Here is a 138,243-nt window from a genome sequence, read left to right as displayed (position 1 = left end):
CATCATAGCTATTAATTCCTGCATGAGCAAAATACCTAACCTCCTGTTCTCTGATTATTTTGCCTTTATAGCCAGAGTCATTAGGATTCTCAGGGCTACGTTTTATATGGTTCCTTTTAATAGGCTTGTTTTTTTTATTTCCCTTATTGAAGCGTGAGTTATCATTGCTAAAAGCCAATGTTTACATACTGGTGGGTTTTGAATGCTCAGAATAGTATTGTAAACTTGGGGAGAGTTACAGTGTTTTGGTAACCATCATTTAATAGATGAATAGTGAAAGGGAGTTTGCAGGTTTTAAATTTAGTTCAAATTTAATCATTGTATTTCATATGCTAGTCAGAATTTTTGGGATTCCTGCCAATTTATTCAACTAAATAACAAAGTAGACTGGAGATACAGCATTGTATCAGACACCGTGGCTTCAGTGGCCTTATAGTTGGGGGAGAGAGACATGAAAAACATACACTTAGCTTAAAATGGTGTCAGATGATGGGTGTTATGAAAAACATGAAGTGTGGAATAAAGGGACTAGCGGTATTGGGTAGTGCTGTTTTATACAGAGCATTTCTGCTTAGATAACATTAGTGTAAAGATCTAAAAGATCCAAACCAAATGGATGAGCATTGCAGAAAGAGATCTTCTCCCAGGTGAGTTAATGGACTATTTAGACATCAGTCTTGGTATTTGACATCTAGTAAGACAAATCTGCCACCTTGTTTTTCTTGGAGAGTGTCTTGACTATTCTTGACACTTTACATTTCCATAACCACTTTAGAGTAACGTTGAATTCCGCCAGTTTTAGTTGGGGTTACATTGGGTCTATAATTATCCCTGTAGAGGTCTTTTGTGTGTTCTGTTAAATTTTATTCCTGGGGAACTTTATATTTTCTTCAATGCCATTTTCTGTTTGTTACTGATAGTAAATATAAATACAGCTGATTTTTGTGTAATTTCACATCTAGGGAATATAGCTTTTAATTCCAGTAGTTAAGCTTCTTTGACATTTCTGTGTACACAGTCGTCATGTGTGAATAATTTATTTTTTTATCTAACATTTTTACAGTGCTCTGAATTGCCAACACTTTCTACATACTTTTAAAATATTAACTTATTTATTCTTCAGACAACTCTCTGAAGGAGGTATTTATTGTCCCCGTTTTATAGATGAGGAAACAGAGGCACAGAGTTAAGTATTTTGTCCAGGGTGACATGGCTGGTAAGTGGCAAAGCCAGGATTCAAACGGTTTTGTTTCTTCCCCTTTGATCTTTCTATCATGTATTTCGTTTTCTGGCTCATTTGCACTGGCTAGGGCTTCAAGTGTAAGGTGCTGAATAACAACCATTAAGTATGATATTTGTGTGGATAAATTTGTAGATGCCCTTTATCAAATTTATTAAGTTGTCTTTTAGTTTACCAAGAGTTTTTACCTTGAGAAGTATGTTGAATTTTATTGACTGCTATTGGAAGGGACATCTGTCATGTAATTGTGATTTATTCCTTTAAGGGTTAATATGGTTATGGTTAATATGGTTAAAATATGAACTTGATTTTTCAAATATTATACAAACCTTCTGGGATAAACTTCAGTAGCAGAGTGCATAGGATTGGAATTATATCTTTTTTGAATGTTTGGTAAAAATTGTTGTTAAGGCTATCTGGGCATTGTGAATTATTTTTTAATATTATAGAAAATGAGATTTTCAGCTTGAGAAGCAGTTCATCTTTATCGATATAATATGAGCAGTAAGGAGTGGCAGGCTTTCTTCTGTAAGAGTTTACTAATCCTAGAATCTGTGAATTTTTCTGGCTCTATGGTAATAACAGTTTTGCTTTTATTGTTTTTCTTTCCAGCCTTTTGCCTAATAATTGGAACACCTATTTCAACTACCTTTTATCCAGCATGGAGGAGGTAAAACTTAGATGCTTCATAGCACAGGTATACCAAGTGCCTCCAAATTCTGAATTCAGAATACTGGGACAAGAGAAATCTTAGAAAGAAAGAAACCATAGGCTCTTGAGATAAGGACCATGTCTCCTTTTTCCTATAAGTTATGTACTAATAAGTGCTTTATATTTGAAGAGGAGATTGAGGATAAGCTTGCTATGATGGGACAGAATAACTGAGCAGCGGCAATGAGAATGTTTGTGGGCTTAGGCCTCAGAGTTGGTGACCAGTCTCTTCATTACATTGTTAGAACAAGTTTTTGGAAACAAAGACAGTGACTGAAAAAGCAGTCACTTTTAATAAGGTTTCATATCACGTACGTTCATAAATGTAGGTGTATGACAGCCACTATGATGAAATTTGGAAGTTTTGCGTTCGTGAGCAAACAGCCAAGAAAGAATTCTTGAGACATTTTTGGTGTAAAAAGGTGATTTTATTTTAGCACAGGGACAGGACCCGTGGGGAGAAGGAGCTGCACTAGGGTTGTGAGGAGTGACTGATTATATATTTTTAAGTTTGTGGAGGGAATGGGGATAGAGATAAAGTTTCTAAGATACTTTGAAACAGGGTTTCAGGACCTTGAGGGGCAGCTGCTGTTAAGGTCATTTTTAGTTTTTAATAAAACATGAAGGCAGCCGTGATTTCTTTGAGGAAGGCACACCCTGCATGTTTCTGGTGTGTGTCTGTGGGCTGCAAGCTGCAAGGAGATTTGCAGCTCTCCTGCCTTTGTTTCCCTCATCAACTGGAACAGCATTTTTCAGGGTTGGTTTAGCCAAGGCATTTTAATTTTGCTTTTGGGGGCTTTTTGTTGTATGTTCATTTATTATAGGAAATATGATACTTTAGCTGGATAAAGAAATTTGTTGATTTAGAGAGGTAATGTGCAAACTGATGTTTCAGAGAATGCACAGAAAAGAATTTACTTTCCCTTTCAGCCCTTTTTTCCCTTCTTCCCCTTTTTTCTTTGCTCCACCTTTTCTCAGCCCCTCCTTTCTACATTACCTTCCCCCATAACCCCTGCAAAGGAGCAAGTATGTATGATAGCATAGTTTTCTCCATGCTACATGGTCATGCACAATGCATATATACATTGATCATTTTCTTGATTTTCTCAATATCTTACAGAAATTAGTCCAAGTCAACTGGTACAGCTCCAGCTCATTCTTTTTAATGGCTGCATATGATGGGCATTCTCTTTGGCTCTTTTGTTTCCCACCCCGCCCCACTCCTCTACAAAAGTGTGCAGGCAGCCCCTCATATTATATAAGTCCTTATTTTCTGGTAGTTTTAATTATGGGAGATAGTTTCATGGATTTCCGATGTCTAGGTTGCAAAGTCTATGTAGTTTTAAATTTAATAAGGTTATCAAATTCCCTTTTTTAAAAAAGGCCATCAATATTTACAGTTCCAGTAACAATAGGTGAGTCCCCTTTCCCCTGCATTCAACCAATAGTAAATATTAGAGCTTTATAGTTTTTACAAGACTATTTGGCATAAAGTAATATGTATTATTTGATTTTATGTTTATGTATCCCTGGTCACTAGTGAATTTGTATATCTTTTTGTAGGAGGAGAATTGGTGGTATTTGATGTACTGTTTTCTAAACTGACTTTTATATCTTTTGCCTGTTTTTGGAGGGGGTTTTCTCTTTATTCAGTTTGAAAGGGATCTTTATCATAGCTATTATATATTTACAGTTATTATAATTATCTATGCATTGTATATAACTATTAGTAGTTTTTTGTTACAGGTTATATTTTTGTCCAAGTCTATTATTTGACCATTTGCTTTATTAACTTTTTTTGCTGCACATGGTATAAACAATGTAGAATTTTATTAGGTTGAATCTTTCTTTTAAGTTTAATTGTTTATTTTGATAGAGTGCACATGCACAAGGAGGGAGGACCAGAGAGGGAGAGAGAGAATCCCAAGCAGGCTCGGCACTGTTAGCATGGAGCCAATGTGGGGTTTGAACTCACAAACCATAAGAACGTGACCTGAGCTGAAATCAAGAGTCGGATGCTCAACAGACTGAGCCACCCAGGTGCCCCTGCTGTGCATTTTATTTTAAATTTACTTGGAATGTTTCTAGACTATAAAGATAAGTTGCAAAGATAGTTCAGAGGCTTCTCATACACACTTTTCTCACACACACACACACACACACACACACACACACACACACAATTTTGCTATATGAAAGTTCTATTATCTAATTTTATATTTCAGAACTTCCCATCATAGTTAAGGTCTCCTTTGCTCCTAAATTATACTTAAAGTCTCCTAGGTTTCTTGGAAGATTTTTTTTTTTTTAATTTTTTTTTTCAACGTTTATTTATTTTTGGGACAGAGAGAGACAGAGCATGAACGGGGGAGGGACAGAGAGAGAGGGAGACACAGAATCGGAAACAGGCTCCAGGCTCTGAGCCATCAGCCCAGAGCCTGACGTGGGGCTCGAACTCACGGACCTTGAGATTGTGACCTGGCTGAAGTCGGACGCTTAACCGACTGCGCCACCCAGGCGCCCCGATTTTTTTTTTTTTTTAATGTTTGAGACCGGAAGCATGCAGGCCGGGGAGAAGCAAGAGAGAGGGGGAGAGAAAGAATCCCAAGCAGGCTCTGTACTGTCAGTGCAGAGCCCAGAGCCTGACACAGGGCTTGATTTCACAAACCGTGAGATGGTGACCTGAGCTGAAATCAAGAGTTGAACACTTAACCATCTGAGCCACCCAGGCGCCCCCTCTTGTGAGATTTTTAAATTTTTTACATTTGCTTTAATCTGTCTTGAATTTGTTTACTATAATGTAGAAGTCCAATCTTATTTTCTTCCAATGGAAAGCTGTTTTTGTGAAGTTTTGTTTATTTTTTAAATAATCGATCCTTTCCCATTGATCTGAATGCTACCTCTCTATTGGAATTTCTAGATTGCTACCAGAAAGCCTGCTGGGATTTTTATTGTGATTCCATTGAATTTATAGATCCATTTGGGGGAAATAGGCATCTTAACCATAGTGAATCTTTTGATTCATGAACATGGCTTATCCATTTATTATTAAGTTTTTAAATTTCTTTCAATAGTGCTTTATAGTTTTCAGTATACGGATTTTTTTTAAATCTCAATTTCTGATTGTTAGAAATACTCAATTTCTGATTATATAGAAATACAATTGATTTTTGTAGATTGTTCTTGAATCCTACAAACTTGTATTCTGCATAGACAATCATGTCTCTGCAAATAGTTTTATATCCTTCTTTCCAATCTAGATGCCATTAGCAACATTTTTTTATTTTTTTGGACCTATTGACTTAAATCTCTAGTAAGATATTAAATAGGACTGGTAAAAGAGACATCCTTACCTTGTTTCCAGTCTAAGTAGTCTTCCATCTTCACCTTTTATTCCTTTTGGTAAAATCTTGACAAGCTTAAAGGGGTGGCCAGTTTGGATTGATTGGAGGACCCCAGAGTTTACCTGTAAGTTATTAGTTGAATTGAGTGGTTTGCTTTTTTTTCCCTTCAATTTTAAAAATTGAGATACAGTTCACATATTGTAACATTTTTAATGTGTAAAATTCAGTAATGTTTAGTATATTCACAAGGTTATACAACCCTAACCATTACCTAATACTAGAACATTTTCATCACCCCCAAAAGAAACCCTGTATCCACTAGCAACCAGTTCCCATCTCCCCAGTGGTCCCCCCACGACCCCCATCCCTCATGGTCTTCTTAGCTCCTGGCAACCACTAAAGCTACTTTCTGTTTGAATGGATTTGTCCATTCTGGGCATTTCACATAAAATTCATATAATATGTGGCTTTTTATGTATGGCTTCTTTTCACTTAGTGTTTTCAAGGTTCATCCATGGAGTAGTATATATCAGTACTTAATGCTTTATATGGGTGAATAATAATATTTTGTATGTTTATAACACATTTTTGTTTATCATCAGTTGATAGACCTGTGGGTTCTCACATTTTTGGCTATTATAAATGATATCAACATGTGTGTACAGGATTTTGTGTGAACATGTTTTCAGTTTTCTTGGGTATAATACTAGGAGTGGAATTGTTGGGTCATATGGTAACACTGTTTAACTTTTTGGAGAACTGCCAAACTCTTCCAAAGCAACCGCATCATTTTGCATTCCCATCAGCAATATGTATACTTCCTAATTCTTCCATATCCTTATCAACATTTGTTATTGTCTGTCTGGGTTTTTTTGGTCTGTTTTATTATAACCATTCTAGTTGAATCTTTGCCCTTGTCTTCACACACATATGAATTAGGATTAAAATTGTTCCTCCCAACCCACTGATTAATTATAGTAAATATTTGGTCAGTTTTCAGGTAAGAAGCTGACATAAAAGAGATCAAATGTAAGGTAGCCAGTAAGGTTCAATTTTTAGCAGTTTTTGGATTTGACAGGTCACTATTTAAACCCTAAGGAAAAACAGAAAACCAAGTCAGTTTGGTTCCTGAGTTTCCTGTCTGGCTTCTGCCTGCTACACAATGAAGCTTCCAGCAGCAGAGTTATTATCACTAGGTTTGTATTGCTTTCTGATATTGAAAATTCCGCAGAAAAGTAATTTAATCATACTGAGCTCTTTCTTCTCATCCACCCAAGTCTGTTCAAAAACCTGGCTTAGACTTTACTTTTTCCTGAAAATGTTCTTGATTTATTCCTCTTGGCCCTTGTAATAACTTTGACACTCAAACATTGCGTTGATGCTTTTGTTTCCCCTACTAGAGCTTCTGGAACTTGGTTTTATTTTGTTTCTTCCAAATTAGTCATAAGCTCATTAAAATCAGAAACTGTCCTTTTTACTTATTCTCCACAATACTTTATTCAGAGGGTCTTGAGTAGTTTAGTTCACTTACAATGCTTGTGCAACTCAGATATTAGTAATTGCACAACTTGCCTTCTGGCATATTGGGTTGTATATTCCAACTTGCCTAAGAATTAGAAGAGATATTTTAAAAGTTAAGTTCCCAGCCCCTTGGACTCAAGATTCTCAAGCAATTCTGAGCAAATATTCTAAGAACCACTGTTTGAGAAATATTTAGACGAGCATTATAAATTTGTCAATAATAGGAACTTCTCTAATCTGAATTTTGTTAACCAGAGCACCTTTTTAGGGCAGTGTCCTCTAGATTCATTTACTGAACATTTACCAAGCACCCACCAGCCTATGCCAGACTCTGAATATGCAACTGTTTGTGTTGACATACCTCAAAACAGTGACAGGTTGGAAAAGAAAGATGCATGTTGTTAGATTCTCTGCTGCTCAACCTGTGGAGTAATTTCTTGACTTTGTCATGACTAATTCCCAGGAGATGGTAACAGATATCCAAGGCTAGTCACTTCTCTGGCTGTATTGTTTCTATTGGAGGGGTCTTAATGTATATCTCTTACCCAGTAAGTGAATAATGAACGTGTCCATAATACTGTTTTTAATGTAACTTATTGTGTCCATAATACTTGAAAAGAGCTGTCTTTTTCTAGCAACATAGATGAGATATACATATGGGAAGAAAGCAATTATAAACATGGAAGGAAAGATAAAAGTACTAAGTACCGCCAGGTATTTTACATAAACTACATCATACTACAACCCTGAAAGGTAGGAAGATATCCCTCCTCATTTTGCAGATGAGGAACCTAAAATCCTTGAGATTATACAGAGTTTTATATGAGCTCATTACTCCTGAGTATCAGAGTTTGGATTTAATTCCAGGTTTATGCTCTGAAGTAGTTCCCCAGAGAAAAAGAGAAGAGACAGCTGTGAGAGTCTCTTATACTCTGATCTCCTGCTTGTTTTTCATTGATCTTTGTACCATCGATTAACTTTCAACCATCTCTTTACTTTGACGTGTGGCAAAAGGCATCAAAACCTATGAACTTGAAGAAATTCAGTACATTCTGGAGACAGATCCCTTGTGTGGAGACCTGAGAGGCAGGACTTCTGCGTCAGTTTTTGGGGGTCCTTGTGGTGGTCTAAGTGGTGGCAACTGGCTGAGAGAGTAAAACACATTCCAAACGTGAACATACTTTGCTACATCTTGTTCCTAGATGGCAAATATTAGAAAAACAAGTATAAAACATATCTTTGAAATCACTTTAAAATAATGATCTGTAACTCATGATTAATTATTCTGTTTGCACACAAATACCATCAGCCCTTAATACTTCTTCCTGAGAAGTCCTCTAGTGAAGAGCACATTTCCAACAGTGAGGCGCCACAAGTCAGTCACGTGAAGGGAGTTTTCACCAAAATGCATTTAAGAAGTGGAAATGAAAGTTTTCCTGACAAACAGCAGATTCTCAATCTGTCCATCATGTTGCAGTGTCAACTTACAGAGCCCTTGGCATTCTGAGATCTTGCTCATGAAGAAGGTGTTCTCTGAAATTGCCTGGATACGTTATTGATCATCCTGAGCAACTCGGAACCAAAGTAGCCATTTTAGATTCAGTCTTGTAGCTGCCCTTAAGGCTTTGCCGCTTTACCTTTCAAGTTTCCCCTCCTTTGCCCACAATCTCAGCATAAGAGCAAAACCAGTACAGTCACGGTTCATCAGCATTTCAGACTGCATAATATTCTGTTGTGTTCTTATTTGGACTTCAATGTGAATGGAGTAGAGTTAGATAAGGATCTCTCTTAAAAAAAAACCTCTTCAGGCCACAGTGTAACCCAGTTTTATGACAAAAAGCTTCTGGATCTGATAAATGTTGTTGGCAGTAGTTTGAATAGTGTTGGGAGATAGAGGCTAAATTTCTTTCAAAAAAGGAAATTTGGGAGGTAGGAAAGAAAAATGGAAGAAGTTATCTATTTTTGAAAATATGGTGTAGGAAAGGATGGAAACTTGGGAGATTGAGAGAAGGACTTTAAGTGAGGAAGAGTTGAGTGGGTTTGGAGGCTGAGAGGAAGGCTGTAATTGAAAGGGAAATATGCAAAAGATGGATTTATTCTGGGAGGAAAGCCCTTGAAGAGAGGAGAGGATAGCATGAGGGATCAGCACTAGAAAGGAGGGGGAAAATTACTTTCTAAAAGAGAAGGAACAGGGAAAATCTGGTCATTAGTCAAAAGGGGAGTAGATTGGAGCAGTTAGATGAGATGGCCTCCTTTGTTTCAGTTAAGGTCAGGTAGCTGAGCATGATCACAGATCAAAACACAAAGTGGTTAAAACTATAGTAGAGTTATGCATACGGCACTATGAGAAAACAAAGATCACTTAACTCAGCCAAGGAAAAAGCCTCTGGGAGGGGACATTTGAACTGGATGTTAAAGGATGCCTAGGAATTAGCTTTGTGGTTTTGGGAAGTAAGAAGGAAGAGAGAAGAGCAGGGAAACGTCTGGTGCAAAAGCAGTCGATGTTGAGTGAATGTGCCCTCTCTGGGTAATAAAACAGTTTGCCTGAATGAATATTGGATGCGGAGATTGAAAGAGCCAGAAAGGTCTAGGAGGAATCTGAAGTTTCTAGCTTAGGCCAGAGTATGAATGCTGGTATCTTTCACCAAGATAAAGAACAAGTGAAACCTAAGTTTGAGGGAACAAAGTTCAGTTTGGGGCATTATTACATTTGAGGTGTCTATGAGGCATTCATGTGGAGATGAACAGTGTGAAGTTGGTTTTACGGATTGAGAGATCAGGAAAGACTATACAGAAACAGATCCAAGTCTTTGGATATAATTTTAAACAATCCAAAAGTCTTAGTGGCTTAACAAAAAAAAAAAAGGATTATTTCTCATTCATGCTATCTGTCCAATGCAGACTGGTAGGAACCCGCTTCAGACCAACACTCAAAGAATCAGGCTGATGATGGAGCTGTCGTCTTATAACCCACTAACTGGAATGTGAGGCCTTTCTCAGTCACTGTAGCAAGGGTGAAGACCATGCAGGGCCTGTACTAGCTGTGTGTACTTGGGCCCAGAAGGGACACATCACTTCTACCTCTACTCTGTTGGCAGGATTTGTCATGTGTCCCTAACCACAGAGTTTGAAAAGTCCCACCTTGTGTATGCCGAGAAGGGGAAGAAAACCAGGCAACGCCTGACTCACAAAGGAACCACATCTATAACTAAAACTCTATTTCGACCATTTTATATGCAGCATACAGCTTTCTGTTTTATCCAACTATCATTCCTTCAGGCCTATCACATAGACATTCTGCTCCTCTAAGATTAAGAGTACACGTAGTTCCCTAAACACGCCCCGTTATTTCACACTTGCGTTCAACAAGCACCTTCGATGAGCATCTGGATGCCTTTGCGTCTCCTCTTTCCTCTGCCTGGCACACCCTCTTCTCATCCAAATGACAAACTCAGGCTGCACAGTTATCTCCTTAAAACCTATCTTAACCTCACAGGCAGTACTGGGCATTTCTCTTGCTCTACATAATCACTATTACGTCTCTATTAGTTTAACAAGATTGGTAGTTTATATGTTCATTGCCTCTACAAGCTGTAACTTAAAGACCAGGCACCTTACTAATTATTCCATTATGTTTAATATTTTCCATTAAACAGCATAAGTTCAAAGATTTGAATCTTGGATCAACTACTTGCAATATTTGTAACCCTTGTTAATTTACAGGGATTTAATATACATTTTCTGTGTTTGATTTTTTCTGTGCCATAGTTTCCTCATCTATAACAGAGTTGTTATAAGAATTAAATTAGTGTGTAATAAACTATACACATGCCTAGCACAAAGCTCAAAACCAAGTACGGTAGTTTTTTTTTTAATTGAAATGTTTGACATATTGTGTAAATTTAAGGTGTACGTAACCGATTTGGTACACTTATCTATTGTACTGCTAGGTAGCATCTTTATCACCTCACATAATTATTTCTTTTCTGTGGTAGGAATAATTAAGGTCAGTCTCTTAGCAAGTTTGATGTTTATAATATTGTTGTCTACAGTCATTATGCTGTGCATTAGTTCTCTACGACTTAGCTGATCTTCTAGTGCTAGTTCGTTCACGTAAACATCTCTCCTATTCCCCCAACCTGGTAGTTCTACATAGTAACTATTATTTTTCTATTTTTAGGAGTTTGGCTTTAAGATTCCACATAAAAGTGATATCATACAGTATTTGTCTCTGACTTATGTCACTCAGCATGTCCTCAAGGTCTAGTCATGTTGTCACAAATGGCAGGATTTCCTTCTTGTGACTGAATAACATTGCATTGTCTGTTGTGTATGGGTATGTATTATCTTTATCCATTCATCAGTTGATGGGCATACTCAAACTGTTTCCATATCATGGCTGTTGTGAATAATGCTACAATAAATATGGGATTGCATAACCTTCAATATCCTGTTTTCATTTCTTGGGGTATATACCCACAGTGGAATTGCTGGATCATATTGATAGTTCTATTTTTAGTTTTTTGGAGGAACCTCAAAACTGTTTTCCATAGCGGCTGCAGTTTACAACCCCACTAACAGGGTACAAGTGTTCCTTTTTGTGCACCTTCTCACCAGTGCTTCTCTTGTCTTCTTGAGGATAGCCATTCTAATAGGTGTGCGGTGATACCTCATTGTGATTTTGTGATTAATGATGTTAAGCATCTTTTCATGTAACCTCTAGGCCATTTTGAAATCTTCTTTGGGAAAATGCCTATTTTTTATTTGGATTGGTTTTCATTATTGAGTAGTGTGAGGGTGTGTGCGGATTGTGTGTGTGTGTGTGTGTGTGTGTGTGTGTGTGTGTGTGTGTGTGTGTTTCTTGTATAGAACTATATGCTGGTGACAGTTGGAGCCTGGGTTCTCTGCACAGAGACTCTGATGTGGTCCTTTGTAAGATGGTCAGTGAATTCCTGATAGGTGACTTGGTAAACACAGTCAGAAGTGAGCTGTAGGTCTTGGAAATGGCATCAAGAACAGCTTTGGCAAAGTTGCCCAGAGGGTGGCAGTGCAGCCCCTGGCTGAGGTGTAGTAGTCATAAATACCAGCCATCATCGTAGCTTCTTGGGCACAGAGGCTGAGACAAAGCCAGTGCCTCTGGGCAGGGATGAGGTGCACTGGCACAGCCACAGCAGCAGGTCACCTTGCGTGGCATGGTGTGGGGCTTGTGGATCTTGTTCCTCCAGTAGCCTCGCCGTACAGGGACAATGAAAAACGTGGCCAAGACGATGGCCCCATGGATGGCTGTGGCTACCATCGAGCACTTAATACCCAGAACAGCATGTCCATTGTAATCTCTGCTGGCAACAAATACCTTGAACCTGGTCTACTGGCGAGCAAGGGTTTGCTTTTGAACAGTCATAATTTTTAAAACCTCATCCTTGAGGGATGCCCCTAGGACAAAAAAAAAAGTCAATGATCTCAGATTCCTTAATGGGCAGGGAGAAGAGAGAAATCTCCACCAGGGACATGATCTTCATGTCCTTGACCAGGCAGCCCAGCTTGGTAATGGGGATCCACTTCTTGTCCTTAGCCTTGCCTCCACAAGCGCCTTGGCCTTGGTCTTAGCCATGGCCCAACCATAGCTGTAACCCCAGCCCTGGATGCTGCTGCTCAAGCCTCTGTGGAAGCCACCATGACCTCCCATTCCAGGGCCCCCAGGCCCTCCAGGTCTAACTAACACCAGTGCCATCCGCCACTTGGCGTTTTCTCAAAATGTTTATATATTTTGGATATTAGCCTCTTACCCAATATATGCTTTGCAAACTATTTTCTCCGATTCTGTACCTTTTCATTTTGTTGATTTCTTTTGCTGTGCAGAAGCTTTTCAATTTGATGTAGTCCCACTTGTTAATTTTTGCTTTTGTTGTTTGTGCTTTTGGTGTCATGCAAAAGTCATCGCCAGGATTGGGGCACCTGGGTGACTCGGTTGGTTGAACTTCTGACTCTTGATTTTGGCTCAGGTCATGATCTTATGGTTCATGGGATTGAGCCCCACATTGGACTCCGTGCTGACAGCACAGAGGCTGCTTCAGATTCTCTTTCTCCCTTTGCCCACTCCTCTGCTTGCATGCTCTCTCTCTCAAAATAAGTAAACATTAAAAAAAAAAAAAAAAAAAAAACATTGCCAAGATCAATATTGAGGAACTTCTTTCCTGTTTTTTTGTTGTTGTTTGTTTTTATGGTATCCGGTCTTAGGTTTGAATCTTTGACCTATTTCAAGTTAATTTTTGTGAGTGGTATAAGATGAGGGGGTCCAGTTTCACTTTTCTGTGTTTATGCCATTTTCCCAACACAATTTGTTGAAATACTATCCTTTCCTTACCGGGTATTCTGGCTGCCTTGTTGAATGTTAGTTGACCATATATGTAGTGGTTTAATTCTGGGCTTTCTGTTCTCTTCCACTTGTCTGTGTGTCTTGTTTTTATGCCAGTACCATGCTGTTGCAATTACTAAAGCTTTGTAGTATAGTTTGAAATCAGGAAGTGTGATGCCTCTGGCTTTGTTCTTCTCATGATTGCTTTGGCAATTTGGGCTCTTTTCTGGTTCCATACAACTTTTAGGGGTTTTGTCATTGCTTGGTTTGGTTTCTATGTTTGTGAAAAATGCCATTGGGTCTTTGATAGGGATTGCATTGAATCTATAGATGGCTTTGGGTAATAGGGACGTTTTAACAATATTAATTCTTCCAATCCATAAGCATGGAATCCTTTTCCATTTGTGTAAGGTTTGATTTCTTTCAATGATGTCTTGTAGTGTTTGCTGTACAGATCTGCCTTGGTTAAATTTAGTCTGGGTATTTTGTTTTTGATGCTACTGTGAATGGGATAGTTTTTACCTCTTTTTCAGATGCTTATGGTTACAGAAATGCAACTGATTTCTTTGTCAATTTTATATCCTGCAATTTGACTAAATTTATTGTAGTTCCAAGTTTTTTGAGTCTTCGGGATTTTTCTCTATATACAACATAAACTGCAAGAAAATTTTTGCTTCTTCCTTTCCAATTTGGATGCCTTTTATTTGTCTTGCCTAATTCTTTTAGCTAGGGTTCCCAACACTTGTATTAGGAGTGGTGAGAGTGGGCATCTTTGTCTTGTTCCTAATCTTAGAGGAAATGTTTTGATTTTTCACTGCTGAGCAAGTTAGGTGTGGGCTTGTCATGTATGGCCTTTATTGTGTATGTTCCTTCTGTTTCCAGTCTGTAGAGTTCTTAAAATGAAAGGATATTTTGTCAAATGCTTTTCCTGCGTCTGTTCAGGTGACTGTGTGTTTTCTATCTTTCATCCTATTAAATGGTGGTATATGAAACTGATTTGCCCATGTTGAACCACACCTGATCCCAGGGTAAATCCTACATAGTCATGGTGTACAATCCTTTTAATGTGTTCTTGAATTTGGTTTGCTAATATTTTGTGGAGAATTTGCAGATCTACAGTCATCAGAGATACGGGTCTTTAGTTTTCTTGTAGGTCCTTATCTGGCTTTGATATCAGGGTAATGCTGGCCTCACAGAATTGGCCTAGAAGTATTCCCTCCTCTTCAATTTTTTGGAAGAGTTTGAGGATTGTTAACTCTTCTTCACGTTTGGTAGAGTTTGCCAATGAAGCCAGTTGATCCTTGAATTTTCTGTTAGGAGGCTTTTGATTACTAATTCAATCTCTTATTAATCTGCTCAGATTTTGTTTCTTTCTGATTCAGTCTTGGTGAATTCTGTGTTTCTAGGAACTCATCCATTTCTTCAATTACTTTATTTGTTGGCATGCAACTGTTCATGGTTGACTCTTACGATCCCATGTATTTCTGTAATGTCTCTTCTTTCATTTCTGATTTTGCCTTTTTTTTCTTAGTCTAGCTAACAGTCTGTCAATTTCATTTATCTTTTTGAAAAATGTTTTGTTCTATTTTTGTATTTTTTTCTTGTCTCTTATTTCTGATCTTTATTTCCTTCCTTCTAGCTTTGAGCTTAGTTTGTTCTTTTTTTATTTTTTTTTTTTTATTTTTTTTTTTTAAATTTTTTTTTTTCAACTTTTTAAATTTATTTTTGGGACAGAGAGAGACAGAGCATGAACGGGGGAGGGGCAGAGAGAGAGGGAGACACAGAATCGGAAACAGGCTCCAGGCTCCGAGCCATCGGCCCAGAGCCTGATGCGGGGCTCGAACTCACCGACCGCGAGATCGTGACCTGGCTGAAGTCGGACGCTTAACCGACTGCGCCACCCAGGCGCCCCTAGTTTGTTCTTTTTATAGCTCTTTAGGTGTAATGTGAGGCTGTTTGAGATCTAACTTCTTAACATATGCATTTATCATTCTAAACTTCGCTCTCAGAACTGCTTTTGCACAGGTTTGCTGTTTCCATTTTCAGTTGATAAATTTTATTTCCCTTTTAATTTCTTCTTTGACCCCACTCATTCAGAATTGTGTTGTTTCCACATATTTACAGATTTTCCAGCTTTCCTTTTGTTGACTTGTAGTTGCGTACCATTGTGGTCAGAAGATAGATTTCAATCTTCTTAAATTTGCTAAGACTTGTTTTGTGTCCTATCATATAATCTATCCTGGAGAATGTTCCTTGTGTACTTGGGAAGAATATATTCTGTTGCTATTGGATGGAAAGTTCTATATGACCGTTAGGTCCATTTGGTCCAAAGTATGATTTAATTCTAACATTTCCTTGTTGATTTTGTCTGGATGATTTACCCATTGCTCTAAGTGAAGTATTAAAGTCCTCTACTATTATTCTATTCTCCACTTCTCCATTCAGATTTGTTAGTATTTGCTTCATATATTTAGGTGCTCCAATGTTGAATGCATAGAGTTTACGATTATTGTTATCATCTGACTGTAGTGACCCCCTTTATTATATAATGACCTTCTTTGTCTCTTACCACTTTTGGCTTAGTTTGTTTGGTCTAAGGGCAAGTACAGTAATCCCTGCTCTTTTGGTTTTCACTTGCAAGTAGTATCTTCTTCCATCCCTTCACTTTAAACCTATGTGTGTTAAAGCTGAAGTGAGTCTCTTGTACAGAGCATATAGTTTTTTTTTTTTTAATCCATCCATTCTGTGCCTTTTGATTGGTGAATTCAATTTACATTTAGAGTAATTATTGATATGTAGGGATTTACAACTGCCATCTTCCTGGTTGCCTTCCTGTTCTATATTTCCATTGTTCCTTTTCCCCAGTTCTTGCCTCCCTTCTGTTCCCCTCTCCTTCTGTTTCAACTCTGTAAATTGATTTTCCACAGTAGTATATATGGTTTCCCCTTTATTTTTTGTGAATCTAAATTTTTTAACATGAGGTTTACATAAAACATTCATACATGGAAGAGTCCATTTTATGCTGATAGCAACCTATCTTCATTTGTCTATAAAGGGTCTATTTTATTCATCTTTTACTCATATATATTTTCTGACAGCAAATTTCTTTTTATATTGTGTACTGTCAGCAAATGATAGTAGCAAGTTATTTTTAATACTCTTTTCCTAAAGGAAAAGGTGAAAAGTACTCAAATTCAGAAAACTCTAATTCTGTAATATGGTATACTATAGTTGTGGCTAATATGCCATTTTATAGAATTAGAGTTATCTAAATTTGAGTATTTTTCACCTTTACCAGTGTAAAGATGGTTTCATGTCCCTGATTAGCATCTTTTTATTTCAGCCTGAGGAACTCCTCTCAGCATTTCTGCAGGGTAGACCTAGTGGTGATAAATTTTTTCAGCTTTGGCTATTGGGCAAGTCTTTCTCCTTCATCGCTGAGGTGTAACTCTGGCTGGAAGTTTTTATCTTTTGAGACTTTGAATGTCATTCTAGGGTTTTGCCACTGAGAAATACGCGGACAGCCTAATGGGGCTTCCTTTGTAAGTTACACTCCCCCAGCCGTCTTTAGGATTGATTTTTGGTGGTTTCCTTGTATCATGTCTGGGAGGTGTTTCCACATTGAGATACTACGGTGATCTATGTGAACTCTGTGACTTTGGATGTTCAAGTCCTTTCCCCCAGGTTTGGGGAATTTTCAATTATTTTTCAAACTAAATTTTCTGCTCCCTTCTCCCTTTGGTCTTCTGCATCATTTGAGAATTTGTATTCTCTAAGTCATTTATTCTGTCTTCCAACTGCTCTATTCTACAGAGGCTTGCTATAGTAGTCTTCATCTCATTCACTGAATTCTTCAACTCCAGAATTTGGTTCTTTTTTGTGATTTCTCTCTGGTGATTTCATGTTTTCCTTCCTAATATTGAGTTTTCTTGTAGCTCGTCGTGTTCTTCAAAACAGCTATCCTGAATTCTTTATCAGCTAGATCTGCAACATCCTGTCTTTGTAGTCGTTGAATTATTGGTGTCTTTTGGAGGGTGAAATATTTTTTCATGTTTCTTGTACGTTTGCATGGCTATTTTCACAATTGAAGTAACAGACGCCTCCCGAGTCTTCACTGGTTGCCATCAGATGAGGTACTATCACTGGTGTCACTACGTCAGAGGACGTGTCCTCAGCCTTCGAATGGGTGAACCTGCTCCACTCTTCTTGCTCCCTCTAGTGGCAGAATTCTTAAACTTTTCCATCTTTTCTTGTAACTCAAGTCTAGCTGCTGGAACCTTTTGTTTTCCAGAAGGTGGTGCTATAGCTCCACAGCTCTAGTGTGTGATTTCTCCCTTGCCCAGACTCTTGGTCCCTTTTTCTGAGAAAACTCTGATCACCGGGCCTGCTATCACTGCCCCGCTCAGGAGCACGCGCGGGGATCCAGCACATAGTGAGAGGTGGCGTGAATTTAACTCAGGGCTTTGGGGAGGCCTGTGGACCCAGTGGGGCAATCTGGTGGGGAGGTCTTTGAGTGGGATACTCCCAGAGGCAATATGGGCAGACTTCCTGCTGAAGTCTTGAGGAACTGCGTTCTTTTAATGCTCTTTGATATTCCTATCTACAGTTCCTTCACCTTGTCTTCCCTCCCCTCACTCATGAAGTTCCCACTTCAGTATCCTGGCTGTCACTGGACAGAAACGGGTTTCTCCAGCCATGACCCACACAACTGGCACCGCTGGGCACTCACAGCTTTCCACCTCCTCTGAAGGAGAGGTGACCACTGCCAGACAGCCCCGTGCAGCTAGGTGCTGGGTACGTAACTGTCAACAAAAGAGTTTCCTTTTTATGTCTCTACTGTAAAGTTTACTAACATTAAAAAAGGAGAATCAGCTTTTCATTAATGAACAAAGAGTTAAAAAGAAAAATGTCAGTTTGAAAGATTCCATTTACCCCCAATGATTTTTTAAAATTCTATTAATTCCAAAAGACTAAAGAATATGGAAATAATGAAAGTGATACTCACCTGTGATATTGACTTCTCAAGAAAGAATGCTCCAGAAAAAGAACTTGACAAAAACTATAGCAATAAATGACAGTACATTGATAGAGACCTGAATGTTTTATTGTAAGAAATACCTTTACTTTGACCCAGTTAACAAAGGAGATTTTAATAAGACTTCACTTTTCCGTTGAGGGAATAAATTGGGGAGGGGGGGCGGGGAAAAAAGGGTGAAGACAACATCTAAACGTTGGGGAAAATGTGGAGGGGACAATGCAGGCTTAGTCTGCTTTTATACAGTTGTTTGGGAAACCGCATTTTAAAATCTAGTAAAAAGTAGTAAGTAGAAATTTTTGCCAATTTTTGTTCTTTATTAGGCAATGTTTCCACGTGAGAAAAGTTCTCTTATAGCTCTAAGTTAATAATTTATTTAATAATCATTTCATATTGTAAGATTTAAGTGTTACATTTCACCTTAGCAGATTGTAATCCAGAAGTAGTATAAAATAGTATTTATATATATATCATAGCAGGAAATAAAGGGGATATAATAATCACTGTTAATGATTTTCACTTTTAAAGAAATACACTTCTATCAAACTTAAGAGGAATCCTTTATGGCCCAAAGGAATGGAACTCAAATTTTTAACGAGTTATTAGAAGAAAATTTAGAATATAAATTAAAATGTACTTGAACAAGTTCCAAATATACTTATTATTAAATATAAAGATGTTAGCTCTGGTACGTAGGAACATATTTACAACTAATAAAAGCATATCGTAGAATATACATGTTCTCTATATAAAAATACATAAAATATTTTACAGTCCAAACCAAAGGATCTTTTCGAAACCAGGTTTTATCCAGGCAACGCTATTACAATACCATCCCATTAGCACTACTGGAACTCATACATGCATGGAAGAAATCTAACAGTAGCCTTCATTTAAAGCTCATACTTCCTTCTTAGGGCCTGTACATCTTCTAAAGTATAATGTTTGTTTGGTGTGTCTGAGAGGTCATCAAAGAGCTGTTCAATTTGCTCCTTTTGGCCCTTGCTAATTAGTGTCAACATCATCTGGAAGAAGGAGAAAAACTGTATTAGCTTCATTTAAAAATGAACATTTTAAAGTTACAGACACCCTAAAACAAAAATCAGTATCTATGTTTTGCCACTTACCTTGAACCTTTCTGCTTTACTTAGATATAAAAGATGCTGATACACCAAAGAAGGATCTTTCCCAATAAGATTATTTTTCAGAGACTGAATGAGGAGGAGGAATGTATCCCCTTCAAGTTTGTTACTCAACAACACTGGCAAATCTTTCGGTTCAGTGATGGCTAAAAGGTGTGCACAGGCCTCTTTATCGTTCCTCGTGCTGATGGCATTTATGACCTGACCAAATTCATAGGCATTGGTAGGCCTGGCGATCGGGAGTGTTTCACGGTATGCTGGTGGCCCACTGGTTGTGTCCTCCTTCCTGGTGGCAAAACGGTCACTGGACACCTCCTCAGAGGTCCTTTCAGGCTCTTCTTCATGGCCTTCATTCACCTTCATGAGGAAAAAAAAATTATACTGTGACACAACAACCACTGCACAAATTCTAAGCTCTATTTATTAAAATGGGAAAGAACTGAAAAACACTGGTAGACTCTATTTTAGTCAAATTCTAAGTGAAAAAAGTGTATACTTTATAATGAATAGGAAAACCTACTCTTTTTAGGAAGTGTTAAGTATCCATTCATGAAAGTATGTTTTTAAGTTTAAAAAATTTTTGACACTGAAAATATCATGAGGTTTAGTTTTCTATGAAAGAAGACCTATAACAACTTTACCTCTTTTTCGTGACAAATATTTCCTCACATTTAACAGAGACATGAACTTAAAATATTTTTTCTTCCCTCCTTGGAAAATACTTCTAGTTTCTCTCACACATTCGCCTCTTACTCTTAGCGGAAATGTATGATAAATGGGATGATATTAGCATCCACAAGGACACAGGAATTCATGAGCTGACATTCTTCACTGACGCCAAACGAAAAAGCTAGAGCGCAAGACACGGAGTTTGATTCTGGGATACTCCAAAATCTCCCATTAGGCCAGTCTTGTTTCAGAGTGCCAAAAAGGTCTCAATCAATCAAAAAAATCCCTATGGGGTATGGCTGGCAGGGCCACGGACACTGAATGAGTCCTGTCAGGATTCTCCAGGTGTACCCTGAAGCAAATAGGCTTCCAGAGCAATCTGGAGCAGAAACAATGCAAACTATAGGCCGGATGGGGGTGGCTGGGGGAGAGAAAGGAGAAACCTCAGGAATGCAGACTCCCAGTACCCTCGATGGACACAAGCTGGGATCTACAGTGGCTAATTATAGCAAAGGAAAGTTTTGTCTTTATAACTGGTTAAAATGTCTTTATTGGACATCCAAGTAAAAAGAAAATAAAAAATTTTTTTTGTAGAACTCAGAGAAATAGGATTTTAGCATCTATGAAATCCCCCAAAGAGTACTTTCAAAGTTAATCAAATACAAATACCTCTTGAATTTCAATTTTCCTTCTCTCTTTTTCTTTGTTGAATGATGCATTGTCCTTAAGGAGTCTGGTTACCTCTTCCAGTTCCATCTTTGCCTCAATAATACTTGAATCCAGCAGAAGAACTTTATTGAGATCGTTTAAACTTTTCTGATAATCCTGAAAGTAGAAAGGCAGAGAAAATAATTTTTATGACAAAAGAAGAGGCACAGATTAACCCAAACAGAAGTGAGACTGAGGGGCGGAGTGGCGCAGAATGTGTGCGGTGCGCTCCCCGTAGTGTCCTGATTACAAAGTCAGGCCCACAAAGTAGTCTCGGACTGAAGTATTAAAACCCATAAAAGCGAGCACAGAATCTGGAGTTCTTAGACTCCAGTTCACTTGTGTGTCACAACCATCAGTCCCGGATGTACAGGAGGCATTTGCTGTCTGCGAAATGAACGAACAGCCTCATGTTAGTAGTACCTAACTAAACAAGAAACTGGAACGGGGGCGCCTGGGTGGCTGTCGGTTAAGCGTCCGAATCTTGATTTCGGCTCAGGTCACGATCTCGCGGTTCATGAGTCTGAGCCCAAGTCAGGTTCTGTGCTGACAGTGTGGAGCCTGTTTGGGATTCAGTCTCTCTGCCTCTGTCTTTCCCGCCCCCACCAAAGTGAACAAACTTTAAAAAAAAAAAAAAGGAACAAGATCCTACTTATTTAACCTCTTGAGTTTCAGTTTTCTCATCTTTAAGGATAACAAAAGCTTTCCTACTCGAGTTTTCACAAAGCTGTACCAAGCATAAATGAAGTAGTGATATGAGCGGTTTAAACTTTTATAAAGGGTGATACAAATGTCAGTTGTCACATCGTATCCTGTACCATAAAACCCTCCAAAGCTGTATACTGTTCAAATAGGCTAGTGTCGACATTTATTCTTCCATCGAGTCAGACAATACGCTGGGAGAGGTTGAGGGCAAAGAAAAGGCATCTAAACGCATAGCAGAATGTGGTAGCTGAGACAGAGGCCACAAAATCAGTCTGATGTGACAGGCCATATTCTAGAACTACAGACTACACCAATGTTCTGATTAAGCCAAAGTTAATTCTGTGACGAGGCAAAGAATTGCAATGATGTAGAACGTCCCTAAGTATTCATGACCCACCAATAACAGCCTGCTCTGGAGGCTGGGGCACGGGAAGCTAAGCTTGTGGTTACATGACATTCCTGGGGGACTAGCTGTGATGCCACATCCCTTCTCCCTCTGTCCAGCAGGACACTGCAGCAAAAGTGATTTGTTTAAACAGATAAATCTGCTCAAATTCATTAAAAAAGGTAATTTGTTTACAAACGATAGTACATTATAAACTATTAGGAACAAACCACATACCACTGTGTCAAAACAGTACAGCTGGAACCAGCTACAGAAAACCCAAATGACACTGCATTTCCATCCTAAGTGCTCATGCTAGGAACCATACCGAAAGGCAAGCAAGTGGGGCAGCAGGGCAAGCTGAGGTAGTTCCTGCTAACTCTGACCATTCTCAACATTTTGGAAGTATTAGTTTACTCTCATAGCAGCCCTGTACATACTAACTTCTGTCCCCATTGAAAAGGTAAGGGAACTGAGGCACAGAGATATAATTCTTGGGATGATCGAGGCAGCAATGACCAGAAAGTGAACGGGAATACAGTTGTGGAATCCTAGCGAGATGCCTGAAAACAGATTTGTGAGCTACAGCCTTGGAAATGAAAGTCCACCAGTCACGGACGCAATATGTATGGTTTTTCAACCCATTCAAGAAAAATCTCTGCATAAAGAGCAATCTGTCTGGTTGAAGAAGACCTAAGAAAATAGGAAATACACTTCGATAAGAGTTAAAACAGAGGCGAGCAAATGTAAAGAGAAAAAGAGCCAGAAAAGTGGAGACACTGGAAGACAAGGGACCGCGGGCCAGATCCCAAAAATGGTCACGCAGCCTGGCCCTGGCCCTTATGGAAGTTTCTGTCTTATGAAGGGAAACAATATAAAAAAGTAAACAAATGAGTAAGTATGGACTATCACTAATGCAAGTAAGAAAACCAAGGTTTCCGATGATACTAACGAGGAGGAAGGAGTCTTTTTTTTTTTTTTTTTTTAACATTTATTTATTTTTGAGACAGAGAGAGACAGAGCATGAACAGGGGAGGGGCAGAGAGAGAGGGAGACACAGAATCTGAAACAGGCTCCAGGCTCTGAGCTGTCAGCACAGAGCCTGACACGGGGCTCGAACTCACGGACCCTGAGATCATGACCTGAGCCGAAGTCGGACCTTCAACCGACGGAGCCACCCAGGCGCCCCAAAGGAGTCGTCTTTTGACACAGTTGTCAGAGAACACAGGACCTGAAGACAAACAGCCACGGGGGACCTGAACACAAACAGCCATGCGGGAGGGAAGAGCAGAGCATACACGAAGAGAAAAGTATGGCTCTGGCAAAAAGGAAGACGTTCAAAGTTGCTAATTATACCATTAGGCCTTAAAAAAAAAAAAGTATAATCACATGTGTTTGTGATAATATATATATTAATAGATGCACTTAAACTGTAATAAGAGTTATGTTACTTTTTGATATTTTTGGCCTTCTAGCATACCCAATTAATTGGCTGCAAATTCCTTAATGCAAGCATGATGTCTTATTTACCACTCTGCTCCCACAGTCTAGCACGTACGTAAGCGGCACTCGATTAAAGAAATAAATTCTAAGACAAATACCATATGATTTCTTTCACATGTGGAAATGGAACAAATGAACACGGGGGTGGGGGAGGAGGCAAACCAAGGAAGACTCTTAACTCTGGAGAACAAACTGATGGTCACCAGTGGGGAGGTGGATGGGGGTACAGGTGAACTAGGTGTTGGGGATCAAGGATCTAGGCGCTTACTGTGATGAGCGCCAGGTGTTACACTAAGCGCTGTATCACTAAATTCTACACCTGAAACTTGTATTGCGTTGTATGTGAACTGAAATTTAAACAAAAACTTGGGGAAAAAGGAATTCTAAGTGAAAGCCCCGTGATTTTTAAAACTGGCATGTGTGTGCGCGTGCTACTAACTACAGGCAGGGCACCTGCTCCTCGTGAGCCTCCGCTCCAGCCCCTCCCAGACACGCCGAGGAAGTGGATCCAGGCATGACTTCTGGTGCGTTTTGTAAGCAGTTGTCGCTTTTGAAGATACTGAAACTAAATTCGCTTGGCACATAACTCAAACTACAGGACGTATACACAAAACTGCAAGAAATCAAACCAGAAAAACAAACTGCCGGCCTCATAAATCTAGTGGGTTGGATTACTCAAATTTGGGATCATCTTTCTGCAGAGTACAATTTCTAGAATGCATTCCAAAGGAGTATAAGAAGTCTTTCGTTAGGTACACCTCTCACATTGTGTCAGGAAGACAAGTTCCAAGAGTCAGGCAACCAGCATGGAGTAAAACTGCTCTAAGAGTCTGGACACGCATACACTCCTGAGTCATCACACACACCTACCCTCACGTACCTGAATTCATCGAGCTCAGAAAAAGCTGAGGGAGTTTTGAAGAAGCCTCTCTTAATTCATGGTGCCACATACCATCTAAGGAATCTATACGTGAGGTTTATAAATGAGCGTGTTGCTAACAAAAAAAGCAGGAGTGGGGGGAGGGGGGGGGCCAGGTCACGTGCACACCGTGGCACAAACCTGCAGGGAAGGTGGCGCACCCCAGCTCCATGGAGACGGGAGTTCCCGTGCTTAGGACCCTTCTGGACCTGGGCCGACGCACCTCTACCCAGCTGTTCATCTGCATCCTTTATAACAAACTGGGAGGGGCGACAGGGAGGGCAGGCAGCTGCGTGGCTCCAATGGTCTGGAGGTCACAGCACAGCCTCTGAGCGGCAACCTCAGTGCATGTGCGATGCACAAAGTCCTGACTCCTCAAGGCACAACGAGCACAGCTCATATGCTGCACTGTAGAAAAACATGACCGCCCTCTCCCAACAAAACCCAGGTTTTACAGAATATATTTTTAGTACTTCCCCATCAGTGATGGGCAGGAACTAAAAGAATTACCTCAAACTCAGTAACGTCAAACCTAACTATCCCCCTCCCCACTCAAGCCTCTCCCTCCTCCTGAATACCCTCCATTATTGCACTGCACCACTCAGCTACCCAAGCCAGTAACCCTGGAGGTACCACCTTTGTTCCTTCCTCTGTCCATCTACTCAGTAGGTCCTGTCGACTTTACCTTCAAACAACCGTCAGTTAATCTCTCTGTTACGGGCTAATTGTGTTCCCCTCCTAAAAATTCCTATGCTGAAGTCTTAACCCATAGCACTTTAGAATGTATACTTCAGAATGTAATTTGAAGACAGATTCTTCTTCATTTTTTAGAGAGCGAGCAAGCGAGTGTAAGCGGGGGAGGGGCAGAGGGGGGAGAGAGAGAATCCTAAGCAGGCCCCACGCTGTCAGTGCAGAGCCTGACGTAGGGCTCAATCCCATGACCCCGGGGAACCATGACCTGAGCCGAAATCGAAATCGAGAGTTGTACGCTCAACCGACTGAGCCGCCCAGGCACCCCTGGGGATAGGTTCTTTAAAGAAGTAATCAAGTTAACGTGAGATCATTAGGGTGGGTCCTATCCAATATGACTGGTGTCCTTAAAAAAAGAGGAAACTGGAAGACAGACATATACAGACAGAAGACAACGTGAAGATACAGGGAAAAGATAGCCAACCGCAAGCCCAGGAGAGGGGCTAGAACACATCCTTCCTCCACAGCCCTCAGAAGGAGCCATCCCTGCTGACGCCTTAATCTCAAGATTAAGAACCGTAAGAACTCTAACAAAATAAAGTTCTGTTGTTTAACCCGTGATGTGGGTACTTTGTTATGGCAGCCCCGGCAAACTAACATGCCTTCTCTCTTCCCTCTGCCATTACCTTCCTTCAGGCAGCTGACCTGGTAGCTTCTAACCAATCTCCCTACTCCGTGCTGGGTCCCCAGTGATCCACCTTCCACACTGCTGGCAAATCTGACCCATTGTGCCCTCCTTGACCACGTAGCCTTTAGGGGTTCCCACCACCTTCAGGATCAAGCCTAGTCACCACAGCATGACCCTCGGTCCTTTCATGATCTGACCATCTCTCTCCATCCCCACTCCTACTCACAGCTGGTCTCTTGCTGTACCAATTCATGAACAAGTTCATAACATGTGGGCGGGGAAAAATCATAGCAGCTATATTAATAGCCCCAAACTAGAAACAGCTGAATGTAATTAACTGGTGAATATGTTAAAAAAAAAAAGTTGTGGTATAATCAGTAATAAAAATTAGCAATAAAAAAGGAACAATTCCTGGGGCGCCTGGGTGGCTCAGTTGTTTGAGTATCGGACTTTGGCTCAGGTCATTATCTCGAGGTTCATGAGTTCGATCCCCACATCGGCTCTGCGCTGGTGGCTCGGAGTCTAGACCCTGCGTCAGATTCTGTGTCTCCCTCTCTCTCTGCTCCTCCCCCACTCACGCTCTGTCTCTCTCTCTCTCTCTCAAAAATAAATAAACATTTTAAAAATTTAAAAAACAATTCCTAATATTCACATAGTACAGATTAACTCTCAGATGCTATGCTGAGCAAAAAAAAAAAAAAAAAAAAAAAAAAAAAAAGTCAAACAGTAAATTCTATAGGACTATGTTTATGTTACTGTCAAAAAGAAGCAAAACTAATCTACAGTGATAGAAACCAGATGGATGGCTGCCTGGGAGTGGGGGCAGAATAAGGGAAATAAAAATGGGCATAGGGAATTTCCTAGAGAGATGCAAATAATATTTACCTTGACTGGAGTGATGGCTACATGAGAATTTACATTATTCAAAAGTCAATGACCAAATTAAGAAAACAATTCTACTTATAATTGCATCAAAAAGAATAAAATACCTAGGAATAAATTTAACCAAGAAGGTGAAAGCTTTGCACATGAAAGCTGTAACACACTGATGAAACAAACTGAAGAAGACAGAAATAAATGGCAAGACTTTCCATGCTCATGGATGGGAAAAAATAATACCTTTAAAATGTTTACCCTACCCAAAGCAATCTATAGATTCAATGCAATCCCTATTCAAAATTCCAATGGCATTTTCCACAGAAATAGAATAAACAATCCTAAAACTTACTATATGAACCACATAACACCCCGAATAGCCAAAGCAATCTTGAAAAGGAACAAAAAGCTGGAAGCATCACACTTCCTGATTTTAAACATTACAGAGGTGCCTGCGTGGCTCAGTTGGTTAAGCGTCCAACTTCGGCTCAGGTCATGATCTCGCAGTTCACGAGTTTGAGCTCCACATCGGGCTCTGTGGTGACAGTTCAGAGCCTGGAGCATGGTTTGGATTCTGTGTCTCCCTCTCTCTCTGCCCCTCCCCTGCTCATGCTCTGTCTCGGTCTCTCTCAAAAATAAATAAATTTTAAAAATAAAAAAAATAAAACTACATTACAAAACTACAGTAATTAAAATAGTATGGTATTGGCATAAAAACAGACACAGAGATGAATAAGACAGAACAGAGAGCTCAGAAATAAAAAGCCATTCATAAATGGTCAACTAATTTATGACAAAAGGGCCAAGAATTCTCACTGGGGAAGGGACAGTCTTCAATAAATGCTGTTGGGAAAACTGGACCACTGTCTTTACACTACATACAAATATCAACAAAAAAAAGATGGACCAAACTTGAACATAAGACTTGAAACCATAAACTTCTAGAAGAAAACATAGGTGGTAAGCTCCTTGATGCTGGTCTTGGGTTTTGGATTTGATGCCAAAAGCAAAGGTAACAAAAGCAACAATAAACAAGCGGACAACATCAAGCTTCTGCACGGTGAAGGAAACCATCAACAAAATGAAAACTACCAAGTGGGAGAAAATATCTGCAAATCCTGTATCTGATAAGCAGTTATCCAAAGTACACAAACAATTCACAGACCTCAATATCGAAAAAATAATCTGATTAAAAAATGAGCAGAGGAACTAAACAGACATTTTTCCAAAGAAGACATACAGATGGCCAACAGTTTATGAAAAAATGTTCCACATCACTAACCAGCAGGGAGACAGAAATCAAACGCACAATGAGGTATCACTCTTGTCACAACGGCAATCATCCAAAAGATAAGAGATAACAAGTGCTGGTGAGGATGTGGAGAAAAGGGAACCCTCGTGCGCTGTGAGTGGGAATGGAAACTGACATAGCCATTATAGAAAACAGTATGGAGGCTCCTCAAAAAAACTAAAATAAGACTACCATATGATCCAGCAATTCCACCTCTAGGTATTTATCTGAAGGAAATGAAAACATGAAATCTGCAAGACCTCTGCACTCCTGTGTTAACGGCAGCAATATTTACAACAGCCAGGACATGGAAACAACCTAAGTGTCCATCAATGAATGAACAGATAGAAAAAATGTGGTCTATTTACAGTCATACAAAAGAAGGAAATCCTACCATTTGCAACAACATGGATGGCTCCTGAGGGCATATGCTAAAAGTGAGGTAAGACAGAGAAAGGCAATTACCTTATGACTGCACTTGTACGTGAAATTTAGAAAACAAGACCAAAAACAGAACTGAATTTACAGACACAAAGAACAAACTGGTGGTTGTCAGAGGCAAGACAAGGGCTGGGGAGTAGGTGAAATGGGTCAAAAGGCACAAACTTCCAGTTAAGAAAGAACTCATTGGATATAATGCACAGCATGGTGATACAATTAATAATATTGTATTGCATATTTGAAAGTTGCTACAAGCATAGATCTTAAAAGTTCTCATCACAAGAAAAAAAATTTCAACTATGTGTGCTTATGGGCTGCTAACTAGACTTACTGGTGATCATTGTGCAAATCAAATCATTAGGCTGTATACCTGAAACTAATACACTGTTAGTTGTCAGTTGTATCTCAATTTAAAAAAACCTCTAAAGAGAAAAAAATTAAAAGATGTGAAAGCTTACAATGTGTGAATTTCATTATATTATACCCTAATCAAGTTGATTTTTAAGAAATAACAATCTCAAGAAATGCCATAGCCCAGTATGTTCTGACTTTTCTTTGTGACATTACTTTCTACAAATATGTACATTCATTCAAGTTTTCCATGCAGAAGAATCAGCCTCAAGAAAAGTGTAATTATACAATACTTTCTTTGCAAATAATGGTGTGGTTTTCTTAGAGAAGAATGCCACTCTAAAGGAGCCAGTTTAAGGCCCAAATCACCAATCTCTGATTTCTCTACCAACTTTCACTTGGTGAACCAAGCTTCCGTTCTGATGCCTTCCTCCCACCCGACAGACACCTCAATCCTTTGGTGGAGGAATCCAGTGGTTGCCTTCAGTGATTCAGTAACAAACCTTCCTGTTCCATAAAATGGATCTATCATCAACTAACAAAAGTCCTCGGAAAATCCGGAAATAAAATAATAATTTTTGAGCTGGAAGGAATCTTAGAAAATATCTAGCTCCACGTTAAAGGTAGGGGAAATCTGAGGCCTATTCTAAGCTTTCAGGATTGGTTAGCATAGAACCAGGATTAAATCCCAGGATAATCTCACTCCCAAGATTCATGTTCATAAAAACCACATATTGTTTTCAGAGCTGAAATTTACTTATTAAAATGAAGATTTCCTCACCTTGAGTCCTTTATGAGCCAGAGCTCGTCTGTAGCACGCTTTTACATTCCTGTTATCTATCTCAAGTGCCCGATCACAATCCTGCTTTGCCTCTTCAAATTGGCACAGCTTCAAGTAACACAGAGCTCTGGTAGAATGTAATTATGAAAGCAATTACGTATTATGAAATGCAAAGACAACACTATAAATTTAGATAGTTAATAACAATCAGAACATAGCTCAATAAGTCTGTTAGCTGTCTCATTGAAACCTAACACTTTACTCTAATTATGGCATTTTCTTGCAATATACATAATTATGGCACTGGGGATACAACTGCAAACAAGTACAGCTCAGGCCCCTCAAGAAGGCTATAGTCTAAGTGGAAGAGACAATTAAAATAAGCAAACATAATAAAATCTGAACAGGATGCTCTGGGAACACACAGCTGAGAATCTTACCAGATCTGGTGGGGCTGAGGCAAAGGCAAGAGTAATCAGGGAAGACTTCCCAGAAGTTACATTTAAGTTGAAACCCAGAGTAGGAGATGAGAATTATCCAGTGTGAAGGCACTGGGCTGAGAGTTAAGATGCAGGAGGGGAGAGGGTGGCCAAGGGCCCAGCAACGGCAGAGTCTCACAGTGAAAGACAGAGAGCAAGGTACTCTTGATGAACTAAGTGCCATATGGCTGGCTGGGTGCAGGGATGAGGTAGAAGGGCGGTCAGGCCAGATGGGGAAGAGCAAGGAGCCTGAGCTTTATCCTGAGCTTCCAGCAAGTCCACCAATGGGTTCTCAAATAGGGGCTAACATGTTCACCATGTTTTAGGAAGATTAGTCATGCTGCAATTCAGAGAATGAGACGAGAGGGAACAAGTCTGTGCTGTGGAGGGGGTAGCGGACATCTGGGAGGAGACAGTGGTGATGGGACATGGGTGAAGGGGAGGGCAGAGAGAAAGGCTCCCCCAAGAGGAATTTAGAAGTAGGACATCCGAGCTTGCAGACACACTAGGAGAGGGAGACATCGGTCAGGAAGGCAGAGAGGAGCGGAGTGGTTAGGTCTGGAGCCCACACAGAGATCTGGGGGGGGAACACAACTGAAAGGTAACGGAACTGAAGGGAGGATGCAATGGCTCAGAGAGCATGCAGAGTGAAAAAGGGACCTACACCTACAGAACCCAGAGAACAGCTGGCAAAGAAAGGCCCACAGAGGAAGAAAAGAGCTAGGCAAGTGAGTGTCTGCACTGATGCCGAGAGGAGAGGCGGTTTCCAGGGAAAACTGAGTGGCCATTAATGCCCAGAACTGCAGAGACTGAACAGAAGAAGAGTAGAAAACTACCTGTTGGAGTTAATGACAAAATTTTTGGCAAAATAGTTGCCAATAGAGGAAAACGTGTACAAAAACAAAGCAGTGAGAAGTTAAATTAAAAAGAATTCATCTAAAATAGCTAGGAAATCTTGTGCTGGGAGTCCCTGCTCTTTAGGAACTAAGCCTTCTTCCTCATCACCCCAGACTCTACTTACTCCAATCACCAGATTTCTAGAGCGATCTTTTACCATTATGTGGTATAGATGGCCTCTAAACAGCTTTCCAGAACAATCTGCCTATTCTTGCTATGCACTGAAGGATGCTGGTCCCCTCTCTTAGGACTTCAAGAGAAAAAGGACACTTAAGAACTAGTTTGAAAGGGAGGTGACTCCTGCTCCTACACGGAGGATGATGCGCAGACCTGACTAAGCCACAGTGGGTCCAAACGGCCAAGACGGGACAGTGCAGCAACGTGAGGGCGGTGAGGACGGCCTGCGGAACCTGTGTAGCAGACCAACCAGACGCCCAGCCCGCCTCATGCTTTCCATCTCTCTGGAACTTCTATGGCTCCATCTCTTTAAAGAATACTCACCTAGGACAATATGCTATATAAATTGTCAAAATGATGGGGAAAAAATTCGGCAATTAATTTGTATGTTTTAACAAAAAAAAAATGAACGTAAGAAATACATAAAGTTACAAAGAACTTGCCTGTTTGTATAAATGGCACATTCCTTGTTGTTAATCTTTAAGCATTCAATGTATTTACTAAGGGCATCTTTATAGTTTTTGTCCTTTACACATTGATTTCCTTCTTCTTTAAGGGTTTTAAACATTTTTTCATCTATGGGACACCCCCCAAGGGGAAAAAAAAAAAAAGAGGAAGGATTCATATAAGCACCTCTACAAAATCTTCAGTACATCTGTAAGTAGATATTCTATTGCAAATTAACCTGACCACACATACCATGCAGAGCTGAAGTCTAAGTGGAACAAAACTTGGTATACAAATTAAAAAGACAAATTGGCTGTACGTAAAAATTACACAATTATTACAGTATTTTTTCAAATTAGAAAATAAAATATAAGTAATTATATTATTTTATCCATATTGGTATGTCCTCTGCTGAAGATACAAACATCTACAGTGTTTGGTGGGAAAACTATTTCATGAAAAATGAACAAACAAACCTGTTCATGCTTGAGGCAGACATCTGGCCCCGCATTTCCTTGGAAAATCACACCTCCTCCACCCTCTGTCCTGTAGTTTAGGTAAAGCAAACCGTACCCTAGCCCTACCATTTGGAGTAATCTTTATTTTTTTACTAATCAGCACATCATATTTCTTTAGCCACAATAATCTAATTGGTCAGGGATGGGCCTAGGAGAGCCAATAAGATACACTTAAGATTTCTGTGGCAGCTTCTGAAAATTCTTGGCTCTTTCCAGTGGAAAATGAGGAGGAAAGGAGGAGCTATTCTGCCATCCGATGATACAAGGGGAGAGTCTGTGTGTCTAAAAATGGGCTGAAAAGAGCAACAGAGAGGTCAAGATAGAGAGCTAAATAAGAATCCCTGAATCCTGAATCTAACCATCCCCGCAGCTACATTACTTGCGGACTTTTCCATGGTACGAGCCAGTAAACAACCTTTATTGCTTAAGCCATAAAGGGTTGGGTTTTCTGTTATCTTCAAAGAGAGAGTCCCAACTATTACCATTACCTGTTATCATGCAGTGATCATGGCTGACTCTCTGTTTAGGATCCATTTCCCCTTCCTAAGAGTGCCCTGATATTTATTCAGCTATCACCCCTCTCCTATTAACCCCAGGTGTTCAGGGCAAGCTGACTCCACTGATCAAGAACTCAGGCCTAAGCCAATCCAGGCATGGCATTCCTTCATCACAGGGACTGGCTCAGGAATGGACACATGACCCATTAGAGTAACTACCATTAGATTCTGGGCCAAGAAAGGAACAGGACAAAAAAGCTAGGGTTTTAGGTGTAACATATTTTCTCATTGTTAAATTAATGCCACCCAAAGCAATGGCGTCTCTCGGAGCCTTTAGACATTCTTAAGTGCACACATGAAGCCTAAAACTGCTGCAGTTCTATTATTTTCCATCAGAACTTGAGCCCTGATGAGCTGTGCCTGATTTTAGGGCCTGCCTGAGCCCTTTCAGTTCCATGAGCCAAAACCATTCCTTACAACCTGTCAATAGATTTTCTGTTACTTGCAATCAAAGTTTTTTAACACACATAAAGTATGAATATCTAAAGTTTTAAATCTGTGTAAATTACCCAATGGAGTCACCTGATATAAAAATCCATAAATTAAAATTTAAAATATCTTTAAATTTTATAATCTAAAAATCTTAACACACTAAACTTATAATATAAACTTGGAATACTAACAATAATCTTATTTGTCCCCTGCACAATGGCATGAAGTAGTAATCACAGAATATTAAAAAAAATTTTTTTTAAGTTTATTTATTTATTTAGAGAGAGACAGAATGAGCAGGGAAGGGGCAGAGAAAAAGGAAGAAGAGAGAGAATCCCAAGCAGACTCTGCACCGTCAGCACAGAGCCCGACACAGGGCCTGAACTGCTGAAACCTGAGATCACGACCTGAGCCAAAACCGAGAGTCAGACGCTCAGCCTACTGAGCCACCCAGGCATCCCAATCACAGAGTATTTCTAATGTGTCATGTTTCAAAAGATCTCATACAATGGGGCCAATGACACTCCCCATAAATCTAGCATAGATAAGCCCTAAAACATAAACAGAGTATTACTCTGTTTTAGGGCTTATATAACTTGCTGAAAAACTTTCCTTAAGCTTTTCCTCCCCCAGTGTTTTTAAACCTTCGGTATCTATTCTAATAATCACATAAAAATGAACAGAAAGAGCTGATTATACTTGTGCTTATAATTAGCTATCCCATATCTACGGTACAGTTAGTATATTCACTCTGTTAACAAACAGCTACCCTTTACTGACCAAATGCTTTGTGCGAGGCTCTAATGGCAAACTCTAGAAAACCAGAGAGCCCCACGATCTTCCAAGGACTGCTAAATAATCATAAAGCCCTGGGGCACCTGGGTGGCTCAGCCAGTTAGGCTTCCGACTCTTGATTTTGGCTCAGGTCACAATCTCACCCCAAGTCTGCTTGGGATTCTCTTTCTCCCTCTCTCTCTGCCCCTCCCCTGCTGGCACACGTGCGCACGCTCTTTCTCCCTCTCTCTCAAAATAAATAAATAAGCATTTCAATAAATAAATAATCTTAAAGCCTCAGCAGATGTTCCCTGCATCTTCTTTCTAGTCAATGAAGAGGGTGAGGGTCTAAGAGAAGCCACTGGAACATCATGACTCAGGAATCTCAGGGTGTCTGCAAGATGAGGCTCAAGGAGATATACACAGAGTTCCTAAGCAGGCAGGAGAAATGGGGCCTCAATGGCTTTACACAGAAAGCAAGAGTGAAGTCAACACTTATTAAACACTGTACAACGTGATGAGGTAGGTACTAAGGGAATGCAGATATGTTAACAACTATGATATAAGGCAGAAGAAAATACCTGCTAGATATTTACATTGTAGGATTTTACTTTATTATTTCAAACACACCAATCTTATTATTTTAGCCCTGCCACATATAGGCATAGTAGTAAACTAATGCTATTTCTTTTTCTTATTAATAATTATGCTAACTTAACCTTTATTATTTTGTATGCACATCTCCATTTATTCCTAAGAACTCCATGAGATAGTTACATTTCCTCCTTTCATACACACTGGGACACTGGATGCATGAAACAACTTAAGACTAGTTAGAGGGAGAACAGGGTCTTAACTTAAACCTGGGTCTGATGCCTGAGTTCATGTCCTTCTCCTTCTGCTTTACCGAGAAGATATACACACAGCTCAAGACAACCCGCCCAAGAAAGGATTGTAGGCCTCCCCTACCTGTGATGCCAGGCTGGGAATGGCTACAGGAGTCTCCCACTTGGTCTGGGGGTGTCTCTGTGGCAGGCTGCCAAGCTCGTAAATGCGTGGAAGCGGGCACAGCAGGAATGGGTGACAGCTTCTCCCGCCAGCTTGGTCCATCCAGATTCATTAAAATTCTTGTTATCCTAAAAAGAAAATGAATTTTCTCGATTAATCATGCCATTTGTTTTTTATATCCATGAAGCTCAAATCAAGAGTAAGATTTACAAACATTGCATTTGTGTACTCCCTGTAGAAAACAGTCTTAAGCTATCTGCTGTCCACAGACCTTTAAATGGTCTTTAGAAGGACTTTTAAAAGTTGCCAAAAACTATGTTAACTTTAGATCCTTTTTTTAGAAGAAAAAAGTGAAGGCCTTCCTAACTGGTTCAAAAAATATATTTAATGTATATGCAATAAAACTGTATTTTTTTGAAAAAGTGAAAAATAAAAGCAAAATTTAGAAGGCCTAAAAGAAACGTCTTGCATAACATTTAATGTAATTACTAAATTGATAATGTATTACTCTGGAGAATAACCAAAAGCACTTCAGAATTTCTATGCCCAAACCATACACCAAAGACAGGTGTTCAAGACTAGCTGCCAAAAGTGATGAGGACAAGCTGTAATGTGGAATGCTGTTTTTTCTTAAAACATTTCCATATTGCTAAGATACTCTTACCTTTATTTTTTTTGCCTCTAAAATTATCCATTAACTACATTTTCAAACACATAATGATGAAGGGACAAGATACTGGAGTCTACTACAAGGGCCCTTGTATTACTGACATTTACTCATGACCATCAAAAGGTTCAGATTAACATCTCCGATTATCATTGTGTCATCATTTTAAACACACAAAATATATTTAGATTTAAAACAAAATTGAATCATGTATTTGAAATGAAACTGGTTTCAAAAAGGTGTGCCCCAGGGCACCTGGGTGGCTCAGTCGGCTGGGCGTCCGACTTTAGTTCAGGTCATGATCTCACAGTTTGTGAGTTCAAGCCCCGCATTGGGCTCTGTGCTGACACCTAAGAGCCTGGAGCCTGCTTTAGATTCTGTGTGTGTGTGTGTGTCTCTCTCTGACCCTCCCCAGCTCACACTGTCTCTCTCCCTCTCTCTTTCAAAGATAAACAAACATTTTTAAAAAATTAAAAAAAAAAAAAAAAAAAGGTGTGCCCCAAGACTGAGAAGGTTTACTGGTAATTAGGAGAATGCATTCAAGTTAGTTAACTCAATAGTACTTTTTGTGCGAATAGTTTTTATTTATCTAGACACAAATACAATGCACATACTTTTTCCCCAGTTTTTTAAACTGAAATTTCAGTTATGCTGAAATTGGTTATGCTAACCAACTCTCACATATTTTAGTGAAAAAAAATTTTTTTTGAAAAATAATGTAAAACCACCCACAAATGCAGAAAAAAAAAAAATGCTTTAGAAAAAAGAATTTTCAAGCAAAACTTGTATTACCAGCAGAGAGGAAGGAAGAAGCAGCTGAAAAGAGATGATGTGTTGCCAGGGAGTAAATAAGTATATGCAGGGAAATTTAACATATAAGATTCCTGGAGAGGAAGAGAGGAATATGGTTAATGGAAGACAGAAACAAAATAAGCACAGATGTTTAAACTGGGGGGGGGGGGGGGGGGGGGGGGAAGCTGTTGTTGCTCACATGGAAAAGCATAAATATGGGATTCATGAAAAGGAACAGTGAAATTTTAAAAATTGATATTTTATAGAAGAAATACAGCAAAAAACCTCCTCACCTTCTTATAAAACATCAGTAAGAACCAATTAAAAAAAACTTACAAGTCAATCAATCTATATAAAAGGACCTTCATGAGGACATATAAAAAGTATAACACAATCCTCAAAAAGTTTAAACATAGAATTCCCATATGACCCAGCAATGCCACTCCTGAGTATACACCAAGAGGAACCAAAAACAGGTATATAAACAAAACCCTGTGCACAAAATGTTCAAAGCAGGCCGTTCACAACAGCTCAAAGATGCAAACAACCCAAATGTCCACCATCTGATGAATGAATAAACAAAATGACATATATTCATATGATGGATTATTCAGCTATAAGAAGAAATGAAGCACTCACATATACCACAACAAGAATGAACCCTGAGAACACTGTGTAGGTGAAAGAAGCCAAACACAAAAGGTACCTCCTCTAGGACTCCACTTATAGGGACTACCCAGAATAGGGAAGTCCATAGACAGAAAGCAGATTAGTGGTTTCCAGGGGCTGGGATAAGGGAAAATGAGTGATCGCTTAATGGGAACAGAATTTCCTTTTGGGACGATAAATGTTTTGGAATTAGAGCGAGGTGGTGGTTATACAACATGTGAATGTGCTAAAAGGCCACTCAATCGTATATTTTAAAATAGTTTTCCCTTCTGTGAATTGTTACTTCACTTTTAAAAACTATATAGTGCAGCAGGTTCAGAAATGTAATTACAGCCTGTCAGATATAGATTTCTCCCTTCAGAACTTCCAGCCTATCACTGTGAACTGTTATTTCCTAAAATACCTTTCAACAGGCCTTTCCTCTCTGTCAGCTACTTCAGGGGCCTTCCCAACTTTGTTTCACAAGAACCTCTAACCGTGAGAGGATTCTACTTTCCCCAACTACCTTGGATATGACCAGACAGAGGAGGACGGGCAAATTCAAAGCAGAGCACAGGAGTGAATTACGCTGTTAGGGAATGACTTCATTCAACACATTTTACTGAGGATATTTACTGTATGAGGTACTTCAACTACAGAGATGGATAAAACACAATTCCCGACCTCACAGAACTTCCAGGAGAATGAGAGAAAAACAATTTTACAAAAAGAGAGGGACAGAGAATTTACAAATAATATGGAAGCTGTGTAATAAAAGGCACAGTGTTCTGGGGTCAGTGGGAAGAGAGCTTGAAATACATGTTTGGTGAGGCAGGAGGCGGGTGTATCTGTGAAAGTCATTTCCTAGAGGAAGCAGACCCTCTCCTGATAGACAGGAAGGAATTAACTAGACAAAAAAGAAGAAAAGTACCTTCAAGCATATATGAGGCAGTAGATGACACTTTGGCAAGGCAGCTGTGCCAACAAGGCAAATGGCTGGAGAGCTCCCACGTGATGCTGCCTGATTTTACAAGATCAAGATCAAAGAGTCTGTGAATGCCCAAGGTTCCAGCTAGCCCCACTCTAGATCCAATAAACAGTATATATCCCTTTTAGACAGGTTCCACGTGACCAGAGTGAACGTTCCAGGAGATGGCCATTGTCTCTACATACAGATCTTTCCAACAGTTTTCTCCAAAGTGTGGTGAAATAATGTAGGGAGGTAAGGCATGATTTTATAAAATGAATTAATCCAAAACATGCCACTCTCATTTCCTAAAATTTTTCTCAAGGTTTCCTCACGTCCCATCAGTGCTCTTCAAAGACCACCTCAGGTACTCTCTCTCCAACAACTGAAGTCTACACAAAGGTGGACTGGCCTGTTAACCCCCACCTTCCTAACCATTTTTCACAGTTGGAAATAACCTGTCTTGTGTTTTTTCATCTAACTATATTCTGGTTTGCTTAAATACAGAGACTATATTATTTTTCCCCATTTTGTCTCTTTAGGTGGTGGGGGGATGGGGGACATGGTACACTAGACCAACACGGGGCACAGTGTAACTTACATAATTATACTTTGGACAAATGGAATCAGAAAATATTATACATAATTAGAAATATTGCCCAACTAGTAATTTTCAAATTTCACCTGAAAGCCATTTGAAGTCTGGAAATTCTTACCTTCCCATGCTCACTCAGGGGGTAAATAGGTCATAATATAAATTAGATCCAAATTCTTTGCTATTTCACCATTGTAAGTTAATACTCATCCTAGATGAGTGTCTATTTAAAGGGCATATAACACAAATATCTAGCAGGCTCATGAAGACATCCGTTCTCCTGAGGAGAAACAACAGATATGTTTCCACTGACAGATGTGGTGCCAATGAGCATGTGCAAAAACCCTGTAGGAGAAGAAGATTCAACATGGCAGTTTTCACTACATTTTTGGATCCTGTCCTATAATTAGTACTGACTTACAACATCACTGAAAACACTTCCTAACTCCACAGATATTTATAAATACTGAAATTAAATGCTGTGCGTTCAGAACAGCAAAGATCTGTACCCTAAGTTAAAAAAACCCATAATTACTGAACAGTAATAAATGGACCGGGACACAAATACAAAGGTGTCAGAGGACAACTCAAAATGTACTGCAGGACAGCTAGAAATTAAGTTAGAGAGAAAGAACTGTTTGGTTTTGATGGGAGTGAGAGAAGGCGATCATTCATGCAAAGTAAATAACAGAACGGTCTACACTTTGGTAGTTCTTGCAGGTGGGGAAGAGAAAAATGTAGCTCCATTGTAAAACAACTAGACCTCAGGCACTGCTTCGGGTTAGGTTACCTGTTAATACTGTCATTCGCTAGCTGGATTGTGCAGTCCATTTGCAACACCGTTTTATAATCCACATAAGCTTTCTGATACTGCTCTAAAGTTTCATAGGCCATTGCTCGTCGAAGAAGAGGTTTGATGGAAAATGGATGAAGTTCCAGAGCCCTAAAGACAAAAATATTACATGTCACTTGTTCTGAAAATTACTTTTTAACTTATACTAACTGAACGTACACTACGGTACCGGACTCTCAGAAATATTTTTATGTATCTGCCAGTCCATATTGGGGACCTAGGAACATACTAGAAAGGCAAACTCAGAGTAGAAGAGCAATCAAACTTGCATACCTCATTTCAAACAGTTCCAAAGCACTCTGGCATTTACTCTTTCCCCCACTGAGCCTGAGCTCCCTGGCAGCAGGCAATGTGTCTCACCCCCTCCAACGCCCCTCCCCTCCCCTGTGCCCTAACAGAGCCCACCGTGGCACCAGGTACAAAGTAGGCTTTCAAAAGATTCTTGTTACTTACTGATGGATTAAAAGGAAAATTTTTATCTACACCTATGTGTTTAACAAGGCACCTTAGCACAGAACCACAGAAGCTTGCATTACATTTTGAAAATCAGCTCTCTGAACTTCATACAGTTTATTATGATTTACTTGCTGCCAAAGGGCTTAAAAAATAAACTGGAGAGAATCAAGGAAGTATATGAGAATTCCTTATAAATCATGAATTTTCATCTTGCACTTTTTAGGCTACGAAGTATTTCTAACATCACTAGAACACACAATCAAAAGATTGAATTTATGAATGAAAACTATCATACTTAGTTTTAACAAACTTAACTAAAATTGTAAAGTATGGTGTGCACAGATCCTCGGAAGAGCCCACTTTCTATATAACCCACGAGTGAGTATCTGCTGCACCAGACTGTCCACACTGGGGACGGCAGGTCTGCTCTTCTGTTCCATGCAGCTTATAGATCAGCTGCAGGGAAAGCACGAGTGAGGGCTGCTTTACTTTTTCTCCAGCAGTCTTGGGGATCTACTGTCTATTCCTGTCTACAGTGACCTGGCAAAGAGCAAGCTCTGACAGGACATCTACCGTGTGCTGGTGTCACTGTAGACATTCTCACAAGCCTGCAGGGTAAACAGTCCCACGTTCATCCCACGTTCATTCTGCAGGTGAGGGGATGGAGAGACATGGGGCCATCTGCCCACATGTCAGTTCTTTTGAATTTAAGCTTCAGGAAAGCAAGGACACCTCCTGTCCTAAACACCACTATATTCCCAGTGTAGAGATCATTGCCTGGGCCAGAGGAAGCACTTCAGCAAACACCTGATTGAACCAATGCTCTTTCTACCACAAAACAGTGCAAAAACACTATAAATAAAGGAACTTCACTGGAGTCATCTGCCACTGGGACTCCTTCACAATTCTCCACGTCATACTCAACTGCACGTGCGGGTGCACTCCCGGGCTGTGTACCATAGAGGCTGTCATTAATTAGCTTCAGTTCTTTAAAAAATAACACATTTTGTTCCACCCAGGTGTTAGGATTATGGGGTATTTTAATGATCTCCTTCGTACTGTACTGAGTTTTAAAATTTTTTTCTATAACACATACGTATTACTTTTGTAAACAGTAAAAGCTACTTTATTTTATTTAACTTAAAAAAATTTCTTCTAACATTTATTTATTTTTGAGAGAGCACAATCGGGAGAGGGGGCAGAGAGGGAGCCACGGAATCTAAAGCAAGCTCCAGGCTCTGAGGTATCTACACAGAGCCCAACGCAGGGCTCGAACTCACAAACCGTGAGATCATGACTTGAGTCGGATGCTTAACCGACTGAGCCACTCCAAAAGTTATTTTAGAAATTAAGATCAAGTAAAAGCTTTTAAACACTAGAAAACAGATCTCTGAACATCAGGATCTATCACTAGTACCACTGCCTTAAATCTAGCTTAGTTTCATGCTTCGAGGATATTAATGGCATGAAGAGGGATTGTAAATACGTGTAATACTTACACAACTACCTCATTTCCCCACAACTACCCCATTTCACCACTGACTTCCAATGCCCAAGGTGCTCTTTAGACACTCAACATGGATTTGAGGTAGGCGTGGAATGTAACACTGTGTGAGATGATGCATTTAATTTTTAGCACTCCCAGCCTAGTAAATGCAAGGTTTTCTCTCTTTAACCACAAGCCTGAAAATGAATACGAGCTTATAAATGGAAATTCTGCTAAGAAAAAAAAAAGGCATTCATTCATAAAAACACAGAGAATTTTTAAACCAGAGCTTACAAAAACTTAACCATTCAAATTAACACTTTTAAGGCCCTACACAGTCTTCTAATTTGAAGCCTGGCAGAGAGCAGCAGAGGAGCAAAAGCGAAGAATTATCAGGCAACATTCATTTTTATTGAGCCTGTCAAAATACCCTTGATGGAAAGTCACTGAAAGATATTTTCGTGTAGTTTAGAGAACCCAAAAAAGTTCTCTGGCAGATGGGAAAAGTGAAGACTTTTTTTTAGGTGATAAAGAATCCTGAGAACAGACGACAAAGGTAATTTCTAGGATAATGGTTTTAAACTTCAGCTTAGGCATCATAACCCTGTTTCGTGGCTGGCCTGGAAGTCTAAAATAGAAACATGGAGATACTGTGGCCAGGAGACGGGCAGGGCCCAGAGCTCCCTGAGCTCTCCCAATACCCCTTATACTCCCAGTAGTGATTCTCCCAGCACACCCCGGGACAAACCTCAGAGGAAGTGCTTCAGAATAAGCCCCAGGAATTCAGACACATAAAATCAAACATTTTCTTCCCAAAATGCATACAAAGGTATAGATCATAGGTCAATCTACGAAAGCTAATTCAGAGGATCCCCTCCGCTCCTTATTTTAAAGTTTGCTCCCGTGAGTTTTTCTTTTTCAATGTTTGACTCCAGCTACCACTTGCCTTGTAATAAGGGCTCATGGCAGAAAAAACAACTCTCCAAAGAGCAGACAATTAAGTGAAAAACTAAATAGGCTTCCGTTAAAATGTATGCAATCTTCTTGAGATGAAAAGAAAATACAGTCCTATTTCTGCTACTAAATAATTCCTAGTTCACACAGATTTTAAATACATTCATTTCAACATGTTAGCAAAAGCCAATCATGGTTTCTCTGGCATTAAAACGAGTTTGAGACTCACTGCTCTGGAGTAAAATCATCTCATACCCCTTATGTTGGGACTCATAAACCAGGTATCAAGAAAACACCGAAGTAGGTCGGCCTCTACGGAGGTCAGCACTGACCAGCAGAGCAGGATTCCTTGGCCTACAACACAGCTCTTATCTAAGGACATCTTAAATAAACCACTGCCACTTCCCTCCCCAGAAGGCCATCTCCTGCTCTTCTTCAAGACAAACCTCCATTCTAGCCTCCCTAGACACCATGGCTGGAATCCCATCGTTGACTTCCTCCCAGATCGACACTGAAACACAACAAATTTTATGTCTGCCACCTTAAACCATCTCACTTAAGGATAAAGTGAATCCATTTGTTTTGCAGTGGTCCTAACTATAGGGGTCTCAAGTTTTTGTTTTTTTACAGTTTAGTTTTTGAGAGACAGAGACACACACACAGCGTCAGTTGGGGAGGAGCGGGGGGGGGCGGGGGGGGGGGGGGGACAGAAGCCCAAGCAGGCTCTGTGCTGTCAGTGCAGAGCCCAACTCAGGACTTGATGTTCGAACCATGAGATGATGACCTGAGCCAAAAGTCAGACACTTAACCAACTGAGTCACCCAGGCACCCCTAGGGGTCTCAAGTTTTAATTAAAGTCCTGAACTTGCTTACTGCAGGAAGACCTAAGACCAGTCTGAAAGGTATTAGCAACAGACACTTGAGCTACAAGGTTCATAGCTGCGAATCACAATGTGCTTGATATTCCACAAATTCACATGGTCTTATTGGTTAGTTATGTGCAGTGGTGCATGTTTAACAACCGGCTCTCCTCCTAGGGAGAAAACCCCAGATTTGTGGGATTTGCCAGTTTTCACAGTATTAGTATTCCAAACAAATTGGTAGATTTCAAGCTACCAATTTGACTTCAACCAGCTCACAAAATTCTAAAAATACAACAATTAATTAGTGTGAGCTAGCACAACAGTGGATGGGGTCTACAGTCAGGCCCAAGTGAACATATAGTATTTACTTTTTTTTTTTAAATTTTTTTTTTTCAACGTTTTTTATTTATTTCTGGGACAGAGAGAGACAGAGCATGAACGGGGGAGGGGCAGAGAGAGAGGGAGACACAGAGTCGGAAACAGGCTCCAGGCTCCGAGCCATCAGCCCAGAGCCTGACGCGGGGCTCGAACTCACGGACCGCGAGATCGTGACCTGGCTGAAGTCGGACGCTTAACCGACTGCGCCATCCAGGCGCCCCTAGTATTTACTTTTAAATACATAAAATTGGGATAAAGAAATCCAAGCCCCTCAACACTTTTTTTAAAAAATTCAGGCACAGATATTATAAGTTTTTACCCATATCAATATACTGATACTATCAATGAAAAATAATTAACTGTTCATCTTTTTTTTTTTTTTTAATTTTTTTTTTTAACGTTTATTTATTTTTGAGACAGAGAGAGACAGAGCATGAGCGGGGGAGGGGCAGAGAGAGAGAGGGAGACACAGAATCTGAAACAGGCTCCGGGCTCTGAGCTGTCAGCACAGAGCCCGACGCGGGGCTTGAACTCACGGACTGCAAGATCATGACCTGAGCCGAAGTCGGCCGCCTAACCGACTGAGCCACCCAGGCGCCCCTAAACTGTTCATCTTCTTGGAAGGTTATCCACATAAATTATTGTTCAAACTAGGACTTTTGAGAGTGAAAAAGGGTGACAGTAATAATTTTACCACACAAGAGTAAACCAGGACTGTGAACATCAAACCAGGACAATTTATTTGCTAGATACTTAATAGCAGCTTCTTTCCAAAGGGCTCCTGAAGCAGGTTTATTCCTTGATAGTGGAAGAAAACAGTACTTTTTATTCATGTAAATATATTCACCAATTTCAGTATGTAACTTGTTGAGTAACATGGGTGACCACAGTGCTTGAAGGATGCAAAGCTGTATGTAAAATATGGCTCTGGTCCTCACAGAGCTCAATATCCAATGTAGTGGATGACACAAGTACCCACAGGTGTGAGAGTGACAGTGCAAGGGTTATAGCCATGCAAGTGACCAGGAAGGCAAAGAAGAGGGAGGGGTTAGTTGAGCAGGGATTTCAGAGGCAAAGATGTGCAGAGGGCATTACAGACAGTGGACCAAATGAGAGCAGAAAGCTTGTTCAGGGGGCAACGTGGTAAAAAAGGAGCCTATAATTATCTGGAACACCATACTGAGCCACTGAACGCCTATTTGAAACACAAAATAATGCTTCAAGAAAAGTTGTTCTGACACTACAGTGGATTGGAGGCGGCAGAGAGGTTAGATGGAAGGCTTGTCCAGTAGTCTAGGATATGAAAAGAGCGTGAATTAAGGTGGTGGCTGTAGAAATGAAAAAAGTTTGCAGTCTTCTATTAACTGTCTTCAGTTAGAAGAAATTTATGAAAGAGATGAATTTATGACTTCCATGTATAATTCAATTAACATGTCTTAAAAAAGTGTCTTAAGAAATCAGACTCATGCAAAAATTTAGTAAGCAATTAAATACTGCATTCATCACACTGGAATGGTAAAACTCTCTTGAGAAACCTGAAAATGGGCAGTTTACCTGGTACAATCTTGAATGCAGCCGCTGCAGTTTCCTTCTTTTAGGTAACATGCTGCTCTATTTGAATATAAGATACTTAGATCATCTGCGCTTCCACTTCCTAAAATCACATTTAATTAAACACGGTTAAAATCCATTAGCGCAGTCACAGTTCACCAGCACAAGACGACTGAGGTCTCCAGGGACACTGCAGTCCTGCAGGCCGCCCATAATGCGGCGCCCCGGGAGCGGCCCGTGCCCGCAGTGGCCTGCCCGCGCACACGCCACGCATTCCACGGTGCTGCCCGCCCAGGTCGGTGCCACCCCGCCCTGGGTCTGTTCCGCATGAAGGAAGCACGCACGCGAGCGCCTGTCACCGGGCGGCGGCCCGGCAGGTCCCGTGAGCCGCAGCCCTAGGGGAGGCGCGGGCGCTGCTCGCCTACCTGCAGGCTCCAGCTGCGCGATCGCCGCCGAGTACTTGAGGGTCGCCTCGGGGAACTGCCCGCTTCTGAACAGCTCGTTGCCCTGGCTCTTCAGGCCGGCGGGTCCGAGAGGGGCGGCGGGGGAAGGGGGCGCAGTGGTGGGGTCTCCCGCGCCCCGCTCGCCGCCAGGGTGCCGGCTGGCGCCGCCCTCCGCCGCCGCCGCCGCCGAAGCACGCGGTCGGCCCCGCTTGTCCGAGCCGGCCCCTGGCGACCGACCCCGCCGCGGCGCGCCCCTCTCCGACCGCTTGCCGCCCTCGCTTTTGCCGGTCAGCTTCTTCTGGATGTTGCCCATGGCGCACGGCTCCGCGGCGCTTCTGGCTCCCGCCGGCTCCGCGCCCTCTGTGGGCAGTTGATGCGGGAAGTGAGTGTTTGCATCATCAGGAGAAACTACCTACCGCGGCTGCCGCTGGGGTGTCTGCGCAGACGCACGGCGCAGCGCCCGAGGGGGCGGGTCGCGGGAAAGGCCCGGCGGGCACCGCCCCCGCGGGCGTGGAGGCGCGGTTCCCGGCACTTCCAGGGGCAGGTCGGCTCCGGGGCTGACCGCCTGGCCCGGTCCTCCCGGCCGTGCCTGGAAGCCGCCCCGTAGTTAACTCGTTAAACGCCGACGGGTTCGAGGCGGAATCGCTGTCCAAAGTCATTCCCTATGTCAAAGCATACGTGGCGAGCTACAACTTACAAAACATGTGTACCCTTCTCCCATTTACAATTTACGAATGAAGTTACTAAACCTTGAATACAATAATTAGTTGCACCCAACGTCAGAGTACCATTTTCTTACGTTAAAGGACTAGGAGAAAAAGATAATGCGAAAGTGAAATAAAATCCAAGTGATTAAATCATTTAAAAATGAATTTAGCAAAGAAGTGATATAAAATAGGTACCAAGTTTTTAAAGGGAGCCTGAAAAACAATAAATTTCCCATTACAATGCTTATGCAAACGTAAATTCCTTTGATCTTAATTGAAAGATTTCAGAGCCCACTTTGGATCCTCTCTTTCTCTCCCCCTCCCCTGCTTGAGCTTGTGTGTGCGCCCGCTCAAAGTCTCTCTCTCTCAAAAATAAACGTTAAAAACAACGAAAGTAAAAGAAAACCACAAATATTTAAATGAAAATCAGTGGATGCTCACCTTAAGGCAAGCGCTGAGTATAAAAACACACATCCAAGTGTAATAACCAAAACGGGCTTCATTATGAACACAATAAAAAGATCTTGTTATAGCAATAAATCCTGAGATTGGACCCAGCAAGATTATTAGAGCAAGGCTCCAGTGTTCGTCATCTGGTATCTGCTGCTCAAGTCCCCTCCCAGCATAAAACCAGATAAAAGCATAGATCAGTGTCAGGAGAAACAAGACAATTTAGTACTATTTTCTATTACCTTGTACATTATCCCCTCAAGTCTGTCTATTACTACATAGCTGCAGTTTATTCGGAACTTAATACGGGTCAATATCTTTACATACATTATCATTAACCCTCAAACCAAGTATTATCATCCCCACTTTACAAATGGGGCAACAAAGACACAAGGAAAAAGCTAAAGAATGTCCTGGAGCAAAAGAGCTAGAAATCAGCATAACTGGATTATGGGATTCCAGGGAAATGAACTGAAAGTCATACCTCTTTCCTTAAGATTGAAATGTCTTTGAACAGCTTTGTTAGTCTCTACAAAGGTAAGCAGAGGCCCAAACATGAAAGACCTGTGAGTTCTGGCGGTACTGAACTAACTGTGGAACATTCCAGAGGAGTTGTTCAGGAGGTGGCTCCAAAAGTAGCTCAGAGGAGTGGCCTTACCTTGACTCTTCAGATGAGTCCTAATTAGCTTGGGAGTTGCTGATATAAACAGGATCATCGAAGTTTGGGTATGGATGAGGTCACCCAGATCTTCTGAAGGATTCTTAAAAAATACTAATACTTAAAGGATGATCAGAAGAAAAACCTCCAATGGGATGGAGAAGTATATAGAAATGAGAGAAAACCCAGGAGGGAGTACTGCCTCAGAAACCAAGAAAGAGTATTTCAGGGAGAAAGGACTCAACAGTAACAAATATCAAAGGAATGGATGACCAGCAGTGTCAACTATGTAAGGCCTATAGAGAACCATTAGATCTAAAGCCACAAGGACTTACTTCAGTAGCCTTCAATAGTTTGGGTAGTTGGTAGATGCAAAACTCCTCAACAAAAATAGCAAACCGAATCCAACAGCCTATACAAGGATTATACACCATGACCAAGTGGGATTTCTCTCAGGAAGTAGCTCAACAGTACAAAATCAATATACACACCACACATGAATAGAATAAGGGGAAAAACCACATGACCACAACTGACATTGAGAAAGTGTTTTACAGGGACACCTGGGGCACCTGGGTAGCTCAGTTGGTTAAGCATCTGACTCTTGTTCTTAGCTCAGGTCTTGATCTCAGGGTCATGAGTTCAAGCCCTGTGTTGGGCTCCACACGCTGGGTGTGAAGCCTACTTAAAAAAATAAAAATAAATAAAAACAAAAAGCATTTTACAAAATCCAACACCTTCTCACGACTTAAAAAAAAAAAAGAAAACCACTCAGAAAACTAGGAACAGAAATGAAATTTCTCAATCTGGTAAAGTACAATTATGAAAAACTCAGTCAACATCATATTCAATGGTAGAGTCCTAAAAGTTTTCCCCTGAAGATCAGGAACAAGACAAGGATACTGTTTTCACTGCAGCTACTCAACATTATACTGGAAACTGTAGCCTGATCAATTAGGCAAGAAAAAAATAAAATAAATTAAAAAAGAAAATAAAATAAGCATCCATATTGGAAGGGAAAAAGTAAAACCATTTATTAACAGATGACATAATTGTTATATATTATTATATATATTTTATATTATGCATATGTGTTTGTATGTGTGTGTTTATATATATGTGTGTGTGTCTAACACACACACACACACACACACACACACACACTAAAAAGCAAATTCAGCAATTTCAGGGTATAAGATATACTAGCAATGAACAATCTGACAATTACAACAACAATCCCGTTTACAATAGCGTCATACGAATAAAATTTAGGAATACATTTAACCAAGGAGGTGAAAGACTTGTACGCTGAAAACTACAAATCATTGCTGGAAGAAAACCAACAAATGGAAAGGCATCTCTTCATTACCAATAGGATGACTTAATTTTAAGGTACCCAAAGTTTTCTACATATCTGGCATAATTCCTAACAAATTCTTACAGGCTGTTTTGCAGAAATGGAAAAGCTGATCCTCAAATTCATATGGAATTTAAAGGAGTCCAGGATAATCAAAACAATCTTGAAAAAGAACAAAATCAAAGGACTTACACTTCTGATTTCAAAACTTACTAAAAGTTCCAGTAATCAAAACAGTGTGGTACTGACATAAGGATAGACATCTAGACCAACAGAACAGAGCTGAGAGTCTGCAAACCCATATTTATCTATGGCCAGTTGATTTTTGACAAGAGTGTCCAAGTCCATTCAATGGGGAAAGAATAATCTGACAAATGGTGTTCAGACAATGCATTTCCACATGCTGAGGGGGGGAAAAAAAAAGCTAAGTTGGACCCCTTCCTACATCAATCAATCAATCAAAATAAGTTAGTAATCTAAATATAAGAGCTAAAACCATAAAATTCTTAGAAGAGAACATAAAGGTAAATCTATATGACCTTGGATTTGGCAAAGGATATTTATATATGACATCAAAGGCACAGGCAACAAAAGAGAAAATAAATTGAACTTCATCAAAATTAACAACTTTTGTGCATAAAAGGGTATTATTAAGATAGTAAAAAGACAACCCACAGAATGGGAGAAACTGTGTGCAAGGGTCTAGTATCCAGACTATATAAAGTGCACTTATAATGCAACTATAAAGAGACAATCTAATTTTTAAATGGGCAAAGAACTTGATAAACATTCCTCCAAAGAAGCTAAACAAATAATAATAAACACGTAAGATTGGTTAACATAGAAAGTCATTAGAAAAATGCAAATCAAAACCATAAGGAGTTACCACTTCACACCCATTATGATGGTTATAATCAAAAAAGTAAACTATAACAAGTGTTTCAAGGATGTGGAGGAATTAAAATCCTCATATATTGGTGGGACTATAAAATGGTATAGCCACTTTGGAAAATAGTCTGGCAGTTCCTAGAGAAGTTAAACACTGAGTTGCCATGTAACCCAGCATTCTACTCCTAGTTATTAAAATTAAAAACACATGTATAAACACAAAGCTTGCATAGCCACATTATTCATAATAGACAAAAAAGTGGAAACAGCCCAAATGTACATCAACAGATAAAGTGTAGTATTATCCATGCAATAGAATATTTGTCCATAAAAAGGAATAAAGTACTGACACATGCTGCAACAAGGATGGACCTTGAAACTATTATGCTAAGTAAAAGGAGCCAGACGTAAAACACCACATATTGTATGATTCCATTTATATGAGATATTCAGCACAGGCAAATCCACAGAGACAGAAAATAGTGGTTGTCAGGGGAGGGGTGATGGAAGTGACTGTTAATGGGTATGACATTTCTTTTTGTGATGATAAAAAAATGTTCCAGAACTAGACTGTGTTGATGGTTGCACAACCTTGCGAATATATTAAAATCCACTGAACTTGAAAAGGATGAATTTCATGATATATGTATCCTATCTCAATTTAAAAAAAAGGAATGCTTATTTCACTTTACCCTTGATGAGTCAGAGGATACTTTCTTTTTTTTTTTTTTTTAAACCCCCATGTTGGCCAATTTGATGGGAGAGAAAAGGAATCTTTTCCCTTTTTTATTAGCAATACAAAATTTGTTGATCACTTAATTTATCCATTGGTGATTTATCTGTTCATACACTTTGTTCATTTCAGTACTGGGCTATTTTAACATTTGATTATTGTTTTTTAAAAGCTCTTCATATTATAAGGTTATCAACTGCTTGTCATTTTTCTTAGTTTGTCATTTGTCTTTTAATTTTTTTTATAACATCTGACTTATACAGGTTTTTCACTTTTACAGTCAACATCATTTACCTTTCTTTTCATGATTTTGTCTATTAACTCTTTGAAATCCCTACCCTTCCACCTTCCTGATCCCACTGACTCCAGGACAAGAGAAATAACTGTATTTTATTCTTCTGTGAGTTACTATTTAATTTTCTTATATTTCATTTTTAAGTGGGGAATAAGCAACAGCACTAAAGAGGGGCTAGATGCTTAATTTTCTCTGATTGCTTCTCACAGACTCTGTAAGAAGACAAAATAAATACTAAAGCCTCTGACAGCTAGTTGTATGATGATGGTCACGTCTAAATGCTCTCCAGTAGGGAAAGAAAACACAAATAGATGGAGAGTTCCCAAGAAAGCCCAGAAACTCAAATCCCCAGACCTAATCAGCCTGACATATAGATATTTCTTCATACTGGTCCTTGGAAGGGCAGGTGAAGGAAACCTATCATTTGTCTTGTCTCAGTACCTGATACAGAGTAGGTGCTCAATAACTGTCAGCTATTAAGTTAAATCCACTGGTTATGTTATACCTCAGTCGGGATGAACTGGGCCTGGCCAACGCAAGTGGTGCTTGCAAGGGAGCAACATTATCAGCCGAGGTTAAACAACACTAAATGCTGCATTTTTCCATGGCCTTCAGGGCTCCCTGCATCATACCCCATAATGACTAGGAATTCTTTCTCAGAATGTGGTGATATGGGGAAACACATGCAAGGATTCCATCCTAATAACATCCCTCTGGGCTTTCACATTATTTCCTAGAAGTGACTTCGATTTCTCCTGTCTTGTCCAAGGCTCCAGGACCTCTAACAATGGAACTCAGTAAGGTGAGCATAAGATAGCCCCATTGATTTTATGTCATCTTAAAAGGACTACCTCTGTGCTTCTAGCCATTTATTCCACCTATGGATTTGCTTTCCTGATAAAAGGGAACTGGTCTTAACATTTACATTCCTCTCAAGACATTTTTGTTTTCGGAATCTCACGTATTTTTAAGTATTCACTTATCTACAAAATAATTATTGAGGGGCACGAATGACAAGATCAGATATGGTTCCCTTAAAGCTCTAGCTGCTTGGAAATCTGAATGAGAATATTGCTTCTCTGTAGTTCTAATGTTAGGGATAACCACCTAACTCAGAGAGAAACATCTTATGAACCTATTAAATGATATTACATAACAATCCTAACTCAGATTACTAATCATAGAATATTACTCATTGTTTAATGATTAGCCCTTCCCTGTTTATGTTTATTTGTGAGGAGGGCTGTTTAGTATTTCTCCCTCCCCCAGCTTTATTGACATATAATTGACATATAACATTCCTTGTGTAAGTTTAAAGTGTACAACGTGATGATTTTATATATATACATATACATGCACACATATATACACATATAAATATGTATATATGTATATTGCAAAATGATTACCACAGTAAGGTTACTTAAAACATCCATCACTTTACATAACTTTTTTTTGTAGTGAGAACATTTAAAATATACTTTCTTAGCAACTTTCAAGTATATAATACCACATTTTTAACTATAGTCACCATGCTGTAAATTAGCTCCCCAAAACTTATTCATCTTACAACTGGAAGTTTGCACTCTAACCAACTTATCCCCCATGCCCCCACTCCTGGCAACCACTGTTCTACTCTCTATTTCTACAAGTTTGGCTTTTTTTTACATTCCACACAGAAGTGAGATCATACGGTATTTGCCTTTCTCTGACTTATTTCACTTGGCATAATGTCCTAAAGGTCCACCTATGTTTTTGCACATGGCAGGATTTCCTTCTTTTTTGTGTGTGTGTGTGGCCTAAAAATATTCTAGTGTGTGTGAGTGTGTGTCTTACATTTACTTTATCCACTTATCTGCTGAAGGACACTTAGGTTGTTTCCATGTCTTGGCTATTGGGAATAATGCTGAAAAGAACAAAAGGGTACAGATACCTCTTTAAGATGGTGATTTCATTTCTTTTGAACATATACCCAGAAATAGGATAACTGGACCATATGGTAGTTTTATTCTTAATCTTTTGAGGAACCTCCATACTGTTTTTCATAGTGGCTTCATTAGTTTATATTCCCACCAGCAGTCAGCAGGTGATCCCTTTTCTCCACATCCTTGCCCACATTTGTTATTTCTTATCTCTCTGATGACAGCAATTCAAACACATTTGAGGTGACATCTCATTGTGGCTTTGATTTGCATTTTCCTGATGACTGATGTTGAGCACCCTTTTCTGTATCCACTGGCCATGTGAATATCTTCTTTGGAAAAATGTCTACTCAGTTCTTATGCTCCTTTAATCAAAAATGATCACATTGGTTTTTAACTCACTTGTTCCTCAACATAGGTTCAGCCTCTGATAAGAGTCAGTGAGCACAAGGGAGATAAACACCAAATTACATCTGTTTGACAGTGTAGCCTGGTGATGTTCAGTCTGGACTTTATAGAGTATAGAACGTATACTTTCTTAGTTGGCATCCAGTAACCACTTTTATGAGATAGACTTTGGAGTCACACAGATACAGGGCCATATCCTAGCCACGTGACTTACAGCCAGTGCATATGCGGCAAATAACTAGAACTGTCTAGGCTTCCATTGCCTAATCTATGAAAGTTTGCATTATAGCTTTCTTGAGAATTAAATAAAATAATCTATATAAAACACTTTCATATTTCTGCAAATGTGCTAATCTTTCAAAAAAAAAAAAAAAAACTAGTGATGAGAAAGGCAGCTCCTGTCAACATGGAGTAAACACACTCCACCCATCTCTCCCACTGAACAGAACTAAAAATCTGAAGCAGAATTGATGCAGCAGGCACACGAGGACACCGAAAAGTAAATGGTAGCAGCCCAGTTGGGAAAAGGAACTAGAACCTGAAATACCACCAAACCAGCAGTGAGTTTCTGTTTTTTCTTTCCTCTGATATCTCCTAACCTGGGTCAAAGGCCATCTAAAACCCAGAACTGCTGCACTGGGTGTGGGGAGAAAGAGCTTCAGGAGAAGCCCTCTATTTAGTTTATCTAAAGCAACAAGTTAGCTGGCACCTATGAGAGAGAGTTGGGGAAAACCTGGTTTTTTCTTTTTTCCTTTCTATCCAATCCCAGCCCCCAGCCAATCCTGCAGCAGCTGCAGAGGCAGCAGCAGCCAAGTAGGTACCTAAACTCTTATCTCTGGTCAGAGAAGTTGTGTCCCAAGCATTCTTCCCCATTGCTTTTCTTCTCTGTCCTGTTGCTGCTTAGTCCTGGAGGCACACAGTCATGGGAAGTGTGCGGTAGAATGGGGAAATTAAAAGTCTGGCTTTCTAGCTAGAGGAATGGGAAGGAAAACGATTGGAAACCAGAATGAGTAGAGAAGAATCACAGAGAGAAGGGAACTCAAGAAAACAATTGCAAAGAATTGTATATGGACTGGACGCACCCTCCAGGTGATCTATATGCATAAAATGACCCTAAACGTCATTCTGAAAATTTTGAGACCGGAATCACAGGGGAAGACCACTGCCCAGACCCCAGCTAGCCACAGAGTTGTGTACAGGTGGGACAGATCCAAATAGCATTGCAAAGGTCTTGAAACTAAACTGACATTAGAACCATATTCCACAGGAATGCCTGGGTGGCTCAGTTGGTTAAGTGTCTGACTCTTGGTTTTTGACTCAGGTCACGATCTCACAGTTTTGTGAGTTCAAGCCCCACATCGGGCTCTGCATTGGCAACACAGAGCCTGCTTGGGATTCTCTCTCCCCACCCCACCCCCCAGCCCTTCCCCCACTGTGCTGTCTCTGTCTCTCTCAAAATAAATACATAAACTTAAAAAAAGAAACCCATATTCCAAAGAAGTTGGGTAGGAAAACGGTTACCCTAACCTAATCAGATTAACTGCTTTAAAAAAATTCTCCATAAGATTTAAACAAGACTGAAAACCACATAGTATTTAAAATTGCTAGGGGTGCCTGGGTGGCTCAGTCGGTTGAGCGTCCGACTTCAGCTCGGGTCATGATCTCGTGGTCCGTGAGTTTGAGCCCCGCGTCGGGCTCTGTGCTGACTGCTCAGAGCCTGGAGCCTGTTTCAGATTCTGTGTCTTCCTCTCTCTCTGACCCTCCCCCGTTCATGCTCTGTCTCTCTCTGTCTCAAAAATAAATAAATGTTAAAAAAAAAAATTTAAAAATAAATAAATAAATAAATAAAATTGCTAGTATATAGTACACAATTACTTAACAAATGAGGAAGAGAGAAAATATTAACATTTGGCAAGGGGAAAAGACAATTAAGTAATGCGAAACCCCAGATAACACAGATGTTAATCCTCAAAGACTTTTAGTGACTATTATAACCATGTCCCAGAAATAAAGCCAAACTCTCCCGAAATGGACAGAAAGACTTAAAAAACTTTGCAGAGAAATGGAAGATTTTTTAAAGATGGAAATTTTAGACTGGAAAACCAGAATAACCAAAATTTAAAATTCACTGAATGGGAGCAACAGTAGATTTGGGATCAGAGAAGAAAAAAATCAGTGAACTTGAATATAGATCAACAGAAACTTTTCAATCGTAAGAAAAAAAAAAAAAGAAAAAAGCCTCAAGGACTTGTGGGACAATACTAAGTGGTCTAACAATTGTGGCATAACAGTCCCTGTGGGAAAGGAGAAATAGTATTGTCCCCCAAAAAAAACTTTTTTTTTTTTAATTTTTTTTTTTTAATGTTTATTTATTTTTGAGACAGAGAGAGACAGACCATGAACAGGGGAGGGGCAGTGAGAGAGGGAGACACAGAATCTGAAACAGGCTCCAGGCTCTGAGCTGTCAGCACAGAGCCCGACGCGGGGCTCGAACTCACGGACCGCGAGATCATGACCCGAGACGAAGTCAGCCGCTTAACCAACTGAGCCACCCAGGCGCCCCCCAAAAAAAACTTTTGAAGAAATTATGACAGATCATCGGTTACCAAGGTTTGAGGTGAGGGGAGAATCTGGCTAAAAGGAGAGCAAGGAGTCTTTGGTGTGGAATTGTTCTGTATCCTGATGGTGGTGGCTGTCACATGAAATTATATACATGTTGGAACTGCATACCAAAAAACTCCATTTTCACTATATGTAAATTTTTTTTAAAAGTTTTTAAATATTTATTTATTTTTGAGAGAGAGTGCGAATGAGCATGAGACGGGGAGGGGCAGAAAGAAAAGGAGAGAGAGAATCCCAAGCAGGTGCTGCACCGCAAGCCCAGAGCCCCACACAGGGCTCGAAACCATGAACCATGAGATCATGACCTGAGCCGAAATCAAGAGTTGGGCACTTAATCGACCGAGCCACCCAGGGGCCCCCCACGTAAGATTTTAAATGATCTTTAATTTTAAGACACTTGGCTTGACACCTTTAGATGAATATAAACCTGTAGAACAATATTTGCTGCAAGAATTTATTTAAAGTGGCTGAAAGGTGAGTCTCAATCCTTGAAAAACTATTTAATGTCTCCTTTTTTTTTTCTTTTTTTTAAATCCTTTTGATGCCCTCTCTTCTTTTCCTATCTCCCTGGTGCTCTTACTCTGTTTCCTTTTTTCTCTTCCTCCTTTTTTTTCGGTTCCTTTGTCTTTACCCTGTCTTCACTGATCATATATTGTCTTGAGCTATATATCTTACGTTATATTTCTGTCACTGAAAAAATAACAATGTTTACCTCTTTACTTTTTTAAGTTGAATGAACATTTTATATTTCCCTTTCAAAATTAAAATATTCTGTCAGTTACTTGCCAAGTTGAGTTCTGTCCATGAATGATTTTCAAAACTGTTGCTTTCCCTTTGAATGCTGGGGGTGGGGGGTGGGAGGCTACTCTCAGAAGGGGGTAGAGCCGCCCACCCACCCCCCTACCCCCCACAAGGGAGTAGGTGGATCTTCCCCCTTAAAGCTGATGTAACTATCATTATTTTGTATTATGAAGATAAAAGTTTACCTAGTCTAAATTCTTTTAAAAAAGTTATATCAGAGGTGAAATTATGCCTATTTCTTTTGCATATATAAAAAATTTTTTTGAGAGGCACATGTAGCAATTTCCCAACAATGCATTCATCTTTGTCCTATACTCCTGTGAAGGCAACATGTTTTGTTTACAACCAAGTAGATATATACGAAACAATCATCTAGGAGAAAGGTAAAGGTTAAGGTTAACTTGCAAATGGCTGGTACATGGATAATATAATATTATTGATATTATCAGTATACCATGATAATCAGGAATTGAACACCAGAGAAGAGTACCAGGTTAAGAAGAAAAATGGGTTTGGAAGATTATATTAGGAAAAACATACAGAAAAAACTTGCCTGTGAATTTACAAGGTAAAGCTAGAAAGAGTTTGGTAGACTAAGAATTTTGATAGAAAGAGAAAATTTGAGCCAGCTCATCATATAAAAGGGAGGTTTTTGCATAACCAAAAGAGAAAAGATGTTTTACTCTTATCTCTGCTGTTGTCTTCCTGTTTTCTTCTGCTGTCCTTTCCACCTTCATCGTCTGAGTTTTCTACTTCCTGGATTACCATTCTCTTCCCTTTGGTTTCAGTCTTAGGTGCAGGTTTAGAATTTTTCAGATCTCTTTCAACCTCCAACAAGGTCTTCTGCAACATAACCACCATGTTAAAGAAAATTTCTTCCTTTAATTAAAAACATAACCATCCTGTCAGGTAGGAATATGAAGATATTAAAAAGTGAATAAAGATATCTAAGATAACACTTTTTATGGTGACCTTTCTTTCCTTTCTCAAACAACTTCATTGGTTTGTCTGATTATAATCATACATGTCCATGGTTAAAAACTTAAAGCATAATGAGCATGAAAAAGAAAGAAACCACCTGAAATCCTACCACTCTGATAACACTGACATTCTGACATTTCTAGATATATTTTTACATGTATGTATACACAGTGAGACACAGTTTTATACAAACAAAATCATATGACTCATTTTTTTTGAAGTAATGTTAAAAGTTCTACATGTTTTATGCCAATTAGAATGAAAAATACACATATATCAAAATATTTTCTTCCCTCCCTTCCCCCAATTTTTAACAGCTTACAGAGGTATAGCTGACAAACTTGTATACTTCAAATGCACATGTTGATACCTTTTGACCATAATAAATATCCATCATTCCCAAGTTTCTTCCTGTTTCTTTCAACTATCTCCTTTTTGGCCCTCCCCTGTATCAGCTGTTCTTTTTGTCATGATAGGTTAGTTTATATTTTCTAGGATTTTATATAAATAGAATCATACTATATGTACTTCGTTTTTTACTCAGCATAATTATTTTGAAATTCACCCACACTGTTGTATATCTCTATCAGTTCATTCCTTTTTATTGTGAGTAGTAGTCTATGGTATGGATATAACAATTTATCCATTCACCTATTGAAATATGTTTAGGCTGTTATTAATTTTTGGCAATAAAAAAAGCCATTATGGGGGCGCCTGGGTGGCGCAGTCGGTTAAGCGTCCGACTTCAGCCAGGTCACGATCTCGCAGTCCGTGAGTTCGAGCCCCGCGTCAGGCTCTGGGCCGATGGCTCGGAGCCTGGAGCCTGTTTCCGATTCTGTGTCTCCCTCTCTCTCTGCCCCTCCCCCGTTCATGCTCTGTCTCTCTCTGTCCCAAAAATAAATAAAAAATGTTGAAAAAAAAAAAAATTTAAAAAAAGCCATTATGAACATCTGTGCATAAATCTTTGTATTGACATATGCTTGCATTTTTCTTGGGTAAATACATAGGAGTGGAATGGTTAGATCATACGGTAGGTGTATGATTTTAAGTTTATTTTTTTCACAGGAAAATATTTATTTTAATTTACCATACATATTTACATTTTAGGAAGTTGCTAGGTCGGTACATTTTCCTCTGTAGGTTTAGTTTGAGCTTCAGTTAGCATTTTCCAAGATCTTTCCAGTGACTTATCCCATATTGTAACATGTGCTCTTAAGTGTATAGGTAAAGACAGACCCTGGATTCTTCATACAAGACTCAACTGGGTGGTTTGAAGATTGTGAACTGCTGACACTTCCTAATGGAAATAAATACTTGTTCTTGGACTAAAAGGACCCTCAGTCACATTAATGAAGTGACCAATCTGTGTAGCTTGACTATTCTCTCAGGGTTCTGAGATGACTGCTCTTCTATGAAATCCATTTTATACTTGCTGTGTTGAAATATCTCTAATGTCATTTTTGTTTCCACTTCCAGAGTTTCAAATGGAAGATGTTTATAAATTAAAACACGAGCATTTCTGTGAAGGAACACAGGTTCTCTTTTGTTGGCATCCACTTATCACGTCTCTTATCCAGAACTGCATCATAGCAGAAGGCTCCAGAGATTACAGAAACCTCTGGAGCTCTGACCAAACTGACCACACATTCATCTTTGAATGCCCTCTCTATCATACAGCTCATCATCATGGCACAAGAATGCTAATAAGCCTTATTCATTTCTACTGGACCATGATCTTTGAAAGTAAGGAATTCAATTTCCTGGGATGTGGTCAAAGGTTTAAACATGTCCCCAGGTTGTCCATCCACAAGACCCAGAATTGACTTCCTGCAGGATCATTCACTTAAATGGATAGCACAACTCTAAGGAGTTGAATTGTTTTTATTCGTCACAAAGACAGTGCCAGCCAGGGTCAGTTTTCTCATCGTGTTTAAATTCAGTCTTCTCAGTTTGAGTAGTTAATGATAACTGCCTGTTTTTCTATTTATTAAAGAGATCATTCTGCATTATTTGCTTGTTTGCTTCTTTGAGTTTTGAGAAGAACTTTACAGAAGCCCATCGTAAATTGAAAATGTATTTAATACACCTAACTTACCAAACATTGTAGCTTATTAGCCTAGCCCACCTTAAACGTGCTCAGAACACTGATATTACCCTATGGTTGGGCAAAATCCTCCAACACAAAGCCTATTTTATAATAAAGTGATGAATACCTCATGTAATTTACTGAATACTGAAAGTGAGAAACACAGTGGCTGTATGGGCACAGAACAGTTGTGTCTCGCTTTCCCTATGTGACCACACGGCTGACTGGGAGCTGCCACTCACTGCCCCTGCCCAGCGTATCGCTAGCTCGGAAAAAAATCAAAATTCAAAATTGAAAATTCAAAGTACAGTTTGTACTGAGTACATATCACTTTGGCACCATTAGGAAATCAAAAAATTGTAAGTCAAAACATGGTACGTTGGGGACCATGTGTATATTCGTGATGCAAGTCCTTTGTTGGATATACAATTTGAAAATATTTTTTTTCCTTAGTCTGTGGTTTGCCCTGTTTTTTCTTCTGATGATGTCTTTCAAAGAGCAAAAGTTTTAAATTTTAATGAAGTCCAATTTACCAACTTTTTCTTTTATGAATTTTATCCTATGTTTCCTTCTAGAACTCTTATATTCTAGGTTTTACACTGAGGTATATGATCCATTTTGAGTTAATCTTTGCATATAGTTAAAATATAAATGGTTAAGTCTTGAAAGTTAATATGTAAATATGAAATTATATTGGGTAGTGATATTAAAGGTGGTTCTCCTTGTTTAAAAAATTTTTTTAGAGAGGGGCATCTGGGTGGCTCAGTTGGCTGAGTGTCTGACTCTTGATTTCAGCTCAGGTCGTGATCTCACAGTTTGTGGGATTGAACCCCGTGTTGGGCTCTGTGCTGACAGTATGGAGCCTGCTTAGGATTCTTTCTTCCTCTCTCTCTCTGCTTTTCCCACTCACATGCACCTTCCTTCTCTCTCTCAAAATAAATAAACCAGAAAAAAATTTTAAGAATATTGTCATACAAACTTTTCAATAAATATACCACCATAAAATGGAAATACTATGGGAAAAAGACGTATTTTTTTCAGCTGGGCCCTAAACCTAATCCACGGAAATGCTGACTTGATAAATCCACCAGGGACATTAACTGCTACTGAGAGAGTGAGACAGATAACCCAAAAGGTGCATGGGGAAACAGCGACAACTTACTGCTGAAAGTTTCTCCATGGGTTTCTCATATTTCTAAATCTGTTGTGAGCAGAGGCAATAAATGACATTTGTTCCGGACTATCTTTTTGAGGATGTTTGTACTGAGAACGGCCTTGGAAAACAGAGAGTATTTCCCTTCAGAAAAGAGAGAGGTATATTTGCTGTCCAGTATAATAAAGATATTTCCCTCTGGAACAGAATTTTGGATAGGTTTGCTTGTATTCCACTATAAAAGATGGGGGATTCCTAAATTTGGGATTCCTTGGCTGTGATATAAACTTGCTGAGTGTGCAGCATCTATCTGGGCCACTCTGCACCTCCCTGGGGCACTTGGGGGCCAGGGCAACTGACGTGAACTCGAAGCTCATCAGTTTGCTATAGTGTGAATAACACAATACTTTGTGTCTAACCCAGAAGTCTTGTTTCTTCTGCTAGGCTCCCTTGTTAATTTGCAAGAAGGGTAAAATCTCAGACCCCTCACTGTTCTCAACACTTACCTCTACTCTTTAGGCCTCAAAACAGAGCCCAGAGTGCATATATGAATCAGTCTGCTCAGTCAGGCAGCAAACACTGTCGGTGGTGCTATGCTTACCATGCACTCTTCTATGGCCATGGAGCACGTGCCTAATCCTACCTAGGAAACTTCCATACCACTCTGCATGATAAATTGAGATTGGCTCAGAGAAAAGCATTGCTTACAACACTGCAGGAAAGAGAAAAATTAAATATCCCCATTGTATGATATCACTTATATGTGAAATCTGCAAAAGCCAAATTCATAAAAACAGAAAGTTAAAATGGTTATAATGAGGGGCTGGTGGGGTAAGGACACTGGGGAGATGTTGTTTAAGGGTACAAACTTGCAATTGGTAGATAAATAAGTTCTGGAGAGCTAATGCATAGTATAGAGATTACAGTCAGCAATACTGTATCCTAAACTTCAAAGCTGCTAAGAGATTAGATCTTAATTGTTCTTACCACAAAAGAGAAATAATTATGTGATATGACAGAGGTCTTAGCTAAAGCTAAGGTGGTGATCATATTGCAATACATAAATGTATCTAATCAACATATGTATACCTTATACAATGTTATATATCTAAATCAATAAATATTTATCCTTCAGAAGTAGGCTTATAGTTTTGGACAATTTAAAAGCCTGCTTTCTTCCACTTCAAATAGATATTAACACTTTAGGGTGTTTGGGATATACCTAGTTTTTTGTTTTTTTTTTTAATTTTTTTTTTTTTGCAACGTTTTTTTTTATTTATTTTTGGGACAGAGAGAGACAGAGCATGAACGGGGGAGGGGCAGAGAGAGAGGGAGACACAGAATCGGAAACAGGCTCCAGGCTCCGAGCCATCAGCCCAGAGCCTGACGCGGGGCTCGAACTCACGGACCGTGAGATCGTGACCTGGCTGAAGTCGGGCGCTTAACCGACTGCGCCACCCAGGCGCCCCTATACCTAGTTTTTAAAGCTGTGACCTAATTCTCAACATCATTCATCCAGCAAGACTGATATCATTTTAACATAAATACAGAAATAATAGAATTAGGTGAGGAATCACTTTCTGTACTTACTTTGGCCAACTCATTATCAGGTTCAACATTCAGTACTTTATTCAAATCTTCTATAGCTTCCTGGAGCTTGTTTTGATGTTTATATGTAGTGGCACGGCGCAGAAGAGCTGAAAATTTACCGAGAAAAAGTTATATCTTTTAATGTACACTAGCATGGTTAGAACATATTTTTCTTTTCTTTTTTTAATGTTTATTTTTTTTGAGAGAGAGAGAGAGAGAGCTAGCAGAGGAGGGGCAGAGAGAGAGGGAGACACAGGATCTGAAGCAGGCTCCCAGCTCTGAGCTGTCAGCACAGAGCCGGACGCGGGGCTCAAACTCACAAACCGCAAGATCATAGCCTGAGTTGACATCGGCCACTTACCCAACAGTCACTCAGGTGCCCCTAATTTGGTAACTATTTAAAACTGATAATGAATGCCTTTATAGCCCCATCATTATCCAGGTATAATGAGAGAACTTTGTATAGTTATTATTTTGAGAAGAATCAGGCTTAGAAATTTTGAAAAGTGAGAATTTTATATCTATTTTAATATGCTATTTTAAAATGTAAATTTGACCAATTTGCTTCTAGTCTTAGAATGAGCCATGATTCAAACCATAAGAGACTCTTAAATACAGAGAACAAACTGAGGGTTGATGAGGTAGGGGCAGGAGAGAGGGGAAATGGGTGATAGGCATTAAGGAGGGTACTTGGGATGAGCACTGCATGTTGTATGTAAGCGATGAATCATGGGAATCTACTCCCGAAGCCAAGAGCACACTGTATACACTGTATGTTAGCGAACCTGACAATAAATAATATTAAAAAAAAAAAAAAGAATGAGCCATGAAAATCTAAAGGATAAATCATTTTCACATAAATTTAATGAAAACTGTTGCACTAAAAGTACTATGACTATGCAGAAGGAAATGTCTCCAAAAAATAGGCATGATATAACAATTATTATTTTTTTAACTTTTATTTCTGAAATAATTTTAGATTTATGGAAAAGTTGCAAAGGCAATACAAAAAGTTCTCATATACCTTCTCCCAGCTTCCCCTAATGCTAACAGCTTATGTAACTATGGAATATTTAACAAAACTAGAAATTAACATTGGTATAATACTACTAACTAAACTACAGGTTTTATTTGGGTTTCACTAATTTTTCTACTGATGCCTTTTTCTGTCAAAGGATGAATCCAAATACCACATTGCATTTAGAACAATTATATTTTGAGTAAAAAATAAAGCTTTGAAGAGGAAGTTATTTATTCACTTAAGCAAACATAAGACAATGTTTTATAGCCATATTCATTACTAGATTTGGCTTTAGTTTGTTTTAAAAAAAAAGGTTTTTTTTTAACATTTATTCATTTTTGAGAGACAGAGAATGAGTGGGGAAGGGGCAGAGAGAGGGAGACACAGAATCTGAAACAGGCTCCAGGCTCTGAGCTGTCAGCACAGAGCCCACCTGATGCGGGGCTCGACTCACGAACTGCAAGATCATGACCTGAGCTGAAGTCAGATGCTCAGCCGACTGAGCCACCCAGGCGCCCCATTTTAATTTGTTTTTTAAATAGTGAAGATTCTGGTGCTTTTGAAATTACTCAAACAAGGAAGAATGAAAACATAAAGCCATTCTGGTGACAGAAATTAGTGTTTGAATGTGGACTCTGGAGTCTGTTGTCCAGTGTGTTGAGTCCTGTCTCTGCCATTTGCTAGCTGTTTGATCGTGGGTGAGTTGCTTAATCTTTCTATGCTTCAGTTTCCTCTTCTGTAAAATGAGTATACAATTAACAGTATCTGAACCTCTACTAAGCTACTGTGAAATTAGCAGAAATAATACATTTCAAGTGCCTGGCATAGGGCCTGACATGGTGTTGGTGTGGGCTCATCAGGAGATCGCAAAGCCCTTTCTGCCATCTCCTAAAACTGGGAGTCCACCCATACTCTGTGACAGAAACAAAATATAGGCACAAGAGGACTTTACTAGTGAAAGGAGGGCAATCCATGATAATGACAGTCAGGGCTGATCTCCCAGGATCCAGGATCTCCCCTCAGCATGCCCATGGTTTCTGCACACCCATGTTCACAGTCACAAAAGGTTACATTCCATGTGAAAAAAATTAAGTGTTTATATTTACTCAAATACATAAACACTTAAAGAAATAGAGTCTGGGTGCCTGGGTGGCTCAGTCAGTTAAACGTCTGACTCGGCTCAAGTCATGATCTCATGGTTCATGAGTCTGACCCCCGCATTGGGCTCTGTGCTGACAGCTCACAGCCTGGAGCCTGCTTCAGATTCTGTGTCTCGCTCTCTCTCAGCCCCTCCCCTGCTCACACTCTGTCTCTCTCTCTCTCTCAAAAATAAAATAAACATTAAAAAAAATTTTTTTAAAGAAATAGAGTCTATTGTAAATTATGCTACTCCCTTGTGGAATGATTGCTTCTTGATAACAGAAAAGGAAAGCAAAGTCTGACTTGTATACCTTGGACTTAGACCATGGCAAAGTTGTGCAGTCACAGAGACAGGAAATCAGAACAGAGTGCTGGTGTTGGTGAAAACATATAGTTGGTTTTGGACACATTTAAAATGTCTATGGACATATAAGTGGAAATGCCCACAAAGCCACTGGTAGAAGGTTCTAGAGCTCTGGTGTGGGCTTATTATATTAATAAATGTTAGAAAATCTGTATTAAATTACATTTAGATATTTTTTGGATGAAAAGATAGTTTGATAAGTAAGTAACAAGAAGGCAAATATTGGGACACCTGGGCGGCTTAGTCAGTTAAGCATCCGACTTCCGCTCAGGTCATGATCTCATGGTTCGTGAGTTCAAGCCCCACATTAGGCTCTCTGCTGTCAGCACAGAGCCCGCTTCAGATCTTCTGTCCCCCTCTCTCACTGCCCCTCCCCCGCTCATTCATTTTTTCTCTCTCTCTCTCTCTCTCTCTCTCTCTCAAAACAAGTAAACATTAAATAGAAGATTTTAAAAAAAGATAGGGGAGCCTGGGTAGCTCACTTGGTTAAGCATCCCACTTTGGCTCAGGTCATGATCTCATGGTTTGTGAGTTTGAGCTCAGAGCCTGGAACCTGATTCAGATTCTGTGTCTTCCTCCCTCTCTCTCTGCTCCTACCAAACTCGCACCCCTGGCATTATTAACTACTTCAATACAAATAACCAGGAATTCAAATTCTAAGTTAAACTTGAAGTTAAAAGTCACTTTATGAAGATGATGATTCACATATAGAAATTAGAGCGTATTTGAAATATTCTTAGTATAATTACAGTGTGTACAAATGGTCTAACAAATCCTGATGTAAATTTAAAGCATTCTACGAATAGTTTTTACCCTTTAAGTTTCCAGGTTCTAACTCCAACACCTTTTCACAATCCTGAAAAGCACTGTTCCAGTTCTGTAGCTTGAGTTCTGCTTGAGCGCGATTGTTATAGGCCACTACATTGGGAAGCACTGATATACTCCTACAAGAGAGACACTTATTGGCAACAAGTTGACCAGAGGAAAACATATGAAGATAGAGAAACTCAGGTAATGTTGTAAAGAGAACAATCATAGCCCATGTCACGGGTGGCACTGTGTCCCCAAAACTCATGCTGAAGTCCTCATCCCCAGTAGCTCAGAACATAACTATATTTGGACGTTGTCTTTACAGAGATGATGACGTCAAAATGAGGTCATGATGGTATACCTTCGTCCAATATGACTGGTGTCCTTATAAGAAGAGATTAGAACACAGACACATGCCGAGGAAAGACCACTTGAAGACACAGAGAGAAGACAGTCACCTACAAGCCAGAACAGGGGCCCAGAAGACGCCAGCCCTCCTGACACTTTGATCAGATTCGTAGCCTCCAGGATGGTGAGAAAATACATTTCTGTTTGAGTCCCTCAGCCTGTGGCACTTTGCTATGGCAGTCCTAGCAAGCTAACACAGCCTGCAGGATCAAAAGCAATAAAATACAGCTCTGTAAACATACTGAATCACTATTTACACAGATGCTTAAATATCCAGTTAAGCAGTTTAAGGTTGGCTCTGGCTTTACAAGTGACATGGTAACCTAAACGCCCATAGATCTCCTAAAAAAAACAGTTTAGTTAACATCAAATACATGTTTTGACCCCTTAGAGACAATGTCCTAGTACAAAAAAAATGGAGCAATCAATCACAACTAATACCCTTTATTAAGCTATTATGGTGAGTTTAGTTTATAATCTAAAAACAGGAGTTTAGCTTATAATCTAAAAGATTTAACTCTAAGGCAATGCTCATAATTTAATCCGAGCAGTTTAATTGAAGAAAAACAGGAGAGTAGTAGTAACTGAGGAATACGGACTTTACGAGCACATTTTGTTGTGCTAAGAGTATGAATGTAAAATAACTGATGAGAGAAGGAACTTAAAACCTAGTTCGTTGCTGTTTAAAAAGTTGATTTGGAATGCTGTGAAATAATGTATTCCGAAGTATAGGAAAGATAAGGGTATTGGTGCGTTGAATTTTCTAAATCCAGAAGAATAGAAGATGAAAATGGAAGAGCCAGAAAAAGTAGCAATTTACTAAGATCATTAAAGATAATTATAAAGCAATGACATGGTTGGGTAGAGACCAAACACAGAAAATACAAGAATAACTAATACAAGTACCTGACACTGAGCACTTCCCACGTGCCAGGCACTCAACACTAAGCTCCTTCAATTCTCACTACAATCCACGAAAGACATTACTGCTCTAAATTTATTGGGGCGCCTGGGTGGCGCAGTCGGTTAAGCGTCCGACTTCAGCCAGGTCACGATCTCGCGGTCCGTGAGTTCGAGCCCCGCATCAGGCTCTGGGCGGATGGCTCGGAGCCTGGAGCCTGTTTCCGATTCTGTGTCTCCCTCTCTCTCTGCCCCTCCCCCGTTCATGCTCTGTCTCTGTCTGTCCCAAAAATAAATAAAAAACGTTGAAAAAATAAATAAATAAATAAATAAATTTACTGCTCACATTACTGCTCTTCCTACTTTACGGATGAAAAAAAATGATGTAACAGAAAGGCTAAGTAACATGCTCAAGGCCACAAGTTAGTAAATGAGAATCAGGACTCAAACCCAGTCTACTCCAGCACCTGCTATTGTTACCACCATGTTATCCTGCCTTTCAGTATTTGCTTTATTTAGTCCTCACAGCTGCTCCGAAGTAGGCACTACACCAGTGTCATCACACTGAGAAAACTGAGGCAAGAGAGGTGAGGAATCTGCCCGACGTCAGAAAGTGGCAGTCTGAGTTCCTTTAGCCATTATGCCATGCCGCTTTACTTTTTCCCTCTTTGATTTCTTTTTTTTTTAATTTTTTTTCTTAATGTTTATTTTTGAGAGAGACAGAGAGACAGAGTACAAAGGGGAGGGGCCGAGAGAGAGAGGGAGACACAGAATCTGAAGCAGGCTCCAGGCTCCGAGCTGTCAGCACAAGGCCCAACGTGGGGCTTAAACTCACGGGCTGTGAGATCATGATCGGAGCTGAAGTTGGAAGCTTACCCGACTGAGCCACCCAGGTGCCCCTCCCTCTATGATTTCTTAAAAGACAAGAAAAATTTTGTTCCCTATAATAGACTAAGATACTCCACTGGTGGAAATTTACAAAAATAGAACATCAGTATTGATGTCCATCTATCTGAAAGGGGAAGACTATACTAAATAAAAGAACATACCTTGTATGTCCACCTAATCAGTGGAGATAAAATGCTTTAGTGACACAACAATGAAAAAGAAAATCTTCTTTTCAAAGGTGGATAAAAGTTTGTAGAGAGTTTATTTCTAAGATGGTGTAAGGGATTCTATAAGCACAATTAGTTTGTAACAATGTTTTAGGAAATTAGTCTACTTTTCATGGACTATAAGAGCTTCAAAAGCTCAGATAAGTATTTATTGAACATCTACTATGAACCAAGAACTTTGTTGGACACTGGGGATACAAAGGTATAAAAAAACTGACAAGGGCACTATGCTCTGACAGAGCTTACAGTCTACTTACTATCAAATCACACGAACTTAAATTATACCTCCAACAAGTACCACAAAGGAGAGGCAAGACTGGGGGCGCCTGGGTGGCTTGGTCGGTTAAGCGTCCGACTTCGGCTCAGGTCATGATCTCACGGTCCGTGAGTTCGAGCCCCGCGTCAGGTTCTGTGATGACCACTCGGAGCCTGGAGCCTGTTTCAGATTCTGTGTCTCCCTCTCTCTCTGCCTCTCCCCTGTTCATGCTCTGTCTCAAAAATAAATAAATGTCAAAAAAAAAAAATTAAAAAAAAAAGGAGAGGCAAGACTGCTACAAGAGCGTATAAATTGGGGGTCAAGGGTGGGGAGGAGTGGAGTAGGGTAAAGATTTAACCTTGTCTGGGAGGTAAAGGAAGACTTCCCCCAAAGAAGTAAAGCATGGGATGAGACCTGAAGGTAAGTTAGAATTAACTAGATAATGAGAAAAGGAAAGAATATTTTACACAGAGACCCAGCATATGCAAAGACCCTGTGGTGGGAGGTAGTATCATAAGTGTCATGATTAAATCTAGGCAGTATGACTACAGAACCTGAATTCTTAACCTCTATGCTATATGGACTTTCTGTCGAGTTCCATTCAGATGCCTTCTATTTTCTCTGTCAAATAGGAAAGTTAGGACCTCTGTCAAAACTGGGGATGGGGTGGGGAGCTTAAAGCGTTGAGAAAAAGTATTTAAAAAACAAACCAAACACAAGTAAATTTATGATAAATCATAAGTATAATATCTTAAATAATTCTGAAAGACTTTTTATTTCTATCGTTTCAACAATTAAATAGAAACATTATCTTTTTTTTTTTTAATGGGAAGTTTAAACCACTACAAAGGGTTCCTGGCTGGCTCAGTTGGTAGAGCATGTGACTCCTGATCTCAGGGTCATGAGTTCAAGCCCCATGTTGGGCTTGGAGCCTACTTAAAAAAAAAAAAAAAAAAAAAAAAAAAGCAACATAAATCACAGAAAAATCTGCTCACCTAGTATAATACATCACAGCCTCCTCATAATCTCCTGAGTTGAAAGCTTCATTTCCTTTTTCCTTTTCACGAGTAGCAAGGGAAGTCTTTTCTTTCTCAGTTAGACCTAGAAATAAATTATCTGCTATAAATAAAAAAATATATAATTGAATAGAATTTTAAAAAAATTTAAATCCAAGAATGCTTACTTCAACAGAAGCAGTAAATTGTGAAGGAAATAAAAGGAAATAGGAGGTTTCTTAAGTTTAGGAAATGTTTCTTTAAATCATCACAATTTGTGAGTGTTTAGATTTTTTCTACTATTGGTTTTACTTCACTTTAAAGGAGCTATACACCTATGGACTTCAAATGAAAACAAACTGCTATATCTTTTTATTTTGAGGTAAAAGGGAAAAAAATGAGGTATCTGGAGAAAAAGAGGATTTGAAAAAAAGTGAAAAATTATAGTAAAAACATAGTTTTATACTTATATTTTTGAGTCTTACTAAACCTCAGTGTAACTATTACTCATAAAATTAGGTAGTTAAAGAATGGAACTGAATTTGTTAGAGGTGGTCAACCCTAGGAGAAAATCCATGAACTTTTAATGGAAATCTGTACTGCTTAAAAAGAATGTCTTCTAGACCTTCTAGACCTAATAGCTTTTACTATAATTTTTAAAATGTAAACTGTAAAGACTACTAAATTATTCTTATTTTTCCCCAATTACCTGCTGTGTCTATTCTTGTCTCAATTTTAGACAAATGTGACTTGTTGTTTACTACGGCTTTTTCTTTGTAATCTTCGTCAATTTTTGAACATTCTTTTTCCACGTCAAATCTTAAATGAAAGGAAAAAAACTGAAAAAATGTACATTATAAGAAAATAAATATATATTATTGATATTCTTATACTTGTACCACTGTGCCTTTAGACACATATTCTGAAAATGTGTAATAGGTTTATGCCACAAATTACCTGTTTCACTCTTAGAAACCATGCAACTCATTGAGGATCTACATGGGGGTTTTTTGTTTTGTTTTGTTTTGTTTTGTTTTTAACGTTTATTTATTTTTGAGAGAGAGAGACAGAGTGCAAGCAGGGGAGGAGCAGAGAGAGAGGGAAGAGGATATACATGTTAATCAGACCGAAACTGTTCAGAACTTTGTAATTAAAATTATAATTAATTTATCTATTTAAAATTTTTGTTCGTTTTTCTTTTCAGTGGGCATAGGATTACCTATTTTTGGTTGCTTTTATAAACAAAAGGATGCTATAGATATTTATTCAGTGAAAAATGAAGATCAAAAGTGCTTAGACCAGATACTCTTAGTACTCTGCCAAAGTAACTTGGTAGTTCAGATTTATAATAATTAAGAGATTACTACAATATTCTATGATAGAGAATTTTTCAGTGACAAGTTTTGTATAAAGAAATATAAAACATACTTATCCCATTCTGCATAATCCCTTGGGATTTTCTTTTTAGTTGGTCTACTATTAGAATATTTTTCCTGAAAGAATAAAATCATATTTTATGAGACATATTTAAGATTAGCAGATTTTATGATAAACACAATGTGAAGTATTGGATTAAGATATACCGATTAAGAAAAATAGGTACTCTTGAAGTTATAACAACTCCAGTATTGTAACTATAACATACAGTATGTTAAAAAAAAAGGATTTTAAATTGGTAGTTAATTCTGGGAGCGATCTACAGGACTTTAAGTACATATATAAAATTTAAAAACTTACATGTGTGAAATTTCATTTTTAGTGATTTTCTTGCAACAAAAAAGTAATGAACTATCAGTTTTTTAAAACCTAGGCACTGGAGAAATAAGATTAACTACTTTGGTGCATTAGAATAGTTTTGTTTCAAATGACAGATTCCCAACTTGGACTAATTCTATTAAAAAAATAAACTATTGGCTTATGTAACCAAACTGATGAAGAGGCAGCGGTATTGCTAGATAGAAGATTCTGATACCCTCTCCAGCTCTTCCACTCTCCCCTTGTCCCCAGTCCCTGTTTCTTTCTGCCTACTGATTTCCTTTTCCCCGCTGGCTCTTCTTTTTCCACGTAGCAGGCATAGTGGCCACAAGCAGTGTGGGATTATAAACTCATGGGACTCCCAATCAGAAAGGAAAAGGAGAGGGCACCTGGGTGGCTCAGTTGGTTGAGTACCCGACTCTTGATTGGTTCAGGTCCTGATCCCAGAGTCATGGGATTGAGCCCCGAGTTGGGGTCTGCGCCGAGCATGGAGCCTGCTTGGGATTCTCTCTCTCCTTTTGCCCCTTTCCCTCTTTCTCCCAATCACATGCTCTCTCTCTCTCTCTAAAATTAAAATTAAAAAATTAAAGTCTTTATAAAAAGAAAAAAAAAAGAAAGGAAGGAAGGAAGGAAGGAAGGAAGGAAGGAAGGAAGGAAAGAAGGAAGGAAGGAAAAGGAGCATGACTCCTCTCTAACTTCAGTTAGAGAAATCCCAGGGAAGGATTCAGGATTGGCTAGCTTGGGTCAGGTGCCCATCCCTAAGCAGGCACTAGCTCCCTGCCATTCAGCAGCCCAACCTCGGTCACATGCCCCCTACAGGCACCAGAAGGGAAAGAGAGGAAAGCAAACAATAGCCATAATGCTCAACAGTTTCTTAAATGGTTTCTTAAAAGTTAGTCACAATCTGAAACCACTTTGAATGGGTCATTTACCTATGCACAATTTTGTAACATTGGGCATCGGTCACTTGGAGTTATGCAGATCTTCCAAATATTCCTACATTTCATTATACAGTTTAAAAATCTTGGGGCACCTGGGTGGCTCAGTCGGTTGAGAGTCCCACTTCAGCTCAGGTCATGATTTCACTGTTGGTGAATTTGAAACCAGTGCTGGGCTCCCTGCTGTCAGTGCACAGCCCATTTTGGATCCTCTGTCCCCACCTCCCCTCTCTCCTCCCAAAACAAACATTTAAAAAGTAAACAAATAAAAATAAAAATCGTATCTGTTAATATCTGCATGGAGCTCATCAGAAAAGTCTTTAAGTATCCCCTTAAGGAGAAATTTTTTTGTCACAAGTATTTAAGAGCCATGTAAGATTCTGAAATACTCTAAGCTGCACTTGAAAGCTCAGATTTTATCACTAGCAAAAACCACTGTCAGTTCTTTTCCTTAAAGTGACACTCCCACTTGACTCATTTTCAATACAGTGTCTGTCAAACACCCAAGTCTGAATAACCACAATTTGTCTGTCAATCACTCTTTCAAGTTAAAAACTGTTCCAGGAAAAAGTGGTTACTTAAGCTGGCAACTGAACTCAACCTACAAATCTCAAAATAACCTAGATTTCTCTTCACCATGAAGTACTTTTCGGGATTTTTTGTGTGTGTTCTTATTTATTTTGACATGGTGAGGGTTGGGGGGAGAGAGAGAGAGAGAGAGAGAGAGAGAGAGAGAGAGAACATTCCAAGCAGGCTCCATGCTGTTAGCGCAGAGCCCGATGCATGGGGCTCGATCTTCCGAACTATGAGATCATGACCTGAGCCAAGATCAAGAGTCGATGTTTAACTGACTGAGCCACCTTGGCAGCTCTTGAAGCATTTTTTGAATACTTCATATTTTGTCACACAGAATATTAAAAAGATAAGTTCTCAAGACTCAAGATTTAACAAAATAAAGAAGTCTTGTTGTTTCATAGAAGACATTTTTGGGGCACCTGGGTGGCTCAGTCGGTTGGGCGGCCGACTTCGGCTCAGGTCATGACCTCGCGGTCCGTTGAGTTCGAGCCCTGCGTCAGGCTCTGTGCTGACAGCTCAGAGCCTGGAGCCTGTTTCAGATTCTGTGTCTCCCTCTCTCTGACCCTCCCCTGTTCATGCTCGGTCTCTCTCTGTCTCAAAAATAAATAAACGTTAAAAAAAAAAAAAAATTTAAAAAGAAGACATTTTTAAGTTAAATTGGAATGTTTACTGTAAATGGGTAGCAGTGGAGAAAAGTAACTCCTAGTATAGTTTGGTCCCACTCGCTGCCTTGATTTGTGCTAAGACACCAGCAGCTGCACCTGCTGCAAATGTCAACACAGAGAAAAAGACAAAGAATTAGCATTATTTTTTAAAATAGCATTGACTTTCTAGACCCTCTGGAAGGATCTCTGGGACACCCAGGATCCACGGATTATACTTTCATAATCACAATACCACATTGAACTATATAACCTCCTGTTACATTTTTACAGCACAGACTTAGCACAAAATGGGTGTCCAATAAAAACAAATTTATTGATTACAGACTGTGGCATCCTTACAATATTACTGTGTACCTTGGTTACATGAGTTATTCTTAATGGGGAGTAAAAAGATGCAGGAAAGTTAATTATCAGAGAGCTGTGTGATGAAGAGCTATGGATGTTTTTTAAATAAAATTGAGTATTCAAAGAAGAAATGAGAAGAACAATAACGAGTTAATCCAGAATGAAGAGACCTGGGTAGCCAATCTTCCACAAATGATAGGAATAAAAGAAAAAATTGGGGGGAGAGGGAATGGAATGTGTGATCCATGTGAGAGCCCAGAGACTCCCAATGCCTTTGAGACAATGGCTTAGATTCTATAATATCCGAGTCAGGTGGATGCTCAGAAGCTCAGTTTTAACCTGAAGTTAAGTATAAATGGACCCGGGGGCACATAGGTGGCTCAGTTGGTTAAGCATCTGACTCTGGATTTTGGCTCAGGTAATGATCTCACAGTTAGTGAGATCAAGCCCTGTGTCAGGCCCTGTGCTGTTGGGCTCTGTGTGGGATTCTCTCTCTCTCTATCTCCTCCACTCACCCTCTCTCTTGCTCTCTCTCAAAATAAATAAATAAACATTAAAAATATATATATATAAATGGACCTGGAACTCCAACAGGTTTTTTCTCTATGAAACCCATGGGTTAAAAAGGACAGGTCTACAGAACAAAATAGGGATCAACCACAGAAAAATCATCACAAGGGGCTGGGGAAATAAGGGGGGAAAATATGCAATAAACAGAGGAATGATATATATAACTGCTTGAGTACTTTAAGTCCATAGTTAATTATGTTACAAATTATTTCCTCTATGCTTCTACTGGACAGATAAAATTATTCCCTGAAATGCTCACACACTCAATTAGATCTTATGAGTACATAAGATCATGGCATAACAAATGAAAAATGAAGAAAGGCGGTAAGCTCAAGATGAAAGTCTTCAAAGGGAAATGGCATTTCATTTTGATCACCAGGTGATGAAACACAGCCAACTCAAGAAGGCAATAGCACACGGCCAGCTGAAGGATAACCCCCAACTCTCAGAGGACATCACACTGTGGTTACTCTGATTAAACTGAGCTAGCGCCCTCAATAAACAACAATCGTCTTCCCCCCCCCACCCCACCCACCCCCACACCAAAATGGCCTACCTTACTAACATGAAGACGGCTGTTTGAACCACGAACTGGAGGCAAATTATCTTCCATCGCTGGGAATGTTTCAGTTTCATGAAAGTATATTTTATTTTCTTCATTTTTAATTTCTGATACCCAACTCTGAGAAGAGGGAGAAGAAAGTGAACATACAGTTTGAAGTAATTAACCAGGTGTTAGAAAGGACTATACATCATCATAGTTTCTTAAGTGTTCATTTTTGGGGGGGCAATTTGGTCATGCCATTCTATCTGTAATGTTCTTCTGCTATTTTATTTTTTTTAATGTTTATTTATTTTAAGGACAGAGAGCATGAGTAGAGGGCAGAGGGAGATAGAGAATACCAAGCATGCTCTGCGCCATCAGCAGAAAGCCCTATGTGGGGCTTGAACTCACCAACTGTGAGATCATGCCATGAGCCAAAATCAAGAGTTGGACCCTTAACCAACTGAGCCACTCAGGTGCCCCAATCTACTCTTCCTTTAAATTGTGGTAAAATACACAAAACAAAATTTATCACCTTAACCATTTTTAAGTGTACAGTTCAGTATTGTTACACACATTCACATGGTGCTGCCCTTCCTACTTTCATTATCTTGCAAGCTTACTCTCATCCCTTCAAACAAGCTTTTCCTGAACTTCCTGGTTGGACTAGAAATGCTCCTCCTCCATGTATTAGCACAGAGATTTAAAATTATCCGTGTATTGTTCATCTCTCTCACATTCTGTAAATTCCTTTGGAGGCAGAACCTATGTCTTCGTCTCATCTTCGTGATGTATGAACCTAGCACAGTGCCTGGCACATAACAGGCTCATAATAATGTTTATTAAACTGAATTGTTACAGGTTCTAGGCAGAAATTGGGAAGTTTCCTTGTTATCTGTGAAATTCTATTATTATTATTATTCAGCAGCTATATAGTGAGGGTCTAATATATGTCAAACCATATTAAATTAGACATGGTTGATATAGTGATAAACTATATTATCTGTGTCAGGAGGCAGGGAGACGAAAAGGAGGCAGACAGATGAAACAGAAGAAGAAACAGAAAAACAGTAAGGGAAGAAAGGTGAAAAGGAAGAGGAGGAATTACAAAGGAAGAAAGAAAGAGAGAAGGGGGGCAGGGGGCAGCAGCACAGAGAGGGAGAAGTGGCAGGGCATGAAAGAAAGGGAGATGAGGAGACAAAATCAAGAGGTGACTGAGAAAGAACACACGGTTGGGAAAAAGCAGATTCTGCAACTAAAACTAAGCTGTTTTTCCCTGGAAAATAAAGCCTAAGAACTCTGGACATAAACTACTATTTTAACTCATAGATTAATTACCAGATTTTCAATTTCAAGTCAATAAAATGGCAAAACGATAAAGTTTTTAAAAATGTAGCTTTCTGGTTTAGAGAATACATATTCCTCAAAATTGTCTTCAAATATATTATCCAACCCAGTAAAATATGCTGAATAAATAAAGTAAAACAACAAAGAACTATTTCTCCAGAATCCATTTTAGGAAGTTATCTCTTCAGCAAAAGGAAACCACAAAGAACTCTGAGGAAACACAAGTAAATATGTATCTGGTAGAGAGGAAGTTTTCCTAAATATAAATGCAAGAAAAGATAATAAAGGATAAAACCAAGAAGAGTGATTACATAAAATGTTTTTAATGAATAAACATGAAGAACACCACACACAAGATTTAAAAGACTAATGACAAATTGAAAGAAAATTTAGACTATATACGACAGATCTCTTACAAATTAGTAAGAAACACAGCAATAGAAAAATCAATAAAGGGATATCTCCTCCTGGCCCTGATAGAGTATCAGGGACTGGATTTACCCTCTTGCTTAACTCTAGAAAACCAGATAAAATATATGAAACAATGATTTTCAGACACTACACAATAGGTAGCACAGGACAATGATCCCTGAAAGAAAGGAAACAAATGAGGTAAGTCCTGCATCTGTCCCAATTTACTGCCTGTAATTTCCGGGCTACAACATAGGGAAGGGAAACCCAAACAGCCCTGCGGTCTCATTGAGTTCAGAGGAACAGAGTGCAGGCTTCAGGGAGGCAAAGACTGCAGAGATACGGGGTGCAAAATAGCCAAGAAGAGGGAGCCAGACAGAGAGCACTAAAGATGACCTGAATAGCACTGTATATCTGTTCAAGAAATTTAATTCATAGTCAAAACCTTGCTTATAAAGAAAACTTGAGACCTAGATGGTATCAATGGTGAATTCTGGAAAATATTTAAGGAAGAAATAACAGTAATTACACACAAACTTTCCTAGAAAATTCAGGAAGAGAGAACACGTCCCAACTCATTCTAAAAAGCCACCATTACCATGTTACCAATACCAGACAACAACATTACAAGAAAATTACAGACTAGGAGCTCTCATGACTGCAGACACAAATATACTTCAAAAAATTTTAGCAAATTAAATCCAGCAATATATAAAAAAGACACATCATGACCAAGTAGAATTTATCCCCAAGTGCTAGATTGGTATAACATTTGAAAAGAGTGCACATAATATACTTTATTAACAGGCTACAAAGAAAATCTTATTTTCCTCTCAATGCAGGAAAAGAATTTATAAACTTCTGTAACTATTCATGATAAAAATTCTCATCAAACAAGGAAGAGAAGGGACCCTCCTCAGCATTATAAAGAGTCACATCATAAAATCTAAAGGCAACATTATACTTAATGGTGAAAAAAAAGCTGAATGATAATCTCCCTAATATTGTGAGCAAGACAAGGATATTTGCTCTTACCATTTCTATTCAACATTGTACTAGAGAGCCAAGCCTGTGCAATAATGAAAGTAAAAGAAATAAAAGGCAGCCATTCTGGAAAAGCCAAAGGAGACCTTTTATTATTTGTGGATAACATGATCCTAAATATAAAAAATTCCAATGAATCTAAAAAAAAGTTACTAGAACTAATTTGTAAATTTAACAAGATTGCAAGATGCAAAGTCAATATAAGAAGACCATAAACTATAAACTTGCAATGGACAAATAAAAGTGAAATTAAAATTCCACTGATATGAGGTATCTACATTAGTCAAACTTATGAAACAGAAAGTAGAATGGTGTTTGCCAGGGGCTGAAGGCAGGGGGAATTGGAGAACTGTTGTTTAATGGGTATAGAGCTTCAGTTTTATAAAATAAAGTTCTGAAGATTGATTATACAAGATGAATATAACAATACTGAACTGTATACTCAAAAATCTCTGAATATAATGGGCACCTGGAATGGCTTAGTCAGTTAAGCGTGTGATTCTTGGTTTCAGCTCAGGTCATGATCCCACAGTTTGTGAGATTGAGCCCCGTGTTGGGCTCTGTGCTGACAGCATGGAGCCTGCTTGGGATTCTCGGTCTCCCTCTCTCCCTGCCCCTCCCCCACTCATGTTCACACTCTCTCTCTCAAAATAAATAAACTTTAAAAAAATTAAAAATTTTTTTTTCATGTCTGAATATAACAATGTGAATATAACACTAATGTACACTTAAAAATGGCTAAGATGGTAAATTTTGTGTGCTATGTATTTTATCACACCAAAAATAAATACATAGTACATACATAAAATTTCATAACTAGAGTGACTTAGAATAAGCAAAAAAATTTAAATTAAAAAACATTAACTTTGGGGTGCCTGGGTGGCTCAATCAGTTAAGCATCCTTCTCTTGATTTCAGCTCAAGTCATGATCCTACAGTTTGTGAGTTAAGCCCCTCATCAAGTTCTGCACTAACAAAGCAGAGCCTGCTTGGGATTCTTTCTCTCCCTGTCTCTCTGCCCCTCCCACACGCATGCTCTCGCTCTCTCTCTCAAAATAAATAAAGAAAACTTAAAATTTTTTTAAAAATAAAAAACATTAACTTTTATAATAGCATAAAGTATATTATATACTTAGGAATAAATTTAAAAAATATGCAAGAACTACACACTAAAAAAAAACTACAAGATACTGGGACAAAACTTTAAAGAAGACTTAAATGAACAGAAAACATATGATGTTCATGGATCAGAGAATTTCAATATTGTTAAGATGTCAATTATTCCAAAATTGATCCATAAATTCACCACAATCCCAACCCAAAGACAAGCAAGTTATTTTGTAGTAACTGGCAAGCAAAGGACCTATAAGAGCTAAAACAACGATGAAAAAAGAGAACAAAGTTGGAGGACTTGTACTATCCAATTTTAAGACTTAATATAAGCCTTACCAGAATCAAGAGAATGAGGTACTGGAGTAAAGAGACACATTTAGATTAATGAAAGAGAATAGAGAGAGTCCAGAAATAGACCCGTACATACACGGTCAATTCATTTTTGACAATGCTACCAAGGTGTTCCGTGGGGAAAGGATAATCTTTCATAAAATGGTGCTTGAAACCTTGAATACCTATATTGTATGTGTGTATCCAAAAATGATAACTGATCCTAGAACTAAATTTAAAAGTTAAAGCTAGAAACTTTCTAGAAGAATCATATGAAGGAACTTGGGGATCCGGGATTATTAGACAAAGACTTCCTAAATAGGACACAAAGTACAGACTGTAAAAGAAAAATTGATTTCATCAAATTAAAAACCTTTGCTCTTCCAAAGACACTATTAAAAAAATGAAAAGGGAATCCACAGGATATAGAAAATACCTGCAAAAGGTGTATCTAATGAAAGATACGCGTGTTACAACTCAATAAGAACACAAATAATTCAATTTTTTTTTAATGGGCAAAGGATTTCAAGACTTTTCACAAAAGAAGATCTATGGATGGCAAATAAGCACATGAAAAGACACTCAGGAAAGTTGGTCATTAAAATGGAAATTAAAACCACAATGAAACACTACGGCATACTTAATAAAACAGCTAAAATTAACAAAACTGGCATTACGAACTGCCAACCAGGATGCAGAGCAACAGGAACTTTTCTTTTGTTAGCGATTATTTATTATCGAGAGACAGAGAGAGACAGCATGAGTGGGGGAGGAACAGAGAGAGAGAGACACACAGAATCTGAAGCAGGCTCCAGGCTCTGAGCTGTTACCACAGAGCCTGATGCAGGGCTTCAACTCACGAACCATGAAATCATGACCTGAGCTGAAGGCAGACGCTTATCCAACTGAGCCAGCCGCCCAGGCACTCCAGCAACAGGAACTTTCATACACTGCTGGCAGGAATGCCACTTTGGAAAACATTTTGCTCAACTGGAAAGTGGATAAACAAATTGTGAGATACCCACACAATTCAATACTACTCAGTGATTAAAAGAAACCAACTGTGAACATGCAACAACGTAGACACATCTCAAAAGCATGATGCCAAATGACAGAAGACACAAAAGACCATACACACTGTATGGCTACATTCATAGGAAAGTCTAGAAAAGACAAATCCGTATGACAGAAAGCAGATCAGCGGTTACCAGGGACCAGGGTGTGGAGTCAGCACTGACTACACAGGGGCACAAGAAAACTTTTTAGGCTAATAGAAATGTTTTATAGCATATACATGTGTCAAACCTCAGTGAAATGTAGACCATTGCTATTTTTTATTGAATGTAAATTATACCTCAATAAAGCTAAATCACTAAAGATATAGCTATTAAAAGAAGAAATTCAACTGAAAAAAAAATTTAATGTTGCTAGTAATCAAATACATCCTTATCATGTTTTCAATTATTTGATTAAAAAATGATTACAGTATCCAGTGAAGAATACCTTAATTTTTTTTAATGTTTATTTATTTTTGAGAGAGAGATAGGGACAGAGCATGTGCACAAGAGAGTAAGCAGGGGAGGGGCAGAGAGAGGAGACACAGAATCCAAAGCAGGCTCCAGCCTCTGAGCTGTCAGCGCAGAGCCCAAAGCAGGGCTCGAGCTCACGGAACACGAGATCATGACTTGAGCTGAAGTCAGACACTTAACCGACTGAGCCATCCAAAGGCCCCAGTGAAGAATGCCTTAAACGGGCATTCTTACATACTGTTGGCGAAAAGGCACAACTTTTCTGAGAACATGCAAATGTGTTTCAACAGTCTTAGAATTATTCAAATCCTTTGATCAAGCAGCTTGAATACTAATAATTTATCTCGAGGAAATAACCAGGATGGTACAAAAGAAATTATAAACCAACATGTTTGTAGAGCTCTATTTACAGAAGCTGAGTGAATTATTTTTCTTCGATAGGATAGAATTTTGTTCAGTCACTTAAAATACACATGTGGGGCACCTGGATGGCTCAGTCAGTTAAGTGTCGGACTTCGGCTCAGGGCACGATCTCCTGCTTCGAGAGTTTGAGCCCCGTGTCGGGCTTTGCGCTGACAGTTCAGAGCCTGGAGCCTGCTTCAGGTTCTGTGTTTCCCTCTCTCTCTGCCCCTCCCCACGTGTGCTCTGTTTTTCCCTCTCTCTCAAAAATAAATAAATATCAAAAAATATATAAAATTAAACAAAATACACACGTGGATGTACAGACACAAACATACACATTCACAATATTCTCCTGCGTATGAGAAGCAACCAATACCACGTAAGTGATTGCCACTAAAAGCCCTTCACTGACAAAAAAAGAAAGAAGTCTACGATTTTGGAAAAGTGAAGTGGACATATATTTAATGTGACAATGTCACAAAACCCACAAAAACCGGGGTCACTCTATACCTTTATATCACCGTCAATTTTTTCCCATTCTTCTGCTGTAAAGCTGGATGCTGTTGCTGCAGGCTTATCTTTCCTCAAAGCTCTACTTTCAGGGGCCAAGCCTCTAAGGCGCTTTTCACAAAATTCCGTAAGTTCAGGATAATATCCTTCCTCACCAGACCTTTAAAAAAAATTCAGACTTTGGAGTTACCACTTTATTTAGAGATCATGTAGTCTGGTGGTTTACAGGCTGGGCTCTGTGGAGCAGAGGGGTTCTGTGGAGATCTCCAGGGCAGCCCCTGCACAGGGATAAAGGCCGGAGTGTGGGCTCCCCACTCCCCTTCCTCAACCAGCACAACCTCCATTTTTATGTTACTCTATGGAGTGAAGCCGCGAAGGAAAAAATGGAGCCCCAAAGACACCAGTTTCCATCACACATTTTGAAAGTTGAGTAACATTTTCTCTCCTCTTTAACATGTGTTCACTTTGTTACATAAGATAATTTTAACTTACAAATGGAAATTAAATATTAGAGATAGGCACACAGCGAGACTGGATTTCCCTTCCAAGGAGGAGTTTGTAGCTCAATTTTTTCCCCCAAAGGGATAGGAAGAAAATGGCGAAGGAAGGGTTCAGAACAACACATCTCTAACCAACCACTCCAGGAACAGAATTCACTCCTAGAGAGTTAAATGGAAAACTCTGTTCATTGTTGTTTAAGGAAAATCAATCCTTTCCATTTCTCTTGTAAGCCTGTTTACTTTTAAATTTTTAGAAAAATTGAAAAAAAAAATCCCACTTTCAAATTAAAATTTTTAAAATAAGTTCCAAACCAATGCAATGTAATTTAATTAAGCCATTCACAGAATTTCTTAGAACCAACATAACATGGCTTTTAAACTCTTCCATTGTGCCAGCTTCTCATTTGCTTTATCAGTCCTTGACCAAACATAAATGAAAAGGTGCATACACTGCTGAGAAAAAAAGGAAAAATATGATATCTTTCATCGTTCCATTTCAGAAATGATGAGGTTATGACATCTACTCTGGCTGGGCATAAGCAAGGATGCTTAGGGAGGACAGGAGGCTGAAGGTGGTAACAGAGAAAAAAAAGGAGAGGACACAGTGATGAGGAAGGGGGTCACAAGGGAAAAAATACAGAACTGCCACCAAGCAAAAGGAACGCTACTGATGTGCTCAAAAGGAGCAATTCCTGCTCCACAAGTGCTTCTGCAATATTAGGAAGGAAAGGAAAACCCCCCATGACATCCAAAATAGGTGGCACAGATTGGTATGCCACAGGGCAGTGTTTCTTGGAATGGGCTCCCTTGACCACCTCCATGTCAATCAGCCAGGCACTTGTTTGAAAACATATGTTCCTGGGCCCCACCCCAGATTTCCCGAGGCAGGATCTCTGGGAATGGGACCCTCAAATTTGCATTTTTAACAACCATATCTGATGTATATTAAAGTCTAACAATCACCACCACGGGGTCCTCCCCCTGAGAAGGCCCGGATCCCCTGCCTTCTGGTCCTACATCCTGGTCTTCCCGTCATCCTCTCCTTGTGACCAGCTCACAGTAAGTTAGCATCTTTGTTGGCAGATAGTATGGAGGGGGAGAGTACCAAAGAACTTTATCAACCGGCAGGCTGGTGAGCTAACCTCATCTCCTAATGGCTACTCCCACGGCTACTTTACCTTCTCCTAGAAAACGTGGAGGAAGCAAGAAAAATATCCTCTTGAATACTAATGAGACTAAATGGCATGCTGGAAGTAGACCTAGCCAGAACCCTCCAAACTAACCACTGGATCAAAACAGTGATTTTGGAACCTAACTTGGGGGAAAAACAAAACAAAACAAAAAAACCAACATCAATGTTTGAAAAATTTCTGCGATATTTCTGAGAGTTTCAACTTTCAGAAGGCACAATATAATTGGCATACTGAAACATAAAATGATTTTTGAATGCTTACCTGAGCACACAAAGAATTTTTTCCAAGTGTTTAACATCTGAACATTTTTCAATATACTTGAAATCCAAATGTTCAACGGGAATTTTAAATGTTTTTGTTGTTCCAAAACCCCACAATGATGGATAATCTTGGGTAGTCATGGCTGAAATGTAGCACAGAAAAAAGTTATGAAGTATATACATAGTAAGACTTAATTTGGATAGTAGTAACCATCTAGGCATTTCTGTAACATTTATTTTTCAAGTCTATGGAAAAGGAGCTGTGTTTTTTCTAAGAAGGAAGGCTGCTCATTTTAAACTCTCTCTCCCTGATAACAACAGTTAAGTCATTTCCTGCCTTTACATTCCCTGATGCCCAGTCACATCAATGAACAGCTCCCAGATCTGTGTTCTAATGGCACTGTGCCCATACCTTTCTCATGGCATGTATTTTAATTATGTATTTTTGTCTTCCTTTCTAGACTGTGAGATCTTACTTTATTATCATATATTCAGGACTAACATAAGTAGTGCCTTAGACCTTTAAGAAACACTTGCTGAGGGGCACCTGGGTGGCTCAGTTGGTTAAGTGTCCAACTTCAGCTCAGGTCATGATCTCATGGTTCATGAGTTTGAGCCCCGCGTCGGGCTCTGTGCTGACAGCTCGGAGCCTGGAGCCTGCTTTGGATTCTGTGTCTCCCTCTCTGCCCTTCCCCTGCTCGTACTCTATCTCTCTCTCAAAAAAATAAACATTAAAAAAAATTTTTTTTTAAAATGCTGAGCTGAAATGGGAATGGGGTATTTGGACAGTTTCACTTTAATGATACTGCTGCTAATTATGATGATAATAATAACAACAGCAAAAAATACACAGTTCTAAATGAGGGCTAGGCACCACCCTAAGAACTTTACATACATTACCCTCATTTAATCTTTCAACTACTGTAGCAGGTAGGTTTTATTTTAAGTAACGAGCTGTAATAACAGTTAACACTTAGGGATCTAAGTTACTGTATGCCATGGATTATCTCACATAATCTTCAAAAACACTCTCGAGAGGGGAATTAATAATTACTATTTTACAGATAAGGAAGTTGGTATTTTAAGTAACCTGCTCGAAGTCATGTAACTATTAAATAGTGAACTGGGGATTTGAATCTCAGTTGGCAACTGCAGAGCCTACATACTTAGCATCACACCCAGGCTTTTCACCTGCAGGTGGCAACCCCTGCTATCAATTTAGTGAGTTGCGATTAGCTCTGTCTTATAATGAGACAGAACAGAACAGCAACAAAAATATCTGACTACTTCACATACCATTAAAGTAAATACTTGTTTTGTAAAAACTTTTATTTCATGTCTATACAAATGACAAATGTGTGTAAATACATGCACACGTTGCAAAAAATTTCTTATCATGAGTCATTGTCAAAATTGTTTAAAAACACTGCAGTAAAACATATTGGTTTATAAATTTTAAAACAATTAAGTAGCAATGGGTCTAATTCACCAGGAGTATTTCCTCCAGCATGCCTGCCCTCTGGGATTCTGGTCCTACATCAGACCTCTGCAGAAAGAGAGGTGCTTCTGGTTCTCCATGTTCCTGCTGGCTTTGACTTGGGCATAGAAAAGGGATTGACAGTTCATCAGCTCTTCAATGAAATCTAACTGAGAACTGAGATTATGGTTTGCACACGATACTGGCAAGGCCCAGGATGATGAATATGTCCCATCACAAGGACAGCCTTAAGGGTAGAAGTTACTGGAGAGCAACATGAAGAACTTTTAAATGATTGCCGCTGCCCAGAACAGAATGGGTTGCATTAGAATTTTTCCAAAGAGTTGGAGGATCTTTCACGGGAGAAACTTAAAAACATCCAACAGGATTAAAATACATGATCTCAAATTGAATTTATTTTGCAACCCCTGAAATTTCACAATTTGAAGAAATCACAGTGAAAAGCATTTGAAATAACAGAGTCATCTCTTACCTAAGCAAATGAATTTCATTCTGCACAGTTTTAACATTTCCCTGAAAATCCTTTTTGAAAATTACCATGTTTGTTTGGGTTGTTTTCCGGCACAATGCACATCTTACTAAATGTTAATTTTCAAGTTCCAAAAAGGAAACCATACAATATTCGCTCTCATTTGAACCTTTCCACATGTTTGGAATTTGATTAGGAAAAACCTCGGTCCTAGTTGGATTTAATCTCTTCATCATCATCCTGATCCACATCCATTTCCCATATGCCCTAATCAGCGGGCAGAAATAACCTCCAGTGCAAAGTGTGATGCGCAACAAGAAAACCGGTTTTCTTCCACCTGGGCACCTTCTTTCCAGAAACCACGGGGCCGAGCGCCCCCTGCAGGCGGAGACCGAAAGGAAATGGCTTCCTCAGCCATAGCAACGGTTTGTGTACAGCACGGCCGCCGAGGGGCGGGGGAGGCTGGTCAGGGACAGGCCGGGAACCCTCAACTCTACAGCCAACCCAAAGGTCAACGGGCCCTTGAGGACACTGAGATTGCTCCCCATTCCCCAGCTCTGGTCGCCGCCGGCGGATCCCAGCAACCCCCGTCCCAACATCGGCCACCGTCAGCTGCAGGAAACTAAAGCCCGTTTGTTCATCCCATAACTCGCTCCCTCAGTCGAGTCCGACCGTACATTTGCTTCTTGGGGTCCGCCTTTAACCCCAGCTCCCTGAGGGAACTGCGATGGGGAGATGTAATTTACTCCTGGCCGGCGGGTACTCACCTGGCTCTCAGACCCAGCGTTGTGGAAGGACAAGACCGCTACACAATTCACCGCAGGTGCCGAGATGGGGGGAGTGTCGCCCCGCCTGGGCACCCAAAGGCCAGAGGCTGAGCGCCGGGGGCGGGACTAGGGCCTCTTCGAATGATTGGCTGGCCCTCGATCTGCCGCACTGATTGGCCTCCGCGCCCAGCTTTGCCGGCACAGATCATTAGGGAGAAGTTAAGAGTCCAAGTTAGAGGGTTCCCTTTCTGTTTTGCATTCGTTTTTGATGGCGTTAAAACGCCGTTACAGTTCTGGATAGTTAAAACTACCAAGAACTGTAAATTGATAACCATTCCATTTCAATTTTAGAAATATAATTAAATGTTCAGGATATCTACAAGGCAATCCAGATTTAGCCCTTCCCCTTTACACAAAAGAGTAAATGAAAGAGTCTGCCTTCCTTTGCTGGTGTTCAACATTTTCTGAGCGCTGGTTATGAGTCAGACACTGTACTGGGCACCGGGATACAAAAGCAAATAAGGCACAATACAATCCAAATGAATAAAGCAATATATATCATTTGTGGGGAAATATATTTCACTTTATAATTTCAGATTAGTGCCTGGCACATAACAGGAATTCATTAATGCAATTCGCCCTCCTCTCTGCACTTAAATTAAATCTACAGTCCTTTAGCAGGCACCAATAGTGGTAAAAACTCTGCTAAAAACATGATTAACAATACATTTATTATTATTTCCGTTGCCAGTGCTAGAGAATGTTAAATTTGAATATTTATAGACAGATTCAAACTTTAGCATAATCCTTAGTAAACTTTATTAAATTGTCATGGGGAACGTCATCACATGCCCCAATCCATGCATAATCATTTCACACCTCATTCCAGCCAACAAACTTCACTCAAAACTATGTCCTAGGTTTAAAACACTGGCTATTCTAACTTCCAGCATGGGAGAAATCCTTTAAATATTCGGTGAAATGGTTGTAATTCCACATGCCCTGTAATTTTCTTTTCACTGTTTTCTTCTGGTTATAATTATGTATATACATTTATGCTGAATAAACAAGTAGGATAAAAAGTAACATGACTGGAATAGACTATGTAGGCAAAAGAAAATTATCACTATCATCTTCATAGAGTTAAGACTTTGCATCCAAGAAACAAGGATGGATATACACTTTAATTTTTCTTTGAATGTATATATATTCAAATATATTTTTGAAGAAAAACTAATAACCTTGTAGAAATTAAAATTATACCAGAAATGAAAATCCCAATAAATGGATTAGAAACTAAAATTGAGGGGTGCCTGGCTGGCTGTTAGTGGAGTGTGTGACTCTTGATTTTGGGGTCATGAATTGAGGCCCCATGTTGTGTGTAGAGCTTACTTTAAAAAAAAAAAAAAAGAAAGAAAAATTGAAGGCACCTTTTAAAGAGCAAAGAAACAAAGGAAAAGGAAAGATGAGAAAGTCAGGTCAATGAAGTCTAATATTAGATTTTTAAAAAAAGGCCTAGAGAGAAGAAAATATCGAGGGCAGGAAGTTACTAAACAATTCAAGAAAATTTCCCAGAATTGAAGAGCTTTACTTTCCAGGTTGAAAGTACCCACCCAAGTGACCAGAACAGTGGAAAAGAGCCCCATACCAAGGCACATATTATAAAATTTCGATACACTGGCAAGGAAAACTCTAACTTTCCAGAAAGAAAAGGCATCACACACAAAGAATTAGATAGAAGAATAGTTTTGGACTTCTCAACGATATTGGAAACTAGTGGACTATAAAACAATCCTTTGAAATTCTGATGCTGGTGAAGAACACCAGAAAAGATCATTTCAACGCAGGGGGAAAAGCATGGGAAAGGACAGATAAGAAAGAAATAAGTCCTGTTACCTGCTTAAGGAACTGCAGAGATCTCCTTAGAATCAAAAGATTAAGTGGTTTAAGTGGGCTGAACTTGTGACAGAGATAGAAAAGGAGTCATATTATCAAGAACCAAATATACCATTCCCAATAGTTTTGACTTTATCAAAATGGAGAGCTACTGAGGATTTTCAGCAGGACAGCGCCATGAAATCTGTATTTCAGAAAGAGCAATCTCAAGAGTAAGGAGACAGCAAGGCCCGTAGCTGGGAGACTAATCCTAAAACTAACAAAATCATCTTTGTGGAAAACAGTAATACTTAGACAGTAATGGTGGTAATAGTTAACATTTGTTAGGGTAAAAGCTTTTACGGATTTTATTTTGCAACTAACCTCTGAGGTAGGTGCTATTATTTCATGCCTATCCTACGAATGAGGAAAGCGAATCCTGGTGAAGTCACACGGCCAGTTAATAAAGGACACTGTGGATATCTGAACCCAAAGCCTTTTACCAAAGTCCATACTGTTTACTAAACTGTTAAGTACTTACCAATAAGTCCCATTAACCTCAACTTCAAAATGTTATGTTACAACCAAGTACTTCTTACTTCCCTCCACAGCTACCACCCTGGCTCAGCCATCATTATTATCCTGAACTATTTACATGTGGCCCTTAACTGGCTTGCTCATCCTCACCCATTCCTATATTGTCCACTCTTACAGAACAGCTCAAGTAAGTCTTAATCCGTGTCACTCTCCTGCTTACTCCCATGAGACCGTAAGTGAGCAGGCCTCCCTGCCTACCTCAAAGTGTGTATCACAAGGGCTTCATTCTGAAGTGTGAACAAGGCAAGCTTACTTTCAACCCCTGAGCCATTATACTGGCTATTTCCTCAATTTCAGGGATACTCCTTCCTCTTGTCTTGCTATGTCAGGTTCCTTCTCATCCTCCAGCCCTCTGCTCAAAGAGCCAGTCCCCCTTGACCAATTTTCTACACAGAATTGTTCTAGGAGGGGTGGAAATGTCCATGGATTTGTATATGTGAAGAGCCAACTCATTTTTACATCTTCTCAGTTTACACTTTCATACCTTATGTATTTTATTAAGAGTGGCCATTTCTGATTTCATCTATTATTTTTAAATTTTCCACAACTTCAATCTCTGAAGGTAACTTCAAAATCTCAAAGCACTGTACTGACCATCATAAATTCCTCCATTTTGACAATGAAGCTGAAGTTAAATGAACTGGCCAGTCACTGAGTAGCAAGGCTGGATTTGAACCTGTTTCCATGCATTTTTCATGAACATACATATCCATAGTCATTGGTAAGCAGTTTAAGTAGGGAACAAGTTATATGTCAACTTTAAGCTCAGATTTACTGATTTTTATATTTATACATCACTATTCAAAATAATCTTTTAAAGCAATTATATATCTTTTATCTTTTTTTTTCCTTAAAAAGGCAAGAGGTAAAATTACTTCCATTTTTATAGATGAAAGGGACACAAAGAGGTGACTGATTGAAATGTTGGTCTTGGATTCCAGTGGTAATACTTTTTCCATTAAACCACTGTCTAATTAACAAGCTAACAATATTCAATTAAACTAACAATATGTAAAATACCTAGGATGAAATAAAAAACAGTTAACAGCAACATTATCCAAAGTGCTGGGAGTTTTTTAGGGGACTGTTGTATCATATTTATTGGGACTCTTTTATCTAAAAGAGACAAGGTCAAGGAACATAGCAGAATTACAAAATTATGAAAGTCATGGCTAAAGAAAACCTAGACCTAGGAAGCACTCTTTAAAAATTTCAGCATGGTAGTACTTTGTATAGCACATAATAAATTTACAGAACTTAATATTCAAAGACGGTGGTAGAAACACAGGGGTTTTTTTTAAATGGCATGGTGAATATTTTGAATTTCAGAGACACACATAGCTATTAGTGAAGGTGGAATGTATCTACTCTTTGAAATGAGTATCAGAGGACATTCCATAATGATGGAATCCTGGAACAGATGGAGTATCTGATTATCCATATCCCTAAGATCAAGGCAAAAGTTTTAAACATCCAACCACAGTTCAGTGTAAACTAGTCCCTTTTTTAATATCCTGAAAGCAGAATTTTTTACCTTAATGACTGCACCTCGGAAACTACACCTGCCTTAATAGTCTGCCTCATCCACTTTACTTAGGGTTGACTTTGCCTTACAGAAACAACCACTGAAGTTTCTTTTCCCTCACCCAAGATTTAAAAAATAGTTAAGCATTTTATCAGAAGGCCTATACCAAGTAACAAATGAAAAATATAACTCAAAATAATGCATGCATTACGTGTGTGACAGTAAGTACACTGGTATACTCAATACAAAATGATGCTGGAGGGTTTACAAATTTGATGTAAAACAGTAGTTTCCAAGGAACTTACTTAATCAGACCTTCACAGGGCCCTGGTAAACTTCATTCTCAACAAGGCCCCTACAAGATTCTAGGTCTTGATTAAAAGTGTGATTTAGGGAAGCACTTTTAACTTTCCCTATGTGTCAGATTACACATACAAAAAAAGTGAATTAGGGGTGCCCAGGTGGCTGAAACAGTCGAGTGTTGCACTTGGGCTCAGGTCATGATCTCACGGTTCTTGAGTTTGAGACCCACATCAGGCTTGGTGCTGTCAGTGCACAGATCCAAGAACCTGCTTCAGATATGCTGTCCCCCTCTCTCTGCCCCTCCCTTGCTCATACTCTCTCAAAAATAAACATTAAAAAAAAAAAGGAAATTATAAATAATGTAATTGAACAAAGAATTTTTCTTTATAGACATTATTAATAGATGCCTAAATACAAGATGAATTTTAAAACGAAATCATGTGTATGTAGTTGTATTCATAAAGATAAATACACTCATCAAAAGCTATACAACATTAACAGCAAGTCCAAGTACAAATGAAGATAATCCTCTGAATTCCATGTTTCATCGAGCATCAAAAACCACCACTGTATTAAACTGAGTTAAGGACAAAACACATATTTAAAAATTATATGAAAGATTAACACTTCCAAGTCACTTTCTATTTGCTAGTTATGTGATCTAAAATGCAAAAAAGAGAGATTAAATAAATAAACTTAAAAAAAAAGGGGGAGTGCCTAACTGGTTAAGCTGGAACAGCATGTGATGCTTAATCTCAGGTTGTGAGTTCGAGGCCCACGTTGGGTGTAGAGATTAAATAAATAACTTTAATAAAATAAAATGCACAAAAGAACAGAACTCACTATTTACTATAACAACTAGAAAAGAACTACAAAAAAAGATTTCAATTTTCATTAGTCCCCTTTACATGATACAAAAGATCAATGCACCAAAAAACACTAAAGCAATGTTGGCAAGGTAATTTACTGGTTTTAAAAATATTGTATTTGTAGTTACCACGTAACAATGTACTCTCAGTCTTATGGCCAATTTGTAAGCCTCGCTTTTTCCATAAGGTAGCATTCATATACAGTATTTGTATTTCTCTTTGTATAATTTAGTTTGTCCATGAACTCAAACTCAAAAATGAGTATAAGTAAAATAAGTTAAATATAGAAGCCTGAAAAATAGACTTATGAGATCCAAAATCTACTAGTATATAGATATTTAGTATATGCATCTGAATTAATTATTATGAAAATAAAAATGATTATGAAAATCCTAATCATGCTTTTTTTTTTTGTTTTTTTTGGTAAGTAGACCAAACATTATTACCATTTACCAGAAATTAGTCTTTGACTAGCAACCCAAGCATTATTCTTCACTTCCATCTACTTCATATTTAACAAGTTAAAAGGATACATCTTTTAGTCCTTTTCTTGTACATTATTCTGTATCCACATTCTCTGCATCTGATTGGATCCCTGGATTTTATTTCATTTTCTGTGTGACATTCTAAAAAAGAAAGCATGTTTATTCAATGTCTAGAGGAAAAATATTACAGACAAGCAAATTATCTTAACTGTATTTTTCACCCAAAGCACTAAAATGTACTCAACCTCAAGAGTATGGTGCTATGGCCATGTTAAAAAGGAAACTACAGGGACGCCTGGGTGGCTCAGTTGGTTAAGCGTCCGACTTCAGCTCAGGTCACGATCTCGCGGTCCGTGAGTTCGAGCCCCGCGTCGGGCTCTGTGCTGACTGCTCAGAGCCTGGAGCCTGTTTCAGATTCTGTGTCTCCCTCTCTCTCTGCCCCTCCCCCATTCATGCTCTGTCTCTCTCTGTCTCAAAAATAAATAAACGTTAAAAAAAAAAAAATTAAAAAATTAAAAAGGAAACTACAGGCCCCAAATGGCCTCACTTGGGTTGAGGCCCCAAATCAGTAAACCAAGACCTAACACCTAACCTAACTGCAGTTTCAGCCCTGCAGAAACGCAAACTTTGACCAGTCAATATGGGAATTTCCTTGTCAGCGCTAGGAAATTTACTGATTTTTCCATTCCTCTTAGAAGGGTGACCTTACCTTAAACACAGGATTCTTCGCTAATAATTTTCATTTCTCCACTCCTCTCTACCTTTAAAAACCTTTCCTTTTCTGTAACCCTTTGGAGTTCTCATCTACTTGCTAGACAGGATGCTGCCAGATTCATGAATGGATTAATAAAGCCTATTACATCTTTAAAATGTACTCAGTTGTTGAGGGTTGATGGGGGGTGGGAGGGAGGGGAGGGTGGGGGATGGGTATTGAGGAGGGCACCTTTTGGGATGAGCACTGGGTGTTGTATGGAAACCAATTTGACAATAAATTTCATATATTGAAAAAATAAATAAAAAGAAAAAATTAAAAAAATAAAAAAAATAAAATGTACTCAGTTGAACTTTTGTTATTTAACAACCAACATATTAAGGAGGAAAGAAAAAAGAGTAGTGGGCGCTGCACTTTTTCTTGGTGAGTAAATGAACTCTTAATGAGAGGTTTTCCTAGGGTTGCTGGTGTTCTGCTTTGTAACTTTAAAGACTCATTTAAGACCAAGTGTAATGTAATTATTTCAAAACTGAAGTAAAACACTCCCACTTTATGTATGTAAGTGCCCTTACCTCCGCAGATATATATCATTGGCTGCTGCTTTGGGGGTTGAACGTCCTTCTGAGTATCCATTGATAGTCTGAAATCAAATCACAGACTCAAATATTGAATATCTCAAAGGGGCTCCTTGCAAATCCAACCATACCTCATTTTTTTCTCAGGGAAATCTAAAAAAGTCCCAATTCCTAACCTGTACTTTTTCAAACTGTATAGGTAGAGCTAAAGGACGAAACAAAAACACAGTGTATTGCGCGCTTACCCCCAAACCGGACCCGATAACATTTTACACATGTTATTTCATTATAATCTTTACAACAATCCTAGGAGGTACTGGCCTTTTCAGATGAAGAAACCCAGCCTTGTAAATTAATTTGCGCAGGATTATTCAGCTACTAAGAGGCAGGGGCACTGGGATCTGACTGCAAAGCTCGCGTTCCACTTAACACAAGTCCTGTTTTTCCAAACTTTAGCAGAAAGCAAAAAACTATATCCCTCAATAGGAAAACATGCGAACAGAAGTTAAGAAGAGTAACTCCCAAAAGCCAAACTAAACTGAACGAAACCAAAGTACTAACACCATTCACTCCTCAATCTCCAGCTTCTCCCGATTTCCATACCGGACCTTTTTAACCTTGAGAGTCTTTCCAGTTTCAACCCAAATACCCACCTCTAAATCCAACCAGCCAATTCCCTACGCACGTAACGCGGCGAAGCTTCGCACTCCGCGCTTTAACCAGATTACGACTCGTCGCTGTGTCTCAACCAACTTCCGGCGCTGGCATATGATGCATGGAGTCTCCGCCCCTTCCGCCCCAGGCGTGGCCGCGAACCCGGATTGCACACAGGCGGCAAAGCTTGAACTTTTGTGTTAGGTTCTGCGGCTTTCTTGTTTCGCCCCAGTTTATTTCGTTTTTAAGGAAAGCAAAGCATTCCAGTAGTTCCTCAAATCGGAGGAAGTCTGTTTCTCTAAGGAAGTCAGTAGAAAGTAACACTTTTCCAGGAGGGCTGAGGGTTAAAAGAAAGTGCCAAGTGCTCCTGGAATCCTAGGTTAGCCGTTACTCAGAGGTACACAACGGCAACAACTCCCATCACTGATTTTCACGTAGAAAAGCACTTTTCAAATTACGTTTTTTCCAGGGGATTGATACCTGTGCTGGACCAGTGAAGCTGCTGCCCCCTATCTTTTGCATAATTTCATTTTTGCTTTTCGAAACTTTCATAGGCTCTTGTCATGACCCACTCCTTTTACTCATTTTAAAGCAAAGGTGGGTATGAGGGCAGCTACACCAACTAATTCTACCTAAAACTAAAGGATATTGGTAGCAGTAACTATTTACTGACCTTCCTTCCGTCTCATGTATTCCTCCCTAGATGAAACAAACGATCTGCTCAGTGGAGGTGTGTTTTTTGAGAGATCAAAATATCATGGGATTAATATCAGTTTGGTTCACAACATTTACATTCGTTTGCTTCTTTCATAGCAGACGTTTTATATCAGAAGGAGGAAGAAAATGAAGTAACTAAAATCTAGGGGATAATCAGTTGTTAATAACGATTATAGTTCAGCAGAGAAACAGGTTAATATCTTTGATTTTTTTTGTCTTTGATTTGTTATTAAGCAGAATATACTGCTTTCCAGTCTTCCATCCAGCAACTTGAGAACTTTGAGCTTCACCTTTTGCTTTGAGGAGTTCCATCTGGTTACACCTCTACAGACCAGCTTAGGGGATACAACTACTTCATATTCCCAGTCTTCCTGGCTGCCAGTTTTTTAATTTCCAGGAAAACAATGGATTTTCCTGCTTCTTTCTTCACAGACAGGCTGACATACAGCATAAATATTTTGACCATTAGCGCTCTTACAAAATCTCTCTCCTCTCAACCAAAGAGAAGAAGGTAATTCAATACAACAGTCAAAATAGGCTTTACTACAAGAATTATTAAATAAAACTATTGTTATCATAAGAGAAAGATAATGGAGTGATCCAGAAAGTTTAACAAATCATTGCAAACTTTCCTGGATTCTGACTCTCCAGTTGAGGTATCAAGATGATTCTGGCACATAACACAGTCTATGGAGATCAGAATGGATCAACACATGTAGAACACAAATGGGTCTTGGGACCCTATGGAAGGGTAGATTAATTACAAGTGGTGTCAAGGAAATCCAGAATTTCAACAAGAGTCCATGTAGATGCTAGTTCTCACTCCAACACCCTTTTTCCAATTAGCAGGAATCGAGAGATTTAGGATCAGTAGGGAGCGTGATCAGTGGAAGCTATTATCAATGGTAACAGCTAACTTTTCTTGAGTACTTAATATGCACCAGATACCGCTGTACTGCCTTCTCCCAATGAGGGTGGATGTCTTATCTTGGATATTAGTGCTTTTAACTCCTTGTAATATGGTTATGAAGATGCAAGTTGCTATATTCCTCCTGAATCTCTGTTTTTCATTTTCTTTGATCTTATTCTTTTAAATATACCTGCATAGCTTGAATGTCTTGGTGATTGGAAAAGTCTTTCATTATGTTTTGCTGGATGGTCCCCAAAAGAAGAATTAGATCTTGTGGGAAATAGATGGGTTTAGACTACTGAGGTAAGAAATGGGATGACATCCAATCCAGAAAGGGAAACAAAAAGGCCAAGGACTGTGGTGGGTAAAGAATAGGAAAATGTGAGTGACTTATATTTGGGGTATGTGAGTAAAGTCAGGACAAGCTACATGTAACTCGGTTCCTTTTTGCACTTTTGGTGGGGGGGGGAGGTAAAGATTATTCTTTGAATGATAGAAGGGAGTTATATACTTTTCTGCTCTTCAGTCATAATATCTGAAAAAAATAAATTAACTAGAGAAAGAAAAGGGCAGCGTTTAAATGGTGTTTGGGACTGTGTGAATTTTTTAAAACCATAGGCAAGATTCCCTGCCCTGTTTACATTAAAGTAGGAGTGGGGAGCAGACATTAAACAAGATAAGTAAATAATATGGTATTTTAGAAGGTGATAAACTACATGGAGAAAATTCAGCAGAGGATTGCAAATGTTGTGTGGAGAAAGGCAAAATGGCTGTCATAGAGATTTGTTTGAAGAGCTAGAGAGAGGACTATTCACTCTACCTGGGTGTATGGGGGCAGCTTCAGAGAGGTGCTATCTTGAAGCATATGTAATTCATCAATTCCTTATCTTAAGTCCTACAGGTACCTCAAACAACAACCTCATAGTAAAATTTTTTTTAATGTTTGTTTATTTTTGAGAGAGTGAGAGACAGAGTGCAAACAGGGGAGGGGCAGAGAGAGGGGGAGACACAGAATTCGAAGCAGGCTCCAGGCTCTGAGCTATCGGCACAGAGCCCGACACAAGGCTCAAACCCATGAACTGTGAAATCATGACCTGAGCTGAAGTCGGATGCTTAACCAACTAAGCCACCAAGGTCCCCTAACCACATACTAAATTCAATTTATTTTCTTCCAAACCTGTTCTCTGTGCTCCCCCCACCCCATGCAGTTGATTCTGCTAACTGAATATGCTGAATTCAGGTTCTTCAGCCCCACTGGCTTCCAGAGTAATGTAGTAGCTTCCTAAGTGGTCTCTTTGCAACCACCCTCACTTCTTTTCCTTCTGTTCTCCACTCTGCCATGGGAGTGATCTTTCTAAAATGCTCTGCATGGCCTAGAGGATAAACTTCTCTTAAATGCATCCAAAATTCTCTATGACTTGGCTTCTTCCCCTTCTCAAGAATTTTCTTCGGTCTTTCCTCAAATTAGTCTTAGTTTCTAGCTATAACAAACTATAGTTTTCCCAACTGTTTCAATTTTCCTGCTCTTGTACATTTTGTTTTGAGATTGCAATCACCTGTTGTCTGACTTTTAAATTGCCACTTGTGCTTCAAAATCCATCCCAAAGTCATGGTCTTTATAAAGTTAGTTCCACCCCCCTCTTCTTCCTTAGGGTTAGTTGGTCCTCTTTCCTTAGTACTACTACTGTTCCTCCCTTACAGCACTTGTGAACCCCTTAAGGCCAGTGACTGTGGTGTACTCATCTTTGCTTTCCCAGTACCTAGCCCAGTGATTGGCACATAGAGCAGAGCTTAATAGGTGTTAGTGAGTTTGATTTTGGATATGTTCCATTTTGAATGGCTAAAGGGCATCCAGATACAGAAATGTCCAGTTGGGGGAGAGTGGTGGTAGCTGCTATTACGGGCTTAAAAGTAATGGGTGAAACTCTGCATGAGAATTATGTAAGCACATAATGGTAAAGCCCTCCCCCCCTCCCAAATAAAATGCTGAGGTAGGATGCCTCATGTAGGGAAAAGGCAGAGGGGAAAACAGCCAGATAAAGGAGACTAGTATGAAGCTGCCAAGAGCAGAAGGATGGAGCCTGGCATAGAATAGGTGCCCAATGAGTAATATAAAACATCCGGTCTAGCATAATCAAGCATAATCCCATGTAGAGATACTGTAAAGTCATACCGTTCCGACCTCATCCTGTGTATATCTATATCCTGTGTGTATCTATACTTCTAAAAGGCGTCATTTGGTTTGTAACCTGCTTTTTATACCTGATTATCTCGGAAACATTGTCAAGCAAACATTCACCTACGTTATGTTTATTGGCATCTCACTGCAGGACCTAGTAGCTTGGATACACAATGCTTCCCAAAGTGAGAATGGGGAGAGACAGAGCCCATGAAGTTAGAAAGCCCGGCTGCGCTTGTGGTGGGGGTGGAAGGGTGGGAAAAGGACGAGACTCCTCTAGGAGAAGCGGGACCAGAGCCTGCGGATCGCTGGGCGGCCGGCGGGGGCGTCGCGGAGCTGGAGGAAGGGGCGGCGCGGGGCGAGGCGGGGCGGCGCGGCGGCGCGTAGCGGTTACTCAGGGCGGGCAGTTCAAACTGAAGGAGGGAATCTCGGCGGCCCCACGCGAACGTGGCGTGGGGGTTGCCATAGCCGGGCATCCCTGGGGGCGAGGCGGCGGCTCCTGCCTGACGCACCCAGCGGCGGCTGCCTGTCTCCCCTCCCGCCTGGCCCCGCGGCCCGGTCGGTGCGGGCGCGCCTCGGTCTCCAGGTGGGCGGGAGTGGGGGGCCCAGGTGTGTGCCCGCTAGCGGGCGTCTGGTCGTCCGCCGGCCCGGGGCCCACTTTGCTTTCTAGGTGCTGGGACTAGAGAGGGGCCCCTAAGCCGGCCTCTTGCCCGCTTGCTCCGCTCCTGGTGACGCCCACCCGCCCTCGGCCTCTCGGTGGCGTTCTGGGCCCTGAGCCGTGGCGGCGGAACCGAGGCGACCCCGGGCCGCCGCCAACCTGGCCTTGGGAAGGTCCGGGAGGGACGAGCGGGGCCAAAGGACGCCCTGGTGAGACCGTTAACCACCCACCCGCCGACAGCACCTTGGGGAAGTCAATGACAGCGCTGCGGCTTACACTGCATTTTCAAAAACCCGATTTTGGGAAGATTCCTCAGTTCCGAGACTAGCTGGAGAAAACAAGGATATTGAAATTACTATTATTTGGAAAGCTGGAGGAAATTCGAAGTGATTTAGGCCTTTTCATATGTTAGAAATAATCCCTGCAGCATGTGCTTTATGTACCTTTCCGATTTTAGCAGTCACGTGCTGCTGCACGTTTCTCTTTAAGTGGTATTACTTTGGCATGAATTTTAAAGGCAGAGTGAAAGATTTTCGTGTTTGGAAGCCCTCATAACTGACATCTAAGAGCTCAAGATTTACTGATGGTAAGATTTTCCAATTTAACAAATGAAGAAAATTTGTTTTTTATATAGTTAAGTAGTAAGTATTTCATTCTCTAACAAGTGTTCTTAAAAATTGAATTATAATTGACATACAATATTAGTGTCAGGTGTACAACACAATGATTCTATATTTTTATATATTACAAAGTGATCACCTTGATAGGTCTATTTATTATCTGTCATTATAAAAAGTTGCTACAGCATTATTCACTATATTCCCTATGGCATATATTACAGTCCCATGACTTATTTTACAACTAGAAGTTTGTACCTCTTTTTTAAAATTTTTTTTAATTTTTTAAAATTTACATCCAAATTGGTTAGCATATAGTGCAACAATGATTTCAGGAGTAGATTCCTTAGTGCCTCTTACCCATTTAGCCCATCCCCCCTCCCACAACCCCTCCAGCAACCCTCAGTTTGTTCTCCATATTTATGAGTCTCTTCTGTTTTGTCCCCTCCCTGTTTTTATATTATTTTTGTTTCCCTTCCCTTATGTTCATCTGTTGTGTCTCTTAAAGTCCTCATATGAGTGAAATCATATGATTTTTGTCTTTCTCTGACTAATTTCGCTTAACATAATACCCTCCAGTTCCATCCACGTAGTTGCAAATGGCAAGATTTCATTCTTTTTGATTGCCGAGTAATACTCCACTGTATATATATACCACATCTTTATCCATTCACCCATCAGTGGGCATTTGGGCTCTTTCCATACTTTGGCTATTGTTGATAGTGCTGCTATAAACATGGGGGTGCATGTGTCCCTTTGAAACAGCACACCTGTATCCCATGGATAAATGCCTAGTAGTGCAACTGCTGGCTCATAGGGTAGTTCTAGTTTTAGTTTTTTGAGGAACCTCCATACTGTTTGACAGAGTGGCTGCACCAGCTTGCATTGCCACCAACAATGGAAAAGAGATCCTCTTTCTCTGCATCCTCGCCAACATCTGTTGTTGCCTGAGTTGTTAATGTTAGCCATTCCGACAGGTGGAAGGTGGTTTTGATTTGTATTTCCCTGATGATGAGTGATGTTGAGCATTTTTTCATGTGTCGGTTACCGATCTGGATGTCTTCTTTGGAGAAGTGTCTATTCAAGTCTTTTGCCCATTTCTTCACTGGATTATTTGGTTTTTTGGGTGTTGAGTTTGATAAGTTCTTTATAGATTTTGGATACTAACCCTTTATCTGACATATCATTTGCAAATATCTTCTCCCATTCTGTCAGTTGCCTTTTGGTTTTGCTGATTGTTTCCTTTGCTGTGCAGAAGCTTTTTATTTTGATGAGGTCCCATCAAAATAAATTTTGCTTTTGTTTGCCTTGCCTCCGGAAACATGTTGAGTAAGAAGTTGCTGTCACCAAGATCAAAGAGTTTTTTGCCTGCTTTCTCCTCGAGGATTTTGATGGCTTCCTGTCTTACATTTAGGTCTTTCATCCATTTTGAGTTTATTTTTGTGTATGGTGTAAGAAAGTGGTCCAGGTTCATTCTTTTGCATGTCACTGTAGAAGTTTGTACCTCTTAATCCCCTTCACATATTTAGACCACCCCCTACCCTCATCGCCTCTGGCAACCACAAGTTTGTTCTCTATGAGTCTGTTTCTGTTTTGTTTGTTAATTTGTTTTGTTTCTTAGATTCCACATGTAAGTGAAATCATATGGTATTTGTTTTTGTCTGACTTATTCTTCTTAGCATAATACCCTATGAGTCCTTCCATGTTGTCACAAATGGCAAGAGTTTTTTTTTATGGCAGAGTAATATTTTATTGCATATATGTACCTTATTGTTATTAGTTCATCTATTGATGGACGCTTAGGTTGCTTTCATATCTTGGCTATTGTAAATAATGCTGCAATGAGCATGGGGTGCATACATCTTTTCAAATTAGTGTTTTCATTTTCTTTGGATAAATATCCAGAAGTCGAATTACTAGATTGTTTGATAGTTCTATCTTTAATTTTTAAGGAACCTCCATACTGTTTTCCATAGTAGCTGAACCAGTTTGCATTCCCACCAACAGTTCATGAAGGTTCCCTTTTCTCCCCATCCTTGCCAATTTTTTCTTTCTTGAGAGCACTGTAGAGATAAATGTTCTCAACATTCAGGAATCTGGTTTTTAAAAATGAGTATCAAGGAGGGGTGCCTCAGTGGCTCAGTTGGTTAAGATTCTGACTCTTGATTTTGGCTCAGGTCATAATCTCACGGATCGTCATGAGATCGAGCCCTGCATTGGGCTCTGTGCTGACAGCACAGAACCTGCTTGGGATTCTCTCCCTCCCTTTCTCTGCCCGTTCCCTGCTGGCTCACTTTCTTTCTCTCTCTCTGTCTCTCTCTCTCTCTCTCTCTCTCTCTCTCTCTCTCACTTTCTCTCTCTCAAAATAAATAAGCTTTAACAATTTTTTAAACATGAGTATTAAGGAGGCTCATTTGATTAATCAGTGAACTGTTGAGTCGGTAAAATTAAATATGTCAATGGGAATTTCATAATTCTGCATGTGTCTGTTTAAAAGATTTAAAAATTAAGTTTTGGGGCGCCTGGGTGGCTCAGTCGGTTAAGCGTCCAACTTTGGCTCAGGTCATGATCTCACGGTCTGTGAGTTCGAGCCCCGCGTCGGGCTCTGTGCTAACAGCTCAGAGCCTGGAGCCCGTTTCAGATTCTGTGTCTCCCTCTCTCTCTGCCCCTCCCCTGTTCATGCTTTGTCTCTCTCTGTCTCAAAAATAAAAAATAAACGTTAAAAAAAATTAAAAAAAAAAGAGTTTAAAAATTAAGTTTTGAACAGCCAAGTTTTGCTTAAGACCAACATCTTGGGAAAATGGAAAGATGAGCATGATGACAGCAGAGAAAAGCACATTGGAGGCAACTTCGAATGTATAGATGAACAGAAGAAATTAGATTTTTTTATATATGTATATATATGTGTTTGTATCAAGTGGCCTATGGTTGGTGGGGGGAGAGGATGATATCTGCATCCCCATTTTGTTTCTAACAATTTGCCTCGGTTTCCCAGATTGTAGCACTGTGAGACACCTAGTGGTGACGTCGAATTGTTACATTTGCTCTTTTTAGAAGGATTTCGCGACCTAATTTTAACTTAATAGAATGATTCTCAGGGGGAAATATTCATGCGTAGAGGTGTAATTTGGAAGCTCATTATATGTCATTAACTTAATATTTTGTTTGAAAATATAATACAAATTATAGAAAGCAAAGTTTGATGATCTTGGCTGGTAAGCACGAACAGAAGATAGCAGCCATTCTCATGATCTGAGGGGATCTAGATGGGAAGAGAACATGTATCAAATTTACCAAAATTGAATGTAAGTTTAAAAGGTTGAAAAACACATAGATACTTTGCCCAGTAATAATCTTCCAGTGATCATTTTACCATAAAGAAACTGTTTTGTTTTGTGGTTGGAGTAGTGATTTGTTGTTTTTAAAAACTCATTCACTTGTATACTTAACTGGTGTAACCTAGGCATAAATATATTCCTTTCCCATTGTAGTCAACTAAAATTTTTCTTCCTAGGATCTTTCAATAGAGAAAAACCATGCATTTGGTCTGAGAAAACTTTAAAAGAATGACAGTTTTCTTAGTGTCCTTTGAATAATCAGGAAAAATACCAGAAACTGTGACGATTTTCTTCCCTTAGTGCCCTCTGGGTTAAGATTTGAGTTTATAAAAAGGAGGAATGTGATAATACTGTTTAAAAAGGTTAAGGAGTAAAGTATTTCCTTGTGTTGTTTCTTACAAATATAATTACTGAGTAACTTATTAAGTAATTTACTTGAATTCTGTCCTCGCAATTTCAAGAATATTATAAGGGGTGCGTTCCCCATAAGTAGTTGTCTGTTATCTGTGAAATCAGGCCTGCAAGTGGATGTTATGTCTCAAAATATTTACAAAATGACACATGAATAAGCATAACATGCCAAGTTTGTAATGGCCCTATGTCTGTGTGGCACTGGTTCATTTTAGTTAGCTCAAGAAGAATGTATTAGTAATTTATCAATAAGCCAGGGAGTCTTTTCAAAGTAATAAGTCTGGAAATTCAGACGTTGAGAGCAGTCATGGGGACTGGATTTCTGTGACAGGCCTATGTTACAAGTATGAATAACATTATCCTGGAGTTGCTTAGCCAAATTGCAGTTAAATCTAGTGGCAGTACTCATTTGACACCTTTCCAGAGACGTGTTTAAAAGTTAGCATATAGTTTGTTTAAGCAGCTTTACTTATAACCCAGAATTTTGAAGGGAAATATCCAACTGACTAGATACAGGCCAAGAGAAATAGCTAAAATATTAAAACTATAATTATGCACATCAATGCTGTTAATATCATAAGGTTATCTAAAAATGATGCCGTCAGATTTTTTTTCTCAAGTGTAGTTCAAGAAAATATTTGTGCATGGTGCTTAGACTAAGCTTATCAAGTAATCTGTGAATATGTATAACCCAAAAGTTTTGGTTTTTAGGATGTTAAAAGTTGGCTTAAGTAAGATACACTTGAGTATATATATTAGAGTAGATTTGTTTTTTAAAGTAACTTTTTTTTATTGCCATAGCATTTTCTATTATTATCTATAGTCCTAACAAATGTATTTTGGTGTAAGCTGCCAAACTCCTCATTTCAAAGGAAGAATAAAATTTGTTTTCCTCTGTAGAAACAGAGCTTTTGAAGATGTCAGAGAGACATTTAGGTCAGACTTGCCCTGGAGCAGAAAATGAGGTGGACTCTCCTGTCAATTTCACGTATTCCAGCTTCAGAGGCTACTGTTCCACATCTTCATTTCAAGACAGTGGCTACAATGAGTTGTTACAGCCTTGCAACAATGAGAATACAGGTAAAGAATTTTTTGGAAAGAAAGGAAAAGGCCCACCATTAATCCATGAACATCCTGAAACTTCAGATCTGGGCTTGACTCATCCTTTAGAATCTCCAACTCAAAAAAAGAGAGGTGTCTTTTCTAGGAAGGAAAAGGAGAAAAGCCCCGAACTTTGTGAAACTCCTAAACTCAGTGGGAAAAAATTTTTGCAGCGCAGAAGGTTGGACATATCTTTCTCTCTTCTAACAGGGGACTTTGAATCACAAAATAGTTCTCTAGAAAGTAGTATGAACCAAGTCCTCAACTTAGAAAAAAATATTCCAAGCCATGTTTCAGGTCTTCCACGGCAAAACAGTTTTAGTCCTTTAGTTACTAGTACTTTGAAGACAGAAGAAGCAACCTCTAGCAGTCAAAAATTGAGACTTAATTTTTCTCAACAGAAGACTTCCACAGTTGATGATTCCAAAGATGACTGTAGCCTGTTTGAAGTTGAATGTCTATCTCCGATTCAGGGCAATAGTTTTAGAGACTCTATCACATATGACCTTAGTGATAGCAGTCTGTTTGTTAATGATGAGAATACATATCCCAAACCTCTGGGCTCCTCTGTTAGTGCAACAACTTGTGGGACAGATGAGGACATACGTGTGACTCCAATAAGTAATCTTGTAGCAAACATTAAATTTAATGCAAGTCAAAGGCTCTCCCCTTCAACTAAAGTGAGGGGCAATATTTCAACACCTGAAGACAGTGGTTTTAACTCACTTTGCTTGGAAAAATCAGAAGATTCCCTCTCTGACCAGGAGGGTTCTTTTCAAGAACTTCAGAAACATAAGGGAACTGTCAGAGTGGGGAGCACCATAAAAAAGTCAAGGCATCTTAGAAGGCTGAGAAGATTGTCCACCCTGGAGGAGCATGGCTCACAATCTGAGACAGAAGGGGAAAAGCAGACTGACCACTCTGACTCTAAAACAACACCAGCAGCTGCCTCAGACCACTCAGAGAGTCAGCTGAGCAGTGACACTAAGATGTTAAGCTTTAAGAATTTATCAAAGACCCCAGCCTTGCAGTTAGTGCACGAGCTCTTCATGAGAAACAAAAGAAAAAGATTCCAGCAGAATGGTGCACATGAATTCTTAGAAGAAAGGGATGGGGGGCAAATAGCCGTGCTACAGTGTGTACTTACAGGACTGATTGGCAAGAAAATGGGTATAGAGAAACTGGACGTCTTAACAGAATTAAAATATAGAAATTTAAAGCATATTCTTGCTATGGTTTTAGATTCCTTGACTGCAGAAAGCCTATTCAGGTAAGAAATATTTTTTTTTTCTGAAATAAAACTTCCTTCTTATCACTTTTTTTTTTTAATTGGAAAGCTTTTCTATGAGTTGAACAGTTGTCCTGTTTTTTATTTGTTTTATTATCTCTCTCTTTGGTTGTCTCACACTTTATCAAAGGTGGTTTAGTGAACTTCCCTAAAGTTACTATATTACTAGAGCTTAGTAACATAGGTTCTTTCTGTTTAAAATCCTGTTTCAGGGGCGCCTGGGTGGCTCAGTCAGTTAAACATCTGGCTTCGGCTCAGGTCATGATCTCACAGTCCGTGAGTTTGAGCCCCGCGTCAGGCTCTGTGCTGACAGCTCAGAGCCTGGAGCCTGCTTCAGATTCTGTGTCTCCCTCTCTCTGACCCTCCCCTTTTCATTCTCTGTCTCTCTCTGTCTCAAAAATAAATAAACATTAAAAAAAAAATTTTAAATCCTGTTTCAGATGCGTCAATATAGTCTTCTGGGTAAGGTTCATGGCACTGTCATTTGGGAAGAGAGTTTCTAAAAGTCGAACTTTAAATTTTCAAGACTGGCAAGCTTTATTCCATGAAAGTTATTTGATGATTTAATAGTCCACATCCTGTTGTCAGATTGCAAATTGGATTAATGTTAGGACACTTGGTCAGAAATATTGTAAAATGTCATGTTGACTAAGAAAGGGCAACATACAAAAGATACCATTTAGTTATTGAATCTAAGTTCTAGAATACAAAATGATGGTTAGCTTTCATTTTAGGGCTTAGTTTTTCTAGAGACCAAGGGAATACGGATTAGTTCATTTTCATTGCCAACGGTGCCATGGAAGGTAATTGCTTTTGAAAATGTCAAGGAATTAGAAACAAGAATTTGTGCTAACAGAAATTTCAGTATGTTAAATGCTGCTACATAATTAAAGAGAAACAGACATTTAGGATTATTAAGGGTGGGAACTAGGGTTACAAAGACTAAAGTGAGACTGTGTTCATACTGGTAATTTTGGGGAGTTGCAGGACTATCAGAAGATGAGACCCTTGGGAATGCCATGGCTGGAAGGAGGGAAGCCTTGTGGAACGGGACTTCTGCAAGTGGCAGTTGGGGGAGGACATGTGGGAGAGTTTGTAAATTTGTTTTTCCATAGGGATATGTCAAAAGTTTGGTTCATAGAATCCTTGCTGTTTTTATGGCCACTACCTCTATTTGAACCCTTCTTCACCTTTCCTCCACAAATTAATTGTAGGCTATTGTAGAAAATCATAGAATTTCATAGATGGAAGTCTAGTCATTAAACATCTAGTCTAGTCACATATTTTTCAGATGAGGAAACTGAGTTCCAGAGAAGTTAAGTGATCTGCCAGCAGTCATTCAAGGACATAGGAATATATCTAGGTCTATAACTGAGCCCTCTGATTTCTAATCCAATAGTGTCCCACAAACTCACATTAAGGTTTAAGGCCTTTCTAAATAGACTTGATTAGGAACGTACTTGGTGTAACCCAAGTAGGATAATAAACAGATTAGTGCACCTGTATATATGTGCCTTTAAAAAAAATGTTCAAATGGGATAGTTGTTTAATAAAATCAAAGGGATGGCTGAAATACAGGAATTTTATTTTTATATGCTGGAGTATTTGGATATAGATGAGTTAAAAATTGAGTAATACTTTTGGGTGCTCATTTGTGGGAGTAGTTGATATTCAATCATATTTTAATAATTACCTCTTCTCCCCACGCCTTCAGATTTATAGTATTTGTACTGTAGAATGCATGTATAATGTTAGTAGTGTTTATTCTTGGTAATGTGAGAGATTATGGTCAGTTGAAATAACTGGCAAATATCCAATTATATAGTTCATTTCTTCCCCATTAATAGGTGTCTATCTGCCTTTCTCTCTCCTTAATCTGATATAAGACCCATGTATTGGCTTGGGGAGAGGCAAGGCAACTGAAGTGGCCATGACAGCTGGGAAGTACGCCAGCTTAACAACTCAAGTACTTACTACCTCTGTAACAACAAGGGACTTTTTTTTTTTTTTTTTTTTTTTTAGCTGTCTGGTCTTACTCCCTTTGAGTGATTTAAGTTAGAGTAGTAAAAAAAAGAGCAGAGTAACACTTGAAAGATTATTTTTCTTTAATAATTAGTATAGCCAAAGTTATTGACAAATAGGCAATCACTGGATGTAAGTCGGGGTTTTTTTTCTTTAGCTGCTTCATTCTCATAAACTTTGGTTTATAAAATAGAAACTTTGGAGTGCTAGCCATCATAATAATCGTTATTTGGCACCTACTACTTCTAATGAATTGTTGATAGTTCTTACATTTGTTTAATCAACAATGATAGATTTGCTAAGTTTAATCAACAATGGTAGATTTCCTCCTATAGATTTAATAGGAGAAACAGATAAAAAACCTCTTGGACTGTATAGATGATAATCATTTTCTGCATGTTGTGTTCTAATTTTTTTATTGTTGGGTCACATTTGAAGTTAAATCCTCTTAATCAGTCTCTCAGTGGGCTCATATTGGTCTTATACGAAACTATGTTTTTCTGTTAACCATTTATAAGATAATTTATTGATATAATGCTGGCATATATTTAATGTTTTAATAGGAATTCTTTCATATGGTGAAATAATATGAAACAACAATGTAGATCAAATCATATTTTTAATGTAAATATTTAGGTTTAAATTTATTGTCCAGAATCTTTTTAAGTTTTTCTTATTGCCATTGGCAAAAAAAAAAAAAGTTAATTTTGTGGAATATATACAATATAAAACTGACCTTTATGTTATAGTGTTTGGAAAGTAAGCAGAAATTGGCGTGAAATTATTGTTCAAGATAAAAACGCAAATCGGAGGAGGAAATTTTACATCTCACAACTGAAAACAGATTCTGAGGTAATGTATATAATACTTTTCTCAAATGGATTTGTAAAAATAATAATCTCATATTGCTGGACAGCCCAATTTGGTTTTCCTGCTATCTTTTAACTTTTTCCATTTACCAAACATTCACTCACGAATGTTTTACTTTTCCCCAACTCCATTTCCTTCCAGTCCATAAGTGGAGTAGATAACCTAACATCAAGAGCGTCTTGTGGGATTATGTTGTTTGGGTGTGTGTGCAGTGTTTGAATACTGGTGCTATGCTGGGTCTTATTCATAATTGGATATCCTTATAGCATTTTCTATTTAGCCTTTTGAGTGGCTATTATTGTGCCAATTGCTCAGATTACAATTGTGAACCTTTTTGAAATGATCTCTGCTCTCTTGGAGCTCATGCCCTGTGGGTGTTACAAGTAAACAGGTGATTACAATACGGGTATGTTAGAGGAAGGCCAGAATTAGTTCTACTGGAACATTAAAAAAACATTTTTTTTTAATGCTTATTTATTTTTGAGAGACAAAGCACGAGCAGGGGAGGGGCAGAGAGAAGGAGACACAGAATTTGAAGCAGGCTGCAGGCTCTGAGCTGTCAGCACAGAGCCCAACGTGGGGCTCAAACCCATGAACCATGAAATCATGACCTGAGCAGAAGTCCTACGCCCAACTGACTGAGCCACCCAGGCGCCCCTCTGTTAGAACATTTAAACGGAGTATTTGATGCTTGAGAATCAACAGAAGGCTTTTCAGAAAAAGTGCAACTCAACTGAGACCTGAAGGACCAATGAGTGGTTAGCCAGGTGAAGACAGGGAAGAGTGTTTCAGCTGAGAGTTTAGCATCCAGGAAGGCCTGGAGGTGCGTCAGCATAGCAGATTAGGACTGGTAAAGTATCATAAGCTTGTATTTTCTTGAAGATTTGAGGACCAGCTTTGAGGGTACAGGAAAAGTCCTGTAGAAGCTGACTAATTTTTCCTGTGGACACAACTTTATGTAATGCATCTAATGACTCTGGCACCCATATGTATTATATACACAACTTTTAACCTTTTCCTACCCATCATTACTGAAAGAAACTGTGAGTTCATGCTCTTATTCTTGTTCTAGTAAAAAGTATTTAATAAATTATTTCATTAGGTAACGTGAATAATGTAAATTTCTAATTTGACAAAACACAATACTTGAGATGAAGCATGGTACAAACAGATATAAACACCTAGACACAGATTGGTGGGTTTCTCATTGCAATGAAATACTAGGGACTGAGTTAACTGAAACATTGACTTTCTATTTGACTTTGAAGAAAAGTTTTACTTTCTTGCCTATGATATTGCCTTACAACTTATTCACAGCCCCTGGCTACTTACTGCTGCCTTCTGATCCTGGGAGCTTATAATAGTGAAATTATTAATTGCCTTCTTCTTATCTTATTAGAGTGCTGCTCTATATGCTGAGGACCTACTTAAAAAAACAGTTTTTAAGCAAACACCTAATAATATTAACCTGTTAGCTCCATTTACATTGTACATCCTACAGGGAAAGAAACCTGCTTGTGTTTGGCAACACTTCAGGTAATTCTAGATAAAATATTCTGTCTTTATATCCTGGCCACCACTTTTCTTTTCTAACTTTGTTTCTCAAAAGACTATACTTTTTTTTCCTTACTTGAACTTTTTTCTTATTTTCGTTTGCTTTTTAATTTTTTTTTCAGAGTAAAACAAGTACATGGTCTAAAAAGTCCAATTGGACTGTGAGGCTTAGGACAAAACACATTCTCTTGCCTATCCCTTCTCACTCTTGATTCTTGCGCCCAAGTCACTTACCTCCAACTCTTCAGTTGTTCCTTCTGAGATTTACCTCCACATTTCTCAATAGCACACCTTTACTGCTATTTCTTGACTTTTTAGAGAGAGTGTTTGTTCTCTAACTTCTCACCGCCACTACCACTACCTACCCACCCACCTGTCTCTCTGAATTCCTTTCTCCTGTCTCACCATTGTAACCACACCATCATGTGGGAGTCGGTCAGAATTAGGTGCTGACATGATGAAGAATGTGTTGAGATTATTATGAGTTATTGACAGCTGTAACATGCAGTACACTATGAATACACCTTTTTTCCTATATAACTTATTTTTTTCCAGAGTTAATAATTGCCCAGTTTCTTTCTTTTGTTTTGCTTAGTGTTTCTCTATACAGATCCCTGATTCATCTCCTATTATCCACCAGAACTGGAAATCTCCTCTGTGTAAGTCCAAACAAATCAGGTATTCTTCCTGTTCCTTCTTGTCCCTAGAAACATTCTTCCCGGTGCACTTTGCACTCCTGTTCTGATATGGACTAGTTGCTTTCCACTTGAGCTATCCTAATGTGTATCGTTAACCCAAAAAGAAACATTGTAAAACAAAGTTGTTTAATGGTTTTCCTCATACTTGTGTAATATCTCTGAAAGCTCCTTATGTGTGAAAATTGGAAGGCACACACCAGCTGTGTGTATTAAGATCACAATTCTATCTCTTTGCTTTGCAGCCATAAGAATGAGCATAAGAATTGGGATACCACACCTTTTCCATCGCATTTCTTAGTTTGCTGTATTCTTCGCTGTTCTTTTATAATCATGGAAATGAACAACCACATGGTGACTTCACTCTCACATTTAAATATTTTCTGGCAACATGATGTGACTATGTTTGAAAAATTTTGGCATTCACCAACATGTGCCTTTGTTTACTGCTTTGCCTCCTTTTGTTCCGAGATGGCAGCACACATTTTAACTCGAGGAGGACAGGAGTTACACTGTTTTATTCACTTGGTACCTTTAGGAGTTCTAGAAATATTTATTAAATCAATGAATATTTAATCTGTGGCTGAAATGTGTTTCAACAATGTATCTCTCTTCATTTTTTTAAATTTACGCACATTGTGTTTACCAACTGCATCAAAATTTGTCAGAATTTTGGTGTGCTCTAGTGTTGTGTGCTTGTGGCCTAGGCTGCAAATTATTTATACAAATGTACTATAAAGAGATGCATCAAGTCCTTGAAAAAGTTCAGTTGTATTCATTTTAATTTCAGAAAATGAATATTTATCCTTCACACTTATGTATATGTTGTTAAACTTAATCACGGAATTTTTCATGATCAGCTAACCTTATTTCCTATACTTATCCTACTATAATTTCTCATATTTTCACTCTTCCCACTGTTAGGAGCCAATTGTGAGAAAGGGAGAAGAAACACAATTTTAGTTAGACACACGAGGAGCTTCACATTGTATTTTGATAATTGGTTAAGAATGCCAATTATCAACCTTAACAAAATAGAAGCCTTATTGAAAATATTTCTTGGCTGAATATTGAAGTAATATGGAAATCCGGTTCAGATAAGAGGTACCTTTTTTCCTCCCTGTTTAAAATGTAAGTGTAAAAATGACTCCAGTATTTACATGTAAAAACTAGCCAAGCCAATGGGATTTCATGGTCTAACCAGGCCCATTATTTTTCTGATGTGTGGCTAAGGTAAGAAACCTTCAGAGAATTCCATGATATCCCGTGGCAAACTTGAAAAAGATTCACCTCTTCGTAAACCTTGGCTTAAAACAAGGGTTGGCAAACGCCAGTCTGTGGGCCAAATCCTGTCCGTCACTTCTGCTTCTAAAGTCAGTTGCATTGGAACATAGCCTTGCTCTTTCATTTACATATCTCTACAGCTGCTTTTGCTAAAATGGCAGTTGAGTAGCTGTGACTATCTGGCCTGCAAAATGTAAAATATATACCATCTGGCCCTTTTCAGGAAAAGTTTGCCAACCCATGCCTTAAAGAGAAAAATAACCAATCTTGCAAACTTAAAGCTAACATTTATTGTTTTAATTTTGTTCATTTATATTTCTTTGACATTTAAATGTTAGATGAGAGAGAAAAAATTTTCCAAAAGGGAAAGCTTAGGGAGAAAATTCTTGTGGAATTTAGTGTGAAACCACTTTCAACATTTAAATACATGTGCATCAGAAAACTGTTCTGGAACTTTTGATATTACCGTATTGACCCCTCTTATCTTTTGCCGCAGGGGGCTCTATTAAATGTTGAGGACGCTGCCACTAGGCTCCATCTTTTAAATCGATCAGCTTTAAGATCTGTACAAGCTCAGGCTAGGATGCCAGGTTTTCAGAAAGAACAAGTTTCAACACGTTCTCCTTGGGGAGAAGTTTTGACACCTATAGCAAGCTCTTCTGTTACTCACTTAAGTAGTAAACAGGAAGAATATGTTAAGGTGAGTATTTATCATAAATTATTAGAAATAAATACTCAGAGTTTGACATAAAGTGTTTCTCTATATGAAACTGGAAGATTTAGTGTGTATGCTTTCACTGCAGGTTGCCAAAACACTTTTTATTGATGAAGCATTAAAACCTTGCCCGAGGTGCCAATCCCCTGCTAAGTACCAGCCATATAAGAAAAGGGGACTCTGTAGCCGCACAGCCTGTGGTTTTGACTTTTGTGTGTTATGTTTGTGTGCTTATCATGGGTCTGAAGAATGTAGCAGAGGAGCAGCAAAGCCAAGAAATAGAAAAGATGCTCTTCCAGGAAGTGCCCAGAGTAAGCAGAATTTAAAACGCCTTTAAAGAGACTTTAAATATAAAAGAAGCATTCCCTCTAAACAACGTTTTGTCTGACTTAAAATTATGAATATTTTGAAAGTATGCAAATTTTCCCATTAATGACAGATGATGATTTATTTTCTATTTTGTATATATCATAATCCATGTCTGTTTTCTTTAAAGTATTTTACTGTGTCATATTTACCCATTTTAATAACAGTGTTTTTAAATAAAGAATTTTTAATGTTATCATATGTATGTATTTAACTGTTTCACATAACCTTTAAAAATTGTGCATTTCATCACTATGTGTTGAAATGTTCTTTGATCACTTTTTAAAAATAGTTTTCCAAATAATATTACAAATTTTGAACTTGAGACAGATGGCCTTATAGATTTGGAAAATGAGTATCTGAAATGAAATATAAATAAAATGTTTTCAGAAGTTCTATTGAATTTACTCAATAATTTCAATCTTTCAATTTAGTGTCATATTTGAGCAGACTTCTGGTTAAAGAAAATTTACTTCATATTGATTTCTAAGAAGACATGAAAAGTAAATTATTAGACATGTGATTATTCACAATGAGAATCTTAGTAAAGTCATGCATTTCACATAAGTATTTTCTAAAATTCCAGAACTATAAGGGTGCCTGGGTAGCTCAGTCGGTTAAGCGTCCAACTCTTGACTTTGGCTTAGGTCATGATCTCACAGTTCGGGTCGTGAGTTTAAGCCCCACATCGGGCCCTGAGCTTGACAGCATGGATCCTGCCTGGGATTCTGTCTCCCTGTCTCTGTCCCTCCCCTGCTTGCTCTCTATCTCTCCAAGTAAATAAAAATAAACGTAAAAATTCCAGAACTATAATCACAGATTCCACTTGTTTTATCTAGGCTGGGTATCAGTATTGTGACAAATTCAGACTAGTTGGACAAGATTGGGTTTTTTTAATAATCAGATTTACTAAATTGTTTATAATGTACCTCTTTCCAAAAATGGTTTGAGGTGGGATGTTCCATTTGTAGAATAGCAACAAGAAAGAGGTAAGTTCTGTTGTTGTACAAATTACTAAGACGAGGGGAAAATTTGAGTATAGTGTCACAGTTTCTTTGTCTTTAGGTAACTGATGTGTGTATATGTCTGTGTACACACTCTACACAGAGATGTAAAATGTAGCTCTTCTTACGCATTATTTTAATAAGACGATTTTAAAGTGTGAATTAGAAAGAGAGATATTTGCAAAAATCTGTTCTAAATTTTAATTTGTTGTTTAACTCACTAAAAAAATTAACTTCTAAATATTAAGTTTTATCTGTAACCCTTCTAATTCCACAAAGAATGTTTGGAGGCTAAATATAGATATAAGTAAATTGTCACTTGTCTTTAATAAGTTACACAGTCCATGAATTTTATATCACATTTTCTGACTGATGTGAATCAAGTTTAGTTTTCAGTGTCTATGTAATTTCCTGAGATATCTTCCACATCAGGATCAATATACTTATTAACATCATTTAATTAACCTCATTGAATTTTCTTTGTGTTTAGGAAACTTATTCCCAGTCTTGATTCTTTTAATAAAAGATGACTCTGATTTAATCTTTGACCTCTCTTTCTGTGGCTCAGATCGAATCATATCTTCTGTCATATGAACATTTTTGCTATTTTATGCTCTGGATTTCTTCCTAGCTTAAATGCCATTCCAGAAGTAACTCCCCCATCCCCCCCCCCCTTTTTTTTTCAGAAATGACTTCTTAAGCCTTAAAAAACAGATCCAATCTTATGATATGTTTTTAAAAGCTGAAATGCAAGATTTTCTATTCTATATAATTTTAAAAGTTTATTTTCCCATATCTTACTGATTTTTATTATTTTATCACAGAATAATGAAAAAGGAAGGATAAGCATTTCTTTTGCCTCTTTATCCTTGAAATTGTAAGTAGTGCAGTGTAAGAATCTGGAATCCTAGTTCCTGTCCATTAGGAAGCACTTTGTAGTTGTCTTATGTGTTGCAATTACATTGCCCTCTCCATGGGATCACCTTTGTGGTCTTGTGGCTGCCCAGCCTATTGAAGTGTAATATTTTATCTTACTCTGCTTTTGAAAACATAGATTTTTACCACATTTAGTTTTAGAAATCAATAATCTACATGTATTTTTGTCTACTACAGGTACTGGTAGCAATGAAGTTTCAAAATTTTTATATCTCTGGTTTCAATTGGGATTTGAGTATCATGGCCAAGTAGCTATGAGGAAAATAATGTAAGGACTTAGTACCACATATTTTAATGATTTTATAATAACAATTCTTAAGAAAAAAAAGATCAGGGTAGGAATTCAAAAGATAAGCTTTTTATTGGTAGGTTTTATATTTGTAATGAGGTTAAGGGGTAGGTTAAGTGGAAGAAAATCATGTAGTATTCCTGAATAACTTTATTAAACAAAGGCTCTAACTATCCAAAAAATAATCACCACGCTAATTATTGTAAATTATTATGTATTACAGTAACCCACTGGAGCAGTTACCCTACGGTGTCTGCCATAGCATCCTGTACTTCCTCTGTATAGGATGGTACTTAGATTACTTTATTCAAACGATTTGTTTAATTTTCTTTCTGCATCAGATTATAAACTCTGTGAAGACCTGGACTATATCATGTTTGATTTAAATACTATTACAGCCCTAGGACCTTGCCTAGTGCCAGGCAAATAGAAGGTGCTCCATAAATATTTATTGAACGAGTAGATTTTTTTAGTGCCACTAGTAACTTTTATCAAGTAAATCATTACAACTCTATCCTACTGATCTGGTAATCTCTTAATATTTGATCTTAGTGATTAGTGCTTCATTATACAAAAAAGTGGGATCTAAATGATTTCTTAAGTAGCTTCAAACATGTAATCAGTGGATTTGTTTGGTTTACTCATTTTTTAAAGCTACTTTTCTTAAATGTAATAGGAGTGCTAGGTTAGGAGTCAAAAAGCCTGAGTGGATATCCTGAACTACTTACTAGCTGTGCCCTTCTGCAAGTTACTTATTGGTTCTGAACCCATTTCTTCTATCTATAAATGAGAGAAATGAAAATAAATGGTGTATGATGAAATCAGTGTTGAAACTCTTTAAAAGTGTTGTACTAATTTGTATAGCTACACATTTGGCTAAATATGAATAGAATAAGACAAGATACCATTTATGAGGATAGAATATATGATCTTGATAGCATTAGCATTATGCTAAATGAAACTATAAAGTCAACCTCTAACTTGCTTGTAAAAGATGTCTGCTTGGAAAAAAAAATTCAATCCTAAATAGAGCATTTACTACATATAGGGACTGTTCTAAATCCCTTACATGTGTTAATTCATTTATTCTTCACAGTGACTCTATAAGGCAGTTATTATCTTATGTTTTTATATATATCAGGTAAACCAAGAAGTAGGTTGAATAATCTAAGATCACACAGGCAACAAGTGGAGATTCCACCAGAGGGAGTCTGTTACTTTTACATGACAAAACTCTTTGCAGGATCCCGGTGATAAATTCAATATGCATATAATTACCATGTCTTAAAAGGAAGATTGTTTTGCCATTAAAGAAAAATCTAGTGGCACCTCGGTGGCTCAGTCGGTTAAGCGCCTGACTCTTGGTTTCAGCTCAGGTCATGGTCTCATGGTTCATGAGTTCAAGCCACATATTGGGCTCTGCTTTGGCAGCGCTGAACCTGCTTGGAATTCTCTCTCTCCCTCTCTATAGAAAATAATAAATATTTATTTACTAATAAATAAGCTTTAAAAAAGAGAAAAGTCTATTGGCATATTGGGGGAAAAATTCTAATTTAAAAACAACTCTGCCTGAATGAAGTAGTTCCTTATCTTGGTAGTTCCTTGCAACTTTATAATTTGGAAAACTAAATGAACCACATGAATATACTATTATCTGAGAACTCAGTTCCAGAGAAAAGCTACTGTTCCAGTCTAAGGTCTTTGCAATCTAAAGACACAAGGCATGAAAATAAGTATTAACACATTCCAGTAATTACTATATTCTTACACATTTTGATTATTGAGTGAAAGTAACAAGTAAAATTTCACCAAATGATTATTGATAGGTCTATTCTATCAATAGATTGCAAAACAAGATAGATGATTAAAAATGGCACTTTATTTTTAAATTTTTTTCTGCTTAATAAGGACATAAGGGAAAAAATGTGTGTTAAATCTGGGGAAAACCAACAAATACTTTACCTTCTACTGACTTAGGATAAGAAACAATCTTTTCCCACAATGGTCTGCCCCCTTGACAGCGTTGTTAGCCAATGGACAGGAATATTATTTTTCTTTTTGGCTTCTACCTATTTCCAGTAAAGAGAGGACTTTCTTATTTGTGATCCCCTGGTTTGGAAAACAAATGGTCAGAAACTTATGGTAAGTGATATAAGGAGAAACAACATTTTAAGAGTTATCTGATCATTTTGCACTAACATTTCTATGGGCATAAATATGGATGTTAAGAATTATTCCAGCTATTTAAATACTTTAATAAATAAAGTCGAGGGTAGAAGTGCTATTGAGAAAACAGTTTTGGTACTTACCTAACCCTGTATAAAGCTAAGTTTTTCCATTACTTTTTCTTAATTTATGATTCACACACACACACACACACACACACACACACACACACAAATGGTGGTAAATTTAGGACAAAAATGTACTGGACATTTTCAACATATGATCTTTTATGTTTCTTGTTTGAATTAGGTTATTTATATGGCCTTAGTTCAAGTTACTTTTTAATGTTTGTTTATTTTTGAGTGACAAAGAGTGCATGCACGCAGGGGAGGGGCAGAGAGAGAGGGAGAGAGAGAATCCCAAGCAGGCTCTGCACCTTCAATGAACAGCCTGATGTGGGCTCCAACCCTCGAGCAGTGAGATCACCGTCTGAGCTGGAATCAAGCCGGACGCTTAACCGACTGAACCACTTAGGCACCCCTATATGGCCTTATTTTAAGTTGTGTCTCTTAAAAATAATGTAGCCTATATAGAAAGTACTTTAAATGTCTTAAAAGATGGAAATAACCCATTACTGTTTCTGTGTGGAAGGTAACTTACTTCAAAGCTCACACTAAACATTCCACAAGGGGGCACCAAAGACTCATTTATGGTGATTTTGGGTCTCCTTCAAAAAAGTTCATTTCACTTTCATGTATTTCACGTTGATGTAATGTGACATTGCCAGATAGGGGAAATGTTCCTTGACTTAACTTTAAAAATGCATGTATAATAAATTTAGGTAATAGTTATTACTCAGAGTTGCTAATTAAAATATTTTAGCTGGATTGCAAGAGTGCACTGTTTTCTGGGATGACTTAGAACACCTTGTTAGCAGCTGGGTCTTTGCCTTGGCCATCTGTACTTACTTGCCCAATGGCTCTGCCCTCCTGGCTCCCTCATCATGGACAGTGGAGCCAGAGGAGTGGAAGGAGCAGTAGAGCCATGATGGTGAGTCCTGGTTTGAACAGTGGTGTGCTACCAATTATTTCCCTCTGGTATTCTCATTTCTGCAGGAAGGTGGAGCTTGCTTGGTTCAGGTCCTAATCACAGCTTACCTAGTTTCTGTAAATGCTTCCTAACAGGTCTCTTTGCTTTTACTTCCTCCCCATCTAAATCTGTCCTAAATAGCCATTGCCAGGTAATTTGTACTGAAATGTGGCTCCAATTATGTTGCTTCCTATTAAAAATGTAGCTGAACTCAGGATCTCCTAATGGTCCTAACTTTCTAGCAATCTCTCTCACTATTCCACTCTATACACTTTGTTCCAGCCAAACTAGACTCCTTACGGTTTCCTAAATCTCCCCTCTGCTTTTTGCCACTTCCCCTCTCCCTTGCTATACCAAATTCCATCAAATCCAGCTAATCCTGAGTTTCTTTCCACCAGTCATTTTCAACGATCTCTCTAACCAGATGAAATTTTTACCTTCTTTGAATCTAGTGTTTATTTATACCTTTGTTGTAGTGTTTCTGGCATGTCTTAATTTGTATTAAATTCTTGTAGTTTTCTACCATTAGCAACAGTTCCTTAAGAGTACACCTGTTTTACTCACCCCTCCACCTCCTTTAGCAGAATGTCTTGTGCATGATAGATGATGGAGCGAACATTAATTGTTGTATTAATAATGACTGTCACATGATATGATAATGAACCATATGATAATCATTTGCTGAATTAAAATGTGTGTGTATACACACATTAGGTGTTTAGGGGTAGAATATATTGGCCTTTGGAGGTGAAATATGCATCATTTTAGAATTAAGTGGTAAAAAACTACACATGCAGAAAGCAAACAACATGATGTTCACATTTTTATGCACTAGGGCAGCCGAGATATTTTTGCGTTGGTACCAAAAGAGGGAAATACATTGGGGCGCCTGGGTGGCACAGTCAGTTAAGGCGCCTGGGTGGCACAGTCTGACTTTGGCTCAGGTCATGATCTCCTGGTTCGTGAGTTCCAGCCCCGCATCAGGCTCTGTGCTGACAGCTCAGAGCCTGGAGTCTGCTTCGGATTCTGTGTCTCCCTCTCTCTCTGCCCCTCTCTTGCTCACGCTCTGTCTCTCTCTCTCTCTCAAAAATAAATATTTAAAAAATTTTTAAAAGAGGGAAATATATATTCAAGACATTGTACTAATATTAAAATAAAAGAAGAAAAGTAATATTCCCTTTTTTCCAGCTTAATTGAGATATTGACACAAAGCATTGTGCATATTTAAGGTGTACAACATTTGATACACTTTTATATTGCACAATAATCACCACAATCATATTAGCTAACACCTTCATCCCATCACGTAGTTAACATTTTTTTCTGTGATGAGAACATTTAAGATCTACTCTCTAAGCAACTTTCAAGTACAATCGACCCTTCAACAACATGGATTTAAGCTGACTGGGTCTACTTATATGTAGGTATGTAGATTTTTTTCGATACAGTAGAGTACTGTCAGTGTATTTTCTTTCTTTCTTTTTTAATGTTTATTTTTGAGAGAGAGAGAGACAGAGATAGAGTGTGAGTGGGGGAGGGGCAGAGAGAGAAGGAGACACAGAATCTGAAGCAGGCTCCAGGCTCTGAGCTGTCAGCACAGTCATATGAGGGCTCGAACCCATGAACCAGGAGATCATGACCTGAGCCGAAGTCAGATGCTTAACTGAGCCACACAGGCACCCCAGTGTATTTTCTTTCTCAGGATTTTAATACTTTCTCCCTAGCTTACTTTATTGTAAGAATACATTATATAATACATATAACATACAAAATACGTGTTGTCTGACTTTTGATATTTTCGGTAAGGCTTCTGATCAACAGTAGGCTATTAGGAGTTAAGTTTGGGGGGGTCAGAAGATATGCATGGATTTTCAACTGTGCAGGGGGTTGGTTTCCCTAACCCCCATGTTGTTCAAGTGTCAACTATATCCTCTGTTTGTAAAAACTACAATAGCCTAGAGCAATATTAGAGTTTAAAACTTTAACTGGGTAAGGGTTAAAAATTGAATGATCTCATCAGTCTGTGCAAGAAGCAAAGTAATGTAATGGAATATATTGATAATTATAATAAATCTAAACCAGCAAGTCCAGATGGTAGTTATCTTGGATAAGTTAATAAATTGCCTAGTATTAAACTAATTATATTTCTTCTTCGAAAAATCATGAACTGTTAAGAAATAGAAAAACAACGCTGTTTTCCAGTTAAATGTGATACGGATATATAGTTGTTATCTAATATAGATATGTAATGTCATAAAAAGGAAAGGTAATTATTTAAAAAAATTTTTTTTTAACATTTATTTTATTTTTGAGACAGAAAGAGACAGCATGAATGGGGGAGGGTCAGAGAGAGGGAGACACAGAATCTGAAACAGGCTCCAGGCTCTGGGTTGTCAGCACAGAGCCCTACACGGGGCTTCAACTCACAGACTGTGAGATCATGACCTGAGCCGAAGTCGGCCGCTTAACCAACTGAGCCACCCAGGCGCCCCAAGGAAAGGTAATTATTATCAAAAAGAATATAAATAAAAACAAAATATAAATTTTATAATTTGTGTTTCTGATCTCCTTGCCACAACAGCAGTTACTTTAGGGACTGCCGTGGGGGTTGGTATCATAAGTTATTAGATGTTGCCCTCCAGCTGCCAGGGAAAACATCTACTGCACTGTTCTGTCATTTTGATTCATTTGTGTGTAAAAATTAAAAATATGGTTTAGCCATGTGGAAATAAATGAAGACAATCCAAATAAGAACAAGCAAAGGGTATTTATTCAGAGCTTACATATATGGCAAAGGAGTCAGTCACCATCACACGCATTTGGTAGAGACTCAAAGGCAAGCAAGAGAGGGGGAAAGCTATACAGTGAAAAAAGGGGAAGACTTCAGGTATGCTCTGACTGGAGGTTGTTGGCACGGGGGAGAGGGAAGCAAGCTTAGCTGGAATCTTGAGGGCATCCTATGTGATTGGTTTGGAAAGCATACTTGGTTTTCTCTGGTTGGTTCTTAATTGGAAATAGGGACAAAAATTAGGGAAACTGACAGTTACTGACCAAGTCTTGACAATTCTGGGTCTACTGCTGCAGATTATCTGGTTTCTAAGACTGGTTGCTGCAGGGGTTTGAGTCAGAGTTCTATTGGCATATATGGTCTGGTCATTGTCCATTTGTATATTCAGACTCTCAGCTATTTAAAAAAAAATCTCATTACTATTAAGAATTAAAATCACAGTGATAATACAAATTTTAGCCTTTGGTGCTATTCCTGTTCACATTCAACAAAGTTTAGGATTGGCTTAAGTGGGACCTAACCACACCAAACTCAAGAAAGGAGTAGTACTTCTAAATCATTAAACAGCTAGGATGCCTGAAAGTTTATTTTGATTGTCAGGGAGATATATATACACAAACACACATCCTAGCACATCTCTCCAGCAGTACTTGGGAAAATCACTGAATAAATCCTTGTACCTTCTCCCCCTGAGCAGGCTACAGAGTAGCCTTTATGTAAATTAATCTTTGCAATTTAGGTCAGCCCTTGAAACATTTGGTTTGGGCCTCATATTTGAAACCTGATCATTTTTCTTTGTCCACAGCAGCTTAACATGATATCACTTCTGTTCCATGGTTATGTTGGCTTCTCATTACAATTTTAGCTGTTTTACAGGGAGATTGAGATGCTCTCCAGAGTTCCCCAAATTGAATTACAGGTATACTGCAAAGTCTATTTTTCAAAAAAAATTTTTTTAATGTTTATTTATTTTTGACAGAGAGAGAGACAGAGCATGAGCAGGGGAGGGGCAGAGAGAGAGGGAGACACAGAATCTGAAGCAGGCTCCAGGCTCTGAGCTGTCAGCACAGAGCCCGATGTCGGGCTCGAACCCACAGACCGTGAGATCATGACTTGAGCTGAAGTTGGATACTCAACCGACTAAGCCACACAGGTGCCCCTGCAAAGTCTATTTTTAAGTAAAGTCATCTCAAACACATCCTTCAAATTTGCTAACAGTATGTGCAGAATCAGAGTAAACAGAAACTTAATTCCATTTATGTAGATATAATTCCCATTATAAACTTTGGGTTTGGGACTGCATTGGTTTTCAACAGTGAAACAGACTAGTTGTAGAAAAAGGCCTTTTTGGAAAAACTAGCTAGTTTGGGGAGTAGAGACAGAATAAAATATTTTTAAAATAAATAAAATCTAGTCATCAGGGTAATGCAAATCAAACCTACCAAGAGATAACAACCATTTCACGCCCAGTGGAATGGCTATAATAAAAAAGGTGATAACAAATATTAGTGAGGATGCGGTGAAACCAGAACCCTCAATCCGCTACTGGTAGTAAAGTTACAAAGAGTTGCCAAACAAACACAGGATTACCTTTTGACCCAGCAATTCTACTGCTAGGTATATATTCAAGAGAAATGAAAACATATGTCCACGCAAAAACTTGTACATGACTGTTAATAGAAGCATCATTCATAATAGCCAAAAAGTAGAAACAACCCAATGTCTACCAACTGATGAATGGACAAATTGTGATATATCTGCACAATGGAATATTATTTAGCAATAACAAGGAATGAAGCACTGATTCATGCCACAATATGAATGGATCTTAGAAAAATTATGCTAAGTGAAAGAAACCAGTCATGAAAGCCCAACATATGGTATGATTCCATTGATATGAAATGTCTAGAATAGGAAAATACACAGAAACAGAAGGTAGTTTACTGGTTGCTTAGGGGTGGGGGAAGGAGGAATTGGGGATAATAGCTAAAGGGTATGAGACTTTTTTGAGGTAATAAAAATGTTCTAAAATTCATTCTGCTGATAGTTGCACAACTTTGAATGTACTAAAAATCATTGAAATGTATACTTTATTTTTTTATAAAATTTTATTAAAGTTTTATTGTTTTTTGTTTCAAGAGAGACAGCAAGTGAGCAAGGAAAGGACAGAGAGAAAGGGAGACAGAATTCCCAAGTAGCCTCCTCACTGTCAGCGCAGAGCCCAATGTGGGGCTTGAACTCATGAACCGTGAGATCATGTCCTGAGCTGAAATCACGAGTCAGATGCTTAACTGACTGGGCCACTGAGGCACCCCTAAAGCATACACTTTAGATAGGTGAACTGGATGATATACGAATCACATCTAATAAAGCTGTTAGAAAAATAAAATCACCAAAACGTTAGAATAACTTACAACCTATGCATTTGGGTTCAAATTACAGTCTTTGTCGTTCTTGGGTTGTTTTTTAAATCTCATGAGATTATTTTTAGAAAGGAAGTCTACATAGCATGGTTGTAAAAGAGCAAGGCTTTGGAATCAGACCTGGATCAGCTTGCGGCTTGAACACTTTAAAACTGTTTGTCTTTGAGCAAATTATCTCACCTCTGGAAGACTCAGTTTCCTAAACTGTTGGGAATAATACCAGTCTCTTACAGATATTGTTAGAGGCCCATAGTAAGTGTGCAATTAGTGTTAGCCACACTTGATGATAAAACAACAATTGATCTCCCATTGGTGTGGTTATCTGAAACAGGGATAAACAAATCTTTTCTGTGAACAGGGCACAGTGCAGAATAACTACAATGCAGAGAAGATATTTCAACAAATATTTACAAAGTGGCAAGCACTCAATAGAGTGAGTTGGAGGTCGGGATTGGGGGTGAAATAAGATGTATCTCTTTCAATCCCCAGGAGTTTACTGTCTGCTAGGTGGCACTGAAGGTAGAGGGTGCACCTCTCTGTACAGATTATTTTAATATTAGTATGTTTTTGAGATATGAGTTTTTTTTTTTTTTTTTTTTTTTTTTTTTTTTTACCAAGGATACAGGAACAATAGGAGAGGCCAGTGAAAGGAATTCATGGAAGGTACATTAGAGAAGATGACACTCAAGCTCACTATTGGAGAATGAGAAATTTTTGCTTGAAAAAGGCCAAAGGGCTTCCCTAGCAGCAAAAACAGCGCAGGCAAATGCCTAAAAAGCCTATTTATATGTCAGCTCTCAAACTCACATCTCCTACATTTCGGGCTTCTATATCAAGTGCAAGTTCAAAATCTTCACTTGGATGGCTCATAGACTTCTTAAACTCTCCCTCGCAACGTGGTCCACTCACAGCTTTCCTCATCTTCAGTGATGGCGCCTCTATCCTTCCCTTTGTTCCTGCCAGAATCCTTGGAGTTACTCTCAACTACTTCCTTTGTTTCATTCCCACAGTCAACTTGTCAGGAAATCTGCTTGGTTCTACCTTTAAAATACATGCAGAATCTGAGTTCTCAAACCTGTTACTGCTACCACCGTGGGTTGAGCCACCATCAGCCCCCGTCCCCCTCTACCTGTGCTCAGGTACGTTCTCTATACAGCACCCAGAGTGATCCTTTTACATAAAAATGCGATCATGATACTTCTCCGCCTAAAACTTCTATGGTTTGCATTTTGACAGAATGAAAGCTGGGGTCCTTGCAAGGGCTGACAAAACCCTTCCATGATTTTTTGCCTCACACCTCCCTTTACCTTTCTATTTACTTATTCACCCTTGACTTCATTTGGCCCTCTGATTTTGGTTGGTCAAAGTAGTGGTTTACAGTTTTTTCTCTTTGCCTATGTACTACTGAAAAGGGAATAAATATAGCTAGGCAGGTGTTACAGTTCCTTGCTTTACAAGCATCCATTGTCTGACTCCTTGCTTCCTTAAGCATTCGCATACTTGTAGGACCCTGGCAGGCTTTGGATGTCCTCCATACCGCCTTAGGAGGCAAATGTGGAGCCACTGAAGGTTTAGATAGGTCATATTTGCATTTAGATTGCTTGGCTTTCAGCATGGGGAAGGGATTTACGGGGAACTCCTCTGGAAGCAAACAGTGGACAAGGGACAAGTTAGGAAGTTTTTACAACACTCCAAACGGGGGCCTGTGCTAAGGCAATTGTTGTTCATGGGAGTGGAGAGAAGACTCTGGATTCCAGAAATGCTTCAATGTAGACTTGGCTTAGTACGGGGTTTCTGGCTTGAGTCCCTTGGAAGATGAAGGTACCACTTACTGAACATGGGATTTACCTAGAAAGATGAAATTCAAAGATAATGAATATGGAAAATGTACATATCCTTTTGGATATGTTGATTAGGAAGCATCCAAGGAAGAGCTACCACTGAGTAATGTACAGCAAGGAATTGGATTTAGGGTTCTTAGGCTCAGAAGGAGCCTGAGGTGGAAATCTGGTTAGTTTGGAAATGTGAGTTGACATGACTTTTCTAAAAATCTCCTCCCCCTCCTCCGCCTAATCCTAATTAAAAGTACCGTTTTTCTTTTTTTCGAATTTCACTTTTAAACTCTCTGGAATACACACTATGGGCATACTCAATTTATTGTCACAGCCTCCTCGGGTAATTTTTAAAGCTTAGATAATATCTTGAAAACGCAGCAGTCGTAACCGACTGGAGCAAAAAATGTGGGGCAGATCTGGTTCCCAAAGCGCACGAATATGTGCATTTTCACAGCGAGGGTGAGCTCAGGCGCTGTGTGTGGCTCTGCCCTCCTTCAGTATCAAGAAAACTCCTGGGGCCCGACTCCGCTTTCAGCCTCCTTTTCTCAGGACCAGCCCATCAGGGCCGCTCTCCCGCCCCCACTCGCCCGCGGGTCCCTTTCTCACTAGGAGACACCAAATTTCCTGGACGGGGCGGCCGGGATTTTGCTCGAGGGACCAGGCCCGAGTCGCGGTCCCCACAGGAACGAGGCCCGGCGAGTTGGGACTCTGCGCGGGGTCCCCCAGCCCCTGGCGGCGGCGCCCGCCCCCTGCCCCGGAGGAGGACGGGCTGCGGCGGCTCGCATTGTATCAGCTCCATAGCAACTCAGCCGCGGCGGGGGCCACGCGCGCCGCTCTGCGTCGGCGTCCGCTCTGCGTCGGCGTCCGCTCCCGTCCGGCTCCCTCTCCCGGGGAGAGACGGGCGCTGCCCGGCGGTGGCGCCCTGAGGGCCCCGCGCGGGCGCCGGGCGCGGGCAACGGCGGCGGCATGCCGGAGAAGCGGCTCACCGCGGGTAGGTGCGGCGGCGGGGACCACACACCCGCCTCCGGACTTGACCTCTCCTCGCCCGGGCGCCCCCCACCGTCCGCGCTTTAGAAAACCTGGCTCCACTGCGCCTCTCATGGCATTTTATTACGAACTTCCTCACCCCCCCTCTAGCTCCGACCCCCGTTTGCATCGCCTCGTTCGCACCGTCTTATTTTGTCTTCCTTAATTCTCCGTTTTGCAGCTGGAATAATGGAAGCCTACAAGGTTAACTCCAGGGTCACAGTGAATTAGTGACCAAGCTGGATTCCAGAGGCCTTTCCTCCCCACTTCCACCTTGAATTCCAACTTAAAATTCAATCCATGTGCAAAGAATGAAGAGAGGGCCAACATTTTACTGAGCTTGCCCACGTAGAAAGCAGGCCTAGGTGCCGTCTCAAATTATTTTATTTACTTTAAAAGGAAATCAGATTTGAGTGAGATAATGCCATATTTTATCTTGTTTCAGAGCCACCAGATATTACAGAAGAAGAATTTGTAAGTACCATTTAGAGGGCTATCTCCCCCTCCCCCCGTGGCTCTTTAAAAATAGCAAATCATACATTGTAGAAAAAAGCTGTAGGTTTTCTCTTCTCCTTTTTGCCAGATGAATATAATAGAAGCTTTGGTTCAGCAACAATGGTGCTGAATACAAGACCTTTTTACGTTCTTTAACAGGTACATTTTTTAAAAAGAGGCCAATTGATTTTTATGGTGGGTGCTATTTATTGTTAAAGTTCTTTTACATAAATGACTTCATTTTATTTCTCTAAACTCTTTAATGACTCTGTGAGAGGAACGTTTTATCTCTGTGGTTTTACGTTGATGTGGTTGTGCAGTTGATTGATTGAAAACAAGTGATCGGTTTATAGTTATAATTACTTTAAAAATGTACTAAATGGGTGAGCCTGGGTGGCTCAGGTGGTTAAGCGTGGGATTCTTGGTTTCGACTTGGGTCATGATCTCACTGCTTCATGGGTTCAAGCCCCACATCAAACTCTGTTGTGGCAACACGGAGCCTGCTTGGGATTCTTACTCTCTCCTCTCTCTACCCCTCCCCCACTTGTGCTGTGTCTGTCTCTCTCAAAATAAATAAACTTAAAAAAAAATAAAAATGTACTAAATGTTTTCAGGTCAGACTTCTGGTGAGTTGAGTAGTAACAAGTAAGTACATTATTTACTTTGTCATTTAGGTGAGTGCTATATCTAGGATGGGTTCTATTGTAATTCCTGTTGTGTATTTAAGGAACTTGCCCAAAGGTAAACAGAGAAGAGGTAGCAATGCCTGTTTCCCGCTAAGGTCTGAGTTTGATTCCAACAGCTCTAACCACTGAAGGGGCCAAGGATAGGCTGCTCCAAGATGGGTCACTTTGGCATGAAGATTATTTTGGGTTAAAAAGTAGTTGAAACCCAGCAGATTCAAGAAAAGCTCTTAACCTCTCCCACAACAGCCTAAAAAGAATTTAGGTAGAGGACCTGCACCAGGAAGGGAACCATCACCACAAAGAACTACGTTATGATACGAACAAGGTGTGGTAGACAGGGAGGAACCTAGCAAGGCCTGTTTGATCAAAGTCCTCTACGTCCCATGGTTGCCAAGTGTCCCCAGGACACATTTGTTTACCAAACATTTACTCCTTTTCATTTTCCTGTGAATTCCATTTTTTCCCTTTGAAGTCCCAGACCCGTGCCCCCTTCTTAGTTCAGAATGACCTATATGCCTCATTTTGCCTGTCTTTGGAATTTCCACGTCTTGGTGAATTCCCCATATGTACACTGTTGAATCTGATCTTCTGTTAATCTGTCCCATGTAAATTTAATTCTCAGTCTAGCTGGAAGACCATGAAGGGCAGAGAAAAATTTTTCCTTCTCTTCACCATTTCTCGATGTTATTTGCTTATGTCCTCTGGTACTTATTTCTGTTCTTGGACGAGTACCTTATTTGCTTTTGGCTTTTTATTCAACAGACACCGGTGCTTCTATATCCACCGTGCAGTGCTAGATGCTGAAGATAAGTCTCAAAAAGCTTAGGCTAAGCTTAGGGCTTAGGCTATATCTACTAGCACCTTCCATTTTCACCCTTCCACACCGTTGGTCCACTTCGGAGAGAGAGAGAGAGAGAGACAGACAGACATCAGGATAGAGGCACAAAAAGCATGTCAGCAACTCTACCCATCTTCTCGTTGCCTTGGTGTAACCCTGTGTTGTAGCAGATTTCTTTAAGCTGCTTCCAGAACTATTCTACATTCCAGCAGGAGGTCAGCATTTCTCGAGCCAATCAATCTATCTTTCTTTCTTTCTTTCTTTCTTTCTTTCTTTCTTTCTTTCTTTCTTTCTTTCTTTCTTTCCTTTTTTATTTTTTGGGCATTTTTTCATATTCTTTTTTTTTAAGTTTATTTATTTATTTTGATAGAGCCAGGGAGAGGCAGAGAGAGAGAGAGGGAGAGAGAGAATCCCAAGCAGGCTCTGCGCTGTCAGCACAGAGCCTGACATGGGCTTCAACTCATGGACTGTGAGATCATGACCTGAGCTGAAATCAAGAGTCTGATGCTTAATTGACTGACTCACCCAGGCGCCCTTGGAGCCAATCTTTTCCATACAATTCCAGCATCAAGTCTCCGAGGGGCACTCAGCAGCATTGCACTTAACCATTTGAGCAGGCTGCTGACCTTTTCAGGTCTTTGCAGCCGTTTGGGAACTCTTAGGAGAAGGCTTTATTAGCTACCCCTTTTTTCTCTTGGTGTCTGTGCTACCACCATCTCCCGGTTGTCCCATCTGTCATGTCGATGTTCCCATTTCTGGCTTCTCTTTCTTTGCCCACGAAAGCGTTGACCTTCTTCGGGATTCTGATCCACAGGCTCTCTCTGGAGGACCTCTTCTATAGTTTTAGCCACCCTTATTTCACTGGGCTTCCAGATCTATACATCTCCAGCCTAGGCACCTTTTCTTTTTTTTTTTTTCTTTTTTTTAAATTTTTTTCTTTTTTATTGTGTAAGTCATTTATGTCCCTTGTTGAAAAGCTGAAAAACGCAGAAAAGGCAAAAGAAGAATAGCCATTAATTCCACTACCCAAAGAGAAGCACTTTTATCTTTTTCAAGTAAGCCCCACCCCCAATGGGGGGCTTGAACTCACAACCCCAAGACCAAGAGTCTCATGCTCTACTGACTGAGGCAGCCAGGCGTCCCAGAACTTTTATCTTTTTTTTTTTTCTTTTTTTTTTTTTCTTTTTCTTTTTTATTTTTTAATATAAGAAATTTACTGTCAAATTGGTTTCCATACAACACCCAGTCTAGGCACCTTTTCTGATGCCAGAACTCAGTATCTGTTGGGTCATCAGGCACCTTCATCACCTGGATGTCCCTATTTCACCTCCACAGTCACATTCCACATATATTTACCTCTGTTTTTCTTTTTCTTTTCTTTTTTTTACGTTTCATTTATTTTTGAGAGAGAGAGAGAGAGAGAGCTCGCACACAAGTGGGGGAGGGGCAGAGAGAGGGAGACACAGAATCTGAAGCAGGCTCCTGGCTCTGAGCTGTCAGCACAGAGCCTGATGTGGGGCTTGAACCCACGAACCGTGAGATCATGACCTGAGCCGAAGTCAGTTGCTTAACCGACTGAGCCACCCAGGCACCCCTTTACCTCTGTTTTTCAAGAGTGTGGTCAGGTGAACTTACCTCTCTGCTCCCCTGCGCCCCATGCTGGCTTTCTTCCTCTTTTTCTTGTTTTGGTGAATGGTACCACTGGCCATTCAGTCATCCAAGCCAGAACCTTTCTTCCCGTTTCTTCACCTCCTGCCTGCAATCATTTACCAAGTTCTTTCATAGCCAGATATTTTTCTCCATCCTCACAGCTACTGTCTTATTTCAGGCCCTTATCCCTGGGCCTGGACTTTGGCAGTTGTCCTAACTGATATCACTGCCTCCAATAGTCCTTCTGTCGACTCCAATTTTTCTTGGCCTGAAGCTTAAAGTGCAAACTCCTGAGCATTGACTGTGCTGGATGATATTTCTTTGCTCTGTCTACCTTTACATTTTCCTTCTCCCATCCCTCCTACCCTGGCTGAAAGATTGCTATGAACTCTAAAAAAAATTACCGTATTACTTAATTAATGACTCAGCTCTTTTATGAATCCTACTGTTTATTGAATGCTGACTATGTAGTATTTAACCTCAAAACAACTCCATTGGGTGGTTATTATCACCCACATTTCACAGGCGAGGAAGTTCAAGTCCACAGTGCTAACCAACTTGGCCTGAGGCCACACATCTAATAACTGGCAGAGCCAGAATGTCAAACACCTCCCTTTGGCACTCACAGTATTTTCTATATTACATGTGAATGTCAGGCAATGTGTCCCTATATAACTTTTCAGCCTTTTTAAACCTTCCTTCCCACTACTTTCTGTGTGGTAGATAATGTCATACTGTTTGGGGTATTATAGAGTATGTCCACATACCTTCTGCCCTGGCCAAACTGCCCTTCTTGCCTTTGCTGCGGAGTTCTGTCTTGGTTACCCTCCCCCTCTCTTTCCCAGTCTTGCACACCCTTCAGGGTCCAGTTCATCTCCTCTGTGAAACCTGTCCAACCTCAGATCATTTGGACTGCCTTTGAACTCTGTGCAGCTCGTGGTAGGGACCAGTTTGTGACCAGCTCCCCAAATTCATGTGCTCACCAAGCATTATCTGTAGGTGAAATAATTCACACCTTGTACATGTATTTACCTCTGTTTTTTCAAAAGTGTGAAAATATTTTTTCTTTTATTATTAATTTTAAATTATTAATTTTAAAAATATTAAAATATTTTTATTTTATTATTTATAGAAAGATAATGTGACAGAGCTCTCTTGTTCCCCTAAATTGATTCTACCCTCTTCCACAGTATATAAGAGATACACTGCTCTCCATTTTAGACTACATTTTCTAGTGTTCCTTACAGCTAAATGTGGTTATGTAACCAAATTGTGGTCAATGGAATGTAAGCAGAAGTGTTGGGTCCTAATTCTGGAAAGCTGAGGTTTATAGAGATTAAATAACTCACCCCTAAATAGGTCACACAGCTAGTACCTGGTCAAGCCATGGTTAGAATCTGAGTCACTCTGACTCTAACACTCACATAATGTAAAAGGAGAGAACATGCCGTTTTTCTTCTTTCCTGCTGGCTGGAATGAGGATGTGATGCTGGAGCTGAAGCAGTCAGCTGGGATCATGAGTTCGAAGTGGTGTCCGGAGGACAGCAGATCCTCCATCATACCATCATAGGGACCTGAGCACCTGCTGTTTGAGAAGGCCAGTCCTGAACTGCTTTTGATTATATGAGAGAAATAAACTTGTATCATAGTGTTATTTTGTTTTTCCATTATTTAAAAAAAATTTTTTTAATGTTTTTATTTATTTTTGAGGCAGAGAGAGACAGAGCATGAGCAGGGGAGGAGCAGAGAGAGAGCAGGAGACACAGACTGGGAAGCAGGCTCCAGGCTCTGAGCCATCAGCACAGAGCCCGACGCGGGGCTCGAACTCACACGCCTTGAGATCGTGACCTGAGCCAAAGTTGGACACTTAACCGACTGAGCCACCTAGGCGCCCCTCGTTTTTCCATTATTGACAACAGAGTCTATACTACTATAAAGTGCTCCTATATTCACAGGAACTTTTTTCATACTGTATTTTCTCCATCAGTGCTGTAAAAAGTACAGTGCTGTTGTGGACATCTGTAAAATATGTTAACTCTTACATGAGATCTTCAGCCTCAAAGGACAGAATAACTATGTTAGGATAAATCATTTGTGGTCAGGGACACATTGCCTGACATTCATATGTAAAATTTGCAATTTCGTAACAAAACTGGCAACTATTACAGGGCTGGTACTATGTCTCAGTACATCTTCACGTTCCCTAGAGGGTGTAGTACAATGTCCAGAATATACTATTAGGTGATTAATAAATTTTGGTTGATGGGGGGCGCCTGGGTGGCGCAGTCGGTTAAGCGTCCGACTTCAACCAGGTCACGATCTCGCGGTCCGTGAGTTCGAGCCCCGCGTCAGGCTCTGGGCTGATGGCTCGGAGCCTGGAGCCTGTTTCCGATTCTGTGTCTCCCTCTCTCTCTGCCCCTCCCCCGTTCATGCTCTGTCTCTCTCTGTCCCAAAAATAAATAAAAAACGTTGAAAAAAAAATTTAAAAAAAAAAAAAAAATTTTGGTTGATGGATATCTTCATACATGATAATTAGTGTGATTTGTTTCACTTATTTTAATTTAATTTTATTATTTGTTTACTTAAAAACTTTTTAGAGTGTAGTTGACACACGATGTCATATTAGTCTCAGGTATACGACATAGTGATTCAGGTTCTTTATACATTATGCTATACTTCACTTTTTTTTTTGAAAAGTTTCATTTAATATATATTCTATAATTCTTTTTTTTATGTTTATTTATTTTGAGAGAGAGAGGGAGAGAGAGAATCCCAAGCAGTCTCCACACTGTCAGTGCAGAGCCCAACACTGGACTCCGATTCACAAAACCATGAGATCATGACCTGAGCCAAAAATCAAGAGTCAGATGCTTAACCGACTGAGCCACCCACTAGCCCCTATATTCTATATTTCTTAAACACCTCTCTGGTGGCATTTTTCTACTTTAGTATTTTTGTTAACTTTGTATTTGTTTGATTTTTGGTACTTCTGTTAGGGAAAATATATACACAAGAAATTTAATACACTATATTTTCTCCTTAGTTCCTCTGGGAGTATATTTTTAACTATATAAGCAATGTATGAATATTGTTATAAATACTTCAAATAATGAAAGTGATAAAGTGAATGCTTCTTTTCATCCCTTCCCTTAATCCAAACCTCTCTCATTTTTATATTCCCTAAAAACTGAAATATAAATCTGTCATAGCAAGAAAAGTAGAGTTCAGACTGCTTTATGTTACATTGGGATTTGATTATGTGTTAGGTATACATTGAGGAAAGTTTAAAGTGAGAGTGACTCCTAAATTATTTTTAGCTTTAAAATAGAAAATAAATTCATATTAAAGACTTAATTATTTGACTCTTAAATCCAAAATAATCGTATTTTTTTCTTGTGCCCCCAAAACTGTTTGAAACTATGCAGGCGGGCATGTCATGACTCAAAACAGTCTTTGTAGAGTAAAAATTTTGTAGTACAATGATTTCTTTTTTTTTTTAAGATTTTCTGATATATAAAGCCCACAGTTTCATTAATTTTAAAAGCAGATGCCATTTAAAAAAAAAAAAGAAAAGCAGATCCCTTTATTTTTACCATCAAAACAAGAGGGACTGTACCTTCAAGCAGTATTTACGTATTTAACTTATTAAGAAGGATACTCATTTTTAGCTAATCTTTTGTTCGTTCAGCTTCATATTATGCTGTCTGTATAGGTCGAGTGAAATTAAAGTCCACACAGAGGTGGCATTATATGGAAATGGTGGAGGGCAGGAGCAGGTAGACATAGGCACCATTCCTTCCCCTCTGTTCCCTCTCTCTTCTTAAGAGTGTGCACCACAAGTGTTTCCAAGAAGTCATTTGGAAACAGGTCCTGCACGTCCTTTGGAAAGTGTTAGTCTGTTTGGAATTCTTCCATCTCAATGGAGTCCAGTTCTCTGGTTGGAATCGAATTTCTGATGCTTTCTGGAACTGCAGAAACTGCATTAGAAGTTCCACCAATAAGTTAGTGACCAAGCATATTGTTAAGCAACTCCTTGCACTTACAGCTTTAATTAGGCACTACTGGGGACACACATTGTCCACTAGTATTCCCCAAAGTGGTATAGTTTCTGATTGGAGAGATGACCTTTAATGTGAAACAATAAGAGGATAAGCAGTTTATGGTTAAGTGTGAATTTTGAGGTTTGAATCAAAAGTGCATTAGGACTTAGGGAAACTTTTTACCCATGGGTAAGGTGTGGGATGGAAGAAGAGGTGATACATTTTTAAAATTTTACTTATTTTTGAGAGAGCACAAGCAGGGGGGGACAGAGAGAGAGGGAGAGAGAGAATCCCAGGCTGACAGCATGAAGCCCAATGCAGGGCTTCGGCTGATGGACTGTGAGATCATGGCCTGAGCTGGAATCAAGAGTCAGGCACTTAACCCACTGAGCCACCTAGGCGCCCTGAGGTTCTCTCTTTTAAATTAGAATATCAGGTTGTAAGGACCTTTGTACAGGGAGAAAGCCTTAGGGTATTTGGCCAAATGAACTGACTGAAGCCAAGTAGGTATGATTAGAGATGAAACTGGATAAAAGGGAATTGAGAGCTTCCTTTATCTTCCCCAGATCTTTGAGAATTTCTTCCAGTAGAGAGAGTGAGAACAGAAATCTGTTGCCTAGTAGATGCTGATTGAAATTTGTGATGGTAACTGTTAGGAATGAAAGGAGGAGGGTCCATACTTCTGGTCTTTATTGCATGAGACACCCTTATTTTCTGCCTCCTTCATACACTACATTCATAATACAGTACAATTTTGTGAACCAGATGGGTCTGAGAAATACGCCACGAGTTCTTAAATTTCCCCAAATGCTTTGATGGTAAGCAGGGTGCACTTTCAACAAGCCACCTTTGTGGAGTGTGTTTCTCCTTGTGTTCTCCTTATCTGACTCTTTTCCTCTTTTTGTAATATCTCTCCTTTTTATTTTAGTGATATTGTTTTACTAGAGTCTTTATTAGGCTACCAGTCTTTTCAGCTTTCATATCCTTAATGTAATCATTCAAGCATTCATTCAACAAAAATGTAATTATCTATTATCTAAAAGCATTGGGAATCGAAAAAGTGAATAAAAAAGAACCTTTTTCTTCCAGAAGTTCACAATCCAGTGGGTGGGACGTGTAAACAGACAATTGTAGTGTGAAGTGTTAAAGGTTGTGATAGGGGAAAATAGGTGACCACTACTCTAGACTTTGGGGAAGAAAAAGAGTAGGCAGGAGAATAAGGCAAAAAAAAAATTTTTTTTTTCTAGGTAGAATAATCAGCATGTGCAAAGGTGTAGAACTGTAAAAAAAAAATTGCTATGACTGAAGCATGGTGGTATGAGTTGAAGCTGGACAGCTGGGCAGTAGCCAAATTGCATTCATTATAAACTCTTTTTGTGATAGAAAAGGGTTGGGGGTTGGGGGGCAGGTAGATCTCTTGTATTAATTGAAATATGATTAGAAAGACTGATTCATAGTGTGGTGTGGGTAAGGAGGGGTAGGGAAGATAAGGTTTGGCATGTTATGGACAGCAGGGTGAAGCAGAGGTCCTAGGTCTGACCCTTAGTGGATGGGATCCCAGGGTAGTGGTCAGAAGATGATCACATGTCCAGGGGCTTATTCTAGAGGTGGTGATAGTGATTTGGGATCTGTCATTTAGTACACAGGAGGCTAAGAAGGCTGATCATCCATAAGGTGCCAAGAACCTTGACATTGTTTCCTTGTACGTAACTCCCCCTCCATTTTATTATGAAAAACTTTAAACATATGAGAAAGTTGCAAGACTTGTATAGTGAACACCTATATACTCACCACTAAGATTTCACAGTTATTAACATTTTGCTACATTTGGTTTTATGTGTTTCTATCCTGTCCACCATGCCATCTATCCATCAATCCACTTTTAAAATATGTTTCAAAGTAAGTTGCAGGTATCCACATGATACATATCAACCCTAAACATTTCTAAGCAGGAATTTCTAAGCATGAATATCATAAACTACTGTTTTGTATTAGTTTGTGGGGTTCTTTTGTTGATGTAAAATTTACGCACAATGAAATAGAAAAAAATTTAAGGGGGGGTTGCCTGGGTGGCTCAGTCGGTTGAGCGGCCAACTTCGGCTCAGGTCATGATCTTGCGGTTTGTGAGTTCAAGCCCTGTGTTGGGCTCTCTGTGGACCTCGGAGCCTGGAGCCTGCTTTGGATTCATGTCTCCTTCTCTCTCTGCCCATCCCCTGCTTGTGCTCTGTCTCTCAAAAATAAATAAATGTAAAAAAGGTTTTTAAAAAAATTTTTTTTAAGGGTACCATTTGATGAATTTTGAGAAGTGTATCCAACGATGTAATCCAAACATTCATTAACATATAGAACATTTCTATAATCTTATAAAGTCTCTTCAAGCCTCTTCCTAATTTCTTTTGCCTCCACACCCCTAAGACAACTACTGTCCTATGTTTCACCATAGATTAGTAGCATAGATTATAGATTTTATTTAGATTTAACTTCATGTAAATAGAATCATACAGTTAGTTTTCTTTTGTGCAAGTCTTTTGCTCAGCATAATGTTATTAAGATTCATCCATGTTGAGTGATTCTGGTGTGTGCATACCTTTTATTGTGGTAAAACATAAAATTTAATTTACCTGCCATTTTGAAGTGTACAATTCAGTGGCATCGAGCACATTCACACTGTGGTACAGTATTCCCCACTATCCACGTCCACAAGTTTTTCATCTTCCCAAACTGAAACTCTGTATTCATTAGACAGTAACTCCCCATTACCCCTCCCATAACTTCTGGTTACCATTATTCTACTTTCTGTCTTTACAGATTTGACTATTCTAGGTACCTCATATATGTGGAATCATACAGTATTTGCCCTTTCGTGTCTGGCTTGTTTTACTTAGCATAACATTTTCAGGGGTCATCCATGTTGTTGTATGTATCAGAATTTCATTCCTTTTTTTTTTTTTTTTTTATTTTGAGAGAGAGGGCGCAAGTAAGGGAGGAGCAGAGAGAGAGAGAGAGAAAGAGAATCTCTTGAGATGCAGGGAGAGAGAGAGAGAGAGAGAGAAGTGGGACTCAGCTGGGGCTCGTGTTTTATATGAAGTGGGGCTCGAACTCACCTGATGCAGGGCTCATGTTCACCCGATGTAGGGCTCAAACTTACCTGATGTGGGACTCTAACTGATGAACTGTGAGATCATGACCTGAGCCGAAGTCAGATGCTTAACAACTGAGCCAGCCAGGTGCCCTGGAATTTCATTCCTTTTTAAGGCTGAGTAATATTTCATGTGTGTATTTACCATATTTTGTTTATTCTTTCATATGTCAATGGGCATTTGAGTTATTTCCACCTTTTGGCTATTTTGAATAATGCTGCTGTGAACATGGGTGTAGAAAATTCTGTTTGGGTCCCTGCTTTTCAGTTCTTTAGGGCCTATACCCAGAAGCCCCCTGCTGCTGGGTCATATGGTAATTATATGTTTTACTTTTTTGATGAACTGCCATTTTGTGTTCCACGGCAGCTGCACCATTTCACATTCCCACCAGCAATGTACAAGAGTTCCAATTTCTCCACATCCTCACCAATACTTGTTATTTTCCTTTTTTTAAAAAAAAAATAGATGTGAAGTGATATCTCATTGTGGTTTTGCCTTTCATTTCTTTTATTGCTATTGATGTTGAGCATCCTTTCACATGCTTTTTCACTATTTGAATGTCTTCTTTTTTTTTAATGTTTATTATTTTTGAGAGAGAGACAGAGACAGAGGGCAAACAGGAGAGGGGCAGAGAGAGAGGGAGACAAAGAATCTGAAGCAGGCTCCAGGCTCTGAGCTGTCAGCACAAAGCCTGATGCGGGGCTCAAACTCACACACTGTGAGATCATGACCTGAGCTGAAGTCGGCCACTTAACTGACTGAGCCACCCAGGCCCTCCTGAATGTCTTCTTTATAGAAATGTCTATTCAAGACCTTTGCCCATATGGAAGATTTTTATTGTTTATCTTTTTCTTGCTTATCACGTATATGATTTGCAAACATTTTCTCACATTCTGTAGGTTTTTTCACTTTCTTGAGAGAAGGTTTTGATGCATAAAATTAAAAATTTTTTATAAAGTCCCAATTTATTTTTTCTTTTGTTGCTCCTGCTTTTGGTGTAATATCTAAGAATCCACAGGCAAATACAAGCTCTTGAAGATTTATCCTTATTTTTTTGTAAATATTTTGTAGTTTTAACTCTTATGTTTGGGTCTTTCATCCATTTTGAGTTAATTTTTGTGTATGGTTATAAGGTCAGGGTCCAACGTCAAGGTCAGGGTCCAATGTCATTAAGTTTTCTTAGCACCGTTTGTTGAAAAAGAAGGTCATTTCCTCACTGAATGGTCTTAGTATCCTTGTTGAAAATCATTTGATCATGTATGAGAAGATTTATTTATGGACATTATTCTCTTCCAGTAGTCTGTAAGTCTGTCTTTATGCCATACTGTTTTGACTACTTTAGTTTTATAGTAAGCTTTGAAATCAGGATATAGGAGTCCTCCAACTTTGTTCTTTTTCAAGGTGGTTTTGGGTATTTAAGGTCCCTTGAAATTCCATATGAGTTTTAGAATGAGTTTTTCTTCCTTTTTTAAAATCTTTATTATTTTTTTAATGTTTATCCACTTATTTTGAGAGAGACAGAGAGAAAGAGAGTGAGAGAGAGACATGGGAGGGGCGTGGGGGGTGGGGGTGGGGACAAGAGAGAATCCCAAGCAGGCTCCACACTGTCAGCACAGAGTCCAATGTGGAGCTTGAACTTATAAACCATGAGATCATGACCTGAGCCAAAACCAAGAGTCAGACGTTTAACTGACTGAGCCACCCAGCCACCCCTAGGATGAGTTTTTCTATTTATGCAAAAAAAATAAATAAATAAAAATAATGTTATTGGGATTTTGGTGGAGATTGTATTAAAT

The 138,243-nt window shown here is 39.1% G+C and overlaps 4 protein-coding genes and 1 non-coding gene across 8 annotated transcripts in view; 3 read left to right on the top strand and 2 right to left on the bottom strand.

Moving 5' to 3' along the window:
* Window positions 1–18,253: 18,253 nt before the first annotated feature.
* On the bottom strand, window positions 18,254–86,393 carry SPAG1 (sperm associated antigen 1). 4 transcript variants are annotated; one of them, XM_058698692.1, is made up of 19 exons: window positions 85,723–86,393; window positions 82,990–83,131; window positions 81,036–81,195; window positions 74,363–74,488; window positions 70,386–70,450; window positions 69,667–69,776; window positions 68,958–69,063; window positions 65,287–65,417; window positions 61,949–62,055; window positions 56,822–56,981; window positions 45,280–45,657; window positions 44,858–44,957; window positions 39,104–39,256; window positions 34,606–34,772; window positions 31,352–31,484; window positions 29,356–29,482; window positions 20,687–20,842; window positions 19,334–19,705; window positions 18,254–19,231 (listed from the first exon to the last, which is right to left on the bottom strand). In XM_058698692.1, exons 2-19 carry the CDS (start codon window positions 83,127–83,129, stop codon window positions 19,100–19,102), a joined length of 2,823 nt encoding a protein of 940 aa, XP_058554675.1. In that variant the 5' UTR covers window positions 83,130–83,131; window positions 85,723–86,393; the 3' UTR covers window positions 18,254–19,099. The 4 variants fall into 4 exon arrangements, with proteins under 4 accessions (XP_058554675.1, XP_058554676.1, XP_058554677.1 ...); XM_058698693.1 differs by lacking the exons at window positions 69,667–69,776; window positions 81,036–81,195; XM_058698694.1 differs by lacking the exons at window positions 81,036–81,195; window positions 85,723–86,393 and having other exon boundaries at window positions 82,990–83,099.
* TRNAR-CCU (transfer RNA arginine (anticodon CCU)) lies at window positions 68,816–68,888 on the top strand. Its single transcript has one exon. It is a non-coding gene; the product is annotated as a tRNA-Arg (tRNA).
* Window positions 86,394–90,382: 3,989 nt separating the features above from the next.
* POLR2K (RNA polymerase II, I and III subunit K) lies at window positions 90,383–93,418 on the bottom strand. Its single transcript, XM_058698696.1, has 4 exons — window positions 93,349–93,418; window positions 92,661–92,728; window positions 91,425–91,517; window positions 90,383–90,589 (listed from the first exon to the last, which is right to left on the bottom strand). The coding sequence occupies exons 2-4, from the start codon at window positions 92,719–92,721 to the stop codon at window positions 90,567–90,569; spliced, it is 177 nt and encodes a 58-aa protein (XP_058554679.1). The 5' UTR covers window positions 92,722–92,728; window positions 93,349–93,418; the 3' UTR covers window positions 90,383–90,566.
* A 3,896-nt stretch (window positions 93,419–97,314) lies between these two features.
* On the top strand, window positions 97,315–112,457 carry FBXO43 (F-box protein 43). The gene is given in 8 exon segments (XM_058698959.1): window positions 97,315–97,709; window positions 97,809–98,096; window positions 98,299–98,337; window positions 98,339–98,367; window positions 103,048–104,518; window positions 107,308–107,410; window positions 111,458–111,661; window positions 111,765–112,457. Coding segments are annotated over 8 exon segments (2,778 nt in total). The 3' UTR covers window positions 112,014–112,457.
* A 12,971-nt stretch (window positions 112,458–125,428) lies between these two features.
* RGS22 (regulator of G protein signaling 22) overlaps window positions 125,429–138,243 on the top strand; it is a 148,431-nt gene continuing 135,616 nt past the window's right edge. The window contains exons 1-2 of the mRNA XM_058699603.1: window positions 125,429–125,563; window positions 126,044–126,072. Of these exons, the coding sequence (XP_058555586.1) occupies window positions 125,539–125,563; window positions 126,044–126,072 (54 nt within the window). The 5' untranslated portion in view covers window positions 125,429–125,538. The remainder of the gene's footprint in view (window positions 125,564–126,043; window positions 126,073–138,243) is intronic.

Source organism: Neofelis nebulosa, chromosome 14 (genome assembly GCF_028018385.1).
Source record: "Neofelis nebulosa isolate mNeoNeb1 chromosome 14, mNeoNeb1.pri, whole genome shotgun sequence".
In the NCBI taxonomy this organism is placed as follows: Eukaryota; Metazoa; Chordata; class Mammalia; order Carnivora; family Felidae; genus Neofelis; species Neofelis nebulosa.
The sequence above is the reverse complement of the archived record's forward strand: the minus strand, read 5'-3'. Positions and strand labels throughout refer to the sequence as shown.

Bases quoted from the DNA above. Each gene is read 5' to 3' on its own strand.
- SPAG1 (XM_058698692.1), bottom strand. From the start codon at position 83,129: ATGACTACCCAAGATTATCCATCATTGTGGGGTTTTGGAACAACAAAA. The intron at 39,257-44,857 runs GTAAACTGCCCA...TTTTGTCTTTAG, and splicing joins TGCATTCAAGATTGTACCAG to GGCTCTGGAACTTCATCCAT. The intron at 19,232-19,333 runs GTAAGTGGCAAA...TCCTTCTTCCAG, and splicing joins GTAAAGCAGAAAGGTTCAAG to ATGATGTTGACACTAATTAG.
- POLR2K (XM_058698696.1), bottom strand. From the start codon at position 92,721: ATGGATACTCAGAAGGACGTTCAACCCCCAAAGCAGCAGCCAATGATA. The intron at 91,518-92,660 runs GTAAGGGCACTT...TTTCTTTTTTAG, and splicing joins AATGATATATATCTGCGGAG to AATGTCACACAGAAAATGAA. The intron at 90,590-91,424 runs GTATCCTTTTAA...AGTTTAATACAG, and splicing joins CAAGAAAAGGACTAAAAGAT to TGGTGGTTTTTGATGCTCGA.